Source organism: Prionailurus bengalensis, chromosome C1, assembly GCF_016509475.1.
Source record: "Prionailurus bengalensis isolate Pbe53 chromosome C1, Fcat_Pben_1.1_paternal_pri, whole genome shotgun sequence".
NCBI lineage: Eukaryota > Metazoa > Chordata > Mammalia > Carnivora > Felidae > Prionailurus > Prionailurus bengalensis.
The window spans coordinates 8,451,883-8,573,778 of NC_057345.1; the positions used below are offsets into that span (position 1 = coordinate 8,451,883).

The 121,896-nt window shown below is 55.7% G+C and overlaps 6 protein-coding genes across 10 annotated transcripts; 4 read left to right on the forward strand and 2 right to left on the reverse strand.

Annotated features, from left to right (window-relative positions):
- Positions 1-38,181: 38,181 nt before the first annotated feature.
- On the reverse strand, positions 38,182-44,314 carry FBXO2 (F-box protein 2). Its single transcript, XM_043573746.1, has 6 exons — positions 43,839-44,314; positions 40,242-40,628; positions 39,682-39,811; positions 39,512-39,607; positions 38,890-39,025; positions 38,182-38,648 (listed from the first exon to the last, which is right to left on the reverse strand). Exons 1-6 carry the CDS (start codon positions 43,858-43,860, stop codon positions 38,514-38,516), a joined length of 906 nt encoding a protein of 301 aa, XP_043429681.1. The 5' UTR covers positions 43,861-44,314; the 3' UTR covers positions 38,182-38,513.
- Positions 44,315-44,322: 8 nt separating this feature from the next.
- Positions 44,323-49,664, forward strand: FBXO44 (F-box protein 44). Of its 3 annotated transcripts, none has more exons than XM_043573747.1 (6): positions 44,323-44,451; positions 45,382-45,670; positions 47,130-47,256; positions 47,408-47,503; positions 47,614-47,749; positions 48,540-49,664. In XM_043573747.1, the coding sequence occupies exons 2-6, from the start codon at positions 45,406-45,408 to the stop codon at positions 48,681-48,683; spliced, it is 768 nt and encodes a 255-aa protein (XP_043429682.1). In that variant the 5' UTR covers positions 44,323-44,451; positions 45,382-45,405; the 3' UTR covers positions 48,684-49,664. The 3 variants fall into 3 exon arrangements, with proteins under 3 accessions (XP_043429682.1, XP_043429683.1, XP_043429685.1); XM_043573748.1 differs by having other exon boundaries at positions 44,370-44,451; positions 47,130-47,227; XM_043573750.1 differs by lacking the exon at positions 47,408-47,503 and having other exon boundaries at positions 44,370-44,451; positions 47,130-47,227.
- Positions 49,665-50,639: 975 nt separating this feature from the next.
- FBXO6 (F-box protein 6) lies at positions 50,640-57,920 on the forward strand. The gene is made up of 6 exons (XM_043573751.1): positions 50,640-50,775; positions 53,133-53,428; positions 55,540-55,666; positions 56,095-56,190; positions 57,089-57,224; positions 57,470-57,920. Exons 2-6 carry the CDS (start codon positions 53,164-53,166, stop codon positions 57,656-57,658), a joined length of 813 nt encoding a protein of 270 aa, XP_043429686.1. The 5' UTR covers positions 50,640-50,775; positions 53,133-53,163; the 3' UTR covers positions 57,659-57,920.
- Positions 57,921-58,038: 118 nt separating this feature from the next.
- MAD2L2 (mitotic arrest deficient 2 like 2) lies at positions 58,039-70,257 on the reverse strand. 2 transcript variants are annotated; one of them, XM_043573753.1, is made up of 9 exons: positions 70,143-70,257; positions 63,033-63,084; positions 62,819-62,937; positions 61,521-61,592; positions 60,864-60,964; positions 59,654-59,748; positions 59,251-59,324; positions 58,626-58,718; positions 58,039-58,384 (listed from the first exon to the last, which is right to left on the reverse strand). In XM_043573753.1, the coding sequence occupies exons 2-9, from the start codon at positions 63,070-63,072 to the stop codon at positions 58,343-58,345; spliced, it is 636 nt and encodes a 211-aa protein (XP_043429688.1). In that variant the 5' UTR covers positions 63,073-63,084; positions 70,143-70,257; the 3' UTR covers positions 58,039-58,342. The 2 variants fall into 2 exon arrangements, with proteins under 2 accessions (XP_043429688.1, XP_043429687.1); XM_043573752.1 differs by lacking the exon at positions 70,143-70,257 and adding an exon at positions 63,535-63,625.
- A 12,862-nt stretch (positions 70,258-83,119) lies between these two features.
- DRAXIN (dorsal inhibitory axon guidance protein) lies at positions 83,120-94,405 on the forward strand. The gene is made up of 6 exons (XM_043573754.1): positions 83,120-83,593; positions 85,893-86,083; positions 86,807-86,918; positions 87,344-87,433; positions 88,265-88,354; positions 92,083-94,405. The coding sequence occupies exons 1-6, from the start codon at positions 83,149-83,151 to the stop codon at positions 92,193-92,195; spliced, it is 1,041 nt and encodes a 346-aa protein (XP_043429689.1). The 5' UTR covers positions 83,120-83,148; the 3' UTR covers positions 92,196-94,405.
- Positions 94,406-107,063: 12,658 nt separating this feature from the next.
- On the forward strand, positions 107,064-119,913 carry LOC122479929 (angiotensin II receptor associated protein). 2 transcript variants are annotated; one of them, XM_043573755.1, is made up of 5 exons: positions 107,064-107,230; positions 115,164-115,198; positions 116,896-117,001; positions 117,889-118,084; positions 119,450-119,913. In XM_043573755.1, exons 1-5 carry the CDS (start codon positions 107,204-107,206, stop codon positions 119,563-119,565), a joined length of 480 nt encoding a protein of 159 aa, XP_043429690.1. In that variant the 5' UTR covers positions 107,064-107,203; the 3' UTR covers positions 119,566-119,913. The 2 variants fall into 2 exon arrangements, with proteins under 2 accessions (XP_043429690.1, XP_043429691.1); XM_043573756.1 differs by having other exon boundaries at positions 117,889-118,063.
- Positions 119,914-121,896: the final 1,983 nt, after the last annotated feature.

Genomic DNA, 121,896 nt, shown 5'->3' on the forward strand with positions numbered 1-121,896 from the left:
CTACCCCTAGTTAAGTAGGTGTGGGACAAAAGGCAAGAAACTGGGACATGGCCAGCGGGAGAGGAGAGGAAGGTACACCCCTGACTTGTCCACCCGTGAGGCACTCTGCGATCGGGTCCTGAATAAGTCATGACAGGTGGGACCAGTAAGTAGCTCCAACTATAAACACACACATACACACACGGGCTCCCTCCCCTTCCTCCAGCCCAGCACCATTCCCTGAGCCCAGCTTCCATGGAGGAATCTGAGGCCCAAACCTTGTCGGAGCCGGGCGGGGGGGGGGGTGAATCTCAGCTGCCTACCCCACCACTACCCCAATAGGGAACATCCCTGCCCACACTGGTCATGAGTTGTAAGGACAGCAAACCGGAGATGACTTTGCAGGGCTGCCGAGGCGTGGGCTTTGGCAGACAAGCCCCTATCCAAGCTACAGATACCCCTCTCCTTAGATTTCGCCCTCAATCACTCCCTCTCCCCTCTTACCTTCACAGCAGCCCCAGCTAAACTGCAGTAGGGAACCACATCTTCAACCATTCGCACATTGTTATTCACATCCGCTATACGCAGGCAAACAAGGCAGACCACAGTCCCTGTGCCTTTGGGATTCACAACACTACTAGAGAAACAAGTAAGTGCAGCAGTCACAGAGGATGGGCCAAGTTCTGAGGGAAGGAATACAGGCTCAGGAAGCACAGTGGGTACCTCTCCAGGACTGTGGAGGCAGCATTCCTGGAAGACTTCCTGGAAGAGGAGATAGCTCATCTGGGAAAGGAGGAGGGGATCCCTAGGGGAAGCCTGGAGCACAGAATGGTGCATCTTTTAGCCCCATCAGTGGGGGCAGAGGCTGCCCCAGATGGACGGCGACCGGGGAGCCAGACCCCCGAGTCTTGCCTTGAGCTGAAGAGCCCACATGGTCACAGGGTATGAGGATGGGAACTGAGGAGAGAGGGAGCCTGAGTCCACTGATTTCAGGCTGTCAGGGCCTCACATCTTCCATTTTTCGTAACTGCAAGAGGCATTGCCAGCACCTGACCCTCCCAAGGGATTTGCATTTTAAGAGGGATCAGAGCCAGAAGGGAAATACCCGCCCCCTGCCATCAGCTCAGCGCTCCCTCCTCTGCCAGAGAACCTTTCGCCCGAGACCCCTCTCCTTTCCTCCTCTGGTCTCCAGTCCCTGCACCCCCACACCCATCTTATGGGGTGATCGTCATGGTAACCTCCACACTGGGGGTCCTGCCCCTGCTACTAGCCTGGAGCACACCGGGTCTTCCTTACACAGCACCCTGCCTTGGCTGAGCCAGCACTGAGCTGAGTGTCCCCTGTAGGCCGCGGGAGGAAGTTTCCAGAAGCACTAGGCTCTCCAGGGCTCAGCTCTCTGATTCCCCACCTGGAAAGACCTTCAGGTTGGAACAGGAGTGTCTAGAAACTCCTCAACCCTGAGGAGGGTAGAAGGAGGCAGAGTGGAGGAAACTGAGGCCCAGAGAGCAGGGGGGACCAGCCGAGGTTGCAGAACTAGTAGGCATCCCAGTCCCGGCCTGAATCCAAATCTGTCTGGTTCAAAAGTTGATGCCTCCAACTGCTAGGCCATGAGGCCACAAAACCCCAAACACCTGCCAGGGCTGAGCGGGTCAGCAGCTGAGTGTCATGTGAGCACTGGGTGCTGTGGGGAGTCGGCCCCATCTACACAGAAGGCCAAAATTCTACTCCAGTTGACAGCTGCCATGCGGGAGTGTAAGGCCCCGTGACGGGAGATCGTCTGCTTTTTTTCGGAAAACAGGACCCAGATTTTCATATGAAATACTCGAGTTTGTAAAAGTTATCTAGGGGAGCCTGGGTGGCTCAGTCAGTTAAGCGTCCGACTTCGGCTCAGGTCATGATCTTGCAGTTTGTGAGTTCAAGCCCCGCGTTGGGCTCTGTGCTGACAGCTCAGAGCCTGGAGCCTGCTTTGGATTCTGTGTCTCCCTCTCTCTCTGACCCTCCCCTGCTCATGCTTCATCTCTCTCTGTCTCAAAAATAAATAAAAACATTAAAAACATTTTTTAAAAATTTAAAAAAAGTTATCTAATCAAAATACATTTCATTAGATGTTATATAGGTTAGACAACACACATCTACCACCAGGTTTTTCAGCATTCATTCAATAAATATTTAATGAGCACCTACTTTATGACAGGTAGGGTAACTGGATCTTCCCAGTGCCCACAGAATGTCCTGGTTCTAAAGACTGGCAGTCCCACATCCTGGGAACCCGTCAATCCCTCTACCAGATACTGAGCTTTGGGTCTATGGGGGAGAATAAGATAAAGTCCCTAGCCTGTGGGAGCTTCCGCCGTGGGGGAGGGGACAATATATTCATCACCAGGGCAAGACAGAGGAAACAACAGATTCTATTCTAATGGATAGATTCAGTAGTGACTGGGGGATAGGGCTGATCAAGGACGACTCCTCTGAGGAGGTGACATTTATTTGAGCAGAATCCCAAAGGATAAGAAGAAAGTAGCCAAGAAAATATCTGCAGTAACAAAAATGCACTGGCAAAAATATGTCTGCACAAGCTATTCACTGCAGCTCTGTTTGTAAAAGCCAGACCCAAACAGCCCGGATAACATCAGTAGGGGTGTGGCTGGATGAGCCTGGCCCCTGTAGGAAGGAAGGGGGAGGAGCTCCAAATGCCCCTACACTGTGACTATCCGCAAGGCCATACTGTTGAGTGGAAAGCAGAGGTGGCAAGGTGTGTATAATATGTTGCTATTTATCTAAGAAATTGTGTGTCTGTGTGTGGATGTGTGCGTGCTTACATTTCAAAGGCAATAAGCAGGGGTGCCTGGAGGGTTCAGTCGGTTAAGCGTTGGACTCTTGATTTTGACTCAGGTCATGATCTCCCCGTTCATGGGATCGAGCCCCATGTTGGACTCTGTGCGGACAGCGTGCAGTCTGCTTGGGATTCTCTCTCTCTCTCCTTCTGTCTCTGCCCCTCCCCCAGCTTGTACACTCATGCTCTCTCTCTCTCTCCAAATACACATTTTAAAAAGTAAATAAATAACAGTAAATAAGCACAGAAAAGATACAGTTCAAGTCTTTGCTCCTATCAGGTCTGCTAATACCCCTCTCTCTGGCCCCAACAAACCCAAAGTTAACAGGTGGAAAGTCCCCTCCATGCCCCATGAGGCCACAGCCTGTGTGGACACATACCTTTATTACAGAAAATTGAAGAACTGGCCCACTGATTCAATCTCCACAAAGAAAAGGCTAGGAATTCTCAGCTTTGGAAATATGGATGGCCAGGCTGGGTAACAGCTGAGAAGGCTGTCCTGTGCATTATAGAATGGTTAGGATCCCTGACCTCTACCCAGCAGATGCCAGCAGCATATCTCCAGTCGTGACAACCAATAATGTCTCCAGTCATTGATAAATGTCCCTTCAGAGCAAAGTCACCCCAGTTGAAGACTGCTGGGCTAGAATACCACTGTTACACCCCCAGTACGTTCATGCATCTATGCAGTGACCCTCAGAGGCAATGTAACTCACAAAAAGAGACAAAACATGCCTCCCACTGTGTGCCTCCCGATGAAAGCACTCAAGATGACCATAGATGCACTCTTGCAAAAATACCTCGCCTGACTCCGATCAAGCTTCTAGATGGAACTGCCACTTTGCAGGGACAGTGGACAAGGGAACATGTTCAATGGCACCATGAAAGATGCAATCTGCAAACCCCAGACAGCAGGAAACTCTAATGTATACACAGCACAGTTTCCTGACTGTGGGATCAAACTCCAAATCAGTCTCTGCCCTAGGTGTGGAGCCTGCTTAGGATTCTTCTCTCTCTCTCTCTCTCTCTCTCTCTCTCTGTCTCTCTCTCTCCCCTTGCTCATGCACAGGTGTGCATGTGCTATAAATAAATAAATAAATAAATAAATAAATACTTTGAAAAGCCACCTCAGTGGTGACTGAATGGTTCAGTTGGTTCAGCATCCAACTCTTTTTTTTTTTTAAATATAATTTATTGTCAAATTGGTTTCCATACAACACCCAGTGCTCCAACTCTTAATATCAGCTCAGGTCTTGATCTCAGTGTCACGAGTTCAGCCTTCAGCCCTGTGCTGGTCATGCAACTACTTTAAAAAAAAAAAAAAAAAAGGAAGCCACATGGGGTGTCCCGCTGGGTCAGTAGGTGTTAGAGCATGTGATTCTTAATCTCTTAAATTCAAGCCCCACACTGGATGTAGAGATTATTTTTGGAAAAAGAATCTGGAGGGGTGCCTAGGTGGCTCAGTGGGTTAAGCATCTGAATCTTGATTTCTGCCCAGGCCATGATCTCATGGTTCATGGCCAAGCACCAAGTCGGGCTCTGTGCTGGCAGTGCAGAGCCTTCTTGGGATTTTCTTCCTCTCCCTCTTTCTCTGCCCCTCCCTGCTTGCTCTCTTTCTCTCTCAAAAATAAACTTAAAAAGAAAAAAAAAGAACCTGGAGACAGGTAGGAACTCACAATGTTCCAAGTAAAAACTCAATAAAAATAAATTTAAAACATTGCCAAAAGAAAAAGGGGGGGGGGGGCAACGGGGGAAATATGCACAGATATTTGATGTTGGATGATATTAAGGAAATAGAGTTTATTTCTTGTGTATAATAGCATTGGGGTTAGGTTCTGGTAAAGAGTCTTTTTATCTTTTAGAGATAATGCTAAAATATCTACAGATTAAATGACAATATGCCTGAGTTCTGCTACACAAAAACCTTCACACACACACACACACACACACACACACAAAGTAGGGCTATAAATAAAACAAGACTGATTGGTCATGAATTAATAATCACTAGATCTGGGTGATGGATAGAGGGGAGGATCATTGTTTTCTCTCCTGTTGTATCCGTTTGTAGAGGGAAAAAAAATAACAACAAACAGATGAAAACAGGATTCAGGGTGAGAACTTTCTACGCAGAGGTTATCAGCCATCATGAATGTCGTGGGGCTGTGATGACTGTGGCCAGTTCAAGGGTAGGCAGGGAGGCCAGTGCAGCTGGAACACAGTGGATTATGAGTAGGAGCATCAGATGAGCACAGTGGGGCCTGACCCTCAAAGCCCTGGGTCCTTGTGGCCTTCACCTTGACCCCCAAGCAGAAGCTGTTAGAGACCTGTGGGCAGCAGTGGGGTAGAATCTTTTGATTGACAACACGTAGCCACCCCACACGATGGGATATTACTTAGCCATAAACAGGAATGGAAAACTCAATCAGGCTACAACTCTGAACCCATTCTAGAGGAAAGAAATCAGGCACAAAAGGCTACCTGTTGTAGGATTCCAATGATGTGAAATACCCAGAATAGGCAAATCGATAGAGACGGAAAGCAGATCCATGGCTGTCCAGGGCTAGGGGAAGGGAGAATAGGGATTGACTCTAATCGGTTACAGGATTTCTTTCTGGGGGATGGAATGTTCTGGAATTAGTCGTAATGGTTTGCACCACATAGTGACTATACTAAAACCACTGAAGTATACACTTTTAAATGGTGGTTTTTATGTTATAGGAATTATATGTGTTTTTGAAACCCCAAAAGGAGACAAGATCCTTTTGGCTGCTCTGGAGAGTAAGCAAGACCAGCCATGGCAATGGGAAGGTCCCATTATTCGTACCTCCAGTGGGCTGACTGGCGAGGAGGAAACGGGGATGGGGCAACTCCTAGGTTTGGGCCTGAGCATGGGTGGAGATGCCACTATCCAGCAAGATGAGGAAGACTGGGGTCCAGGGAGTGGCAGGCTATTCCTTAGGTTCTAGGTGCTTAGGGTTGGTCATTAGTACTTCTGCCCACATGGTCCCAGCCCTTCTCTTCCAGGCCTCCAGGTGTGGGGCGGGGCCACACGACCAGCTCAGGCCAATGGGGTGTACCCTGAAGTAGAGAACCTTCCAGAACTCGGTGCCAAGGTGCTCAGTACATTCAAGAGGGTGGCTGCTTCACCAACCTGGGCTCTGGAGTGAGACGACACGAGAGCAAAGCCCCAGCGAGCCCACGATGGATGTTTAGCGAGTGAGAAACACACCCTTTGTTGTTGTAAACCACTGACAGGTTGGGGCCATTATTACCACAGCACAATCTAACCCAGTCTGACCCGTGTGATCCTTGGAGACATTCAGCCGGTTTTCTCCCCAGCCTCGCCCCGCCCCACCCCCCAGTGCAGGGCACACTGAGCACCGAGCTTCCACAGGGATAGGTTTTCTTCAAGCCGACCACGTGATTGTCTAGCCTGGAGCCTTCCATGCCCAAGCAGCTCAGGACCAGGTACGTACGAGGGACCCCAAGGTATTTGTGGTACGCAACCAAATGGTGGAACCAGAGCAGAGGGGGTGGTAGGGGTTGAAATCGGGGCGGGGGGGGCAGATAAAGCAGTTTAAATAAATTAAGGAAAAGTAAGCAACAGCGCTTGACCAAGTCTAAATTGAATGTAATCAGCTATCACTGAATGTGTGAAATCCTTGACAATGGTGACTGCAGCCAGTCCAGGTGGGGGGACAGCAGGACAGACCAGCAAGGCCTCCCAGAGGGGGTGTCGACTTCATCCTGAGTGTTTCAGGAAAGAAGCCTGACCCGGTGGACGTGGGGGGAGGGGTGCGGTGCAGCAACATGGGGGTGGCTCCCCCCTCCCCAGGAGAACTGCCCAGCTTCCAGCTTCTCTGGGGTCTTCATGGCCCCGACAGGCACCCCCTAGAAAGGTGAATCAGTTATTCTAGTGGCTTCAGCTCCACCCGTCTTCATCTCTGGGGTAAGGCCTTGTCTCTAGAAGACCCCTATTACAAGGCACAGCTCTTACCAAGAGGGGCAGAGGGTTGACGCTAAGATTAGCCTCCCACTCTCCTCATCAGAGCAGAGAGCCCAGGGCCCCGGAGAGCTTGGGGTGACGGGGCACCACCGTGAGGGCCTGCCACCAAGACCAGACCTACAACTTTGCCTCCAGCCGGAGCCACACTGGCTTCCTTGGCATCAGCCGCCCCGCATTCTGCCATCGCCCCTGCTACCCCAAAGGCCGCCGTTTGAGGTCAGTCACACACAGGCCAAGGCCACTTCTCCTGAACCCTCTGCATGACCCACGCTGCTTCTGGGAAATCAGCAGGGTCCCTGATCGCGGGGCCTCTGAATGCAGGGGAGGGAGGCCCGGGCCCAGCTGCTGGGCCTTCACCATCAGCGCTTGTCACCTCGGCAGCCTGGGAGGCTTTGCCAGCTCTCAGGAAAGATGGGACCCCAGCCCCAGGCTCTGACCTGCAAGTGGAAATTGCTGCCATGAGAAAATCCCAGCCCCGTCACTTCCTAGCGGCAGGCCTCAGATGGATGGCTTCACAGCAGCTCCAGTCCGGAGCTGGCTGATTAGACACTGGCAGAGCCGGGGTTCGAATCCCAGCTCCACCATGACTAAGTGATTGACCTTGGGGAAATTGCTGAAATTCCCTATGCTTCCATTCCCCACCTATGAGATAGGGTTAATCATAATACTCATCTTTCAGCATCCCCGGCCTGAAGGAAGTGTTGAATACATACTGGTGAAATTAATACAGGAATGAAAACTGGTATGCCTGTCAGGGGCCTTTAGTCACAAGGAACCAAAGCCCAACCCAAGCTAGTTTTGCGGAGAAATGGTACTTAGCAGCTCCAGTACCTAAAAAGTCCAGGTATGGTAGAGCTGGCTTCAGAGACACAGCTGGATCCAGGGACTAAGCAATGTCCTTCAACCTCATGGGCTCATGGATCTCTCGCTCTCTCTCTCTCTCTCGCTCTCTCTCTCTCGCTCTCTCTCCTGCACACAGCTCCCTCCACATAACAGGGGAGAGCAAGGCTCCAGCTGACATGGGCTTTAGGGGAAGGAGAGAATGAGAGAGGAAATCTGATTGGCCCAGCCAGGCTCTCATGGGCTCTCACTAAGCAGAAAGGGGTCCGGCGATGAAGAGCTCCCCACAGCCAAATGGAGTGGCCAGGGGGATGTTCTCCCAAAGGAGGGGGCTCTGCCAGCAGAAGAAGAGGGCACAGTCATGCTGAGCAGAGACAGTATGGACACATCAGCGTCTCCCAGTAGGTGACTGGGCAGCTGGCCAAGGCAGGGCTGTAGCCTGCGGCCACCGGGAAGGAAAGGGTGTGGGAAGGGGATAAAAGGGAGAGAGAAGGGAGGAGAGGAGGGAGAAAGGAGGAGAGAGGAAAGGAAGCAGAAGGGAGAGAAGGGAAGGGAGAGTGCCTGGACCACACAGGGCTCCATCTGAGCTCAGCACCTGTACAAACCCCCAAAACACCCTGCTTGCCTGAGGCCAGCCCCACCCCGCCCCAACCCCCTTGCTACAAGGTCATCCCACACCCCTGACCGTGGTGCTTGGTTTCGAACAAACCAGGTCTGAGCCCATCTATTCGTGTTACCCCTCTGGCCAGTCAGCCAAAGACGTTTGCTGGAATTCTGGGCGGACATCTCCCTCCTCGTGTGCAGGGAGGCGTAGCTGGAAGTGTGAAGTCCATTTGCTGCCATGAAGGAAGCCGTCCTCCAGTCGAAACCCACACCGGCAATGGAAGAGAGGGGAGCAATGGGAAATAATCGGACGATCGATGACCACTGAGCGGCTGAGTCCAGCAGCGGGGCGGGCTTACCACTGGGCCCCAGAGGCATGAGCTGATACACCCGCTCGCTGGTTTAAGCCACTTTGAGCTGAGTTCTTCTGTCAGGTTCACACAAGGGCAGCAGAGAAAGCTGAGGGAAATGGAGACCTGCCACCGTCCTCTCCATGAGCATCTGTCTGTCCTGCCTGATGCCAAAGAGGGGGCCGATGACTAACGGGGGGTATGTACTAGTCGGGGTTCTGCAGAGAAACAGAACAAACAGGAGATGTAGAGACAGGGAGGGATTTATTTAAGGAATTGGCTCAAATGATTAAGGAGGCTGGCAAATCCAAAATCTGCAGGATGGGCCAGCAGGCTGGAGACCCAGAGGAGAGCCCATGCTGAAGTTCAAGTCCCCGGGTCTCTGCTGCAGAATTCCTCCTTGTTGGAAGGAGATCAGTCTTTTGTCCTATGGAGACCTTCGACTGGCTGGATGAGACCCACCCACATTACGGAAGGCAAACTGCTTTACTCAAAATCCACAATAACGTTTGACCACATATCTGGACACTGTAGCCATGCCAAACTGACACATAAAGTCAGCCATCATAGGGTCCCCGGATGCATCTTGTTCAGCCCCCTCAGGTGAAGAAACAGAAGTCCAGAGAGGCCCACGGGGCTGCCCTAGGTCACACAGCAGTGTAACAGCAGTGCCTGGCTGCCTCCATCCTGACTCTCAGGCCAGTGCTCTCTGGACAGTCCCCTCACTCCTGCTGTGCCTCCTAGGAGCCCAAGGACCAGCTGAGAGCAGGAACCACAGACAGGCTACCCAGACTGCCAGCCCAATACACCTGAGCAATCAGCCTTCGAGAAGAAATGGTGGCTGGTGGGGTATTTGCATACCCTTAACATGCTGTTCCATAAAGTTCAAAATATACAGAAATTCCCCAGATCTTCCTTTTCCCCTATAGCCTTGTAACTTCCAACTGAATTCCTTGGGAGGGACTCAGAAAGTGTTGGTTCTTCCGGGTGGGTCACCTACCCCCTGACTCCCACCCTGGTGCTGCACCAGCCATGAGGTCAGATTCAACTGACTGAGGTTTGCCTCCATGTGGCGAATGCGCCATTGCCCACGTGGGAGCTGACATTTTTTATTTTAACAGTCATGTATTCACTTTTATGTTGCTTTGAATTTATGACTAGGGATGCTGGTTTCCCATTTATGGAGGTGATATAAAGTTTCCCTTTAAACTAAATTTAAGTTTTTTAAAAGTGAGTCAGTGGAAATAAAAATAGTAAGTAAATAATAGAACAGGCAGTATGTCGATATGGCCAAAACAGAGCTGAAATAACCAAGATCGTAGAGATGCTGGACTGACCGAAATAGCTCCTGCCGCCATGTCAACCCACCTCCACTTGGCCTGTCCCCAGTGGAGGTGAGGGCCGAGGGGACATAGTTGCACGAGTTGGGAAGAAGTGTCCACTCCCCTGCCTGTGCCTGGCTTTGACATCCTGACCCAGGCACCATGGCATATCCAGCCACCTTGCCTGGAATCCCAGGACACCAAGAGTCCCAGCACCAAGTTCTTGGGACTCAATACCTACCAAAGGAACATCCCAGCAATTTCCTCTCCTGCCTCCCGGAAGGGGACTTGTGTTTTCTCACCTAGACCACCCACCAGCACGGAAATAAGCCATTACTCCATACATAAAAGCCTGCAAGGTAATTAATATCGCAGCCATTTAACTCAGCTGTAATACCCTCACCGTTAATAAGCTAGCTTAGAGCTCTGCTTGAAATTAATAACTTGCAAATGACCCAAGAGCCCTGGGTTCCTACCTTCTTTTTTAAACCAAAAAAAAAAAAAAAAAAAAAACACCAGAATTTAAATAGAAAAGCAATTTTCATTTATGAGCCAGTATCATTATTCATAACTGGAGAATTGTAAGGAGTAAAAGCCTTTTCCACTTAATTAGAATCCTGAGCACCACAGGAAGGGGGGGGGGAGGCCACGTCTAGCACAGGGAGTAAGGAGGCAAGAGGTACAAATCGAAAGGAAGAAAGTCCCTTCTATGTAGCTGCAGGTCTACACAGCTGAATGAGGAGCAGGACCCCCCCCCCCCACTCCCCTGGTGCATCTACTGCAGTGAAAGTCCAGCACCAGCAGCCGCACGGGGGGCTGACGCTGGCAGGGGAGAAATGCGCGAAGACGCCCGCGTGTCAATCCGTGTCCTCCAGACACAAGCGATAAAGTCTAATCTTAAAGTACAAGGGAAGCGGAAGGGAGAGAGCAGAGGCCAGATGAGAGGCTGGGGAGGAGGGAGGAGGGAGGATTGGAGGCAGGAGGAAGGAAAGGGGGAGAGACAACCGTCTGTCCTTCCTCCCGCATGGAGGACCCAGCCCCGAGGCTCACTACCCCACCCCGGGAACCAGATGCTTGGCAGGTGCACTCTGGGAGGAGCCTCACTGTCACCCGCAAGCCTCACAAGACAACCCCTACCTGTGTCCCAGTGAGGAGAGGGGACGCAGAGCAGGCAAGGTCCTGTTAGGGGTGGAGCCAGGGAGGGGCGGAGCTAGAGAGCCAACTCAAGTCTCTGACTGCAAGCCGGGGGCAGCTTCCCAGGCCACCAGCCAGCTCTGCCCTCAGCCTTTCTTCACCTTGACCAGCTCACTGAGGACTCATTTTCGTGAAGTAGATACTGTCCTCCTCCTTTTAGAAGTGAGGAAACTGAGGCATGGGGCGGTCAGGCCACAAAGTCACGTGGTTGGCCTGCGGCTCGGCCCCCCCGGAGGCCTGCTCCTAACCATGCGGTTCCTTACCCCAGCGGCCCCCTCGCCAGCTCTTGCTGCCTACACTGGCCCCCCTGGACTGACTTAAGGGGACTCAGTTGCCCCCTGGCTCCCGCAAGCCAAGCACCTCCTCCCTGCCACCTCCCTCCCACCATCCCCCCAGTGTGGCCCCCTCCCCAGCTGAGCCCTCTCCGAGGGCTGGACTAGATATTCAGAATGTCCAAGCTCTAAAGATCTGACAAGCCACCTCCTCCACTGCCACGCCTATTCTACAGGTGGGGAGACCGAGGCCCCAAAAAGGATGCCCTGACTTGGCCAAGGTCACGTGTCCCCTTCCTCCCCAGTGGCCTCCTGGGGTGTCCCCAAATTGCACCCTCTCTCCCCCTCCTCCCCAGGTCCCATCCTGTCCCCAAGCACTGGCAGGCTCTCCAGGAAGAGCTCTCAGCTCCCAGATGCTCCACCAGCTGGCAGGCCTGGGTCCCCTTATGGGCCACCTACCACGTGTGGATGCAAAAGCGTCACCACCAGGAGCCTTATGTTGGAGTCTGGACTCAGCAGCGACGGCCGCCTCCAGTTGCGTGTGCGATGTACCCCGTTAGCTCTCAGGCGAGCAGAGGCAAGCAGTGCCCCAAACAGGAATAAGCTTGTTGTCCCCTTTGAGGAACCAGACTTTTTAGGCAGTGGCTCCCAAATGTCAGGTAAATAACCAACTACATCAGAATCACTTCTCCAAAATACAGTCTCCTGGGTCTCACTCCCAGGACAGTGCCATCTGGCAGGTCTGGGGAGGGCCCAGGGATCTGTATCTGAAAAGCCCCCGGCCCCACCAGCCAATTCTGGCAAGGAGGCTTGGAACCACTACTCAGAGCACTTTACTCACAGAGGGTCAAACTTGGGGGCATCTTAAGGCCCCTCTAGCCCAGGGGCACCTGGGTGGCTCAGTCGGTCGGTTGATAGTTTGACTTAGGCTCAGGTCATGATCTCACATTTCGTGGGTTTGAGCCCTGCTCCGTGCTGACAGCAGAGAGCCCACTTGAGATCTTCTGTCCCCCTCTCCCTCTCTCTCTCTGCCCCTCCCCCTTGAGTGTGCGCTCTCTCTCTCTCTCTCTCTCTCTTTCTCAAAAATAAACATTTAAAAAAAAGATAAAAGGACCCTCTAGCCCAGCCCACCCCACCCATCATACGGTTGGGAAAACTGAAGTTATGGGGCTTGTCCTGGGTCACAATGGTGCTATTACTCAGAGCCAAGTGTCCTGGCTCCCAGACCGGGTGCTTGCCCTTCTGTGAAGCCATCTTGGGGGACAGGGGGAAAGGGCTTCTAGCCCTGGACCGTAGGCCATGCTCGGCACAGAGCAAGATTTTCATGGAGAATTATTGGATGGGAATGAAGAGTATTGACCTGGGGACACGGCCTGTTTCTGACCATCTCTCCCTGTTCCGTGAGGTCCTGAGGGAGCTGAGTCACAATGCTCTGTGAGACACATCTCTCTCCCTCTCTCCCTCCCTCCGTCCCTCTCTCCATCTCTCTGTCTCTCACGCACACACACACAATGTCGGTGGGTGGGCAGGTGACAGGGCCGGGCTGCCCAGAGTTCTTATCCCTCTGACCACTATACCCTCTCTTCTTGGGATCTGTGAGGAACAAACTATATTTTCAACAGCAGTTGTCTCCTGATCTATGGGTCTCACCACACCTAAATTACAATAAAACTATACCGTAAAACACCCTCTGAACCTCAGCTTCCCTGGCAGGAATCAGATACGATGCTGCTTCAAAAAGCCTGGAAACCACAGGGGACTCAGATCTTCAAAGAGAGAAGGCACACATCCGAAGCCAAAGTCGGTCCTTTGAGGACACCACCGTCGGAAGGCCTCCTCGTGACACCTCTTTGGAGTGGCGGAGGCCAGAATGACCACCCCCGTCTCCAGATAGGTAAAACAAGGCACGGCGAGGCAAATGGCACGCGCTGGCTGCCCAAAGATCCAGGACTGGAAATCAGGAGACGGGAGAAAGTGTAGCCCGGGCCGGTTGGGGTCAGCCAAGGAGAGTGTGTCGGGGGAGGCGGAACAGGAGGTGAAGGGGGCGGTTGCCAGACGCACGTGCACGTGCCCTCACACGCGCTCACACCCTCTCCTTCCGCCAACACTGGCAGAATTGAGAACGCAAGCAGTGTGGGGAACCGGCCAGACAATTACCCCATCACTCCCGCTCCTAATTCTCCCTCCCCGTCCTTGGACACATTTGAGACTCTCTCGAAGGTTCACAATCAGACCCCTTCTCCCAACGGGCCTTTCTGCGCCTCACCGCGTGACTTCCCCTCTCCCCCAGGCTCTTCGGCAGCCCGCCTCTCGGCCCAGCGAAGCCTGACAAATCCTGCCTGCAAACGCGCGTGTCTCAGGCTCGGAATAGCCCTCCCCAAGTAAGAGAAAAACCCTCACGAGGTGATGCCAGGTAAGTCTCAGCGACATCCCCAGCGTGTCTGCTTTCTCCCCCAGGTCCCAGGCGTTCCTCGTCTGGGATAGCCATTCGGGACGCGGCCACGGCCAGCCAGGGAAGCCCGGTGCTCCAAAGAGCCCCCAACAACCAGATCACAATGATTAGACTCCGCCACCCTCCCATCTGGAGTGTGCTGGGGGTCGGGGAAGGAAGACATCTGGTCTCCTGTGCAGAGAGAGAATAACAACGCTCATGGTAATTGGCAATGCAAGTAATTGCCACTTACTACATGCCAGGCACTATTCTAAGCCCTTTGCATTCATTAGCTCGCTCAGCCCTCGCACCAGCTCCACGAGACATGTTCCTGTGCCCCTTTTACAGGTGGGGACTGAGACCCTCTGACCACCCAACATTAGCGCCCCTAACATGGCAGTGGTCGTTGGAGCCGAGCAATGGCCGGGACATACGCACTTCAGTTTGTCGTGGTCCCCGCCGCCCCCTAGTCTATTATATCCTGTCTGTCTGGCCCGTTGAGTTCCCTCACTTCACCCCTGCAAGTGTCTGAGTTTTCAACCCCTATACCAGGCTGCCTCCTCCCCTGTATTTTCCTCCACCCGCTCCAGCTCTTAAGGAATCAGGATCTGGAGCCTACAGACCTGCCGAAAGCCGTCCCCTTCCCCTTCCTTCAGGCCGGCCCTTCCAGGAAGTCTTCCTATTTTAACCATCAACTCTGCAAATGCCTGAACCTAAAGGATTCTGGGAGGCCGACCTGGGCTTCACCCATCGGGTACAGATAAGAGCCTGAGGCCCGGAAGAGACGTGAAATGCTGCTGCCCCCTCGCGCAGTCAGGAAGCCTTGCGATCCAAGGTGTCCGCTCCGGTTTGGCATGGAGGATGGGGGGGCGGAGGGGGTTGGATCGGGGGAGGGGGTTGGTCGTTCTCATGCTCATTTTACTGGGGCAAGGTTGCAGGGTGTCTCAGTGCCATGTACGAGGCTGCTGTCTCTTCCAGGGTTTTCCTGGCCACAAGCTTGTCCTCTCATTCCTCCCGAGTCTTCTGTCGGTCCCTGAGCTCTGGGACCAGGTCCGGGCCCTCCCCCTGCCCTCTTGCCTTCACCAGGCACAGCCTCGGGAGCCCCCACTGACTCTCCTGACCCGATATGTGGGTCCATCATTCTGCCTCCATTGCACACCCACCCCAGCTACACTCTCCTTCTGGGCTGAGGGGAGGCCTGATCCTGCCCCTAACTTCCCAGCTGACAAAGGAGTATCACAGAGGAGCTAAATGTGACCCAAGGTCACAGCCGCTCCTGCAGAGTTGGGACCAGCTCTGGACCCCTGACTGCTGTTCATGATTCCTCCTCCGCAGAAGCCAACAAGGGACTTTGTGACATCACTGTGACCTTTCCCCTGTCTTGAGCCTCCCGCTGGGGACCCTGACCACTTGGAAGACATCCCATTTTCTGGAGTGGGCAGTGGAGACTTACTCCCGCCCCCCCCACCCCCAAGATGATCATTTTCTCAGAACCTTTGATGTACAGGCCCTGGCAGCTCCCCAAGCTCACACTGCCTGGTCTTTCCCACGACCCCACCTATTTCTGGATACCCCCAGGCCTGTCTGTACAGCTGTGCAGGTTGTGCACTGCTCCCCCAGCACAGCCCCATGCTGCAGTCCTAATTGTCACTCACTAGGCATCGCCATGCGTCCTACGCGACGCGGCTGCCAACTACAGGAAGTGCTACAGCAGCAGACCAGAGAGCCTCCCCTCTCCTCCACTGCACCCCCCCCCCCGACACACACACACCCCTGCCCCAGCCCCAGCCACTAAACTCCCTCAAGCAACCAGGGATGGACCTCCAGGACTGACAGGAAAGGTCCCCCAAGCGGGGGAAATCTTGCTCGGCCGTAATTAAACTCCGTCACTGCACAGGCTGCAGACAAAAGGGAGCCCGTAATGGGATTAGAATTGTCATAAATTAAAATCATAAATTCAATAAACGCCTTATCGGCCTCCCTCTGGAAGTGGCTGGCCCACGGCGGCTGGCTTTGATTGGCATAATGGAGGGGCCACGGGAAGATGGGTCTCCGCAACCAGGCAGGCTGCAGGCAGGGGGGACTCTGGCCAGCTAGGGGGTCCTTTCACAGAGAACGCTCCCACAAGGACAAACCACGACAGTCGATAGTGCTCCTTATCCCCCCCCCCCCCCAGGATTTAATCCCGCCTAGCTGTTCACCAACTTCCTGCCTTAGAACGGGTCGGCACACAGGTCTGCCACCCATGTGGGCACCCATTAAATGGCCTTGGGCTGCAAACGTGCGGTGTGGTGGAAGGGCATACATACCCAGAACAAAGCAAAGTTCTGGGTTTGAATCCCAGCTCCAGCACATGAGAGGTGCACGGTCTTGGCCAGGTGTCTGCATTCAGGAGCATGCGTCTTCCCTCACCCTGAGAGCACCATCCATCCGCCTTTCCATCTATCCCCACATTCGGCACATAGGTACGGAGTTTGGACTGAGTGCCACACTGTGCTAACCACTGGGGGAAATGACAGCAAGATCGTGAAGCGGACATTCCCATGAGGAGGCAGGCCTAAGCAGGAAACTTCACAAATAATTGATTATAGTTATAATTCACAAAGGAGAAACCCGGGAGACCCGGGGCCAAGTTGGGGAGGAGGACACACAGTGAGAGAGTTTTGTGAAGAAATAAAGTTCCAGCTGAGGTCTAAAGGAAGAACGAAGAGAAGAGTGTGGGGGGAAGCATAAAGAGCTCTCAACATTGGGAAGAGTATGTGCAAAGGTCCTGGGGTAGGAGCAGCAGGGGATCCTAGTTTTGTGGGACCTGCAGTTTATATAACCTGGGTGGGAGACAGGGATCTTAAAAATAGAATGCAAATTAGGCCTAAACATCAATGTTAACGTTCCAAATAAAGTTTAGAATGAACTAAATGAAGTTAATGTTTATTTAGAATGGATGGGGTGTCTGGGTGGCTCAGTCGATTAAATGTCCAACTTCAGCTCAGGTCATGATCTCAAGGTTTGTGAGTTCAACCCCCACGTCGGGCTCTGTGCTGACAGCTCAGAACCTGGAGCCTGCTTTGGATTCTGTGTCCCGCCCGCCCCTCCCCTGCTCATGCTCTGTCTCTCTCACTCTCTCAATAATAAACAAATGTCAAAAAAAAAATTTTTTTTAAAGAATGGAAAAAGTGTTGCAAATTACACACTTTTTAAAACTGACAAATACTACAAAATCCAGGGCGGGGGGGGGGGAGAATATATTTTTATTCACTGCCTAACCCACCTCTGTAATATTTCCTTTTTACATTTTTGCCTGCAGACTCTTGGATTCCCTCTACATATGTCAAGATTTTGTAATATCATTTTCTAGAGGATAGAATCATTCTTCCAGCATGCCTGAGTGAAACACACACACACATGCACATATACAAACACACGCATACATAATACACCCATATATAACAAATGTGTTGTGTTATACGGGATCCATAAAGCATGTGGCTTCACGCACAGGCACCTTCATTTTCTGTACACCTGCTACAGATCTGTGCCCTGCTGTGGTCAGAAGAGCAATGGCCCCACGAGACAGCTATGCCTTCATCCCCACGTAAGCTATGAACGTGTTGGGTTACCCAGCAAAGGGCAACCAGGAGGCAGCTGGAATCAAAGCTGACCTTGAAATAGACAACACCGGACTCTCTGAGTGGGTGGGTCCAATGTAATCCCAAGGGTCCTTAAAAGTGGAAGAGGGAGGCAGCGGGGACAGAACCAGACACAGCAACGGGAGGACCGAGCCCGGTAGGGCTGGAGGCAGGGGCCACAAGCCAAAGAGTACAGCCAGCCTCCAGAAGCTGGAAAAGGCCAGGAAACAGATTTTTCCCTCAAAGCTTCCAGAAAGGAAGGCAGCCCTCCCAGTACCTTGACTTTAACCCTTGATGGGAGACCCGTTTTGAACATCTGACCTCCAGAACCATAAGATAATAAATTTGCATTGTTTAAGCCCCTGGGTTTGTGGTAATTTGTTGCAGCAGCAACAGAAAACAAAGGCACCCACAAACACAGGAATTCGAATCAATTCCATTTCACACGGTCGCCAACGAGGAAGGAAACATACACACAGTGCGTTTATACTTGCAGATCACGTGTCCTTAAGGATGTTCCCAACTGGAGAGAACTGGTTTTGACGAGGCCTCTGTGAGAACCGAATCCTACACTGAAGAATTTCCACATTCCAGAGGCGCCTGGGTGGCTGGGTCAGTTAAGCGTCCCACTCTTGATCTCACCTCAAGTCTTGATCTCAGGGTCATGAGTTCAAGCCCCACATTGGGCTCCACACCAGGCATGAAGCCTACTTTTAAAAGTAATCATAGGGGCGCCTGGGTGGCGCAGTCGGTTAAGCGTCCGACTTCAGCCAGGTCACGATCTCGCGGTCTGTGAGTTTGAGCCCCGCGTCAGGCTCTGGGCTGATGGCTCAGAGCCTGGAGCCTGTTTCCGATTCTGTGTCTCCCTCTCTCTCTGCCCCTCCCCCGTTCATGCTCTGTCTCTCTCTGTCCCAAAAATAAATAAACGTTGAAAAAAAAAAAAGTAAAAAAAAAAAAAAAAAAGTAATCATAGGGGAGCCTGGATGGCTCAGTCAGTTAAGTGTCTGACTCTTGGTTTCAGCTCAGGCCATGATCTCATGACTTCGTGGGTTTGAGCCCCACATCAGGCTCTGTGCTGGGAGTGTGGAACCTGCTTGGGATTCTCTCTCTCTCTCCCTCTCTCTCTGCCCCTCCCCCACTCGTGCTGTCTCTGTCTCTCTCAAAATAAATAAATAAACTTTAAAAAAATAAGAAGAAGAATTTCCACACCCAGTGACTGGCTTCCCACTCCGCACGTGCCAAACCCTCTGAGACGGGTGCCTCAGGACACACACACCTCCCAAGTCAACTCCTGGCCCATGTCTTCATGTCACAACCTTGGGCAAGTAATGGGTGGACTGGTAGGAGGGCTCCTTAACTAGACTCAGAGACCGTGGGGCCACATACATAGATCCCGCTGAACCCACACTAAACAAATCTCCCCTCAGCTTTGCCTCAGACGGATTCGAAAGCTGCTGGGGCCACCCTAGCCCCCCGACCGCTGGGCAGTGGGAAAGCAGAGTGACAGAGTGGACAGAGACAATGGTCTTAATGGGCTGCAGTTGACATCGCTCCATTAGCAAATTTTACAAACACACCTAACCGTGTGGACACCACGTTAAGGGAAGGGAAGAGGAGCACCCTGAGCCTTGAGTGCCGAGCTTTCCCCATTCAAGTGACTCAAAGTGGGTGTGGTGCCAGGGGGCACAGAGGGCCTGGAGGAGTGATGGGGGCAGGTGGAGGCGGGTGGTGGGCCAGGAGGCTGCAGCCAGACCAGGCGGGGCCTTGAACCCACCCAATCCACCACTGGTGACTGAGAAGGTAACAAGGTGAGATCAGAGCAGCTGCTGGGTGGGGAGGGGCTGGATGTGGGAAGACTATTGCAGGGGGGTCCCAGGAAGAGCGGATGGGGGCTGAGGAGCCGGGAGGAGGAACAAGCACCAGCCAGGAGAACCACTTGGAAGGTAGCAGCCACAAGACCTTGGGACAGATTTGGGTGGGGCTTGAGGAAGGGGCAATGTCAGGGGTGAGTCCAAGGTTCTGGAGGAGAGACGGGGGGCTGGGGTGAGGCAGGGCTCCAGGAGGAGGGGCTGTGAGGGAGAAGAGGAGACCCTATGTGCCCACCTCCCCTTCCACCCACAGCACAGAGCAAGGGACGTCTTCCCTTACTTCCCCTGCAGCCCCCGAACCATGACTTTGGGATGAGACTGAGAAGGTCCCTGCTACCAACTGCCTCAGCCCAGGAGGCAGAACAAAATCTCCAGAAACAGAAACAAATTCTTCCTTCAGGGACGGCGCTCCTGCACCTGCTCAGGCTGCCTCGGGACCCCACCTGTTCCCAAGGCCAGCCCTCACCCCCCCCACCTCTCAAGCCCCCACTCCTTGCCCTCTGGGGGTCTCAATCCCCCCCCCCATCTCAACCCCAACTCCCAAGCTAAGCCCGAAGTCTTTGCTAGCGCTTATTAAGCTACTAATTAATTGAATTTTTCCCCCTCATTGCATGCTGTTAATTAGTTTCTTGTAGTAACAGAGACTATTATTCTTGGAAGTAATAACTTGGTCCAGGAGGCAGTTTTAATGTTACTTGTAATTGCTGGAGAAGGTGGGGTCTTGGGCTCAGGTGGGTGGGGCTAATTCAGGAAAGGAAGGAAAGACAGGGGACATGATTCTCCTATCTAAAAGGTGACTTTTAAGTCAGTCTTCACGTTGTCCCGCATTTTCCAAATTTTCTCCAGTGGAAAGCATTATTTTTATAACAACAGAAGTAAAAATTAAAAGAAAACAAAAACGTAAGGCAAGACAGGCTTCAGAGTGTCTAGGAAAATTGTGCTGGAGCACGGAGCCACAGAGGGCTGGGCTAGGAGCTGGGGAGAGCGGGCTCCTTCTGCGGCCAAAGCTTCTGTTCTGGGCTGTCCCTTCTCCTCCTTCTCCATGATCCCACAGCTAGTAAGCACCACCACCAGGATGCGAAACCTGGGCTCTGACTCGGAGCCCAGGGACCTGACGCTGACCCCCGCCGAGTTACGAAAAGCAAACAGCTGGGTGTGATGTCTTCCCCAAGCAGGGATCAGGGGGCCACAATGAAGAGATGACGCGATGGAGAAGCAGCGTCTGAAATTGCAACCCAAATCGCTAAGTCCCTCCTTCCCATCTTCACAGAGCTTGTGTTCTAGTAAAAGAGACAAGAAATACGTAAGCAGAAAAATAAAGTAAAAGAAAGGTTTGTGGGAAGCAGAGAAACATACCGTAGCTATGACGCTCAGGGTCTCCCCCAGGGGCCCGACACTAAAGCTGAGCTCAAAGGGATGAGGGGGAAACCCGGCCTTACACAAAAGGTATTCTAGAGGACACGTCTGCCTCTGCGTCTACCTGTGAGCGCACTCCCTCCGGCCAGATTCCCGCCTTGTCCTCAGAGCACCGCAAAAAGCTATCGCTCACACCAATAAAAGCACCAGTTAACCTTGAGGCCTCAATTAGCCGCAAGGTCTTAACTCTGTCATTAGCCCGGACGTGGGAGGGGAGGAAAGCGGGAACCACACCTGGTTCCCAAAATGACCTGTGGTGTTGAAAAGTGGCCAAACGGAGGCTGAAAACTCCCGACGCCTCCATGGGAAGTCCTTCTGCTCTGCCTCAGTTCTCCCCAGACGAAGCAGCTGCTTACAGGAAGGAGGGACATCTTCGGTGGCTCCAATACGCCCCCCATCCTTTGCCGCTGCTTCAGAGGACGGTATCCATCAAAGCGCTTAGGTGCAGTGAGTGATGTGCTGGTAAATGCTTAAGAACCAGTTCTCCAAAGCGGGAAAGCCCTGATTTGTAGCCCCTGTCAGTGTCCTCGGGGTAAATACTCCCACCAGGGCACACACACCACGGCTCCACCCTTGGCGAGTTTCCTCATCTGCAAAGTGGAAATTAAATGAGATTAGGTAAGTCACCATCACCACCAGGAGGGCCTGATGAAGGTCAGTGCTGATAAAGCAAAGGTTTCCTTCTCCCACCCAAGAAGAGCAGAGGAGTCCTAGCACAAGATTGGAAAATACCACCGGAGCATTTAGGGACTGAGTATCTTGCTTAGCCATCTGGGCAGAGGGGGCGTGGGGTGGGGTTGAGGGGGAGAGCGTAGGGAGAATCAACTTCCGGTCCCCACCAGCGCCCCGTCCAGTCTCGCCTCCTGGGTGGTACCAGAGAGATGGCAAATGTCACACCACTTGGGCGCCCCAGGACAGGGGCTGGACTTGACTGGTTCACCCCTAAATGCCCAGCCCCCAGCCCAGTGCATAGCAGCAAGCAGCAGATGTTCCAAAATGTTTGCCAAATGAGCGAATCAATGAATCAGAGACCTCTGCAAACGGAGGATGGCAGCTGATAGCCTCCTCCTCTCAGCCCACGCACATGCACGACAAGAACCCTGAATCATGGGTCGGGCTCTGGAACAGATCACCAGACTAGCCCCAAACCCCCGCCCCCGCCCCCACCCTGGGACACTGATGAAAGTATCTTGGGACCCAAGGATGGGCTTGTGGTGCTGTGTGAGAGCAGGTTAGAGACAGCCTTGTGATTCATAGCAGCAAATGCTGGGGAAATAAATATCACACTGCCCTAGCCCTTCCCATCTCAGCCTCTAATATCCTTTCTGCAGAAAGAGGCCTTATTATTCAGTGCCCGTGGTGACAGCTAACGAGTAAATCAGTGGCCTGGAGATTGCTCCCTGGGGAAATTGGATGTGGCTTCTGGTGACGGCCACTCTGCAGGGGCTGTGTGGGAGCAAAAGGGGTCACATTGGAGCAGAGTGGGGGCAGGGGTTGGGTCCGGAGAGAAATTCCCTGCCCGTCTCCTTGCTTCCTGTGACGCCTGCAAGATTGGGAAGCCCCACTCCCCACCCCCACCCCACCCCCATGCTGTCATTTGCCTTTCCAGAATAGAACCAGCTCAAGGGCGAAATAGAGGCACAATTCAAAGGAAGTATCATATGGTCTTCTGGGCACTCGTCCTTTCCAGAACCTGACCCCCAGGCCCCAAATCCTGGAGCCAAATCCATCCTCCTGGGCCGGAGTGGGTAGGAACTGAATCTACCAGTTACAGTGATAAGAGACCAGCTTTGTTTCCCCGGTGTCAACACCTGATTCTTTACTATTTGCCTGGCACATAATAGCCCCTCAATAAATATCTGTGAATGAATAGATGAAGAAATGAAGAAATGGTTCCAGAACAGAGCGGGCATGGGCGTGCATTTTCATCTATTTCCCTGCCTCGTTATGTTCCTAATCTTTCCAAGGACGCACCACCACTTTTCATCACGGCAGCAATGTAATTCACTGGGTCACACTAATTTCCAGTCTCTTACTTCAAGCTCTGCTTGGTTTTGCTTTCCATGCCTCCCACTGTCCAAATGACACTACTCCCGAAGTCCTCTTCCTCCCTCCAGATGGTGGGCATCATAAGCAAACTGGTCCCTGTCCCCCTGGCCAACATAATGTCTTCCTACATCCCCAGCAGGCCCCCATGGGGTGGCCTTCATGGTCAGAATTCCAGATGCAGGGCCAGACAAGGAGATGTGTTGGGGTGAAGGGGGTTTTCCTATTGCCTTGAACCTCACACAAGAGTAAATTTCTCGGGACAAGTACCTACGGGGCTTTGCAGAGAATGGGAGCCATGAATTTAGTGAGGGTAAAAGGCCCGGTTCCAAGTTTTCCCCAAGGTCAGCAGGATATAGCAGCACCAGCTTCACTGGCTGCCACTCCGGCAAACCTTTCTCCTAATTATATCTGAATTATGCAAATCAATACCAATGTCGATACACGATTTCCTCTAACAAGTCAAGAACATGCAAGAAGTGAAGACCTGGGGAGATGGAAACCCATCTAATTAGGAGTGAGTTTCTCTGTTTTTCTCGTGGCTGAGGGAATAGTTGGCTGCATGACAACCCCAGGGAAGAGAACATTGGGGTACGGAGCAGGGCAGAGGGCAGATAGAACATGAAGATGGGGTGTGGATGGAAGGGGTCGGGAGACGGCGGCCACGCTTGACAGCATGATGGGTGTAGTGCCAGTCTCAGAACAAGCATGTGATCTTGGAGACTCTCTTTCCATGAAGCAGTTTAAAATGTCTCAGACCTGAAGGTTGGGGGCCCAGGAACACAGAGCGGACACAGTCGGATACCCCCCCGGACATGGGCTACAAGGAACTAATGAGTGGGTGAGTGAATGATTGAATGTTACAGCTATCATACCTTGGACTCTGCTAAACACTGTACCTGCATGCTTCCACTTAGCCCTCAATGCTCTGGGTGAGACACTACTATGACCCCATTTCGAAGGTGAAGATGGTGAGGTCAGAAAGGTGAAATGTCCTGCCATGGTCCCATGGCTGTAAGTAGAAGGCTGGGACACCAGGACTAGTTGTCCCCCTGTATGCCACTGCTTCGTCAAGAACAAGTGGGGATCATAGGCAGAGTGTGGGCTGGCAGAGAGTTGCCTATGGAGAGGTGGGACGAAGAACAAGGACCCCTGCTTTAAATCCACAGGGGTCTTGGGCACAGTGACCCCCTTCTTCAGGTCCCTCATGCAAAGAAAAAGCCCTAAGACCTGAATCCCAGAAAAGGAAAGCCATCAGAGGAAGGGACTGGCTTAACTTCCCTTGAAGTTTGCACCAAATTGTTGTGTTATGGCATCTCCTCCCCAAGTAGAGACTGGAACACAGCTGGGGAGCTCTTTATCTGTTCAATGAACAAACATTCTCTAAACGGAGGGGCTAGCATGAGGCACTATAGCATAGTGGGTTAAGAGCCTGGCCTCGGGAGGCAGACTGTCTCCAATCCCAGCTCTACCACTAGTCGTGGCCTGGCTTATAACAAGTTACTCTCCATGCCTCAGTTTTCCCACCTCTAAATTGGGACTGATGGCAGTGCTTGATATATAGTAGGACCTCAATAAATGTTAGCTGTCGTGGTTGCTCAGGGCAGGGCATGGGGTCTCAAGATAAACCAGGCCCCATCTCTGTCCTTGAGGGGCTCATAGTATAAGGAGAATAGGGAAAAGACAGCACCATGATAAGTCAGTTATGGAGGTGAGCAAAGAGGCCATGGGAAACCAAGAAAGAAGCCCTTAATTTTGCCTGGCTCAGTGCTCTGGGGAGCTACAGGACAGTCAGGGAAGGCTTCCTACAGGTGATAACACTAGGGCTGAGCCATGAATGATAAATGGTACTTACCAGGTAGACAAGAGAAGCGATGGCTTTGCAGGCAGAGGACTCAGCCTGCACAAAGGCCTGGAAGGCATTCAGGATGTCTGCAGTGGGCCAAGGCTGGGGCTGAAGCTGGAGAGGTAGGCAGAGACCTCTTCCAGAGGTCTCTTCCAGAGACCTTGAATACCAGGCTAAAATGTTGGGATTTCATCCCAGAAGTGCCAGGGAGACCCTGAAGAGGGACAAGATGAGCCTTACACTTTGGAAAGGTGCCCTGCAGCTGAGTGGAGGCTGGAGCAGAGATGTGGAATGGGAAAGGCAGGAGGCTGAGTCCTGGAGCCCAAGCCCCATGCTCCCAGCTCCCAGCCAGACTCCCTCTGTGGGGGCTGAGGTGGGAGCTGGAGCTCAGCGGGACCAGAGAAGTTATTAATCGCTCCACAACGCCGCAGGCCATGGCCCATTTGCTGCTTTTCTTGGTCTGTTTTGAAACTGTGAAATGAGCTCCAGTCTTCAAGGCGGCTATAATAACCATCCCGATTCTGACATTTAAATTACAGATGGCATTTTCAATTAAACAGGCGCTCTCAGCAGGTTTAATTTAGCTATCAGTTCTGGTCTGTTCTTTAAGTGCTTAAAAAAAAAAAAAAGGCCAACAGTGAATTCTAGCTCTCCTTCCAGGAGGAGGGAGGGTCTCCGAGATGTGACACCAACTCTCATCTTCTAGCCCCCCTGGGGACTGACGCAGCCTCCTGTAAACAGTCACACTCCACTGAAGCCACCCTCATGTGCATCCAGAGGCATTCGCAAAGCCACACACATAAACATAGACCCAGCCTCTCAGCTACAAACCCAAGAGCTTTGGGGTCATTTTTGCCACAAGCGTGCAGGGGCTGTGCCTCTCCCATCTGGCCAGAGTAACAGTAAGAGATTCCACAGCCAGACAAACTTAGATCGAGGTCCATGCTTTACTACCAACTAGCTGTGTGACCTGGGGCAACTTGCTTAACCTTGCTGAGCTTCTGTTTTCTCAGCTGTAAAATGAGAAGGAAGATAAGGCTGAGTTGGAGTGGTGTAATAAGGTGTCCAGCACTGTGCTGGCTTCTGTAAGTGCCCAATAATCCTTGTGCCCACCCCCGTCTTCTTCCCTTGGGCTGTGATACCCTGCCCACTTGAAGTTCTCCCATTCAGGATTTCCACTCCTGGATTCTTTGGTCCAGGTGGGAGGGCGCTGTCCGCGGTGCTGAACCACACCTCTTGCTCGCTCTCCGTTCCAGAGGCGTTATCTCCCTCCACCCTGCCTGGCTGGCCTCTGAAAAATCTCACCTCACCCAAGGCAGCCACTGCAGGTGACCTGGATGACAAAGGCCCAAATGTCCCCCTAAGGTTCTGCCTCCCCATATCCCAAAGTGGGGGCAGAGGGCAGGGGCACCCAAAGGAAGAGTATGACTGGTCCCTGACCTCCGGCCCCTATGCACACAGAAAATCCCCAGCTTCAGCCAAGCAGTAGTCCAACTGCTGGGCTCCAGAGGTTTTGTCTGAGGTTCCTGTTGTTCTGGTTAATCCCTGCTCTCCTGTTGAGTTCTGGACAAGCTGTTAACGGGCTGCCTTCTCTACCCACCAGTGTGCTGGTTCCAGTATTTCAGGAAGATGCCAGCTTTGGAGAAGCCACAAGTGGCCAGTTGGAGTATATTTGCATCGATCGCCTGTCCCCTCACCTTCCAGACCAACTTCCGATCAAGTGGAACTAGGACTCAGGGAAGGAGAGAGCAAAGATTACTGCCCCCAGCTAACCAAACTCCAGAGAAAACCAGAAATCCACCAGTGCATCAGGTCAGGCCTAGAGCTCCAGTGTACCCCGAGGCCAACAGACATTAGAAATTGGGAGGCGGGCAAGGAGGGGGGGGCAGGCATGAGGCTGCAGCCCAGACTCTCGATAAAACAGTGTCTCCAAGGGAGGGTTTTGTAAGAGAGACAATTCTTCCAGCCAAACCTTATTTGCAAAATATTAACAGTTCATAAAGCACTTTCTCAACCACCCACTTTGTTGGTTCTGGCGGCGGTCCCATGTAGTAAGTCCTATTATCCTATTTTACAGGGAAGGAAGCTGAGGTCCAAAGAATTAGAGTAACTTGCCTAAGGCCACTGGGAAAAAGAAGCAGCATGTGGACTTGAACTCTGGACTTGGGAAACCCCGTTCTCCCTGTCCTCACGCCCAAGGCAACCTTACTTGGGGCGGGGGGAGGGGGGGTGGGTAGGGCACCTGGCAGAAGACAAGGAGGGCCAGTGCCCTGTCAGGGCAAAGTATGGGGCCTGAAACTGAAGCTACAGGAATTCAGACCAGACCCAGGAAGGCAGATGGGTGCACGTGCCACCCCCCCCCCCCCACCGTCACCTCTACCTGCAATCAGTGCTTTCAAGTCAGGGCACATCTGGGCTCCGCAAGGCTAAAGCACCACCTCCCCAGGCAACGTCCCTACTTTCACCCTTTTGCTGCCCTTTCCAGCATTTCACATCCAAGCCTCTGCCCTCTGTCCTCCAAGCCACAGCCTTTCAGGGCAGCTGTGACCAGCAAGGCCCCATTTAGAGGCCCCCACCTCTCCACTATGTGCTGACCTAGTAGGAGCCTGACCCCCCCCCACCCCGGCACACATCAAAACCAGATCGGCACCTGTCCTTGGTGAGCACCTGGTGTGTGCCCAATGCTTTACACAGAACACTTTGTGGACTAGGTGTTACGATGTCCATTGAAGAAAAATAATTTCAGGGGCGCCTGGGTGGCTCCATCGGTTGAGTGTCCAACTTCAGCTCAGGTCATGATCTCACGGTTCGTGGGTTCGAGCCCCACATCGGGCTCTGTGCCGACAGCTCAGGGCCTGCAGCCTGTTTCAGATTCTGTCTCTGGATCTCTCTGCCCCTCCCCAGCTTATGCTCTGCCTCTCTGTCTCTGAAATAAATCAACATTGAAAAAAAATTTTTAAAGAAAAGTAATTCCATTGAGATTCCGAGAGGCAAATAACTTGCCCAAGGCCACCCAGCTTGCTAGTAGTAGAAACGGATTTGAACCCGGGTTCTGCCTGTACTTTCCCCAACCACACCCACTGCTCCAGGCTGGTGGCTGGGAAGTGGGGGCAGGCAGACGAGACGGAAGGGATCCTAGAAAGCCTTCTTGGAGGCAGAGCACTTTGTGAACTCCCCCAAACCCAGCCTCCACCCTGTGCCAGGTGCCCCACCCCCTCCTCAGGTCCAGAAGCTCCCATCTCCCAGCCGCCTCGGTTGCCCCTTCCACAAACCCCCGTGGACCACAGGCAGAAGCCCCGCATGGCCCCACTCCATGTTCTTCATAGGGCCTCTCGCCCTGGCCCCTCTTCCAGAGGCCTGGAGTAGCCTTTATGTCTTAGGGGTAAATATAATACCCATGAAATCTAATATGTGTTTTGAGCCCTGACTGTGCTTTACACACACCACCCAATTTCATTCTCATGACCACCGAACAGGCTAGGTCCCATCTTTCTCCCTATTTGACAGAGGAGGAAACAAGCTCAGAGAGGTCTGGAGCCTTGCTTGGAGTCCCACAGCCAGCAAGGGGTGGAGCCAGTCACTCTGCACTCATGGCCAAGCTGGGGACCTCCGGGCTCGGCCACCTCTTCTTCTGGTCCCTGAGTTCCCACGCCTCTGGTGGGCGGGGCCAGGCGGTCAGATCAGGCACCTGAAGACCCCCTAGAAGCCAGCTGTTCCCCCTTCCTACCTCATTTCCTTCCTGGCTCTGGAGCCTCCCCAATACCTGTGTGCCCCAGCCTCTCGCCCCCCCCCCCCACCAGCCTGGGTTCTCCTCCACCCAGGGGAAATGGGCTAAGACGCCACCTCCCTCTCCTTGCACACCTGATCCCAGAACCGCGACGGCTGGCTCTCAAGAGAGGCCTGTTTATCCCCTCCTGCAACACAGCCTCAGTTTCCTCCTCTGTAATTGGAAAGATGCCGAGTGAAAACCCCTAAGACACACGTGCCAGCCCTTCATGGTGGGTAGGAAACAAGACACTCCTGTCCTCCGTGCTCTTCCTCCTCCTTCCTGGATCCCTCGGGCAGGTGTCTAATGGATACGGTGGAGGTGGAGTGCATCAGAATCTCTCTGCTCACGTTGGGAAGCAGGGGGTGTAACATTGTAACAGAAAAAGGCAACTCCAATATCAGAGCTGGACTTTATATTCAGGGAAAATAAAACAGACAGCCAGTGTTTTCACAATACAGGCCAGAGATAATCAAGCCTGGCAAAATCGTCCCGGCCACTGGGGCTATTTCCCACATAAGCTGGATCAGATGGCAGTGGGGCATGAGCAAGGCAGGGGTGACTGGAGAGTTGGCAATTCCACTTTGGGGTGAGCAGCTCTCAGTTCTGGGGCACAGAGCCCCCATGACCCCCTCCCCAGACCCCTACTCCTGTCTCCCTGGTCAGGCCTCCGGCCCCTGCAGAACCCCAGCCTCAGCCCCCTCCCCAACAACTCCCTCGGCCCCAGTGCATTAGCCCTGAAAAACCTGCTCAAACCCAGGGGGAGGGTTTTTCAGCTAAAATAGCTCCATCTCGGGCTAGTTTTTTCCTCTCTTCCCCACATCATTAGTGAAAGTGCAGCCTTTGCAGTCCCCTGGTTGTGTGGGGTGAGTCAGCCCCCCTTCCCTGGGGACCCCTGGCCAGGCAGAGGGCCAAGGCTGGGATGTGGCCTGGGGGTGGGGAGGGAGGTTCTGGAGGAGCAGATAAAGTAGGAGATCATGAGGGAGGCAGAGGGAGGCCCGGGCAGAGCCCCTTGTAACCTGCCCAGGAGGACACTGCATCTTCCTCAGTGAAAATTGGAAACAACCCCAGCAGGGCCGTGGTGGGCAGAATGCTTGCCCGATGATGCCAAGCGCTGTGCCAAACACCCCCTCATTCTTGCCCGGGGCGTGTGAGGGGTGGGGCTCTGTGTGAGGTTTTTGTCCCAGCGCCTTCTTCAAGGGGGGACAGCATCTGCCCCCTTCTCTCAGCCTGTGGTTCTCACTGGGTGGCTCCACCCCAGGCCTTGCTCAGGGATGGGTGTGTGAACCCACTGGACTTAATGTTGGGGGTGCCCGGCCCCTTCCAGAGCGAGCCTGCCTGGGGTGAAGCCAGACAGCGCTGAGATACAGAGACAAAGCCCCATTTCCGAATACGCCATTGGGGCCTCTGGAACCAGCTATCCCTGGGAGAAATCTACACCGGGCTTTTCTGTTATGTGAGCCCCAAATCCGCTTTTTCATTAAGCCACTCTGAATCGCGTGTCTGTCATTTGCAACCGACAGAGTGGTAACCAGTACAAGGGTTTTAGTGAACCCCATTTCTTGGATCAGGACACTGATGTCCAGAGAGATTAAGCTACGCTTCGTCCCAGGTCACACAGCTATGAATGGGCAGAATGCCCCAGACTGAAAAGCTCCCAATCTCAGCATGTTCCCCCCTGAGGTTGGGCTGGGGAGGGGTGGGGGGAAGTGAGGCCATTTTCCACAAGGCCCAGAGAGCAAGGGACAAAAAGGTAACAGGTTGCCATGGCTACCCACTCACTGTGTGGCCTCAGACAATCAACCTCACCTCTCTGAGCCTCGGGCTGGAAACAAAATGTCTCACCCCTGCAGAATGCAGGTGGCCCCTTGGGCAGGTGGGGTGGCTGCCTCTTGGCCCCCACCCCAGAGCATTATGAGCAGGGGGCTTCCCCAGCCAGGCAACAGAGGTCCCAGCAGCTGTCAGACCCTCCCCCCGCCCCCCGCCCCCTGCAATGTGCACACTCCACCTGGTTTTAAATGTCTCTCAAAGACCAAATTCAATTTGGTATAACTCCACCAGCTCTGCAGTGCAGAATTCATCGGGTGAGGAGCCTGCTTTTGGGGGAATAATTCATTTTTCCGGTGTCGGAGAGCAGAGTAATTGATCCAGGGGGCTGATGCCTCCCTCCCTTCTCCCTCCCCGGGACGATCTGATTCCAAATGCAGCCCAAGACTGTTAGGTCAAAGTCACAGCAATAAATAGGAGGGGGGTATCTGCTTTAATATATTGGATTATTCCACTCAGTGGTGACGAAAAACAAGATTTAATTCCCTGAGAAACGCCAGCCGAGAAAATCATTTCCCTGCCTGCTTCTCCCTTCCTTTTTTTTTTTTTTTTTTCCCCTCTTGTTCTTTTTTCCAAAGACATCTTTGTCTCTTCATGCAGGCTTTCAGGGCCTTGCTACACCTTCTACCACCAGAGATTTCTCTGCACCTGCCCACCCACCAATCTTGAGAAGATTCAGGACCCTCTTGGCGCACTGCCCTCAATCATGGGTCCCCGGGGACACAGATTTCTGTTCAAACGCAGATGACACTATGGTGGTTTGCACATTGATAAATTCTGACAAGAAAGCCCCAGGAAATGACCGGTTAGTGCCAGAGCTCCAACTGATAGTACATGGAGCTAAGAGCTGCTTAAGGAAGTGATTTACCTTCCTACTACTCCTCAGATCAAGAGTCCACTCACTGCCTCCTCCAGGAAGCCCTCTCTGATTAAGATCCAAGTTAGATGCCTCTCCTCTGGGTTCCCACCAGATAGTGGGCTTCCTCCTCATAGGCCTTTTACTGTTGGACTACAGCTGCCAGACTTGTTCGTTTTACTTTTCTTTTTTTAAGTTTATTTATTTTGAGAGAGAGAGTGCGAGCAGGGGAGGGGCAGGAGAGGGAGACAGAGAGAATAGCAAGCAGGCTCTGCATTGTCGGTGTGGAGCCCGATGTGGGGCCTGAACCCACAAACCATGAGATCATAACCTGAGCCCTAACCAAGAGTCAGACGCTTAACCCACTGAGCCACCCAGGTGCCCCGTTCATTTAGCAAACTCACATATATTACTTGCCATATACAGGCTCTGATCTTAACAAACATTACCTGATGCTTTACAAATATTAATTCGTTTGGTCCTCATAACAACCCTACGAGGTAAGAACTGTAATCAGCCCTATTTTACAGGCAAGGAAACTCAGGCACTGACTGGGTAAGGGACTTGGCCAAGGTCACACGGCAGGGAGGGTCAGAACTGGTGACCTAGGTGTCTCCCTCTTTAGTCAGCGAGCTCCCAAGGGACAAGGACCTCAATGGCTCACAGGGCCCCTGAGACCCATGCCCTTCACCAGTCCCACCCCGTACAGGACCGGAAACCACCATGAAAAGTCTCATGATGTGGGACAGCCTCCTGGTGTGGAAAGAATCCCCGTCCTGTAATGTGTGGATTCCAGCTGTGTGGCCTCGGGCAAGACTGCACTTCTCTGAGCCTCAGTTCCAACGCAGTCTCTCAAATGAGAAGGGAAGTAGGGCACAGGTGTGCTGCGAGGATTGAATAAAGCCATGCACCCATACCCAGCACGCGCTGAGCGCTCAGTAGGTGTGAAATATCATAAACTGGGAGACGTGGACTTCAGGGATACTTCCGCTATGCTCGGAAAACAACAGAACCTCATCAATCCCGGGAAATGAAGCGAGGCCCGAGATCTGGATGGAAGGGTGGATTTTTCTTAATACTCGTAGTAAGATGGGTGAGTTGCCAAGAATTACCAAGAAGAATTTTGCAATCACACACAATCCATTTCCTTCTGGGAGTTACCAGGACGCAAGAGGGTCGGAAATGGGGACCTAGTGGGCCAGAAATGGTGATTGAGGAGTGTTTCATTCATTCAGGTGTGGGCTGAACGCCTTTCAAGTGCATTGAAGGGAGGTGGAGTGGGGGGAGGGGCACAGTTGCCCGGGGGCCCCTGGGATCCAGGCCCATCCCAGCCAGCTCTGCAGGTCTCGCAGGTCTCGGTTTGTGTCCTTGACCCCTAGACCCACCTCTCGGCACCGCAGACTTCTCTTTCATAAATTGGGGTGGCAAATGAAGTCTCCCCCAGGGGTTGCTATGGGGAACCCGTGAGATAGTGTAGATGGGGTAGGAGACTGACAATGTTAGTTCCCCCGCCCCTGAGCCTCTCAACAGTGGCCCCAGGGGTGTGGCAGTCCACCTGACCCACTCCGCCCCGTATCTTGTACAAAGAACCCACTGGGTACCAGAAACTGGGCCTGGAAGCTTGGGTGCTTAAACTCCACAGAGCCGCACTCAGATCCCACTTTGCAGCTGAGGACGAGCGGCAAAGCCAGGTGAAACCCAGGTGTTTCTGTCTCCAAATCCATGCTCTGAACCCTCATTCCTGGGACAGGAAGGGAGGGGGGCAAGCAGGGTGGGGAGGAGGCTGGAGACCCCTGCCTGCAAGTTCATTTATCAAAGGCAACCCCAGAAATGGAGTTCATGAGGCTGAGACAGGTCACAGGGCGATACCCTGAGGGAGGAAAGGCAGGGGAGGGTGTCAGGTGGCCTGGGATGGAGATGTTGAGGGGTCAGGGGCCTCAGGGAGCAAATGCCTTGTACGCGCAGGGACCCATGGAGCCTCTCCCCATGTCTCACAAAACCCACCTGGCAGAGGGATTCCACACTCTTCACAGCCGCCTCCTTGGCTTCAGCCCATTCTCTCATCCAGGCAGTTCTCCTCTACATCTAACTGGCATTTTTCCTGCTGCATCACTGGCTGACCCCTGCTGGAGCACTAGGAGACCCCCCCCTCCCCGCACTCCCCCCCCCCCACCATAGCCCTGCCCATCCTGTCTCCAGAGTCTGTGCTGGCTCCCGGCTTGGGGCGGTAATCCTGGTAACAATTAATTGGCTTTTGTTGGAGGAGAATGAATACCATCTCATCTTAATCTTCTTCATTATTCTCCTTGTTCAGCAAAGTCAACACAAGATTAGGTTTAATTTACGGGGGAAAAAATAGCAAAGTCATTACTCACCAGGAGATCAGGACTGGATCTGCCTGGGTGTTCTGTGTTCACTGCAGGCGAAGGGCCCTGAGGAAAGCCCGGGGCTCTGCCGAGCTCGGGATGAACTGGGGCAACAGGTGGGAGAGTTGAGGGGGGGAGGTGTAGGCCCTGAGACCTATTTGGGGCTGGATTCCCGAAGACCACCAGCCCTTCCTAGTCTTACAGGACTCAAGCCTCAGAAGACCCAGCCTCCTAAATGTTTCTCAGGGGCCTCTGGCATAAGAGCAGCCCCAAGCAGAACCTCAGCCCAAGACTCAACCCCAGGCAAGAAATCCAATCCAGCTGTGGATTCAAATCCTGCCTGCCGATGCCCCTTCCTCTGCAGAGAACCCGGCAGAAGCCCAGCCTGGGAACTCCCTTGACAATGCTGACACCTAGTGGTGCTCAGAGGAACTGGTCCTTCCTTCCCTCCTCCCTATACAACCGCTCCTAAACGTACCATGCACACAAAAATCCAGGTTTACAAACAAAATAAATCAGAGAGGGGAAGGAGAACTTTTTACCATGGCAAAAATTACTGAACAAAGAGCTCTACCAAGAAATCTAAAAGAGGGGCGCCTGGGTGGCGCAGTCGGTTAAGCGTCCGACTTCAGCCAGGTCACGATCTCGCGGTCCGTGAGTTCGAGCCCCGCGTCAGGCTCTGGGCTGATGGCTCAGAGCCTGGACCCTGTTTCCGATTCTGTGTCTCCCTCTCTCTCTGCCCCTCCCCCGTTCATGCTCTGTCTCTCTCTGTCCCAAAAATAAATAAACGTTGAAAAAAATTAAAAAAAAAAAAGAAATCTAAAAGAAAAGTCACTTTACCTACCTCAACCCCTTAACCAAAATGGCCCAGAAACACTTAGGATCCCCTCCTTCCGTCTGGGGCAACCAAGAATATGCTTAGAAGGCCTGGAGCCCCACCGTCCTTGTCACCACTGTTTCCACTCTTCCTCGCCTCAAAGCCCCCAGCTCCTGCCATTGCTCTGTCCCCTGGCACGTGCCCATCTTTGACCCTGTGCCGTAGTGAACCGGATTTCCAACCTGGAGAGCCACAACTGTTTACTCACTGTATGTCCCTGACCAAGTTCCCCAACATCTCAGAGTCTAAACTCTTTCATCTATAAAATGGAAGGGTCTGTGTCTACCAGAGAGGGCCACTGAGCAGATTAAATGAGCCTGTGCGCTTAGCACGGGAACTGACTCCCACCAGGTCCCAATGGATGGTTGTTATCATGCCCACCATTGTTGTTATCAGCATCCTGGTTATCCTGTTACTCTCGGGAAATGTGGTTTCCTCACCTGGGCTGTAAGCTGCTCATGTCTAACTCCCCATTCTCAGGTCCTACTGGATACAGCAAAGGTTTTTCCTTAAAGCATTTAAACCTCATATGTCAGAGCACACAGTAGGGTGTTCGGGAAACTCTCAGAATTGCCTGCCTACATCTCCAATCTCATGTCAAACAGCTTCCCTGCTTGCTCACTGAGCTCCAGACTTTCTAACCTGTAAATGAGTTCATTCCCACCTCAGGGCCTTTGCACGTCCTGCTCCTACAATGCTCTTCCGCCAGATATCGGCATGGCTGGTTTCTCCTCATCCTTCCAATGTCCCTTCCTCAAAGAGTTCCTCCCTGATCGCGTGACTACCCTCAGTTTGTAGTTTGTTTACTTCACGTAGAAGTCAAGTGCCTAAGTGGCTGAGGAGAATTCCGGTTCCACCATGTATTAGCTGTACGGCCTCAGGCAAATTGCTTAACCTCCCTGTGCTTCCGTTTTCTCGTCTATAAAAATAGAAGTAATAATATTCCCACTCCATACGGTTATTTTAATGAATCAATCTATACAAAGCTCTCAAAGTATTGCCTGGTATGTATATTAAGTGCTCGATCATGTTAGTAATTACCTTATTCATTTATATAGTTGCTTGCATTTAAGTTTTTCTGCTTAGACTGTATATTCCAGGGGGCAGAGTCCTCGTCTGTTTTTGCCCTGCCTGGAAGATAGTAGGTGCTCAATAAGCACTGATTGAGTGGAAAGGACATTCAGGAGCATGCGCCTCTCTCTCTCCTTAGCCAATGTTCAGGTGCCATTGGGTCATGTGGCTAATCTGTCTGCTATCTACACTCCCCACGGTCCAGAGATGGCCCTGAGGCACCCCCTGCTGGGCAGCATAAGCTTTTCCCCTTGAAACCTTCCCCTGAAGGTTTTCCCCTCCCTTGAAGCTGGTATCTGCAGTCCTAGAATCAATGGTGGAGGGGAGCGGGCAGGTAGGGACAATAAAACTGAGGGGTTAAGCGCACACTCTTTGAAGCCCGTGGCACCTTGGTTGAAACTTGTGCTTCTCCAGTGAAGTCCGTGTATCATCAGCAAAGCCTGGGCTCTTCAGTATCCTCGTGTCCAACAGGAGTAAGGATGCCCTCTCCCCCTTCCCCATGTCCGACTGGGCACGGGGATGTAGTGACAGGACGTGCCCTGTGCACAGTGAGTACACAGTGCCCTGTGCAAAGCTCACTGTGCTTTTCTGGCCCGTCCCCCGCTCCCGAAGCATCAGCTCTTTGGTGACTCAGGAACTGCTGTCTGCTGAATTCCACCAGTGTATCCAACTGTCCCTCTAGTGACTGTCCCTCAGGGACAGTGGGTCTGGAGCACTCCGTTATCTGAGCCCCTCAGGTCTCCTCTGGGGGTCCCATCTCTGGGGCCCCAGGGCAGAGAATCTGGTCTCTGGGCTTCTGGCTCCCTCCTCTGAGTGCAGAGAATTGACTACAGATGGCCTTGCTGGCCTCGCCCCCTCCTACCCATCCCATCCCCGCCTCCGTGGCTGCTCTGTCTTCTCCACCACAGCCCTAGAGGCCGTTTCTCTGTGCCCTCTCCTGCCTCACTCCACATTTGTTCCCAGCCCTCAACAGTGGCCTTGGCTTTGGCCGCTGGCCACATACACTGCCAATCCTAGATCACCAGCCCAGAGCCCCAGACCCTTCACGGGCCTCTCTTCTGAATGTCCCCAGCTCCCACCTGCAGCACCTTCCATGCCCCCACACCCCGGCCCTGGCATCCAGTCCTCACAGGCACCTGCCCAATGCCTGCCTCTCATGCTCACCGCACCTCCATCCAGCCTCCTCGCGTAGCCCCAGCACGGGCCCAGTCCTCCCCCAGCTCATCCTCACGGGGATCCCCGCGTGCCCATCCCAGTCCATCGCCCCAGGGCACCACCACCTGTGCACCTTCACGTACACCTGGAAGCTCAAGGGGTGAGCCTCTTCCTTTATGGCATCCATCAAACTCATCAAGGCATCACGCCCCCTGACTGGAAACTCAGGTAGGTGTGAACAGTGCCCTCCCCCACCGGACTGTGACATCCCCTAGAAAGGACTGAGGGTGCCCGTGGGGCAGGGGCTGTGCCTCCACCTTCAGACTGGGGAGTTCTCGAGATCAGCGTTTCGTCTCCCCTGTCAGACTGAGGATGCCCCCAGAGCTGAGACGACTGGAGGCGCCCCAGGACCCCAGGATGCCCCCTCTTCCTGGGACAAGAAGTATCTTCCTCACCTCTGGAATCTCGGGGCCCTGCACAGAGCCGGGCCCCGGGGACTGGGGCTTCAGGATTGGGGAGTGAAGGAACGAACCAGTGACCAGGCCCAGGCAGGCCCCAGCTTAAAGCCTGCAATCCCACCTGACCAGCAGGTGGCAGCAGGGATCAGAATCAAAGGAAAGCTGGGGGGGGGGGGGGCAGGGCGGGCACTGAGATTTTATTGGTCACCATTGCCTAGAGGAGAGAGGCTATGGGGAGACCCTCATTCAGCCCCAGGACCAACACCTGAGAGTCCTGGGGAGGGGCTGGGTCTGAGAGCTGCTGGAGAGGCCAAAAAAGGGGCCTTGCCGCCTCAAACCAGGGCTAGAGCCAGCCTCTGGGCAGGGCTTAGAAAAATGACCAGAGGCTGGAGGGGGAGGGGGGCGGGGGCTGGGGGGCTCAGTCAGTTGAGCATCCAACTCCAGCTCGGGTCATGATCTCGCGGTTCGTGAATTCGAGCCCCTCGTCGGCTCACTGCTGTCAGCGTGGAGATTGCTTTGGATCCTCTGCCCCCCCTCTCTGCCCTTCCCCCACTGGTGCTCTCTCAAAAATAAATAAAACTTTTTTTTTTTTTAAGAAAAAAAAGAAAGAAAGAATATGACCAGAGACCAGATGCTGCCGTTCAATCCATCGCCAGGCCAGGGAGGACAGCATGAAGTGCGCCTGTACTGAAGAGGGACACCAAGCCTCTCCCCTAGCCACCCCCACCCCCAGCTCCCCGTCCCCACCAGGGCCACCGGCATCCATCCCTTGGGCCCCGGAGAATTCGCGTGCTAAGTGAGAGGCTACCGCCACCCACCATCCTGGTCTCAGAAAGGAACAGGACGAGAACCAAGAGAGGCCTGGAGGGCAACCCCCCCCACCCCCGCCACCCCCGACAGACACACACACACACACACACACACACACACACACACACACACACACCCTGTTCTGGCCTCTGGGCAGCTTGGGTGTCAGTCAGGCGCCAGGCCCAGCTCCCCACTCCTTGGCCTCACAATCCCGGCCTTTGTCCAGCCGGCCCGGGCCTGGCTGGCTCTGTACCGGCCCAAGGGCCTCTGGAAACCAGAGCAGCTGGAGCCCCACCAAGTATTTTTCCAGGCTGGGCCAGGGGCCCCCAAGAGACAGAGAAGGATGCAAAGGGGGCGGTGTTCATTCATCCGTTTGTTCATTCATTCCTTCCTTGGACAAATATTTATTAGGTGCCCACTTTGTGGCAGGCACTGTACTAGGTGCAGGGGATTCAGCGGTGGGCCCGACCCAGGCCCATACCCTCACCCATCTTATTTTCTAGATGCACATATACGCCAGCAAAACTCCTCTTTCCCAGTGTGGGGGCTGGGCTGGGAGAATGGGGCAGGAGAGGAGTGTGTGGGGGTGGGGGTGAGGTGGGGGATGGGAAAAGTGAGGGGGCTACTGACTAAGGCCTATCTACCCCAGGCCTCTGCACCTCCAAGAGGGCTGAGGTTGGAGGAGGGGTCACTCAGGGCTCCACCCACACGCTGCTGTTGGTCACTCGGGCCCCGAACCAGCCCTTCCAGTAGACGGAGTCCTGACCCCCATGTTCGAAGCGGACAAAGCGGACACCGGGCCCATAGTCGGTGAAGGTGTGGGAGATCTGGGGGGTGGAGGTAGGAGGGTCCGGTTAGGGCCCTGACGCCACCCCCAGCCACCCCACCCCAGCGCACTTTCCCAACCCCTGGCCCGCCCCCTTTCTGGGTGTCTCAGCCAGGGTCCCTCACCCACACCTCTCCGCCAAGTCTGCCTTACCCTGGCCACGCGTGCCATGGGCGGGGTTTCCATGAGCCCCGCCCTTCGCTCCCAGGCCCCGCCCCGCCCCCCGGAGCCTCCAGGCTCACCTGGATCCAGCCATCGTCGCTGTCTGGGGGCACCGCCACCTGCCCGCTGCTGAACTCGGCCAGCACGTCCTCGTGCTCCGACAGCAGCTTCACCGTGAGCTCGTACAGGCAGCCGGCGTCCCTGCGGCCCGAGTACCTGCCCCGAGGGACAGAGCGAGGGCCGGGGGAACCCTGCTGAGCCGGTACTGCGGGGGGGGCCGTGCCTGCTACCGAAGTTCTCATTTCCGCCCAACCCCGCCGGCCCGTACTACTAAGGTCCCCGTCTTACAGATAAGGAAGCTGAGGCCAGAGAGAGCGTGGACTCGCCCAAGGTCCTTAAACCCCAGAGACTACACCCCACGTCGGCCAGACCCACCCCCGGGGCTAAAGCCAGCCCACAGTGACAAGTTTTGTTTTTTTTAATTGCCCACCTTTGAAAGTCAGGAGGAGAGGTGGGTTTCCACCTTCTCCCGAAAACCCCGTGGCCCATGAAGCCACAACCAGTAGAGTTGGGAGGCCCCGGCCCCTGGGGCAGGGCAGCGGCTCCAGGTTGCCCCCCCCACACACACACACACCTGCTCCCTCCCTCACCCCTCCCCCTCCCCCTCCCTACCGTCCGGGCCCCACCCCCAAGGCCGCTCACCAGTCCTTCACCACGATGGCCGGCTGAGCCGTGTCCAGCAGCTCCTCCCAGTAGCCCTCAGCCTGCAGGTCAACGACCTGCGCTTTGCGACACCACCTGGGGAACTGGAGTTAGGAGGGAGTGGAGACCCCTCCCCCCACCCCCGTGCCCTCCACCCCCCTTCTCCTTACTCAAAGGAGGAGGCGAAGTACTTCTTGACGCTCTCGTCGTGGATGAATTCCACCCCACAGTCTCCGGGCAGGTCCTCCACCCTCCAGCCGTCCCCTCCGTGCTCCACGTCGCACCAGCCCTCCAGGTCCTCTGTAAGAGCACGACAGCCCCACCCTGGTCACCCACTCCCTGCTGAGGGTGTGGCCGGGCTGGTTCCCGCGCCATCGGTTGCGGGGCAGGGGAACGTGGTCCTTTAACGGGGTGGGGGGGGGGGGGGAGGCAGGTGATGCGAGGGGTTGGAACGGGAGGAATTTCCTGTTCGTCCCCAGATTCTCTCTCCCTCCTGGGAGGGTCCTCCGCGGGGCCCGTCTTGCCTCAGATCGTGAGGGTGGAAGGACCTGGAAAAGGGACCCCCAGAGAGCAGGCGGCCCCAGGGGCCAATAATATGCACAGGATTCTTGTGGGGGCTGCCCCGCGGGGCGTCGTGCCGGGGCTTTATCCCATTTAGCCCTCCAAGCAGGCTGGCGTTGCTCCGGCCCCTTTTGCAGCAGGGAAAGCTGAGCTCCCCGGGGCCCCTCACCTGCCCCGCACGGGTTGCGCAGAAGGTTGCGCCGCCGCTTGCTCAGGAAGTAAAACTGCTGCCAGTGGTCGCGCTCGTCCTCGGCGCCGCCCTCGGGCACCAGCCCCTCCTGCTGACACTTGAGCAGCCAGAGGGGGGCGCCGTCCACCAGCTCCTTCCAGCGCAGGCACACCAGGCGGCAGGCCTGCACCAGCTCGGCGGCCGGCAGCTCGGCCAGCACGCGCAGCAGCAGCGGCTCGGGCAGCTCCTCCAGGTACGCCGCCGCCTCCTCCTCCTCCTCCTCCTCCTCCTCCTCCTCGGGCCGCTCCTCCCCGGCGCTCGCCTCCTCCGCGCCGGCTTCCTCCTGCTGCCCCTCCGGGCTCACCTCCTCCGGCTGGCCCAAGCTCTCTGCAGGCGGGGGAGGGGAGGGGGGGCGGGGGCTGTGACTCTGCTCAGAATATCCCCCTCCAAGCTTCAGAACCGCGACGTGTCGGGTATCTGCCCCTCACCCACCCTCGGACGATCCGAAACCGGGGCCCGAGGCTCTGTGGCCAGAGACCGGCGCCCAGTGGAGGAGACCCCGGGGGGCTAGGGCCGCAGACCAGCGCCCAGTCTCAAGAGTTTCCTGGCAGGGCCAGTAAACCCGAGCGGTTAACAGCAACTGATAATCTGATTCTAAGGGCACCCATCTAATTGCACAAACTTGACTTCATCCACTCCTTTTATCCTTACAACCGCGCCCTGAGATCCCTGCCTCCCCTCACCTCCTCTGGGGACGGCTCCCGGACTTCCCACCATGAAATCTTCTAGCCGTGGAGTTCCTGTCCCTCCTAGCGCTTGTCTTAGGGTGTGTTGGTTTGTAAACACCTCCCTCAGGACTAGAGTGAGTGCAAGAAGGCAGGAACTGGGTCTGGGACACTCACTGCTTCACCCCAGTGCCTGGCGTCTCGATCCCTCCCTGGCACACTGTCAGCAGCTAATGTTTACTGGGCATTTAGCAAGAGCGAGACATTGTCCTCAGCGTTTTTATTTATTCTAAATCCTTGCAGCATCTCTCTGAGGTTGCTCCTCCTGCTGTCGCTATGTTATTGATAAAGAAACTGAGGCAATAGTGAGGTGAAACCAATCAGGATCACACAGCAAATGAGTGGTTGAAGCCTGGGTTCAAATCCAGGCTCAAAAAAAAAAAAAAAATGCCCTCAATAAAATAGTTTGTTGACTTTGGAGGCACCGTACGACTTTGATTTTGACTCGCCAAAGGTTATGCTGCTAGTATTAGGACAGGGACATGGGGATCTGAGGCCTGAAGGGAAAGGGGAACAGGGATCGTAATCCCCTGCTGGCCACAGCAGTATGATGTGGGGGCTCATTAAAAGAGAGCAGGTAGGGGCGCCTGGGTGGCCCAGTCGATCGAGTGCCCAACTCTTGGTTTCAGCTCAAGTCATGATCCTGGGGTCCTGGGATCGAGCCCCACCCCAGGCTCTGCACTCAGCATGGAGCCTGCTTGGGATTCATTCTCTCTCTCTCTCTCTCTCTCTCTCTCTCTCTCTCTCTCAAATAAAATAGACAGGGAGATGTAATAAGTGCTCAAGAAAGGAAGGTCTTTTCACTCCCTCGTCCTATCCCTGGACCTCAGCTTCCTCATCTATAAAATGGGAGTAATCATTGTGCCAGGCCATTCAAACAGTGCTGATGTTCCAATCCCCTGGGGAGGGGGCAAGAGCATTCTAAAGTGTAAGGAGGTGGACAGATGTCAGGAGCTTCAGGCTGGACTATCTCCTGGAACCCAGCCGGCCTCAGCTGGGCCATCAAAACCTTGAGTAAGCAGATACTGAGTGCACAGTATCTCTGGAGGAGGAAGACACGGTGGTGAGGGGCTGGGACCACTCTGGGTGATGGGGGCGGAGGGGGGAGACTAGTGCTCTCAGATCTAGGATGGGGGGTTCCTAAGGGCTAGAGCCTGGAAAGCCCAGGCAGTGGTAGAAACAGGCTGAACAGGGGGAGGAGGGAGAACAGGCAGGGCCTAGACCCAAGTCTGGGTGTTGCCGGGACCCCAGCCTGCCAGGCTTTACCGCCCCTCCTCACATGTAGCATATTCTCCCCCATCCCACAGTCAGGCCCTTGAGAGCTGAACCAGGGTTTACCTCTTCTTCAGAGCCCAGAGCACACAGTCAGTCCTCCGCAAGTCTTATTTAGTGAATCTTACTGAGCACAACGCTTTCCTTCATTATTAGCTGCATGGGGCGGGGGGGGGGGGGGGGGGGACACATCTTTATGATGCGGGGGTTTACCCTTTCTTTTTTGCAGAGGGGAAACTGAGGCCCAGTTTCCTATCTTCTCCCAAGTCACACGAAAGAACAATGGGCAGACAGAAAGGAAAATGCCAGGCCCTGAAGCTGCATCACCTGCCTGTTCTGCTGCCCACAGCTCTCTGGGGAGCCAGCCCCAGTGTCCTCACCTCTCCAGCCCTCCCCCTGCCCTGCCCTGGCCCTGGTGGACACCTGATGCTCCCCCGAAAGGTGCACCTTGCCCAGTCCCCTCTTCTGGCCCCAGGCCTGGCACTCCAGGCCCCAGATCTAATTACAGCCCCCCCCAACCCCTTTCCAGTACACACAACTCCCCACATTGTTGCTGTCGGAAAGTTATCTGGCCCCTAGAAGCTGCCTCCCAGGCTGATTCACTCACCTGCACTGGGCCCTGGAGTCCAGGGAATAGCTGAGCCCTGGGAAAAAGCAGGAGCCCATTCTGGGGCCCTATAGAGGGCGTGGCAAGGGGGTCACGGATTGGGAGCAGGGGCTGAAGGAGCTGGGAGTTTCAGGGCTGGGGAGAGAGGGGCTTGGTTACCGGAGCGTGCATCAGTGTTTCCTGTTGACTCCTCCAGGAAGGCCCACTCTCAGATGGGCCTGCTGGGACCGGGGTGGGGAAATCTGCAGGCAGGTTTTGTTCCCACCCTGACTCAGCAGGCAACCCCTACAGGCCCAGCAGGGAATTCGAGGGATGGGGAGAGGGGGGTCTTTGGTGCCAGGCAAGATGACTGGGCAGTCTCAGAGGGCTCTGAGCTGTGCCCCAACTCTCCCTCACCGCTGGCCTGATCCCCACTGGGCAACCGGCCACCCAGTTGAAGAGCAGCCCCTCCAGACAAGGGAGCCAAGGAGGAAGGCAGGGATGGGGTGAGGAGAAGCCGGTAACCCCAAGAAAGCCGTAGGGATACACGCAGTTCAAGGGCCAGAGCTGGCAAATAAAAGAAGTTGATGGGGGGGGGGGGGGGGGGGGGGGGGAAGCTTGCAGCCTCCGGCGTTCCAGATGTGTCCCAGACCCGGACCCAACAGACCCTCAGGAAGCTGAGAGGCGAGAATGTGGGATTACCCCTACACTATTCCCCCAGGTAAATAGGACCCAGGAGTCCTCCCTCCCTCCCTGTCACCTCTGGAGGCCCCCAGCCACAGGGCTGTGCTCTTTTAAAACTGTTTCAAGGGGTTTGCGTGGGTGAAAGTTTGCCGCGCTCGGTCTCCGGGACCCCCTCGCTTTCTGATGCCCCCTCTCCGTAGCATTCGCTCGCCCGCCTGCCTCGGTCTCCCCTCCCGGGCCGAGCGAGTGGATCCGGGTGGCAGCGGCTACCTGGTTCACCGTCTCCGTCCATCGCTGCGGAGGGCGGTCTGGAGAGGAGGAGGAGCCGGAGCGCTGCGGGGCTGCGGGGCTGCCCGAGTCCCGCGGCGGCGGCGGCGAATCCAGGCGCTGCCCGCGTCTAGGTCGGGTCCCGGCTGGCCGCGCCTCTTAAAGGCCCCCGCCTCCGCCCCCGCCCCGCCTTTGGCCCGGAGCCGGGACGCCCCGCAGTCTGGAGCGGTCGGCCCCAGGCCTGAGGCTACCGGTTCCAGGCGGACCCAGGAGGCAGGGAAAGGTCGGGAGTCGGGTTTTTCAATGGGAATGGGGATCCGATTTGGGGTGTCTCCCAGCTCCCTCCAGGGGTGGCTGCTGGGAGGAGGAGGCGAGGGGGCACCGCGAGTCTGGGTCATGCGGAGGGTGCGGGGCGCGCCGCCCTGGAGGAGGGAGGAGGGCGGAGGCCCCTCCCGGCGCCCGGCTCCAGGTAATTTTCCTACGTAGCGGTGGGGGGCGCGGCGCGGGGCGGGCCAAGGGGGCGGGGCCGGGGCGGGGCCGTACGCGCTCGCTACCGCCGGCGGAGGTCCGCTCAGCCCGCGGCCCAGCGGAATCCGGCAGCGGCGGCTAAGCGAAGGTGACCCGGCGGGAGTGAGCGCGGGGAGCGCCGCGGCGGGGGCGCGGGCCGTCCGGGGCTGGGGGCCGGAGGGCGGGCGGGCGAGCAGGGCGATTTCCGGCCTCGCGGCAGTGCGCAGAGGGCGGCCCGGCGCGGACAAGGCCCAGGCCTCGGGGGCTGCGCGGCGCGGGCTCCAGCGGCGGCGCAAGAGGGAACCGGGGCCGGGGTCGCTTATCGATGCTCAGGGGTCCAAGCCCCAGCTTGGGATTGGGGCACTTTAAAGCCACAACGCAGGGTGGGAAGCGCGCGCGCCGGGGGTCGTGGGGCTGAAAGCCCAGCCGCGAGGATGGAGATGGGAGTGTTGGAAAGGCCTTTCTTTCCCCATCGCCCACCCCCTCTCCAGTCCCAGCTAGGAGGATCATTTACTCTGCGGCCTTAAGAAAGTCGCTTGAGCTCTTTAGACCTCCGTCAGACACCAGGATAATTATCCCCCCCCCCCCGCCCCCAATCTCTCTCCCTCCTCCGTTGGAGGACTTGCTGGAGTGTTCTGCGGGGCTGCGCATTGTTATTTACACTGTAAAGACTTGCTTATTGGAAAAGGCCGGCTCTAGAATCAGAAGACTCTTTCCCTCCTCTGTCTATATGACCTTGAGCAGGTACTGGCACCCCTCTGGGCCTCCTTAGCGTCTTTTAGAGGCTGTCGTGTGGTGGCAGTAAAATCAGCTACCATTTATTGAGCATCTGTTGTGTCACGGCATTTGAACCCATTTTAGTACAGTTCCTGGTCCCATTTCTCAGAGGAGGAAACTGAGGCTCGGAGACGCTCGGTGAATTCCCTGAGACAGCAAATGGCAGAGCTGGGATGGGAACCTCCACCACCATGGGGTGTTGCAAATATTCTGTTCTGGGGGAAGGGGCCGGCTTTGAAGGGTAGCTTCTCAATAACCACAGGGGGTTGTCCAGAAGCCACAAGCCATGGCCGTGGGGAACATCAACGAGCTCCCTGAGAACATCCTGCTGGAGCTGTTCACGCACGTGCCCGCCCGCCAGCTGCTCCTGCGCTGTCGCCTGGTCTGCAGCCTCTGGCGAGACCTCATCGACCTGGTGACCCTCTGGAAGCGCAAGTGCCTGCGTGAGGGCTTCATCACCGAGGACGGGGACCAGCCTGTGGCCGACTGGAAGATCTTCTACTTCCTACGCAGCCTCCACAGGAATCTCCTACGCAATCCATGTGCTGAAGGTGGGATGTAGGGTGGGTCTGGCCTGCCCCCAACACACACACACACACACACACACACACACACACACACACACACACACGGCTGTGACAGCAGCTGACTTTCATTACGCATTTACCATGAACCAGGCACTTTGGATGGCTTAACTCCTTAATCCCACAATAATCCCAAGAGGTAGGTGCTGTTAATGCTCCCATTTTTCAGATGGGCAAACTGAGGCCAAGAGTGGCATTTTGCATTCCACTCTTTCCCCAGTGAGGGACTGTTGACCAGTCAGGACTACTTGTGCCCAAGACACAAGACCAGGAAATCAGAGCCATAATTTGTTGGCCTGGATCCCAGACTCCAGGGCTAGACGTACTAGGACTGCCCCAGAGTGCAAAGGGGACTTTATTCATGGCAGGATGAGAGATCCACTCTTCTTTCCAGCATATTACAACAACAGGTAAAACAAAATTTCTACATCACCTAGAGCTCTCTTTTTCTCTTACTGCATTGTAACTTATGGGCCAGGCACTGGGATGGGTGGGATGGGAACCTCATTTTCTAGTATATGACCAAATTCTGGAGCAAAATGACAATGAAATAACTCCACGCTGTCCAGAGCTTTCAGATGCCTGCCTCACTTGCCTCCCCAATGGCCATGACCATGGACCTTGGCACTCTATGGTCCATTAGCCACCCCTGGCCCAGGAGCTGAAACTAGCTTTTGTGATTTTAAATGGTTATATGTCAAAAAAATAAAAATAAAAATAAAGACTAATAGAGATAGTATGTAGCCCACAAAACCTAAACTCTTTTGGCCCTTGGCAGAAAAAGTTTGCCAGCTCTTGTTCTTAACTCCAGTTTACAGAGGACAAAACCAAGCCTCAGAGAGGGAAAGCAACGTATCAAGGGTCACACAGCCTCATACTGGTAGAGCTGGGACTAGCTCCAGATCTGGCTGGCTCTGGCATCAGAGCGTTCTCCATCACAGAAGGGATCTGGTCACTCCCATGGTCGCATGTCTTGGGATTCCCAGTGGCAATCACTTGCCATGGTGCCTGGCACACAGGAAGCACCTAATACAAGACAGCTACTGTTGGGGCGCCTGGGTGGCTCAGTCGATTAAGCGTCCAACTTCGGCTCAGGTCATGATCTCACAGTTGGTGGGTTCGAGCCCCATGTCGGGCTCTGTGCTGACAGCTCGGAGCATGGAGCCTGCTTCAGATTCTGTGTCTCCCCCTCTCTCTTCCCCTTCCCCACTCCTGCTCTATTTCTGTCTCAAAAATAAACATTAAAAAAAATTTTTTAAGTAAAAAAAAAAAAAAAAGACAGCTACTGTTGATCCGCAGCATCCCACAGCGTGAGGCTTGAGGGTAGCTGCAGAGATCCAGGGAGCAGATCCAGGAGGAAGGGGCACTTGTGAGAAAGGGACCACTGAGGGGCTTCCCTATGACATGAGTTCTGCTTTCTGGCCAGAGGGCTTTGAATTCTGGAGCCTGGATGTGAATGGAGGCGATGAGTGGAAGGTGGAGAACCTCTCTGGAGACCAGAGGAAGGAATTCCCCAATGACCAGGTCAAGAAATACTTCGTGACTTCTTATTAGTAAGATCTGAGGCTGGGGAAGTCTTGGGGTGGGGGGAAGCCCAAGCCACTTCACCCAGGGATCTCCTGCCCCTGAGAGGGGCAGCCCTAACCCCCCAGTGCCCTAGTGCTGAGCCCCAGCCCCTCCCACCCCTCCGCCCGCCCTCCCCAGCACCTGCCTCAAGTCCCAGGTGGTGGACCTCAAGGCCGAAGGGTATTGGGAGGAGCTGATGGACACCACACGGCCGGACATCGAGGTCAAGGACTGGTGAGTGCCTGGGGCGAGGGCCTGGGGGAGGGGGGCCTGCCACTCAGGCGCCCCGCCCCCACCCTGCCCCCCATCTCCGAGGCCCTGATCGGCCTTCCCTCTGCATGCAGGTTCGCAGCCAGGCCAGACTGCGGGTCCAAGTACCAGCTGTGTGTTCAGCTCCTGTCGTCAGCACATGCGCCGCTGGGGACCTTCCAGCCAGACCCGGCAACAATCCAGCAGAAGAGCGATGCCAAGTGGAGGGAGGTATGTGAACTGGGAAGAGGGCAGGTGGCATATTGCCCAAGGCTGAGACTGCAGTCAAACGGGCCTGGGTTCAGATCCCAGCTCTGCCGCTTCTCACCTGGGCACCAGCTGCTCGAGCTCGAAAAGACATCAGCGAAATGATGCTGGTAAAGCCGTGTTCAAAAAGGCTGACGGGTTCTAGTTACTAATATCGGTTATTCCTACTATTTAGACCAGGGGGCAGCAGACACAAATATTTTAGGCTTCTCAGGCGTTGCTGTCTCTGTCACCTCTACTCAACCCTTCAGCTGGGCCATTGCGTTGTGAAAGCAGCTATATAAACATGGCTGTGTGCCAGTAAAACTTCATTTACAAAAACAGGCAGTGGGCCCCTAGGCCATAGTTTGCCAATTGAGACCAGTGCTGTCCAGGAGAAATGGTCTCTGTAACCAATAGCCACATGTGACTATCGAACACTTAATAAGAGCTAGTCCCTGGTGTGACTGAGGAATTACGTTTTTAATCTTCTCTAGTTTTGATTAATTTTAACTGAAATAGCCACGCGTGCGCAGTGATGACCGTATTGGACCTCTTTCGCTTTCCTTCAGTTCCTTTGAGCTGCGCTTAGGCAATCCTGTGGAGTGGACGGACCCAGGAGGACTCTGCTCCATTTTACGGATGAGGAAACTGAGGCAGAGAGGGGAAGGGGTCTGCCCAAAATCACAGAGTAGGACTAGAACTCAGTTCTGCTGACTGCTGGGCCAGCATGAAGACCTTGGCCCCTGACCTCTCTCCCTCCACCTGCCGCCAGGTCTCTCACACGTTCTCCAACTACCCACCCGGCGTCCGCTACATCTGGTTTCAGCACGGCGGCGTGGACACTCACTACTGGGCCGGCTGGTACGGCCCGAGGGTCACCAACAGCAGCATCACCATCGGGCCCCCACTGCCTTGACGCCCCCCAAGCCCTGATCCGCCAAACCCCGACTGGTAAACTGCTCTCAGAGAAGGGCTGGGTTAGGGAAGGGGAGGGGGCCGGGCTCCCCCAGACCTCCTGGTTCATCCTTGCCCCTCAGTTGCCTATTTTGTGGAGCCTCACACGCCATGGGGGCCAGCGCTCTGCCCCAGGTCTCAGCCTGAGTGATGGCAGGGGAGGCCTGCGTGGGCTCCTTTAAGAGATGGGGCCCTTGAGGTTGGGGAGGTACAGGATGTTCTCCCAGGTTCCTCCGAGAGTGGTCTCCAAGCTCAGATGCCAAATCTAGATGCGTGTCTCCTACCTTCCCCTCCTGGGCCCTTTCTCCCTGTCTACACTGGGGGCCCTCAGAGCAAGGACAGTCAAGACATCTGGCAAGCCTGTGCCTGGCCTAGATCGTGCAGATGCTGGGAGGTGACCACATAGCTCAGGCAGATCTGGGAGCAGAAGAGGAGCTGTGCTGGCCTGTCTTCTGCCCCTCCCAAGCTCTTTGCCCGCCAAGCTCAGGCCTGGCCTGAGATGGGCAGGCCCAAGATGGGTTGGGGTCCAGGCCAGGTCTGGACTGACCTCATTATCGATGAAGCCCGAGAAGTCAGAAGTCAGATGGGTATCAGGTGGAGGCAGGATCTCCAGAAGACCCCTGGAGTCCTGTGCATGGTAACCCAGGGCAGGTGGGGGGCAGGATTAGACCCTGATTCTAAGAGCCAGGACGTGTAAGCCCTGGATGAGATGAGTGGGAGGTTTTCAAGGACCACCCATCCACCTCCATGCCCAGATCACCTTCCCTGTGGCTTGGAAAACATCCCAAGCCCCTATCCCACCCCTGGAACTGCCATTCCCAGAACACCCCCCCACCCCCGCCTGCCCAACCTCACTCCTGCCTCTCCCTCCTGCTGGAAGGACAGCTGTGCTGTGATTCTGCTCCTGCTGCATGCAGCTAAATAAAAGGTGTTCCCAGCCCAACCTGTGCCCTGTGGTTTCTGAGGGGGAAAGGCAAGTTTCATGGGGAGCCCTGCCCTGGGGGGTGGGGGGGAATATCTGGGTAGCCCTTGTGTGCATCTCATTGCAGGCACCAGTTACCGCTTACTTACTTTGCCAAGAGTTTTACTGACATTAGATGAAGCCCCAGCATTTAGAATGGTATGCAGCACACAGTTGGTGCTTAATGTATTGTTTATCTCAGTGCAAACTAGATTAGGGCCTCAGCCTTGGCAGGGACACCACTCACTAGCAGTATGGTAAACTAGTTAGTAAAAGACACCTTTGGGGGAGATGCAGCCCTGACGAGTTACCAAGATGGCCTGGGCCAGGCACCCTGGCGCAGTGCACAGCCTGCACAACCCTTTGTGGTTGCCTTAAGTAGGTGCTTGATAATTATTTGTTGAAGAAAGGAATTAATAAATTTAATCCCGACAAAAACGCAGGGAGGTTTTTACTTTTGAGTAAATTGAGGCCTACGCGAAGCCAGTCCCTAGTGAAGGTGAAAGCCAAGCTCCAGCCCAGAGTTCAGCAATCACCCTCTGGGGCGAGCCCCACCTCCCTCTATACCGGAAGAAACGGGTGAAGAGGTCTCAGGGTGACCCGCGCACAGGTGGACGCTTGGTTAGGAGAAAGCTCGGACTTCCCTGAGGGAGGAGAAAGCAAAGGGAAGACGTGGGATCCGGCTGCCGAGCCGCCCACCACCTGGAGGAGAAGACAGCTTAAGGCTACGAGGTCCGGAGGGTCGGTAGCGCTGCGGAGGCACCGACGACCTCAGGACTGATTCCCTTCCCTTGGCTGTGGAAGGAGCGGGCGTCGGGCGGGAGGCGTGGGGCGGGGCGAGGCGTGGGGCGGGGCGGGGCGAGGCGTGGGGCGGGGCGAGGCGTGGGGCGGGGCGAGGCGGTGGGCGCGGCCCCGGGACCCGAGGGGGGCGGTCCGAGCGCGGCGCGTGACGCGAGGGCGGGGCGGGGCGAGAGCTGACGCCGCAGCGGAGGGCGAAGGGTCCAGGCAGACCCGGCGCTCAGGTCCGGCGGGGCGTCCCGCCCCGCGTCCAGGTCGCAGTCCAGCGCGGGGGACGGGCGTGGGACAGGCGCGGGTAGGGCTTGGGTGTCCGGAACCCCCCGGGGTAGGGGGGAGAGGAGGAAGGGAAGGGAGGGGCTGGGGGCGGGGCATTAACTGAGCCGGCGACGCAGTCTCGAGCGGGCGGGGACTCCGGGGGCCGCGGGGCGGGGGTCGGGGCGGCGCGAGGCGGAGGGGCAGCGCGGGGTACTGTCGCCCAGGTCTGGTCACGAGCCGGGCAGGATCCCGCGCCGCCCGGTCCTGGCTCCGGCTCCGGGCCGTGCCGCCTGGGAGCGACACCCTGCCCGGGGCCGATCTGGGACCTCCCGGCAGTACCATGCCGGCGGGGCCCGGGACCGGCCCCAAACTTTCCCAAGCCTCAGCTTCTGCTTTCGAGAAGTTGGCATGCTAACAACAGTACCTGGAGGGGGTGTTAAGAAGGTCGCGACTCGGGCTGGGGACGTGAGCAGCACAGGGTGCCCCGGGGTGGCTTCGCCTCCTGCCCCAGTCAGGCCTCGCCCTTGAAGTATAGAAACTAAGGGAGCGGGTGCGGGTGATAACGTTCAACCAGAGCCAGAGACCAGACTCTGGACGCCTGGGTGAGGAGCTCTTCGTACCTAAGTCTCCTCTGACTCCGACCCAGCGACTTTTATTTGGCCTAGACAGTGCCTTTAGAAGTTGCCAACATTTAAAAATTGACAGGTTTCGTATTTTCAAAATTGTTTAGAGTTGCTTCTGAAAAATCGGAAGACCTAGCCACACGCAGTTTTTCCCATCCTAGCATTATTGTGCAAGGTACAAGTACTTTTTCTATTGTTCTCTGCCCTGCTGAAACGCTCCTCTCTGGGCAGGAACTAGATTATGCGCCCACCTCATTTTTGCTGGGATGGTAGCTTTGGGAAGACCGTAGGCTGCTATGGAAAATGAGAAATCTCAGAAACTCTGGGGGTGGGAGAATAGTTCCTCCTCCTCCTCCCACCTGTAATCAGATGAGGCCCATCTGAGTGACAGTGGCTGGCCTTCTCTCCCCTCCTAGGGGATCTCCTTAGAGATCTGGATAACCAGGCAAGATTCAGGCCAGGGTGACACTGTAAATTTTCCAGAACCCTTGTGCAATTCAGGTGTAGAGGGTGGAAGGTGTTCTTGGGGGCGAGTAACTACAGCTGCTGGAGTGCTTTTGCTGTTAACGACAGAAGTGTGAGTAATGGTGCTCTGGAGCACTTCTTTACCCGCCCTATGCTAAGTGCTTTGCTTGTGCTAACTCAGTCCTCCTGGCCCTTCTGAGGTTGGGACAGTTGTTAGCTCCTTTTACAGCTCCCCACGCTAGCCACTGCAGGCCAGGATTCAAACCCAGGCAGGCTTGCTCAGGCTCCCTCAATCTGCTTTGCAGTTTCTGAGCATTTCAAAGTGGGTTCTGGCCTGATGTCCAAACCAGAATGAGTTGGGGGTGGGGGGGGGGTGTGCTTCTCATTGGGGTGTTTCAGCACATCTGGCTTCCAGGCCAAAGTGAGCAATCTGAGGAGAGGAAGTTGGTTTCTCAGCACTAGCCCCACCGCTTAATGAAGTTGTGACGTGGAATATAAAATCTTTATTACGTCCCCAGACAGATAGTGAATTCCCAGCACCCAAATAACATCACCACAAACTCCTGCAGAGCCCACAGACAACAGCGTGGCCTCGGCAAGGTCTTCCAGGCCACCAGGTCCACCATTACTTTCTTTTTTTTGAGAGAGAGAGAGAGAAAGCAGTGGGGCTTACCCAAAGCAGGATTTGTGCTCACCCAACGTGGGGCTCCAAGTCGTCTAATGCGGGGCTCGAACTCACGAACCGTGAGATCATGACCTCGGCGGAAGTCGGATGCTAAGCCGACTGAGCCACCCAGGCGTCTCGTTAGGCAATTATTTTTTAATGGGGGGGGGCAGGAAGGGCCCCTTTAAATATTAGCTCCTAAAGTCTCTATTAATGTGTTTACTACACTCTTTTAAAAATGTGCATAGCATGTGACCACTCCGTATTCTGACAGCCTACTCTGTACTGGAAGGACACTCAAATGCGCCGTCTACCCCTCTCGTTTCAAAAAGCCCGGGTGGCTCAATCGGTTGAGCTTCTGACTTCGGCTCAGGTCATGATCTCACAGCTCAGCTCAGCTTAGCTCCTGAGTCCAAGCCCCGCGCTGGGCTCTGTGCTGACAGCCCGGAGCCTGGAGCCTGCTTCAGATTCTGTGTCTCCCTCGCTCTCTGCCCGTCCCCCGTTCACACTCTCTCTCTCAAAAATAAATAAACGTTAAAAAAATTAAAAAAAAAAAAAAAAAAAGAGCCCCTGGCTGAGGTCCCTGGGAATCCGAGGGGGTCCGCCTGCTTGGTCAGGGCTCGTAACCAGTGTTGCCCCCCACAGGCCTGTGTGTGCACCCTACCTCACCCCAGCCATGGCCCCAGTCAGCATCAACGAGCTCCCTGAGAACATCCTGCTGGAGGTGTTCACGCACGTGCCCGCCCGCCAGCTGCTCCTGCGCTGTCGCCTGGTCTGCAGCCTCTGGCGAGACCTCATCGACCTGGTGACCCTCTGGAAGCGCAAGTGCCTGCGTGAGGGCTTCATCACCGAGGACGGGGACCAGCCTGTGGCCGACTGGAAGATCTTCTACTTCCTACGCAGCCTCCACAGGAATCTCCTACGCAATCCATGTGCCGAAGGTGGGGGGGGGGGGCTGCCCCCAGGCCGGTTCCCTCCCTTTCCCACCACTCAGGAGGCCTTGTTTACCCTCACAATTCCCACACTGTCTGGAACGTTCTCTCACACCCCTCCCACACTCCCCTGATTCCTCATTCTTCAGGTCTCAGTTCAGACACCTGCCCGCGCCCCTCCCCCCCCCACCCCACATCTATCTCTATCACATCCACTCTGTTCGGTTCCTTGATGACACTTTCGTTACCTATAATTACCTTATTTATCTCTTGGTCGTTTGTTTTTTTTTTTCCCCCTCTGCCACAGACTTCAAGGTCCAGACTTCATGGGTCTTGCTTGCCCCTCTCCGCCCAGTGTCTGCAATGATGCCTTCACATAGCAGGTGCTCAGAAAACGTTTGTTGAATGAACAGAGTACACATTCACCGTCCTCTCTTGAGTTCGGTCTAAGCTGCCTAACGTTTCTGGAGGGGCTTCCTCTGCATCAGGCACTGGACTGAGGTCTTCACAAATGTCATTATCCTCCTGTTATCCCTATTACCCAGATGAAGGAAATAAGGATTTCAAGAGGTGACTGCGTAATTTGAGGCCCCTGCGTAGCTCTGAATGTTCTCTTCTGCCTGCCAGTGGTTTTTTCCCTTCATTGAACACCTACCACATCCCAGGCACTGGGCTTCCTGTTGGGGCTACAGCAGCAATCGACTGAGGTGTAGTTTGTACGCTTGGAACCCCTTTCACGTCGGTTTTCTCTCTTGACCCTCACGAGGATCCCGAGAGTTGACCAAATATGTAGGTTGGCTCCCTTTTATAGATGGGGAGCGCTAGGCCCGTGATGAGTGTCCTACCGGAAGATCCAGAACTGCCCAGTTGTTGGGGCCTGGTCCTGACTGATAAGGGCCCTCGGGCCCCTCTCTGAGGCCCCACAGACAGTGGCCCAGACACCCAATCTCTCTGCCTGCCCCAGATTCCACTCCGAAGCGACCCAGCTGAGCTGCCGGCTCAGCTCACACAGCTTCCACAGAGCCCGCCTGCAGCCTGTGCTTGGCTCAGCCCCACTGCTGGATTTCTGTGTTGTTCCCCTGGTTCTCTACTGGCGGGCCCCAGGGCACCCAGGGAATAGGTGTGGGCTTCTAGTAGAGGGAGCAAGAGAGCAATTTGGAAAAGCTCCCTTGGTGACTGTTCTGGAAAGCCTTGGTAGAGAAACACTGCTGTTTTTTTAAGGTTCTCTCAGCTCAGTCTGAATGTCTGAACGGGGAGACCGGAACATGCCAGGCCAACCTGGTGGGGATCACGAGTATGGGGTCACCACGTGCCACCAATGCAGAGGACGCCCACCCTCACGGTTATCCCTCCTGCCCTGGGCAGAGGGGGGTCTGAGCTAGCCCAGAAGGTTCCCATGACCTGCCACCAAACCCACAAACCAGTCCTCGGGCCCCCTTGGATCTCAGTTACATAGCTAGGGTGTCAGGGGAAACGTCAGTCAAGTCAGTGGGCCACATTGGGACAAACTGACATTAGCCATTAAGAACAGAAGTACCATCACAGGCCCTTCATACTTCATGTTTTGAGAACTGAAACTTGGGTATTTCCCAGAGCCCTCCAGCAACAGTGTGAACGAAAGGAAGGAGAGGCTAGTTTAGAATTTCTGGGGGCGCCTGGGTGGCGCAGTCGGTTAAGCGTCCGACTTCAGCCAGGTCACGATCTTGCGGTCCGTGAGTTCGAGCCCCGCATCGGGCTCTGGGCTGATGGCTCAGAGCCTGGAGCCTGTTTCCGATTCTGTGTCTCCCTCTCTCTCTGCCCTTCCCCCATTCATGCTCTGTCTCTCTCTGTCCCAAAAATAAATATTGAGAATTTCTGGTAATATTCTCTATTTTTCCCAGCTTCATGCTACAAGTAGAGCCCGTCAGGGACAACGTGGGACAGGGAGGGTCCCGGATCAGAGCCCACATGGTGGGGACAGGGGGGAATGTGCTGGAGGAAAGGCACTTTGGAGGGGTGCTCGCCTTGAGATGGGAGCTTGAGTAAGCCCAGCCTTATACCTCCCTCCCTCCTGACAGCAGGAGGGAAGGGCCAACTGTACACTTACCCAGGGGAATCTGACCTTGGTCCGTTTCTCCTAGAGGATATGGCTTCCTGGCAGATCGATTCCAACGGCGGAGACCGCTGGAAGGTGGAGAGCCTCCCCGGAGACCACGGGACGGACTTTCCCGACTCCAGAGTCAAGAAGTACTTTGTCACATCTTTTGGGTAAGGGACAAACCACCGAGCCGGCAGTGTCGAGGGGGAAGGGGGTCAGGACACCTTTTGCCAAACCTCAAGCTTCAGCGAGGGCCTCTCTCTGCAGCTGGAGGAAGTGGATGCCTAGAGCAGGAGTCCTCAGCAGCCTGGATTCATGGCAGGGGGCCGGGGGGGGGGGGGGGCGGTGATTAGGGTAAGTCAGAGGTATCTTCTGGTTTCTAATCTAGGAATATGAGTTCACCAAGGTGCCCTCTTTGGGACCCTTGGACTGGGGTCACATGCCACCGAGGCACAGGTGGGTCAGACCCCTCCCCCCATGTGTTTCTCATAGGCCAGCACCAGCCAGTGGCCGCGGTCCCACAGCAGTCGGGGGACACTGCTGGGTCCTGGCCACGGCGCACACCCAGGAAATGTCCACCTTTCCTTATGCTCCACAGGATGTGCCTCAAGTCCCAGCTGGTGGACCTCAAGGCCGAGGGCTACGGGGAGGAGCTGCTAGACACGTTTCGGCCTGACATCGTGGTTAAGGACTGGTGAGCAGGGCTCAGGCCGCGCTCTGCGTCCTCCCCTCTTTCCTTTCTGGGAACACCCATAGGCAGTGCCCAGTCTGTGCCTGGCAGTGTCCTGGGGTCGGGGCTGCCCCCAGAGCCGGCCACCCTGGCCCTGCCGCTCCTGCCGGCGGACCCGGCGCTTGCTCATTCAGCGCTCTGGGCCCTCCTGCCACCCTGCATCGGCATGTGTTAATTCCAGTTTACAGATGGGGAGACTGAGGCCCACAGATAAAGTGTCGCCAAACAAGTACTGAAGCAGCAGAGACACCAGGACGCACCCTCCCTGGACTTTGCTCCACACCTCCTGCCTATCTGCCTTCCCTCCCCCTTCGCCGTGCACCCCTCAGCTCTTTCCCAGGCTCCTGCTCGGCACCCAGAGCTCTGCAGGACTCTGGCTTGGCCCAAAGCAGCAGGGGCAGGACCCCAATTCCAGCCAGGCCCTAGGCCACCACTCAAAGCGTCACGGATGGGGCTGGAGGGGCATCCAGAGCTGCAGAGGGGTGGACAGCAGGGCTGAGCAGAGGGTGAGCTCCATACCAGCCCCTGTCACACAGGCCACCCCTTAAATCTCCCACCACATCTCCAGTCTGATCCATGATAACGTACAGGTGACACAGCTCCCGCAGCCCAGGCCTTGATCCGTAAGGACCCTTTTGCTGTGTTAAAGGGACATCAGCAGAGGATACCCAAAAGGGATGCTGCTTTGCTCCACTGCCCCAAGGGCACAGTAGGGCCCAGGGAGCAGTGAAACCAGCGGGGCCTCAGGGGCAGAGCAGGGAAATCCAACTCAGAGCTCCAGTTTACGGGGCTGCCAACTCCCCCACCTCCAGGGCCACCTTCTGTCTTGGGGTGCACAGTCCTGAGCCCCACCCTCCCCCAGGTTCGCCGCCAGAGCAGACTGTGGCTGTACCTACCACATCCGCGTACAGCTGGCCTCAGCCGACTACATCGTCCTGGCCTCCTTCGAGCCCCCGCCCGTGACCATCGATCAATGGAACAATGCCAAGTGGACGGAGGTGAGGCCTCACCTGCTTGCCCTTCACCGCCTGCTTCTCTCAGGGCCACGAGGGCAAAGAAACAAGGGTCAGCCTCAGGGCACAGAAGGCCCCCAGCTCTCCTGCCTGGAGCCCGTGGCGTCCAGCCCGGGGGGCTCTCCCCTGCAGGACCTGGCTCTTTCCTTCCCCTCTCCAGCGGGGTGGTCACCCCATCTCGTCCCTTCCCCAATCCTGGCGATCACTTCTTCCTCTCCCCACCCCCCCAGGTCTCGTACACTTTCTCAGATTACCCTCCAGGCGTCCGCCACATCCTCTTCCAGCACGGGGGCAAGGACACCCAGTTCTGGGCAGGCTGGTATGGGCCCCGCGTCACCAACAGCAGCATCGTTATCAGCCCGAAGATGACCAGGAACCTGGCCCCCTGCACAGCTCTGCCTGAGACCACAGAGGGGTAGGAGAAGGTTGTCTGCCTGCCCTCCTTCCCTCACCTCAGAAGGCCCTTCTGACAGCCCGTCATTTGATAGCCATTCATCCGTCCTCTGTCTGGGCCAACTGACTGCCAAAGGTCTCCTCCGGCGGAGCGTGTAGCCGGCAGCGAGGGCCCCTGCCCCTGGAGCTCCTGCCTCAGTTCCAACCTTGGGGAAACCCACCAGTTTGTGGGAGCCCCCAGTCATGTGCTCTGACATTTTCTCACAATAAATGTTTTCCGTAAAACCAGCCTGGGGTTGGGTTTACGGGTGGTGGGGGGGGTCCCTGGCACTTTGGGAGAGAAGCAGCCCCTCCTCCCAAGTTAATTTGGCTGCTCCTGCCCCTCTCCAGTTAGTGACAGCCCAGCTCAGCCCTTGGGGCTCTTTATTGAAACAACTCACAGCACAGTATTTCAGACAGACAGTGTTGGCCGGCCACATCCCAGGAGGCCAAGAAATCAAGGTCCCGGCATCCTTCCCTGCCCTCCTGGGGAAAATTCCTCCATGAAGGCAACCAGACCTGAGCGGCGCCGGGCCGGAGAGTGGGTGGTCCATACACAGAGGCAATAAGAGCACTTGGAATCGGGGGAGGGGGTGTCCCTCAGCACCGCCCTAGGCTGGGGGCCCCCAGTGTCCCATAGTTGTTACATCCATGATCGGAGCATCACACCCTCAGCTGCTTTTGTGAGCTCGCTCTTCCACGTAGAGCTGCATCTAGTGGACAGGAATAAACCGCCAAGGTCAGGAGCACAGCCAGGGCACGTCCTCAGGAGGGCCCATAAGCCCCAGGCAGACAGATCCCTGCCAGCGGTGGGGCAGTGTGGCACAGCCACGGGTTAAGGGAAAGGGAGTTTGGAGCCTTACGCCAGGCATTCCCTGGTCATCTCCTCCGAGCCTTGAGCCATTAGCCTCAGCGTACCGTCTGTAAAGCTCCCCGGGTCCCCATGCAGCTCACCTTTAAAATGTCTGATGTCATCGTTTTTAGCGGTATCAGCCGGGGATCATGCATGTGGACGTCCTGTTCATCTGCCAGGATCCAGGGAAAGTCCTAGGGTGGGGACCAAGGGAAGCGGGTGGAAGGGGGCTGGGCCGTGGCCTGTCCTCACTTTGCTACCCACTCCCTCTCCAGCGTCGGGGTCCCCAGACTTCAGGGAACACCAGAGCCGCTAGGGAGCTACCAGCATTGCGGACTCCCGGCTTCCTCCACCCGAGAGGCCGAGCCCATGGATCCGAGCTGGCCGGGGCACCCAGGTGATTTAACGAGCCCCAGGCACCATTTCAGAAACTGGCGGGTGAAGACACCCCCCCCCCCGCCCTCTCTTGAGAGCCACCACTGAGCTGGCAGCCCCAGGACACGGCTCCACCCTCCTCTCAGTACTGGGTGCCCAGGCCGGGTAACGACCAGCATTCGGCTACACAGTTAACACACAACAAAAACCTGCCGCGTGCCAGGCACCGCCACCAACAATGTTGAGGGTGCGCGAACAGCAACACCCCGGCCCACTCAGAACTGTGGCATCTTGCTTTCAAAGCCTCCCGGCTGTCTCCCTGCCCTCCCTCCCAGACGGGTCTCCTCTCACCTTGATGACCTGAATCTTCTCCATGTTGCGGGTAGCAGCTTCTCTCGTGTGCACTAAGACTGTGAAGGTACAGCCTAAAGAAGCAAGAGTCCGGTCAAGGCTGGGCCACGTCACGCCTGCCACTGGGCACAGTCTCTTCCCCGCTCCCAGGCTGGCTCAGCAGCCCCCCCCAGGGGAGAAGAGTGTAAACCAAGTGCTAAGACAAGACACAGTCAATAGGGAGACTGAACCCCGGTGGAGTCCATCAGGGTAGCTTCCTGGAGGAGGTGGACTTTCAGAGAGGTTCTAAAATGCAAGAAGGAAGAGAGGTGGCTTGATACAGCAAAGTAGGGACCGGAGAATGCAGCCCGAGCCAAGGTAGCCATGGAAAGGCCCGAGGACAGTGGGGTGGGGGCGAGCACACCTGGGGGGTTGTGGTCCAGGACAGCATCACACACACTGATCTTCAGGATGAAGGCTCGGAGCAGCTGCTCCACATGAGACAGCAGGGAATCTGAGCTGGAAGGAGAAGAGGAGGGGCTCCCGTCACACTGGCGGCCCTTCCCACCAGCAGGCAACCAACCCTGGAAACAGACCTGGGGATCCAGGGGCCCTCTCTGCTTCTGACCGTGTTGGCTTTGGAGGGCTTGGCCACCTATCCTATCTACGCAGTTAAAACCATCTGGAGAGTTTAAAACCAATGCCGAATGTGGCGCCTGGGTGACTCGGTTAAGCGTCGGAACCAGTCGTGATCTCACGGTTTGTGAGTTCGAGCCCCGCCCCGGGCTCCGCGCTGACAGTGCAGAGCCTGCTTGGGATTCTCTCTCCCTCTCTCTCTGCCCCTCCACCTCTCTCTCTCTCTCTCTCTCTCTCTCTCTCTCTCTCAAAATAATAAATAAACTTAAAAAAAAATGCTGAGTCCCATGCTGAGTCCCATCCGAAACTAAGTCCAAATGGGGCACTGTGAGCCCCCACAGGTGGTTATAATGTGCAGCCAGGTCTGAGAACAAGGACACAGCCCAAGCCTCTTCATACCCCAGGACACCAAGCCAGGAAGGGAAAGGGCTTGCCCGAGGCCACACAGCAAGTGGGAACAGATAACAGTGCCCTGACCTCACCAGGAAACCAGCAGCTGACCAGCCAACACGCTTGCCCAAGGTCAACTTCTGGTTGACTATGGGCTGGACACTCGACTAGGAAGTCAGAAAACTGGGTCTGGTCCCGGCTCTGCCACCATTTGGGTGGCCCTGAGTGGTTCATGTCATCTCTCTGGTCCTTGGTTTCTCCGTCCATAAAAGGAGGTTGGGAATAACCATTCAGCAAAGCGATGGTTTGCCAAGTGTGGACCTCACAGAGGTTACATGAAGACCACAGGGCGGCCAGCCGCGTTAGGATAGCGTTCCTTGCCATTCTCCTCTTTACCGAGCTCCCTGGAGGAGGTGGGCTTTCAGAGGGGTTCTAAAAGGCAGGAAGGGAGAGAGGTGGCTTGGTGCAGCCAAGTAGGGACCTCAGAACACAGGCCAAGCTGAGGTATTCAGGGGCTGCCCTGAAGGGGTGAGTATGGGGGCGATTTCTAGGGACCTCATACCAGCCAGCCAGCCAGCTAGCTAAGAGTCCGGGGAGAGGCGGCTTACCTAATGGACAGCAGCGGAGGCTGGGTGATTTCAAAGACGAATTTCTCCACTGGGCGGTGCTCTTTGTCCAAAATTACCACCACCACTTTCTCGACATCGTTCTGCAAGAACAGGAATCCCCTAGTCCAGGACCAGGTAGCCCACCCACCACCACCACCTCCCTCCCTGCCCAAGGAAGGACGGGAAGGGCACAGCCCTTCTCAGCTTCTAGGCTGAGGGTCCCTGGGCTTTGAGAATTTCAAGTAGGCATCGCTGACATGAGCGGTACACGCTGGGAGGGGAGAGAGTGTCCGGGCCCCATGGCGGTTCCAGGACATCTCAGAGAGCAGGACAAGATAAAAGGAAGAAACCCTCAGGGGGCAAGCCCAGACAGAACTTGGGGGCAGGGAGAGAAACAGAAGTGAGAAGAACCCAGAACCCTCTGGGGCAGGCTCCACTTGACCAACTCCACAAAACAGGGCTCCCGGGCCCAGCATACCCTGAATGTGGCCCACGTGCCCTGAGGTCTATCCTGGGGCAGGGGTGGTCTCCAGGGAACAGGAGACATGCTTTGGGGTATAGAGCCATAGGGACCCTGCACGGTCCCAGCATCACCCTGTCCTGGAGCACTGGAGGAACAGACTGGGCGTGAAGTAGGCTGGAGCTTGGTGTCCTCACCTTCTCCAGCAGTGGCTTGACACAGTGCAGGGTGTCCTGGATATATTGGTTCAGCTCCGGGTGGCAGGACATCTGCACACAACCGCACAATGGCTGGTGAGGCCCAAAGCACCAGTGGGGAAACCACCCAACACCCCTACCTCCAGGAGCCCAGGGAGAGAAGCCAGCAACTCCCTAGGGCTCCCTACCCAAGAGACTGACTTCCCATCATGGGGCTAAGAACTGTGAATTATCCACACAGAACGTAGAAGAATTCAGTCTCAACATTAGCACTTATAGCATCAGGGGTTTCTAAAGTGGGGTCTGCGGGCTCCTCTAGAGGCTGAGAAGTCCCTAAATTGTGTGTATTTGGTCATACAGGCATTTTTCCCAGAGAAGGGATCCAAACTTTTAATCAATTTTCAAAAATTGAGAATCTGGGACTAAGAGCTATGTGGCCTCAGGTAAATCACTTAACTTCTCTGAGCTTTAATTACTTCATCTGTGAACGGTCTCGCAAAGAAAAAATGATGAGTAGTGAGATAATCCCGTACAACACAGAGGGTGCACAGTAAATGCCATTCTTTTTCCTTTTCCTCGTATATCCTTCAAGCTTCCACCACGTTTCAGTATTGGGTCATTCATTTATTCTAATGTGTTTTTTTTTTAATTTTTTTTTTTTCAACGTTTATTTATTTTTGGGACAGAGAGAGACAGAGCATGAACGGGGGAGGGGCAGAGAGAGAGGGAGACACAGAATCGGAAACAGGCTCCAGGCTCTGAGCCATCAGCCCAGAGCCCGACGCGGGGCTCGAACTCACGGACCGCGAGATCGTGACCTGGCTGAAGTCGGACGCTTAACCGACTGCGCCACCCAGGCGCCCCATTTATTCTAATGTTTACTGAGTGCCTTTTAAGGGCCGGCACTTCTACAGACTGGGGACAGGGTAGCATTTGTTTACTGCTTTTGTCTGCCTTTTAACCTAAAACAACCCCTTACAATGAGGGCAGAGAGCAGGGGTACCTGAGGTTTACAGGGATCCCCTCCCCAAACCAATCATTCGCCAGTCCCAGGAGCTCTTTAAAATACAACCATGCCCCAGAGGCAACTCTCGAGAGTCTGGTCCCTAACTTGGGGCAAGGGGAACTCCCAGTTTAGAGGGATGGAAAGAAAAGTCCCTGCAGTTGTGGCTGGGAACTGAACGGCAAGGCCAGGCCGCTGGGGAGTGAGGGGGCTCAGCCTGAAAGCGGAGGAAGAGTTCAAAAATCCAACCTCTACCCACCTTGAAGTTCGGGGATGACCAGAGGTGGGGGCTCACCTGGACAGGCACGTTGTACTTCTTACGCTTCTGGAAGATGCCCACCGGGTAGACCTCGCGCACGTAGAGAATGAGATGCACGGCCACCTCCAGGAACTCGCAGAGGACGTCGGCCACCACTGTGAAGGGGCTGAAGCCGGTGAGCTTGGGAAGCCCGCCGGCCCAGGCCCTCCCTCGCCCCCCCACCCTGGGTCCGCAAGTCCAGCCTCCCTACCTTGACCAAAGTTGAGGTCCTGTCGCGTGAGTGTGGTCATCCTTACCGCCACCTAGAGGGTGGGGCAGGAGGGGGGGCTGGTTCTAATGGATCAGACTGCCGCAGGGTGCGCTTGCCTCCACCCCCTCTCCCCTCCGTCTGGGGGAATCGGGGGCAGGACGTCCCCCTTCACACAGAATCTGGGCAGCTAGAAGGGACCTCCCACGCTGGCGTCATAGCTCGGGGACATTAGCTGCGCCCCGATCAGCTCTGTCTACTGGCCCCCCGCCCTGCTGTCTCTGGGGCGGGGGGTGGGGGGGTGCGGTAGGAAAGGCCAGAGCTGTGCTCGCAAAAAGGGCACGGCCGCAGAGGGAACGGCGGGTTGCCTAGGCCCGCGGGCGCAAAGCCGGACACGCTGAGAACCAAACGGGGCTGGAATAAGACGCCGCCCTCCGCCTGGCCGGAAACCTCCTCGGAGGGAACCCCGCCCCTCTCCCCTCCCCCGGTGCGGAGAACCACCGACCCGACCACTCGCGCCTCCCGCTCAACCAGCGGCCTGGACTCGGCTCCGAGACTTCCGCGGCGCTCGGGCAGGTCCTAGCGACCGCCTCCGGCCACGCCCACTTCCTCGCGCAGCCAACCTGGAGGCGGGAGGGAGCGGCAGCCGGAGGGGCGGGGCTTGGGAGGGGGCGGGGCCCGGCCTCGCCGCCCGAGATCCCAAGGCGGGAGACGCGGAGACTGCGCGGCACCGCCTCCCTTAGGCTCGGGGTCGGCGCGAGAAAAGACCTCTTCGCTCTCCACGTCAGGTCGCCACGTATTTTGCTCCCCAGGGCGTTTGTCTCGCGTTGGGAGGGAGCGGATAGGTGTTGCTGGTGAGGAACAGGTGGAGGGTACAGCTGGGGACTTAAGACAGCGACATCTACTGCTAACTGCAGAGTCACCATCCCCGGACCTCAGCTGCCCAACCGAAAGCGAATCCGCCGGCTCCGGGGCGGGGACGTCCTCACTCCCGCCCTCACCCAGAAACTAAATGCAGCTTGGGTTTACCTCCCAAGAAGATAAAACCTCCCGGGCCCGGGCATCATAGTGGTAGCTGCCCTTTATAGGGACCCAGCCGTGTGCCAGGCACCGGGCTCAGTGTGCCTGTGGATTATCCCACTAAATCCTCAAAACAGTTCCGTAAGACAGTTACTGTGATTGTCCGCATCTTATAGAGGAGCCAAACGAGGTTCAGAAGGGTGAAGTAACCTTCCCGAATCACACATCTATTGAGGGAGGGGACGCGCGGAGTTGTCTTGGCCCACTACATTTTACAGTTCTGGAATCCCCTAGAGACATGGCCTCTGGAGCCGCTGAGAGGCCCCCTGGGAGATGATAATATTAACATTAAAATAATCACTAACTTGAACACTAACTCGCTGTCGAGCACTGATTTCTTTAATTCCCTCCTTAACCCTAGGAGCAAAGCACCTGTTTTACAGCCCCACTTTATAGCTGGCAAACAGGCTCAGAGATGCTCCCTACTTTGCCCAAATCACACAGTTGGAATACGAACCCAGTTCTGACTTCTAACCTGATTCCAGGGCTTCAACTTATTTTCAGCCCCTTTATTTTACAGGTGGGGAAACTAGGGTCAGAGAAGTTGCAGCACAGTTACAGGCAACAAATCAGGATCAGAAGCCGGGGGACCTCGACTCTGACCCCTAGGGACAGAAGAGCTTGTTAGGAGTCACACCCAGCTGTGGGTACCCAGATCGAGCCAGGAATGTTTATCAAGTACAGGTCGCTATTGGAGATCTGCACCCGTTTTCACTCCGGATGCCTTCAAACCTGCACTTGCCCACTTCTGATGGGGCGGGGATAAGGAAGAGAATAAGGGACTTGGCCCATTAAGCCAGGAATACCAGCAAAGCATTTCTCAAAGCAATCCTTGGAAATCTGCATCAGAATCCCTGGGGAGCCCATTAAACTCCTGGAACCCAGGCCTCTCTGACCTACTGGACCAGTCTGGGTGCAAAGCAGGGCATGGGCCCTTTAACAAGTTCCCCGGGGACCCTGATGCCCAAAAACATGGGAATTGCCACGGTAGTTTGGGCTGTTCCCAAAGAAAGTCTGCATTTCATACCATTTCCACATTTAACCCAAAGGGATAAGATGGTTTATTTCAGGAATTGACGCACTCGGTGGCACATTTTGGGCATGGCAGCCCTTCTCAAGACTTGGGGACACTGCCCATATCATGCCATGAAGGAGAGAACCGTTTCCACACAGAGCCAGTTAAGCAGCTCACTGGCTTGTAAACAGTGTCCCCTGGCTCCTTGAGATTTAATCATTATGGATACTTTGGCCCTGGAGAAAGCAAGAGTCCTTCTTTGCCCCTCTCTGGAGGCTGTTCAAGCAGTTTGTCCATTAGTGACAGGAAGTGGCAGTCTTAGGGGGGCAATTTCTTGTAAAGGGTTTCTTGGGATTGGATCCTGGGCTGGGAAACTCAAGAGTCTAGCTGCTTCCATGGGATGGCCTCCAGAGTACAATGTGAGCGACACGAGGACTCATGCCAGGCTCCCAGCCTTAGCCCCCTGCCCTGAGAAGACAAAGCACAAGCCACCTGTAGGTCCCCTGACACACAGCGCTAAAGGAACTTCAGAGACACCTTGGCAGACATACAACCCAACACTCAACATTTTTCAAATGCAGAAAGCGAGGTCCCAAGAGCTTTTGACACTGGGGTACCTGCCTTGTCAACTAGAAACCCATGGACAAAATGCCTACATTTGGGGCTTTGGATTCAGAGTCAGCCACAAGCAGAGGAATGCAGTCTGGGAGACAGGTGAGGAGGGACTCAAACTGATCTGACCCCTAACCCCCAAAAGGCCTCTATCTCCTCATTTTTGAAATGAACAGGCTGGACAGATGTTCCCTGAACCTCTGATGGCCTTGGGTTCCACGGGGGCCAAGAAGCTGGAGCGGGGGCAGGGGAGCTCTAAGAAGACATCTGTCATTTTTATCCATAGGGCTCTGTGGCATCTGGGTTTCTGGATCTCGAGCACATCAGCATGATGGATAGTCTTGGGACCAAGATTACATTATGGGGTTAATTTATTACATTTTTGAATACCCATTTGCTGGGAGACTGTTTTTTCCAAGTTATTTGCATATTTTTCACCGTAATAACAATATGTAGGAGGGCATCTGGGAGGAAATGGATGGATGTTTAGGAGGAGAGAGGGCTTATTTGCCAACTGGAACAGGTCCCTGAAGGTCTGCAATGAGGACAGAAAGAAAATCACTCCCAAGAGACATTTAAATTGAAACTAAGAGAAAGCAAGATGTAAGAAAGTCTTGCAAAGACCAAGGCCTGCGTGGGCAAAGGAGGATCCCTGGAGTTCACTGAACAAATATGCAACAAGTGAACAGAGTAAAACAATAGGCAATGAAGTATCCAGCCCCTTAAGATGCTGCCAAGGCCCCCTCATACCCACTAGGCTGATCACATGACAGGTCATTTATCCCATCCCTGCCTAAGGTTCCTAAGACACCAAACACAGGAGAGTGGGGGGAGCCATAGAGAGTGAGCCACATATAGCCTAGTAACAATCCCACTGGTACCCCGATGCTCAAGGATGCAGCCGTTTGGGACACCTCCTGATCAGAGCCTCAGCCTTGTTCATTCTTTTGGTCCAGCCCCTCACCCAGTGCCTGGCCCAATCCAGGTTCTCGATGAGTGCAAGTAAATGAATTAATGAAAGAAAGAACAGATGAAATGATGGCGGACAGTGGCTCGTTGCCATTTGCCTGACTTGAATCCTAACTTATTCTGACTGAGAACAAAGGCCTCTGATTTCAGTGCTCGAGCTACAGGTAGCGGTGTGCAAAGAGCTGTTTTCAAAAATGAAACAAGAGCTGGGGAATGCTCACTATGTCCCCCCTGTACCCACTGGGCTGCTCGCGCCTCTAACGTGCTGTCTTTCCCCACCACTGTTCCTTAACCAGCTGTGAGTCCCTTCCCTCTCTGAATCTCAGGTTCCTCACCTGTAAAATGGGATCATGGGAGCACCGATTCCATAGGGTTGGGTGGGGGGAACAAGTGTGAGATGGTTGTAAAAATATAAAGTGCACAGGGGCGCCTAAGTGGTTCAGTCGGTTAAGCATCCAACTCCTGGTTTGGGCTCAGGTCATGATCTCACAGATTCATGGGTTCAAGCCCTGCATCATCAGGCTCTGCGCTGGCAGTGCAGAGCCTGCTTGGGATTCTCTCTCTCTCTCCCTCTCTCTCTGCCCCTCTCCCACTTTTGCTATCTCTGTCTCTCTCAAAATAAATAAACAAATATATATATATATATATATATATATATATATATATATATATATATATATGGCACATGGGTGGCTCTGTGGTTAAGCGTCTGACTTCGGCTCAGGTCATGATCTCACGGTTCGTGGATTCAAGCCCAGGGCCAGGCTCTGTGCTGACAGCTCAGAGCCTGGAGCCTGATTCAGATCCTGTGTCTCCCTCTCTCTCTTTTCCCCTCCCCCACTCACTCTCTGTCTCTGTCTCTCAAAAATGAATAAACATTACAATTTTTTAATAAAAAATACAATTATATATATAACTATATACATTAATTAATATATTAATTTTATGTAATTTTATATATATATATATAAAGTGCACAATGCCTGGCATATAAATGCACAATTCGTGCTATTATGGCAATGATATTAACATCTGCACACACTGTCTAAGCCCCTAGAATAAACCCTCTGGACCAGCCACCATGCTTTTCAAAACCCCATCTAAAACATCCTCAACTGCACCCCCTCCCCATCTCCATTTCCCAAGGCAGTCCCCAAGGTGCCCTAAGGAAGGACCTGCATCCCCCCTGCCAGAGATGCCTAAAGGCAAGGGAATGTGGCCCACACTCAGCTCCTCCCCTCCCTCACCTGGTCTTCTGGCGTGAGGCATGACCTATACAGCTCCCCAGATCCACGGCCAACCTCAGACCCAAGCCAGGGCCCTGACCTTAGGCCAGCAGCACTGGGCACTTCCAACACCTCAGCCAGGGCAGAGCCCATACATGCCATTCCCTCCCCAGTGTTTTGCTGACCTCCCAGACCACACAGTAAGAACCCTTGATCCAACTTGACTACTACTTTTAAAATAATAACAATAACTGCTTTATTGAGATGTATTTCACAAACCATAAAGTTCACCCTTTAAAATATGCAATTTAGTGGTTTTTAATGCACTGTGCGTCAATCACCACCATCTAATTCCAAAACGTTGTCATGACTCCAAAAAGAAAAACCCCGTCTCCCCTTCCCCCAGCCCCAGGCAACCACTAGTCTACTTCCTGTCTCTATGGGCTTGCCTATCTTGAACATGCCATATAAATCATACAACATGTGGCCTTTCACGTCTGGCTTGTTTCACTGGGGGTAGTGTTTTCAAGATTCACCCACATTGTGGCATGTCTTGGTACTTCGTCCCTAAAGCGCAAGTCAGGTCATGTCTCGTCTCTGCTCAGAACACAGTCCATCCTGGTGCCCATCAGGCTGATACTATTACATAACAATAGCAGGTCATTTTTCTAGAGTGTTTCCCATGGGGCCAGGATCTTAGGAACGCTATCTCCTTGCATCCAACAGAATCCTTGAACCCTAAGAGTTGGGGAAGATGAGCTCAGAGAGGTTAGGTGACTGCCCCAGGTGACCCGGAATGGCATCAGCAGCTGAGCCCAGGTATCTGGCCTGACCCAAGAACGGAGCTCCTTAAACCTCTGAGCCATAACTGCCACACTCTGCAGGAAGAGGAAAACAATCGAAATGGAAGCCGCTGGGCGAGCTCTGGGCTCCAGGCGAGACTCGCGATTCACGCGCGCCCGGGTCCTGCCCAACAGCTCTTTGATCTTGGCAGTGCCTGTGGCCCCGCTGACCCCGCCGTGAGTTATGGGGGCCGCGGGACTCATAACACAGCATTCCCGGACTCCCAGGGTCTTTAGGACACGGCGCCCCGCGCGGTGATGGATGAGCCGGCCCTGGGGGCTGGCTTTGTCCCAGCTGGGCCGGGCTACGGGAACACCACCAGGACTTTGGACGGGGCGTGGCGAGAGGAAGACCGTGTGTGTGTGTGTGTGTGTGTGTGTGTGTGCGCGCGCGCGCGCGCGCGCGCGTGTTGGGTAGGAGGATTGTATCTCTCCCTTCCCTCTCAGGGTGTGTACCGGGGGAGACACACTAGTGCGGCCGTCAAGGCCCGGGATTCTCACCTGGTAACGGTTTGAAGACCGCCTATACCCCCCACAACCAAGAGCGACCTCTCCAGAACCCCGCCCCCTGCTCCGCGCACTTTCCGAGGCTACAAAGGCTCCGCGGTGCCCCGTCCCGCCTCCCTCGCACCGGGCATTTCTTCCGTCCCATTTGACAGCCAGGGCGGAATAATCCTTTTGGGGACTGGCCGGCCCCTGCCCGGCCAGACGCGGCCGCAGCTGAGCGCTCAGCTCCGATCCATTGTTGGGTCCGCCGGGGACCCCCTGCCGCGGCCCTTTGTCGCCCGCTCCCGGCGGGGCCGCTCCAGATGCGCCACCGCTGCCCGCGCCCCGCCCGTCCCACGCGCTCCGGGCAGTACCGAGGCGGCTCTTACGCACCGGGAGGAGTGGACTCGCCTCGCCCCGTGCCCGCTCGGCCGCCCGGCTGCGCCCGCCTTTGTCTGCCTCCTTTGTCTGCCCCGCGCCCTCGCGGCGACGGCGGCTAGGCCTCTGGGGAGCGGGCCCGGAACGCCAAGTGCAGCTGGCGAGGGCGCGCCGGCCGGGAGCGCGCAGGGCCCAGCCGGGCCGGGGGCTGCCCCTCAGCCGGGGGCGGCCGGGCCAACTCCCACCGCCCCTCCCCCGCCTCCTCCCAGCGCGCCCGCCCCTTCCCGCGCGCCGGCCCCCTCCCCTTCCCTCCAGCCCCTCTCAGCCTGGGCACATCCTCCAGCCGCCCGCGCACCTCTCCTCGCGGTCCCCGCTTCGCAGCTCGGCCCTCCGCTGCGCTCGGCTCCCGCAGGCGCTCGGCCCCGGGCCCCTCGGCCCCCGCCCCGCCGGCCGGACAGGTAAGGCATGGCCTTGGCCCGCCCCTGGCCCCGCCCTCCCTCCTCACCTGGTAGCGTGCCCGGACAAAGGTGGGCTACCTGGCGCGGTTAGGGGCAGGGCGCGCGGGGGACTGTGGTTGGAGGTGAGGATGCTGCTTTCCTCCCTGCCCTCGCGGCCCTCGAAGCCGTCGGTCCGTGTGTCCGCCGCCTCCGCCCCTCGCCGCGTCACCGCTGGGCTCCAGGCTCTGCTCCTGGCCCCCGCGTCCGCCCACCTTCCGCCGGACGCTTACTTTTCCACGCTCTGACACTCTGCCTCGCGCGCGCCTTGGCCGCCCTCTCTGGGTCGCGGCTTTCGCCTTCCCTCCTCCTCCGCGCTAGCCCTTCTCCCTCTGGGACCGCGTCTCTCTTTGTCTCTCTGTCTCTGAGTCTCTGGGCGGTCTCCAGGACGCGGGAGCGGACCGGAGAATCCGCCACCATGCGAAGAAGCTTCGAAGACTCCCTGCGCCCCGGGCAGAGCTGACAGGCGTGTCCTCCTGCCCCTTTCGAGGCTGCCTGGGGGGCTAAGGTGTGTTCCGGGGGAAGGAGGCTCGGCGTGCGCCTCTGCCAGCGCCGCCGGCGGCCACGCGCCCGGGCGGTTCTGCGCCCTAGCAACCTCGACGGCCCCGCTCTGGCCCTCTTCCTCCGCTGGCTTTTTCTCCATTTGCGCACCGGGGTCTCGGCTGCCTGCGGGGTTTGAGATGCGAGGGCTCTTGGGTTTCCCGCCAAGTCTTCTTGCTTTCCTCCACTGGGGGGTTCCCTCGGCCTTCGCCTCCATCGGGTCTCCTGCCCAGCGCACCTTCCCCGCTGCCCTCCTCCCAGCCCGGGGCCCGCAGGAAGTGTCCCGGTGCGGTTCAGCATCATCCCCCAGGGATCAGGCAGACAGAGGCCCTGGGAGTGATCTTGGACAAAGGAATGCATTTTCCTGAGCCTCGAAACCCCCTTCATAAAATGGGATAACAGCACCTACCCACAGGGATGTGTGTTGAAACAGTGAAAAAAAAAAAAAAAGCAGATTGGATGCCAGCACAGGACACACTTGGTGGCCGTGGGGGAGGCTTCGGTCCCTGGCTGGGGTGGGGAGGAGGCTCCCCAGCAAGGGGGGGAAATGGATCCCAATTCAAGGCTTAGAGACACTGCAGGGAAACCTGAATGTTCCCTGCCCCCCCCCCCCAGCGTGGCTGTCACAGTTGCAACCGCCCCCACCCATTTACAGGGTTCCTGCTGTCACAGGCACCGTCCCCTCTTCTCGCTCCTCCTCTCTGCTTGTCCTAAAAGCAGTTTTAAAAAGTCAGGGTGAATAGGGTCTCTGCTTCCAAAGTGAGATGAGTGTCGCTGTGACAATGTTGCCAACAGCTGGTCATTCATCGTGAGGCGTCCATGTGACTCATTCCCAATTCTGAACCTCTGTCTTGCACTGATTTCTTTTTTAATGGCACTTGCACACAAGCCATCTCCTTCCCCCTGGGGGCACTGTCTTGCTGTATCCTGGACCTGCTGTGTAATTGCCCAAACCCTCTGACCACCGGATCATCTGTGTCCTCATAACAGGGGACACACCACGCCCCCCCCCCCCCCCCCGGAATCCAGCAGTGGCTCAATGAGGGCCACTTCAGCAGAGGGTAACCTCCTCCCAGCCAGCACGTTCTAGGCTCCCCCGGCTAAGTTCTTGTTTTCAGCCATGGCCAGAGCTGGCACTTAGGGACTAGGGACACAGGCGCACCCCATCCAGCCTCCTGCTCGTGATCCCGCCTGGCGGACAGGCCCGGCTTTGGCAACCCAGGGCGCCCTTGCCCGCTCTGCCTCCTCGGGAAAGCCAGCTCGGCAGCCTCTGCGACCCCTCCAAAATTCGCTCCTTGCCCCTCACCCACACGAAAACGACAGTGCCTTCTCCACCCGTCCACCCTGCCCCCTCTCACCAGCCCTAAATCCTTCAAATGGCTCCCTGTTGGCACCAAATTAACAACTCCACCTGCCACCCACAACACTATCATTGCGTCTTTGGCTCTTCCCTCCTTCTGAAACGTCTCCTCCCCTGCCCCTATTCAGTCGAAGCCTGCCCTCTCTGCAGGCCAAGGTCAGATGTCCCCTCTTGCGGGAAGCCCTCTTGCTCCCCCCTTGCCTCCCCTTCTCGCGTGGCCTGCACTCCCCTGAGCGGGGCTGGGTCTCGTTCCGTTCGTGGTCCCAGGACACCCAGTAGGTGCTCCACGCACACGTGTTGTACCGACTGGAACGTTTGGTCAAGGGGATGGGAGTGACCTGAAAATTGCAAGCCACAGGTTATCCTTGGGTCCCACCGGGTCCTGCCGGCCAGGCCAGGGGCAGGGGTGACCCTGAAGCGAAAGACCGTAGCTGGGGAGGTCAGAGGGGGAACGAGCCTCCTGGAAAACCCCCGGGGTACTGGGTTCTTCCTCTCCCTGGAAGATGAGGATATCTGTGCCTGATTATAGAGAGGGAAGTGATTGCCCAAGTCCTGCAGAATGGGTTTGAATTCCGGCTGATGGCTTGCTAGCTACGTGACCTGGAGGGAGTTCCTTCACTGGTCTCAGCCAGGAATTTGGTAGAGCAGAGATTTGCATCCTGGCCTCCCTGATTCTACAGCCTGGGGAGAATGGCGCTCCCTCCAGAGAGGGTCCTGGGCATATTCCCAAGGGGGGTGTTAGATGAGCATCCCTATTCTGGCTCTTTCGGAGGAGACCTGCCTCTTTTCCCACTGCAGCCCCTCTGCCCGTCTTCTGTTGGCCCTTCCTCTTGAGTGGGCCATTTGGCCAACTGAGCAGAGGCCATCTCCAGGAAGGACACAGGCCATCCCCAGGAAGGACACGGGAGGGTGGCTGAACCGTTGCCACTAGAGGCCAGGCCGCCCTCACCACCAGCAGGTCCCAGCTTTGACAGCTCTCCATACACAACACCGTGGTCCGGCATTGACCATCTGGTACACGTCACTGGATGGGTGTGGGGGGCTCCAAGGGATAAGGCCCCTCCTAGAATCTAGAGCAGTTGAGATGAAGTCACTGTAGAAACTACAAGTTCTTAGAGGCTCTCTCTGTGCCGGGCTCTGTGTTACGGCCTCCAGTACAAGAGGTCCTGGACAGTTACAGCGTCTACACTGAGGGTCACTGAGGGTAACATGAGTGGTCAGAGACCCTGCCTTTGACAGTACAGGCACGGTTGCCTCTCAGACAACCATGAGATCAAGTCCCAGCCTTACCACTCCCTCTGCAGTGTAACCTTGGGCAAATCCCTCCAAATTTGGCCCCATGTTGAGTCATTTTTGCCCACTTCAAAGGGCTAAATTAGATAATGCACCTGACGCTCTAGGCCCAGATTAGTAAATGGCCAATAAATGATACTCAGACAACCTGGGACTGACGCCCAGAGAGGTTAATTGACTTGCTCAGGGTCACTCAGCTATTAAGCACTCGGAGCCAGGATTCATCCCCAGGCTTGTCTGACACCAGGTGTCTTTCTGCCCCACGCTGGCCTGTGCCAGAGCCAACAGCGGGCATTTTTGTCACTTGATGATTAAGTGATGGGTCTGACCAAAAGCAAGTGGTGTTAAATTGTCTGGGTCCCGAGATAATGAAGTTTGGGGAAGGGGAGGGCGGGCGGAGGATTGTTTGGGGAGCGGGGAGAGGAGTGGCTACCTATAATGTAGCAGGAGGCAGGACGCTGGCTCAGGAGGTAGACGTGGGACACTGGGAGAGAAAAGCCCAAGGCCGGGAGCCTCTGGGTGGGTGGGCGGGGGCTCTGAGGCGGCCCCCAACTCCACACCCCTATGTAGGTTTTTTGAGGTGTGAGGCCTTGGGGGGGCTGCGAATTCCCAAGGCTACTGTTGGAAACAATAAAAGCAGATGGGGCCGCCCCGGCGGGGAAGCCAAACCTCATTTACCAAGACAATGGTCCTCTCCAGGCTGGCCTGGGCCTGTCCTGTCCCACCCCACAGGAAACCATCGATCACCCCACTGAGGACTGAGGACATGGCCACCTGCGCTTGCCCCCCCCCCACCCACACAGGCACAGATGCACAAATGCTTCCAGGACCAACCCCTCTCCCCCCCTCCACCCACCACCCACTCTCTCTCTTTTTATAAAAGAGCCCCATTATAACAAGGGCTACTGCTTATCCCGCCCGGACTGGGTTCTGCTCACTTTATATACGTTTACTTCTCCTCCTCCACAACCCCTGGCATTTTACAGATGAAACCGAGGCTCAGAGAGGTTCAATGACTTGCCCAAGGTCACACAGCTCTTCCCACCTGCTCCATGGGGCTCTCCCATGGCTCAGCTTGATGGATTTGGGCCGACACCTGTTTGAATCAGCACTAGCTTGTGCCTCGAGCTTTCATTGGACCTCCGGCCTCTCCAGCAGGTCAGAGTGGGGACACCTGGAGGGCAGGCACTCTGTCTTTGCCTGCAGATTAGAAGCTCCTTCCAGCAAAGGGTATGTTTTCCCCCACGTTATGGGAACTCCCAAGGCCAGAGGTATGTCTCTCCTATCGGGAACCTCTCAGGGCAGCAAATGAATCTACCTCTTGATTTCTTTGTTTAAGGTTTGTTTGGTTTTGTGCACACGTGAGTGGGGGAGGGGCGGAGAGAGCGCGGGGACAGAGGACCCGAAGCGGGCTCTGCGCTGACAGCGGCCGAGCCGGGCTTGAACTCGTGAACTATGAGATCGTGACCTGAGCCGAAGTCGGACGCTCAACCCACGGAGCCCCCCAGGCGCCCCTGAGTCCACCTCTTCAGACTGCAGGCTTCCTTGGGGCAAGAGTCGCTTTCCTTGTTTAGACTGAGAGCTCCCCGTGGGCAGGAGGGGTGTCTCTCTTCTCCGTCTGGGAGTCCTCCCTAGATCCTAGCCCTCCAAGGCAAGACGTGGATCTCCCCTGTGACACTGGGAACTCCCTAGGGCCAGGGTTAGTATCCCCATTTGGACTGGCAGTTTCCCGAGCAGAGACGAAGCTCTCTTCCTTGAGACTGGAGCGGGCTCCTTTACGTGACCTCCAGGTCCTGCACCCAGAGGGGCTCAGCCAGTGGTGACCGCCTGGTGTCATTCTCCCCTACAGTCTCCACTGCAAAGCAGCAGCCGGTGCTTCCCCACCCCGCCTCCTCCCACCGCCTCCCTCAAGATAGAGTCCTCTGCGGGAGGCTGGGTTGGCTCAAAGGCCTGTGGAAGGGTAGGTGGGGCTCTGGTTGTTCTGTGTCCTCTTCCTATTGGACAGGGAGAGGGTGGGGACTAGATCAGGACTGTCAAGGCCCAAGTAGGCACCTTGCTTCCAGGCACACCGGAACTCCCTTCTGCCCTACACGCGGCACGAAGAAATACTGATTTCCTAAATAATCATACCTCAAGACAGCCTGATGAACCCATTTCGCAGACAGGAACATCATGACTCCCGAGGAGTTCTGATGGTGGGAACAGCTAGAGGGACAAAGTCTATTTCCGAACTGCCTTGAGAAAAGCCCACCCACCTGCCCCTCCCCCACTCTCATCTACACTAGGACTATTTTGATTGAACCAGCAAAATCACTCATTTTCCAGCCCCTGGGGAGTCAGGTCCCTCTAAAGAAGACAGGAATCTGCTCCCAGGGGGCCAGGAGCTCTAAGCACCCCCCCCTCTGCTGGAGCTCCAGTTTGGGGAGCCCCACTGTTCAAAGACAGAAGGAGGGGCACCCCTAGGTAGCTCAGTTGGTGAAGCATCCGACTTCGGCTCAGGTCATGATCTCACGCTTGGTGAGTTCGAGCCCCAAATCTGGCTCTGTGCTGTCAGCGCAGAGCCTGCTTGGGATCCTCTGTCCCCCGCTCTCTCTGCCCCTCCCCAGCTTCTCTCTCTCTTGAAGTTTATTTATTTTGAGAGAGGGGAGGGCCTGGGGATGGCCACCTCCATTCTCCTTCTAGCCATTCCAGAAAGTGTCCAGCCTCCTGGGTGAGGTCAAGGCACCAGAGGGAGGAGTCAGGCAGATCCGTTCTAAGGACATTCCTAAAATCTTCATGGACATATGGGAACGTAAAACCAGAGATGATTCCTGCATTGAGAAAAATCCGTCCTAAGCACTGCTGAGTAGGGGTTCTAGGCCTACAATTGCTGCCCCAGGGCTCCCAGGCTCGGGGTGTCAAGGGCTGGGCGTGAGGGAGAGCTCTTTATACATTAAGGAGCTAATCCCTTGTCTTCTGGATAGGTTGTAAAAATGTCCACTGAAGAGTTTTAAGCCGTAGAGCCAGTCATCAGATTTGTTCTTTTTTTTTTTTAGGTTTATTTATTTATTTTGAAAGAGAAAAAGTGGGGGAGGGAGGGAGAGAGAGAGAGAGAGAGAGAGAAAGAGAGAGAGAGAATCCCTAGGAGGCTCCCCACCACCAGCCCAGAGCCCGACTTGGGATTCAAACCCACAAACCACAAGATCATGACCTGAGCCAAAGTCAGACGCTCTACCAACGGAGCCACCTAGGCGCCCCCAGATTTGTTCTTCTGACCACAAAACAGAGAATGTTTTGGTGCAGAGCAGGAGCAGAGGCAGAAGGGCAGTATGGGAAGCTGTTCCAGTCACCCAAAGCACGGCAGGGAACATGGCCAGGGTTTTGTGGCGAGCGGGCACCCACCCAGAGGCCGGGCCTGCCCGAGGCTCCTGCTCAGAAGAACAAGATCCAGCCCTTAGTGCCCAGGATCTGGGCCATGTCCCTGTGAGCCTGAGGGCTCATCGCCGAAGCCTGAGAACAGAGAGAGTGAGCCCAAGGGTAAGGGAGTCTGTTTGGGGTGACTTCAGCATGTCCCTTCCCAGCTGGGTTCTCTCGAGGAAGGAAGATCTCAGAGATGTTTCTCGGCCTCTCAGGGGTCAGAGGTCCTTTCCTGCTCAGGTTTAGCGGTGGGTGGTTGCCTGCAAGTTTCTTATGAGCTGGAGAGGGTTAGGGTGTTTCCATGAAGAGGGTCATTTCAAGACCCAAGCTGTGGCCAGAGGAATAGCAGGAATTAAGACACCTCCCTGTCCAGCCCCCACCCCCAGCACCTTGCATTCTTCTCTGCAGAAGTCTAAAAAGATAGAAATGCTGCGATCGTCCCAAAGAGACCCTGTACTGGTCTCAAGGTGCCCATCCCAGAAGCCCTGTGGGTTAGGGTCTCACTGGTGCCCAAGGGGTCAGCCACCTTTAGAGAAATGGACAGAGCACAGCAGGCCTCCTCCAAGAGCGAGGGAGAGGGAGGGCCAGCCCTGGCATGGGGTTGTTAATCATATAATTTGTTTTACCTTTTAGCATTTACCAGTATGTCCTCTGAATTCATGCCCCTAGCCCCTGGGGGCTTACTCGAATCCTAGAGGATATTACCCGGCACCCCTCCCCCACAGGGGGGCTGTCAGACAGATGGAGAAGGCTTGTCACTCTAGGTCATAAATTCCCAGGCTCCCTGGGCGGACAAGGTCCTTGAGGCCACCCCACCTGCGGATATGGTGGTCTTCTTCCCCTGCTCCCCCCACCCCAACTTTTTTGAGCAGTGCACATCATTTCCCATGAAATCTGATCCCTAGTCCTAATACATAAAACCAATAAAGGCAGCCTTTTACGAACAGAGCACCCCACATCCCCCACCAATAATCTCTTCCCCGAATCAAAATCTTCTCCATCTTATGCAGACACAGCTTCAAGCCTTACTTGCAGCCAGACTCTCTTCAGCCTCCTGCAGAGACGTGCCAGGGGACCAACCATCATTGCCCCTGATTTACCCTATTGCCTTAAAGTAAATCAGCAAGGGGCGCCTGGGTGGCGCAGTCGGTTAAACGTCCGACTTCAGCCAGGTCGTGATCTCGCGGTCCGTGAGTTCGAGCCCCGCGTCGGGCTCTGGGCTGATGGCTCGGAGCCTGGAGCCTGTTTCCGATTCTGTGTCTCCCTCTCTCTCTGCCCCTCCCCCGTTCATGCTCTGTCTCTCTCTGTCCCAAAAATAAATAAACGTTGAAAAAAAAAATTAAAAAAAAAAAAAAAAAGTAAATCAGCAAGAAAAAAGAACTCGTCCTCAGTGACATGAAAGCATGCAGTGGATGTTGGTTGCACTGGTCTGTGGGAGATGGGGCCTCTAACCGGCTTTGGCCGGTCATGTCCAGAAAATTCTGGAACGCGTACATAAGTAGTTGTGAGTGGCAACAATTCTTTTATTATTTTTTTTCCCTTCGAAGTTGATTTATTTTGAGAGGGGTGGGGGAGGGGCAGAGAGAGAGAGAGAGAGAGAGAGAGAGAGAGAGAGAGAGAGAGAGAGAATCCCAAGCAGGCTCCCCACTTCACGGGGCTCAAACCCACGAACCTTGAGATCATGACCTGAGCCGAAAGCAAGGGTCGGATTCTTAACTGACCGGGCCACCTGGGCGCCCCCATAACGGTTCTTTTCAACTGCTCACCTTGAGCCCCCGGAACACTCTTCGGTGACCCAGGAGAAGCCCGAGTGACGATGGAGCAGTGCTCGTGTTAAAATTTGAGTCGAGAGCGTGTCTGAGAGTGTCTGTTGTCTTTGCTACAGCTTTCAGAATAGTTTAAAATATTTTTTTTTAAGTGATGTTAGAATCAAACGTTTAAAGAAACCCTGAAGCATCTCTACCAAATATGGTGGCTCGGATGTCTCGTTTTCACACGTGAGGAGGAGACTCAGAGTCAGGGAGAGGGGTTGATGGGCCAAGTTCTCCCAGTGGGTGGTTGTCTGGCTCACAGCCCGGACTGAGCTCGGTAATCCTCTGCTCTATCAGAGCATCACTGATATTCCTGGCCCAGGATCCCCATCAGACCCACCCCCCACCGCCAGCCCTACTACCCCACCCCCCCATCCCTCTTCCTCCCTACCCCCTCCCCCCATCCCAACCCACCGTGTGGCTGGTGAGCTGATCAGCAAGGCAGGAATGTGAGCCCTACAGCTGTCCTGGGATGCCCCGGGGGCAGTCCAGCTCCACAGTTGTCTGCCAGGCAGGTGGGGCAGGAACCCCCCTAGTCTCCTGGTCCTAAATGCCAGGCTGTTGGGAGGGGAGGGGCTCAGGAATCACGGTAGACTCCAGCCTCAATTAATTGCCTTCGTTCGCGTGTGCAGCCTTTGGATGGAGACAGCTCCCAGTCAATTGTCCCCACTGTGTAGGGACAGCTTAAGGACATGAGATAAGTTCTTTCCTCCCCGTCCCCAGCTGCCAGTGCCTGGTCCCCTTCTTGGGCCTCGACTGCACTCACAGCAATGACAGATTATGTGGGGGAGGCAGGTGACCCCTGATGAAGCTCAGTGCACGGTCGGTGGTGTGCAAGGACCATCCATGTGCACTGGGTGAGTTGCATCATCTTGAATGTGTGGCTTTACCCTCCCGGAGCCTCGGTTTCCTCATTTTAAAAATGTAGAAAATGACATGCTGTGCAGGGCAGCGGGGAGGGACGCAGGGAGAAGTGGACGAAATCAGTCTCAGCGGCAGCTCCTATGATTACATTTGCTTTTGTTCTGTTTTGCTTTTAATGAGTCACTTAGATCTCAGTTACGAGAGGGCCATCTCTGGGTCGCGGATGGTCTTGAAGTCCCCTCGACAACTCTCATCCAGGGCAACTCCAGGCTGCTGGGGAGGGGATCCGCCCCGGGGGCCCGGAAGGGCGGACTTTGTGAGCAAGCCACAGGCGGGGACAACCCTCCAGGGCTGATGGGGGTGGGGGAGGGGGGGGCCTGCTGCCCCTTTTTTGCCTGCATGCTCGGCGCTTTGTGATGCAGCCTCCAACTGGCTTTCAGAGTGACAGAAATGGATTGGAGCCCCTCATCGCTGTGGATCCCTGGCACGACTTCTGTTAGCAGTCCACGTTTCCTGAGGCGCTTTGCCAGGCTGGCATCTCAGCTGCTGGGCTGTGCCAAGATCCGCGAACAAATCCCGTGGGCTTGGAGAGAGGGCTTCATGCAGTCGTCAGGGCAAAGTGGTGCCAGGATGCCCAGCCTTCACTCCAGTACTCATGCTCTCTCTCAAACCCACACATGCGCACGCGCGCGCGCACACACACACACACACACACACACACACACACACACCCCACCCTAGGAATTTACTTATGTTCTTCTGCTCAGGGTCACTTTGCGCTCAGTCTATTTCCATTCCCATCCACTGTCAGTGCCTGTTATTTGCAGGGTCCTGTAGATGTGATAGGAACAGAGGGAAGAGAGGGACAGAGCCCCCTAGGATCTTTCTGTCCAGTCAGTCTTTAAAAAAGCCTGCCCCAGCACAAGATGGCACATGAGGTCTTCAGGAGCTGGACACACATATGTGGGGGCGCGGTGGGGAGCATTTGTAACTGGGGGACTGACAGGGCTTCCTGGAGGAGAGGACATTTGGGATGGACCCCAGAGGACGGGCAGGATTTGGACAGAGAGAGATGGGGGGGCGGGGAGAGGGGGTTGTTTGAGGCAGAGGGGACAGCCCAAGTGAGAAGAGAGATAGGAAAGGTGGGGTGTGTTTGGGGCCCGGAGAATAGTCTCTGTTGACCGTGAGGGGGAGGAAGTAGAAGTCAAGTCTGCAAAGCCAGGTCGGGGCCACGTTATATAAGGTTTTGAGTGCCGAGGTAAGGAGTCGCCGTTAAATGGGAAGGCGATAGGGAGCCAAGGACAGTTTCGAGCAGGCGAGGGTCATGGTCAGAGGAATCTGTCAGCAGTACGAGCTGCTCTGGGGGCAGGACGGTGCCGATAAGGTCTGGGGAGAGAAATGGCTCCCAGGGGGTGCATCGATCGGCACCGCACACTGAAATCCGTTCTTGCTTGTCCCAGGCTGGCTCGCGCGTGATTTGTGGGGTGCAAAGGGAGGGCGGGAACAAAGATGCCCCTGAAGCCAGCTGGGGTACCGTAAACAGACCCACGGCCATTGGAAGACTCTTGGCAACAGGACCCCGGTGGGAGAGAGAGATGCCAACGGGTGGGCTCATGATGCCTGAGGGCGTGGCGATGGGCTTCCTCTTCCGGCTCTGCAGAGGAGGGGCTGTCGTCTGAGACAGTTCCCCGGGCAGGTCAGCGAGCTCACACCTTGGCTCTCAGAGTCACCGACCTGCTTCGCGTCAAGCATGCTGGCCCACGAGGGCCTGTGGGTCTGCCCACCCCTCCTCCTCTGCCTCATCTGGCCTCTTCCTGCACTTCTGGAGTGACCGGCCTCACCCCTCTCTATTCCCACCACCCCTGCCGGGGAGGGCACTCTGTGGGCCTCTCTCAGGCTATTGTCCCTGTGAGACAGAAGGGCCGCGTGGGGTGGGGGACAGCATCCCACACAGCCTCAAAGCCTTTCTCAGTCCCAGGCAGAGCGAAGCCTGGCCAACCAGCCTGGAGAGGAGTCTGCATCTGCCTCAGGCCCGGAAACAGGGTTCAAGGGGTTCCCCGGGGGCAGAACAATACTTGACTGACAGGCCTTTAGAATGGTCCCCCTCCTCCCGCCCAGCTGCCTCAGGAGCCCAGGAGCACAGGCCCCGGCTGCCTGAGCCCCAGCCTCCAGAGCCCTCATTATGGAAAGGCTGGAGGTGAGGTTGATGGGGCCGAATCCTTGTGTGGCCACTGAGGTGGACAGCAAGGCGGGCCAGGGCTTCATGGTTTACTGTCTTAGGCACGGAAGGCTGTGTGACGAGACAGGAGCTGTCACGCCATGCCATCCCAGGGTCCCACACGGCTCCTGAGGCTCTCCCGGGACGCGCAGGGGGCTCCCCGGGGTGGGAGGAAATAGGACGGCCTCTTTCTCTCAGTCGGTGGTTCTAGCAAGATCGGAGCTGCGGGCCGCAGAGGCAGGGCCTGGGCCTTGCCGGGGACCAGGGCACTCCAGGCTGGAATGAAAGGAGAGCCGGATAAAGGACCCTGGGACCAGGCAAGGTGGGAGGAGCTGTCCCCCCCCCCTTCGGCCCCCCACCCCCTCAGAGTGGGTCAGCCTGGCGGGGCCCCGGCCTCCCTGTCCGGCCTGCCCTCCCCGCCCGTTCCGAGAGCCTCACTGGGAGTTGGCTAAAGGCGAAGCTGTGGGTGGGGGAGCCGGGGGCAGGGAGGTTGTGGGGGGCAGGTGGGGCCACAGGGGGTGGTCGCCAGAGTTGGGCACCTGCCCCACCGTTCCCAGCCACAGGCCTCATGAGCCTTAGCTCCGACGTCTTCTGGAACACCCAGGGGTTGCTTCCTCCTCCCACAGGGGGGCGGCGGGGGGAGCAGTGTGTGCCCTGAGGAGGCCCCGCTTCTGGTGGGCAATGAAGGTTATCCTGAGGGTAGGTCAGGGTCAGCTCACCCCACCCTGCAGGGGTCAGAGCCAAGCTTCTTCCCAAGTTGCTGAGCGCCGGCAGAGACAGGGCTGTGTCAGAACCTGCCGGCCCCTTAGAGGAAAAGAGCAAAGACAGGGACCGAGCGGTCTTGGGACAGCCACGAGGGAGGTGCAGAGCACAGACGTAGCAATTACATGTATGAGACTTACTAGGTGTGGCTTAACCTCGCTGGGCCTTAGTGGCTGTTCCAGAAAATGCTAGGAGCCACTTCAGAGGCTTGTTGAAAGGACGAAGTGATATGAGTTCCCGCAAAGCTCTGAACCCGATTCCTGCCCGTGGCACGCGCTCAAAGAGGCTGTGATGTTTGTTCGGAGTTGGGCTTTGAATCAAGCCTCGGGCAGGACAGGCCTGTTTCTGAGCTTGGAAGGACGCAGCTCATTCCGGGGGACTTGGCAAAGGGCAGAGGTCTGTGCAAAGAGAATTCTAGACTAATCTGGAACCTGGATGCTGCTTAAGCCAATCAAACCAGGACTTCCCAGCCTCAGGCGCTGTGGTCTTCCTGGGCCGGCAAGCCTCCTTCGTGGGCCATCCTGTGCTAGCTGTAGGGTGTTTAGCGGCATCCCTGACCCCAGAAGGGGCGGCACTGCCCCGCTATGACAACCAAAAATGTCTCCGGACATTGCCAAGTGTCCCCTGGGGGCCAAGTCCCCCTCCATCCGGGCTGAGAGACACCGGGCTATGATGATGTGGGTGAAGGGATTTGCAGAAGTGGGGGAGCAGAAGACGAGGAGGGCTGTTGAGCTGTCTGCTCATGGTGCTGCTTTTTTTACAGACCAGAGCTCATGGCCGGGCCCAGCACCCACGTTGTCCCCATGCTGTTCCTCGCCCTCCTGGTGCTCTCGGAGCTGAGCCTGGCAGGCTCCCTGGGACCTGGAACCCCGGCTCGGAACCTTCCTGAGAATCACATCGACCTCCAGGGCCCAGCACTGTGGATGCCTCAGGCCAGCCACCACCGCCGGCGGGGCCTGGGCAAGAAGGAGCGGGGCCCAGGCATGCCCGGCCGGGCTCAGGATGGGGCTGTGGTCACCACCACCAGGCAGGCCTCCAGGCTGCCAGGAGCAGGGGAGCCGCTGCCCGGGCAGAGTCCTGCAGGCCTACTGGAGGACAAGGGCCTGGGGCTGGCACTGCCCTACCCGGAGAAGGAGAACCGGTCTCCCGGGTCAGAGAGGGTCAAGAAACGTGGCAGGGAGTTCAAGAGACGCAGGGAAAGGTTGAAACTGCACAGAGGTAGCCGGAGGTCTGCGAGGGGGTGGGGTCCTGCCATGGAAAGGAGGGGTGAGGGGATGAGGGAAGGGCATACCCCAATGGCCAAGGGGACTCCAAGAGGGGGGTGGGGGCGGGCACAAGGGAAGTGGAGAAGTGTCGATGGTGTGAGAAGCCGGGGACGATATCCAGAGGCTCCACAGAGGGCAGGCAGTGGACCCCCAGAGGAGGGGAGGGGGTCTCTCAAAAGTCGGAGTGATCTGGTAAGAGGCGGGAGCTGGGAGAGCCTTGGTGGTGGAGCGTGGGAATGATCCTCCTAAGTCAGGAAGCTCTGCCTTGGGTCCGACCGAAATCCACCCTACTATAAGCCCGGAGTAGAGATACACTAGTTCGGTCCCCATCCAGGGGACTTAATCAACACTTACTCAACTCTGAATCCCAGAGCGGGGACTGAGAGCTCAGACTCCGAAGCTAGGTCTGCCCCAGTTCGGCTGTGGCTCTGCCGCTTTCTAGCTGCGTGCCCGGGACAAGTCCCCTTTCTGTGCCTCAGTGTCCCCTTTTGCAAAACGAGGTTGAGGGCTCCATCTACCCTTAGATGCTTAGAATGGCACCTGACAAGCATCACGTGCCGTGAGCAGTAGCTGTTACTAGCTAATTCTCAACTTGCTCTCAGTGTGGAGTCACCGTCCCCTGACCCGGACACGGATGACCCAGGGAGAGACGTGGCGTCCTTATCCCTCCTGCCTCTGTCCTGTTTGTCTCTTGGGGTGCTCCCCCGCGGCCCTGGTCACCTTCTTTAAATTTCTCCCACATCCCCAAATCCCCGTGAGGGCCTAGCCACCCCCTGGCCCCGGCCGCCACCTCCTTTGCCCACTCAGTCCCTGAACAAACATGTCCCAACAGCTGGGCCCAGGCAGCTCCTCCTGCCTGACCTGGCCCCAAAGCCACCAGGGGCCGACCAAGGGCCACAAATGTGGGGCAGGTGTTCTCCAAGAGGAGCGTGATGGAGGCTGGGCACCCCCACCTCCTGCAACCGCTGGGGTCTTCCTTGCTAGGCCTCCTGAGACCCCCCGAGTGGACAGAACACAGTCGAGAGGTCCCCGCTTAGACTCAGCCTCCCACCCCCTTGGAGGTCACGGTCAGGTTGGGTGGGGGAGGCTGGCATCCTCAAGGACTCACAAGGCATGAACTCATCCTGGCTCAACTCCAGGCCCCAGCTCCATGGGGCCAAGGGCCCCCATCCCCCACCCCAAGAGAGTCAGTGTGGCGGGTGAGTGGAGGAGGGGACAGTGCTGGAGGCCAGGCCCGGTACTGCCGACCTGCTGGGGAGCTCTGGCTGACTGGGCCCCAGTTGCCTTGTCTGTAAAATGAATGGAGTAGATTCAACGGTCCCTAAGTCCCCTTTCTACTCTCTGGGGTTTGTTTCCGGAGGGTGGGGTGGCCCCAACTGACCCAATCAAACTCAAAGTCAGATCTTGCCCGAGAAAAAGAGGCAAGGGTGAGCCCGGGGCCTCCAGCTTCTCTCAGAGCCCCTTTGTTCCTGACCACCTCCAATTCTGCACACTGTCCCCTCACACTCAACTTACCCCAATGCCCATGGGTCTTGGGGGGGTGGCATCTGTGGCCAAAAGCATCGGCCTTGTGCTCAGACGGACCTGTGTTTGAATGCAGGCTCTGCTGTCCCCTAGCTGTGTGTCCTGAGGCAAGTTGCCTAACCTCTCTGTGCTTCCGTGTCCACACCACCCCCCATAGATGAAGCCTGAAGGAGCACCCATCTCCTAAGAGTTCCTACCGTGGTTAGATGAAATAATGCTTGTAAGGAAGGACCCAGCATATAACAGGGCGATGGTTATCACCACATAGGAAGCCCTTGCTTGTACGTGACAAACTATGGATCTTACCATCTCAAAGACCTCTCCCCATTGCAGTGCCTCTCAGCCTCTCCTAGTCACACCTCACCTCTTCCGGGAAGCCTTCCGTGGTCAATCCCACCAGTTCCCACTTGTTGCACTTACGCCCCCGGCTGTATCCGCTAACCTGACTTGAACTGGCCGGAATGCTGCTTTAGAGAGAGCATCCTTGGGCTGCCTCCTGGTGGCAACACTGCAAGTTCATTCCAGACCTCCCTCCTCTCTCCCCACCACCCCAGTCCCTCGTTTCCACCTCCCCAGGAAGGTGGGCAACAGGAGTGTTGGCTGAGCCCATGGCTTGTCACATAGTCCCTGCTGCCTCCTTGTTTGCAGATGGAAATGTGAGTTGTGCTGTGGGTTGACACAGGGTGGTGAGCAGATAAAGCTCCTGTGTTTCCCACTCCGTGTCTCAGGCCGAGCCTTGGTCCGAGGTCCTAGCTCCCTGATGAAGAAGGCAGAGCCGTCCGAAGACCAGGCACCGGATGCCACGATGGAGGAATCCTCCACCAGCCTGGCCCCCACCATCCTCTACCTAACCACCTTTGAGGCAGCACCTGCCACAGAAGAGTCCCTGATCCTGCCTGTCACATCCCTGTGGCCCCAGGTAAGGGGCCCCAGAAGAGCCTCATCGTATATTTAGGGAGACTGAGGCACAGGGGTGGGAGGGAGCGAGATGAGGCCACCGGGGCTAGAGGCAGACCAGGTCTCCTGATGCCTGTCCAACTCAGCTGCAGCCCGGCAGACGCTCTGTGTTAAAAGGGCTGCTACTGTCCGGGACAAAGGGGTCCTAGGGTTCACTCCAGGGACAGGCAAGAGAGCAGGTGCCAGCTCAGCACACCGGGTCCGCATGGAAAAGAGCAGGGACCTCGGGGAAAAATTTTCACACGTCCTTGTGCACTGATCCAGCCCCGAGACTGCTGGCTGCGAGGTGAACTGAGCGGCGGCCTTACGGTGCTACAGAGCCAATGACTTGTCAGAGGAGAGAAGGGACAGGAAAGCGAGTGGCTGGGCTTCACCCAACTCCCCGGCTGCATAGGTGTAGAAACCCTGAGCAGGCACGAATGCCTTCCCAGTCCCTCCGTCAGGGGCCTGGCGGATAACTCACCTGTCTGCATTAATACCATCCCACTGGGGTGGTGGCTGCAGAGTGAGAGAACTGCTTAGGCAGCTGTCCCCGTGTCCCCAGGGCGGGATTCCAGGCTGCCCAGCAGAGGACGAGCTGGCCTCTTAAGGAGCCCTTCCTTAACCCCCTGGTTCTGGGGTCCCATGTTTCGACTCGCACCTGTTGGGAGCTCCAGGCTCCCTCCTCTCCATGTCCCTCCTGCAGGCTCAGCCCAGGCCTGATGGGGAGGTGATGCCCACACTGGACATGGCCTTGTTCGACTGGACCGATTATGAAGACTTAAAACCTGAGGTCTGGCCCTCTGCAAAGAAGAAAGGTACGTCCGCCCAGCCCTCCACCCCCACTCCTGGGTTCTCCCTCACCCCCCTCACTGTCTGTCACGGTGGGGGCCCCAGTGAGCCCAGCCTGACCTACAGGTGTCCAGAGTGGGAGGGCGTGGCGTCTAAATTGGCACTGACACCCACAAGGCAAAGGCTGTTCTCAAGTGCCGATCACACGGCAAACGTTTTCCTCTACCGGCTTGTTTTACCTGAAAAAAACACAACAAAACTGTTAGGCCCATCCTGCTGTTGAGCCCATTTTAGAGAGGAGAAGACGAAGGCAGAGAGAGCGAGGTAGACAGTCCTGTCCACGCCACACCGTACCGGGGGCAGCGTGAGCACCCAGTCCCCGGCACCCCCGTGCCGAGTCTCTCTGCTCTGCTTGGCGTCAGCTTCTGACAGCAGAACTTCTCGTTGCCAGAGAAACACTGGGCTAAACTCTCCAGCGATGGTAACGGAACGTCACCGGCTGAGGGTGAGCCGTGCGACCATCATCAAGACTGCCTGCCAGGTACGGAGACAGCATCCGCCTCCAGGGCACACGGCTGGGTGCAGGGTCAGGGTTGGGGTGGTGGAGGGGAGGCTGCACGGGTGTGGGGACGTTCCCAGGCACGTGAGCAGGGCCTGTGGGTCCGTGGCCCTAAAAGGGAGAGAAATAACAAAAACCTGAGCTACCTCTTTCCTGAGTGGCGCTGTCATACTTTATTTGCTCCTCATAGCAACCCAGGGAAAGGGACCCTGTCATCCCCAGTGTTTAGACCACCAGCTCCCGGACAGGCCGTTTCCTCTGCAACACATGGCTTTCACCCTGAGTGCAAAGAAATGGCTTGATTTGGGGTCAGCTGGACAGTCTTCCTAAGAGCTGGCTCGGTGTGTGGTGGGCAAAGCCCTGTCTCGGGTCTACCTTGGTCCCCCCCGCCCCCCCACCCCCCTGCTGCTCCCCCGAAGCAGGCGGCGGGGGGGAGGGGCTTCAGTTTTCCCATCTGTCAAAGTGGACCTTGGCAGCAATGGTCCCTGAAGCCCCTCCCAGCTCCACACCCCCCCCCCCCAGCTGTTCTGCCCCCTCTCCCTGGGAGGCCATCCCACACCGCCTTCGCTCTGCCCGTGCTCTATCAATTGCCCATCTGGGGCAGCTGGGGTCTCTGCCACCCGCCCCTGGGGGGCCCCCGGCCATGGCATCCATAGGTGGTCCCAGTAGGGAGCCTTGCGCACCAGATGGCCCACCCTGCCGGGCCACGGCCCTGCCACGGAGATGATGGATCTCCTGTCTAGTGGGACGGCGGGCTCGGCGGTGGGAGGGTCCGGGGAAGCGTGGCTGACCGCGCACTTGCTGTGTGAGCAGGGAGCTGCTGTGACCTTCGGGAACATCTCTGCACGCCCCACAACCGCGGCCTCAACAACAAATGCTTTGATGATTGCATGTGTATGGAAGGTGAGCCCGCACTCCTGGGGGGCAGGGGTCCCCTGGGCTCTGAAGAGGGTGGGCAGAGGGGCCTGCGGCCAAGGAGAGGGTGGAAGGGGGCCTTGGGAGCTGAAAACATGAGCAAGAACAGCTTTGCTCGGTGCCTTCCCAATCTGTGAACTCATTTAGTCTTGATTCCTGGCATCGGTTCTCAGATGTGCTTTTCTCACCTCTTGAAATACAAGCTGGCATGATCTCCCGTGATCTGGAGGTGGCAGAAGGGAGGAGAGGCGCGCATCTCTTTAAATAAGATCACATCTGAGAAGGCTGGTACTTTCATACCAGAATTCTATCCCTGGGGAGGCCTTCCAAGTGTGATAACAAGGGGTGGGGTGGATTCCCCAGCACTGTCCCAGGGGAGGATGCACTTGGCCAGCTACGTCCTTAACTCTTCTGAGCTCCCACCTGCCCAGGTGCGCCCCGCTGTGCCGGGCTCTTGTGCCGAGAACTTCACTCACGCCATCTCCCATAATCCGCACGAGCGTCCCGGGAAAGGGAGCTATTATGATCCCCCTTCCGCACATCAGCAAAACCGAGGCACAGAGAGGTTAAGTGACTTGCCCGAACTCACACAGCCAGAAAAGTAGGGGAATGCTTTTAATTTTGCATTCTGAAACATTTCAAACATACGTGTTAGAAATCATTATTACAACCATTAGCCCCCCAGGGTGATTTCCCATCATTCTGCATCAGGATTTACAGACTCACTGCCCATCTGTGCCACTTCTCCCCGCCACTCAGTTCCCAGTATGATTTTGAAGCAACTCTTGGGAGTTTACAGATATTTCACCTGTGATTAGTTCAGTATATCTCTCTAAAAGAGAAGTACGCTTTTAAAGATAAAATACCAAATGTGAACAATAGTTGCTCGGTATCATTCACTAGCTAATCAGTGTTCACGTGTTCTGAGTGGGAGAATTTGGTCTCAGTCGCTCTACTGACCATCCTGAGATACAAGCCCTGTTTTTACCCAGATTAGCCTCAAAAATTATCTGCGGTGAAAGCAATACACCTACACGGTCTAGTCAGTCAAGAAATATTTTGTTTGTTTGCTTTGAAAGAGAAAGAGAACAAGCAGGGGAGGGGCAGAGCGAGAGGGGGGAAGAGAGAGAATCCCAAGCAGGCTCCATCCACACTGTCAGTGCAGAGCCCAGCGCAGGGCTCGATCTCACAAACTGTGAGATCATGACCTGAGTCGAGATCAAGAGCCGTACGCCCAACGGACTGAGCCACCCAGGCGTCCCCAAGTCAAGAAATATTTATTGAGTATCAGGTACCATTCTGGACACTCGAGATTCAGCGGCGAAGAGAACCGGCAAAGTGCACCCACGGATTCCATTCTAATGGGATGAGCGGATACGAAGCAAATAAAGAGATAAGGTGTCTTTAGAAAGTAATAAGGGATGTAAAGTAAATAATTCAGGTGGTCTGATGAGGATCAGACTTGTTTTAGGAAGGACAGACTGGAGGGGACAGTGGGGACCAGCCTCCGGAAGATGGAGGGTGTGGGGACGGAGAGAGAGCCCCAGGCAAGAAGCAGGCCAAAGGCGAGGACCGTGGGCAGGAACAAGGCTGGTGTGTTTGAGTGGGCCCGGCATACAGTGGCCAACAGAGAAGGTGGCCCAAGGGCCGGGTGGGAGAAGCTAGGGGGGAGGATCACATGGGACGTTGTCAGCCTTGTTTGAGTTAGAATTGGAAGTCGTAGGCAGGTGTTAGGTGGGAGAGTGACACGGTCCCTGCTGCAGGATGCTGAGGGACAGGAGTGGAGATAGACAGGACCGACAGGGAGGTGAGGAGAAGGCAGGGTGGGGAGGGTGCAGGGAAACTGCCTTCTGTTACGTGTAGGCGGGGTTGGGGACCCATTTCACAGAGCAGGAGGCTGAGGTATGGAGCCGGCAGGAGGGCACTCCAGTCCAGGTTGGCCAGAACACTTCTGAGGTCCGATCTCAATCCTTGGCCTTCAGGTCCAACCCCGGGCGCCCAGGTGGGGGGGATGCGGCCCTGCTGAGCTGCACCTGCCTGGTTGGTGCCTGGCCGGGTGCTCAGGGGGTGGCCCCACCATCCAGGAATCCTTCCTTCTTTCCTCCCCTGGACTTCAGGCGGGAGGGGGCAGCTTTCCAGGCATCCGGAAGATACGTCGGCGTCCAAAGCCCCATCTGCTCCTTTCCTCTGCTCTCATCCCTCTGGCACTGGTCGGTCCTGGAAGGAACGCCTGCTTCCTCCTGGGAGACTCAGGCTCCAGAAAAAAAAAGAACAGAAGTGACAACTCAGGCAGCTCATTAAAGATGGTCCAGGAGGCGGCTGTCACCAAGATGCCACACCAGAGGGATCTAGGCGGTGGCCAGAAACCCTCCTGAGGACCAAGAGTCCTGAGGACCTCTGAGAGATCCTGAAATGCTGAACACGGGGCCCAGGGCTTAAGTCCAGCAGTCAGGGCCAGCCTGGGTTCTGGAGGGTTCTGAAGGGGCTTCTGTGAATCCCCTCCCCTTTCCAAGTGTCACTTGTGTGGCCACAGGTCTGGAAGCCCAGTGACCCAGGTGTAAATTCTAGGCCACTAAGCACAAACTCTACCCAGCAGCTTGCTCCTTTATTCTCCGGAAGGTGACATAAGTGAATCTTAAAGTAGCAATGTCCTCTCTCCCTGAGGTCCCTCCTAACCTGAAGTGGTGGGATTGCTCAGGCCACACTCACATCTCTTTCCACCTGCCACCACCAGGAGGATGTGGCCTTCTGAGGCCTTAAATGAAAAATACATCTACCTGCCGTGTATCCCAGTAGATGCTGGTGGCCATGACAGAGAGACCTTCAGCTAAGAAACCCTCCCACTGGTGGGCCAGAAGGGCCACACTGACTTTAATTTGGGTGGTCAGGGAGGGTCTCTGAGACGTGAAGGCTGTGAAGGAGCCAGGGATGCAGAGAGCTTGGGAAAGGGATTCTGGCTAAGAGAAAAGCAAGTGCAAAGGCCCTGGGGCAGAGCATGACTGGGTGTTGAGGAAAAGCAAGAAGACTGAGTGTGGCTGGAGTTGGTGAAGAAGAGAGTGGGAAGTGAAGAGGGCAGACAGGAGGCGGGTCCAGGTCCCAGGCGGTCTTGTAAGCCAGAGTGGGAAGTTTGGATTTCTATTTGAGTACCAGGGGGAGCCACAGGAGGTTTATAGGGGAGGGCAGAATCTGCATCCCTTTACACATTTTTTAATAGACCATCTTTTTTAGCAGCTTTGGGATTACAGAAAACTTGCACAGAAAATACAGTTCTCCTGTGCCCTCTCCCCCCACCCCCCTGCACGGTTTCCCCTGTTATCTTGCATTAGTGTGGTATGCTCTTTACAATTGAAGAACTGTCTTGATAAAGCCCATGGTTTGCATTCGGTTCACTCTCGGCATTGAGCATTCCACGGGTTTTGATAAATGCATCATGTGTCCACCATTCCAGTATCACAGAACAGCTTCACGGCCCCGAACAGCCCCTGTGCTCCGTCTCTGCCTCCTTCCTCCCCCACCCCACCCCCCGCCCATTGTCTTTTCTAAGCCCACTCGGGCTGCCGTGTGTTGAGTGGGTGGGTTTTAGGGCAGCACAAAGAAGGGGTGGTGAAAGTGTGCGGGGCGGTGGGGGCGGGGGTCCCAGAGGATGCGATGCGGGGAAGGAAGGGGCGGGTCCTGGCGGTGGGCCCCCCCTGACCCCCTTGACTCTCTTCGCTCAGGGCTGCGCTGCTATGCCAAATTCCACCGGAACCGCAGGGTCACACGGAGGAAGGGGCGCTGCGTGGAGCCGGAGACGGCCAACGGCGACCAGGGATCCTTCATCAACGTCTAGCGGCTCTGCGCGAGGCGCCTCCCCGCCGGCCTGGGGACCGCGCGCGCGCGCGCCGAGGTTTGGAGAAGCCGGGCAATTTGTTCAGAACTAGCAGTGCGAGATCGGATGGGGACTAGATGATCGAGGCTGCAGGCGCCAGCCCAGGACGCTCAGCCCTGGCAGGGGAGCCCTGGACGAACTGCCCCCCGCCCAGGAGCCGAGCTGCGGCACACCTGCGCCCACCTCCCGGCCTCCGGAGGACCCACGAGGCCCCCGCGGCCCCGGGGGGAACAGCGTACTCCGCGATGGCAATGTCGAGACTGCCCTCTACTGCCCGACCTCAGCACTGCAATGGAGAGGTTTCTGAGCGCGTAAAGGGACCACTCCCAGAGACAGAGAACCCGAGGAGGTGAACGCGGGAACACCTCTGCCGTACCTGGCACTGTGCTAAATGCGTGCCATACGTTATCTCTCTTAGTTATCACAATGACCTTTCAGAGTGGGCATTATCACCGTTTTATAGGTGAGGAAAACCGAGGCAGAGTTAGTTATGACTTGTCCAGGGTCCCAGATCAATGCTCCTCAAACCTTAACCTGTGTAAGAACCCCCGGGGAGATCTGGCTCAAATGCAGCTTCTGGCTCAGTCGCTTCTGCATTTTTAACAAGCTCTGAGGTGGGGGGGCATGCTGCTGATGCTGATGGGGACCCCACTGAGAGCACCCAGGTCCTAGGGAGTAAACGCCAGAGCCGGGATTTGAACCCAGGCCAAGCCTGTCGGGTTCCCCAGGCCCAAAGGGTGGTTGCTTGTCCACAACCAAGGATTTATCCCAGGTTCTCCAGGGCTTTCAGTGGGAAAGAAGCATTCCCTGGCAGTTCCTTTCCCTGTGATGAAGTCTGCAAAAACGAACTGTTCTCTTCCTTCCCTGGACAAAGGTGTATCATCTTTAAAAACAAAACATGCATTAAGCTCCCGCTTGCCGGTAAGGCATGACTTGGGAAGATTGGTCGCTGCCCTCTGGGAGTTGGTATTCTGAGATACGATGTGTTTGGGGGAAACAAGAGTGCATGTCCCAGGACATGCGCTTTGCCATTGCCCTGATAGCTTCTTAAGCTTCTGTGGTTCATGCCCTTTGAGAATCAAATGCCAATATGGACTCAAAATATGCACCCATTTTGCATGCTGCCTTAGTGGTTTCCAGGCCTCCCACAGACATCTCTAGACCCCCACACCACACTTCTGCAGCAAAGCCTACTGAGGAGTTGAGGTACCTCTGAGGTCAAGGTGCTGTCTGAAACTACCTGCCCCCCCCCATAAGCTAGACCCACGATGCCCTCAGAACATCTCTCCCAGCAGATCTGGCTCTAAGGGCCACTTCAGGAGAGCCACTGAAATCCCCCCTATACACACCTGGCACCTCATTCTTGGTCAGCCCTCTGGTCCAGGGCAAACCAGGTTGCAAATGACAAAAGCGTTCCCTGTCCAAATTCCTCGCTGGCCTGGACACCCGCCAGAGGGACCATACCCGTGATGCCAGGGCTGTTTACTCCATTGGGAAAATCAGTCAGGGTCAGAGGTCTGGCACCAAGCATAGCAGACAGATCTAGGAGAAACCAAATATCCTTGCTCATTTCTCCCCTTTCAAGTTCTATGGGCAAAGGAATCTTGGGCGTGGGGACGGGGCAGGGGAACTGAAAGAGATCAAAGCCGGCTGTTTGGAAATGAAATCCACCAGCAGTTTTGGCTAAGACCAGACTACGCCCGTGCTGTGTGTGCTTCACTTGGGGTGGCTGATCTGAGATTGTGATTGAACCCTAAGGGGGTGGCTGCAGGCAGGAAGCACAGCATTGCTTATGTCTGGCATCGCTTGTGTCTGGGGGCTAATAGGATGGCCCGGGGACGTCAGCAATGGAAAACACAGAAGGCCCCGTGGAACTATCCCTGTCTACTAGGGGAGTTCCACGGTTGGAAATTCAGAGGAGTCTAGCTCTTTGCCGCGGTTGCAAGGTGGTCTGTGGGTGCAAAGCTCCTAACACCAGAGTTAGGGATCCCAGAGCCCCCTGTGTTTAAGAAACCCCTCTGCCAGGAAGTTCTTCCTTAGGTCTATCTTACATTTCTTTCGCTGGTACAGAAGTCAATTCTCCCTAATCCAGGATTCGGCAAACTTTTTACCATAAAGGGCACTTAAATATTTTAGGCTGTGTTCCAATAAAACAATTTGTGGACACTGAGGTTTGAATTTCATATAATTTTCACATGTCACAAGCTATTAGCCTTCGTTTGATCTTCTAAAACCCATTTATGAATGTAAAAACCTCTCTTAACTGGCAGATTATCCCAAAGCAGGTGGTGGGTTGGATTTGGCCCACGGGCGCTAGTTTACAGGTTCCTGCTACAGTCACTGGTCTCAAACTTGGCTTCACGTTAGAAGAATATGGGGAGCTTTCCAAGGTACTGATGCCCAGGCCCACCGGCAGAGTGTCACCAGTGCTGATTTCATTGATCTGGGTTGCGTCTGGGCTTCGTTTGTGTCCAAGGCTCCCCCAGGCAACTCTAATGTACAACCGGGCCTGAACTCTGCCCTTGTCCTCTTGACTGTGGGAGTGCAGCTGGTAGCAAACAGCCCGCTCCACCTCTTACCACCTTGGCGACCTTAGGAAAGTTACTTGTGCCTTGATTTCCTCATCTGTAAACTGGGTTAATGACTCTCCCTTCACAGAGTTGTTGCCAGAAGTAAACGTAAAATCCTTAGAGCATGTTTAGAATAGTGCCAGGCACATAATAAGCCCCCAGTGTGAGCTAATTTGTTTCCCAGGATAGTATCAGTAGGCGTTCTGTTCTTTGACGATGATCCATCATATACTCAAGGATCATTTCAAAGTCACCATTCAGGCTCCTTCCCCTGAAACACTGGGGCCAGGAGATGCTCCTTTAGAAAAGAGAGGGCGGGGTTCTGTGGTCAAAGAAGTTTGGAAACCTATTCTGGACTCAGCCAGAGGCAGCCATGTACAGATTCCTGCACTGAGGCTGAGCTGGAAGAGGTGTTAAGTGGCATTGCAATACAGGTTCATCAATTTAAATACAACCAGAGGGAGAGCGGAGCAGGAGGTCAAGTGGAAACCAATAGCTGCTTGTTGGGTGGCCTGTGCCCTCCTGCATTCCTTCTTCGGAGTCTTACGCCATTCCCCAGAGGTGCCCACGGTTCCCACATGACTCCTTTCTGGGATTTGTCCAACGATGCCAAGAGTGGCTCCCCAGCCTGCTGGGAATGGGCTGAGGGTCAGAGGACGTGAGGGCCGAGCCTCATAGGGAACGTGATGGCTTCAGTTGCCCCTTGAGGAATGACAGGAACCACAAGTCAAATCCAAAGCCACAACCCCTTCCTCCCCCCAGATGGATCCTGACTCTAAGCCATATTCAACACACCCAGTAAAATCTAGTGTTGAGATGGTGGGCCCACAGCTCCTTGGAAATGGACCCGCTTTGCAGCAGGAGAGTCAGTGGACATACACGGAACCTACAAAGACATCTCTGTAAGACAACAGAACAGCAAGGAAAGTGGGTGCTGGGAGGGACACTGGGAGGAGCCAGAAAGCAAACCACTTAGGCTCCTTACTGGGGATTCCACGGGACTGGCACCATCACCTCCACGATGACCTTTCCTCTCATGGGAGACAGTGAGGAGTGTGGGGGAGGGGGTTAGGGGGCAGCAGGAACTGGTTTGCAGAACCAGGGACTTTCATGGCAGGGAATGTGTTTTCTGAATCCTAAGTCAGGACAGGTCATCTGATGTAGGATCCTCGACCTCTTCTGGGTGCAGGAGGCTCCCTAGTCCCTCCTTACTCACCATGTGGTCCTGGACCAGCAGCATGGCGTCACCTGGGAGCTTGATAGAAGTGTGGGATCCCGAGCCCACCCCAGGTCCGCTGAACCAAAATTTGTGGCAGGGGGCATGGCCGTCTGGATTTTAACAAGACCCAGGCTGTTCTCGTGCACGATTGAGTTTGAGAGACACGGCTCTAGGATGTATAGGGGGAAACAGAAAAGCTGAATGGTCTGGGACTTTTAGCTAATTCAGAGCCTTTACATTTGGGTGTGTGAGTTGGCAGATCTGAGATCCAGTTTGCCTAGTTAATAACCAGCGGTGGACAAACCCCCAGGCTCTGAGGCCCTGGCAGGGCTGGAACTGGTCTATTTTCAGAGGAAATCAAGCGGAGCACCTGGGCCTGGAGCCCTCAGTCATTGGGTTTTCTGACTCTTGGGAACTTCCCGGGGGTGCTGTGGTTCCTCTTTAAAGTGTGGGGGCAGCAGGGGGAGGGGGGGAGGTGCCAGGCCCTTGTAGTCCCGTGATGACGTGTTGCATGTGCTCCCGTGAGCTGTAAATAAAGAGCCAATGGTTCATTAGCTGCTTTCTTGTCTCTCTCTGACTCTCCAGGAGATGATCTGTGTGTGCAGAGGCAGGGAGCACACGCGGGGCGTTTGGAGGGGACCCGAAGCCTAGCATTTCCTCAGCCACATCTTTGAGCATTTGCTCTGAGCTCAGCGGGAAACGAGACAGAGTCTCTGTCCTCACCTGGACCTCATCGTGACCCTTTAACCAGGCCTCTTGGTGGGAATGTCATATTTTGGCCTCCCTCTCCATTTTAGGGTTGGGGTAGCTGAGGTCCCAAAGAGATCACAAGGCTCGTCACAGCAGGCTGGCCCTCATTCAGGGTCTGGGTGGCCACGTGTAGAGAACAGCAGACGCCAGCTTCAGCAGGATGGAAAGGAACAAAGCGCCGCCATCTAAGCAGGCTCAGATGCCATCATGGGAAAGGGCATGAATTGGCCAGGGAGTGGCCTGGCTTAACACCAGGAAAGACGTCTCTTATCTCTGTGGCAGCTCCAGCCACTGCTGCCCGGCTCCACGGACCAGGCCCTGCTAGGCCTGGCTGATCATAATACAGACCAAGGCTGTGTAACAGCTCTAGGGGACTCCACATCCTGAAGCCAAGCCAGGGTCCAGACTCTCCTGGGGGCCGGGGTAACCACAGACATGGGATGCCCTTTTTTTTTTAATGCATATTTTATTATTTTTGAGAAAGAGAGAGAGAGAGCGTGAGCTGGGGAGGGGCAGAGAGAGGCAGACAGAAGATCTGAAGTGGGCTCTGTGCAACAGCAGAGAGCCCAATGCGGGGCTTGAACCCTGAGATCATGACCTGAGCCGAAGTCAGACGCCTGACTGACTCAGCCACCCAGGGGCCCCACTATGGGATGCTCTTAAGGGCCTGGTGTCCCTGTGGGGCGCTCCCTGCCCAGGCACCACTGAGGGACTGGCTTCTGCAGGCTGGATGGGGGAAACACCCTAATCCAAGGTTTCCCACAGCATGGGCCTGGGATTCCCAGCATCAGGATCCTCTAGGGAGAAAACCCAGGTTTCTGAGCTCCACTCGGGCCTGTGACTCAGAATCTCTCAGGGTGGGTCTTGGGAATCTGCATGTTTGATAAGCCCCTTGCCCTAGGTATGAGAATTGCTTCATCAGATCTTCCTGAGAACTCAATTTCCTCCCCCACTCAGGCCCCAAGTAGCTGGCGAACCTCTCTCTGGGGATGGTTTTAGGGAATCAAGCCCAAAAAGTTCCATTTCGTCTAAGCTTCAAAAGTCCTCCCCTTGCTGGCCCAGCAGCTCAGCTCTGCCACTGCAGGGCAAGGCAGCCACAGACAACGCTGTGAATGGATATACACAAATGCATGAGCATGGCTGTGTTCCAATAAAACTTTATTGATACAAAAGAGCAGCAGGCTGGCTCTGCCCATGATTTGTGGTTTGCCAACCCCCTAACCTATACTGCTGACCCCTGGGTCCGTGGTTGCAGAAAGGTATGCTAGGCTTTTACAAACCCCTCCTGCCCTGGGATGTCTACTCAAATCCATTTCTACTGATGAGGGGTTAGAGCAGTACTGAAATGAGGAGTCAAGGCCAGTTGAACTCAAGGCCACAGGGATTTCAGCTCTCTGCCAGCAGCCTGGGTGCTGCCCTCAGGGGATCAGGTAGCTGGACGGGGGTGTATTGGCCAGGTTCTCCAGAGAGACAGAGCCAATAGCATATTTGTATTTATATATCTTTGTGTATTTATATATCTCTTTTCTCCCTGTATCTATTTATACAGATTTATTTTAAGGAACTGGCTCACCCTATTATAGGGGCCAGCAAGTCTAAAATCCATGGGGCAGGCCAACTGGCCAGAAACTCAGGCAGGAGTTGATATCATGGCCTTGAGACCACATTTCTTCTGCTCTGAGACCTCAGTCTTTGCTCTTAAAGCCTTCAACTGGTTGGATGAGGCCCACCCACATTATTGAAGGTACTCTCCTTTCCTTGAAGTCACCTGCTTGTAGATGTTGACCGAATCTGCAAAATGCCTTCACAGCGGCACCTAGATTAGTGTGTGATGAAATCCTCACATACTCCCGCTGGCCAAGATGACACAGGAAGCTGACCGTGACGGAGAGGCGAAGCTCAGCTCTCCAGCTCTGGATCATAGCACCCGGGCACGTGGTAGAGTTGTCTTTGGTGCGTCTCGAGGTTCTGGGCTCCCTCACTGCTTTGCCAGCTTGAGTGCCAGATGGCAGCAGTGACTGCCATCTGTTACGTAAGCGGACACACCAGTCCTAGTCTCAGGACGTGAAATCCTGGCGGGCGTGGGATGGGGGAAGGTGGTGTGATGGACACTTGCGTAGGCAAATGGCTAAACAGAGAAACTCCTTTCTCTGCACCCTCCCCCTCCAGGATGGTGTATCCTGAAACCCACATGTTTGTGCCTGGGGGACCATGGCGGGTCACCTGGGACCCTTCCCCACTGGTGATTGGTCAGTCCAGCAGGGCAGCCTGGGCAGCTCTGTGCATGGTGGTCCTGAACTGTCTCTCCATGCCCCAGCCTTGACCTTGTGTCAGTGCCCGGCACAAAACGGAAGTCATGTTTAGAGAGGGAACACATTCGTCCAAACACAACTGTGGCCTCTATCCACGGGGCGGTCCTCACTGCCAGAAGCACCCTCCTCTTGTGTAGCTAGGTATTATTAGAGCCCCTTTTTCAGAGCAGGAAAACTAAGTAGATGTATCGGGGACCCCACCCAGGTCTTTCCTACTCCAAAACTCAATTATGTCCCCCGATTTCACATTGCCTCCCAAATGCCACAAGTTTGCGGAGCACCTACTAGGGGTTGGTCACTCCCACCCACCCCCACCCAGACCCCGGGTCACAGGAGCTGCACAGTGCATCCGGCATCACCAAGGCTGCTTGCGGGGCCGGCAGGGGACAGGAGTTCTGCCAGGCAGACCCCAGCCCTGGGCTGCCAGAACCAAAGATCATGCCCTCACCATGCTGCCTTCTAGAAGGCCCCGCGGTGTGGAGGGGGAGGGGGTTGAGATTCCCTCTCAGGGGCTTCCCAACTGGTGAAACCTGCGGAGATACGCTGCCTGACCCCAGTCCCCGCTTCCTTTTTCTGATCCCTCCCCCTGCATGGCTCACAGCCTCCCTTACTGTCCCCCGGCAAGGAACGCGAGACCTCAGAGAGCCTGCCGCAGACCTGGACCCAAAAGCCATTTGGTTCTGAGCTGGCCCAGCAGAAGGGGGTGAAAGCAAACACCAGGATAACCCTCCGCGGCAGATAGGCATCTTGGGGGCTGCAGGGCCCAGGGCCCATAACTGGCCTTGTGCGTGTATCTGAGCGATCAGCAAGGTGCAGCCAGAGCCCTCAAATGCCTTTCTTGAAATTCCACCCCGAGCACGTGGAGAGATGAGAAGCCTGACGGGGAAAGAGGCGACAGCCTGAACTGAGGCCAGGCCAGGCCAGGCAGTGGGAGGCAGGGGGTGCATAGTGAGAGCCTGGGAACGCACAACCACGATGGCATAAAGAGGGTTGCTGGAGTATGGACGAGGCGAATGAAGAAAATGCCACGGGACAGACAGAGCCGCGGGGAGGGGCGCCGTGGCTCTGTCTTGGGCAACACAGCCTCTTCAGTGAGCTTTCCCTCTGGCTGTTGTCGAACACAGCCTCTGTTTCCTGGAACCGGACACAGTTTCCTTTTCTGCCTTTCCCACGCTCGCCAAGAGTTCCATGGAGCGCTCTGATGTGTTCTCCGATGCCTGACTTGAGCACACGGGTGTCTGGAGGGACAGGGTACTATCGCTATGTGTCTGGCAGGGCCTTCCCAGGGTGGGGCTCACCCGCAGTAATTTTCTTAGGACCCTGATGAGCTATAGGGCCATCAGGAATTACGGGCTTCATTTTAAGGCTCAAGGGAGAGTCTTCAAGGAGCCTGACCGGGGCCTCTAAAAGTCAGCCATGGATGCTGCTGTAAGTTCGAACTGTGTGCCAATGGGACAAATACCCTGGAATCAGTCCCCCTTTGACTAATCACAAAAAAACAAACGTGTCCTCTAGAGTGGAGGCCTCTCCCACCTCCCAGCAATGTCCAGGCACCTCCAGGAAATCCAGGAACAGGGATGTAGCAGGATCATCCAACCTGACTCCCTCTGGGCACATGCCTCCCCCGGGACCATGTCCCCTTCCTGGCTCTGAGTAAATGGTGCTGTGGACACAGTGATTTTACTGGTGAGTCATAATGGCATTTGATAGTTTCGGTACGCACATCAACCGAGGACCGGGCTGAAGACAGGGAATGAAGCCTGGGAGCCCAAGAGAGCCACTCCCGCCCCAGTCCTACAGGGTTCCATTCGGTTCCATCAGCTCCTGCCCCGTTTCCTGTAGTCGGTGGGCAGCAGCTGGCCCTCAGAAGGAGAAAGAAGAGTATAGCCACAGATCCAAAGGCCAGCACTGACCCACAAAACTCCCACGCCTTCCCCAACCCCGCCAGACCTCAGGCCGAGAAACACAGAGCCGGCAGGTTACATGTGACAAGCTAACACGTGCCCTGGAGGACGGGTCTCCAGATCAAAGCCCCCCAGGGGGATGTGCCACCAGGGGCCATGGCTCTGCTTCCAGACCCTTCTCTAATGTGCTTCTTGCGGAGGGCTCCGCATTGTGACAGGCGCATGTGACTTTCAGATGGTGTTTCCGTGATGTTCTCTGCTCTCTTTCTTCCAGCTGGATTTACCCCCTTGGGAAAGGAAGTGGCTGCACCCCCTCACAACGGTGGGCCTCCCGTGGGTTAAGAACTGAAGGACAGGGGGAAATCATCTCCAAACCTTTTCATATTCGGAGCCTCCTTTGTGCCTCACACAGCGCCAGGAGACTGATTATCACTGTCCCCATTGTCTCGATGCAGAAAAAAATGCGGAGGGATTAAGTGTCATAGATGCAAAGTGGCAGCGCTGGGGAGGGGAGGGTGTCGAAGCTGGGAAGGTGGTGGGCAGCAGGCTGAAATGCCGAGGTCTTTGCTAGTAGGAAAGGGGGGGGGGTGGGCATCTGCTCCCCATCAAAGGGGTCTTCCCCGGTGCATCTGTTCCAAAAGCATTCACTGTGGGCCCAGACGTGCTGGGAGACGCGGAAAGACACTTGTGGTTTTCTTCACAGCAGGAGGGTAGCTATTTGCCTACTGAGCATTTATGAAGTTCCAGGAGCTGTGCCAGGAGGAGGCAAGGCAGGGATCCAAAAACACCCACCTTTACCCAAAGGAGCAAGCAACCCTGGGAAAGCGACGGCTGTGGTTCTGACGCAGGCAGGCCGGGACTAAGAAGCCAGAGTGGGGCGGGGGGGGGGGGGGGGTGCGCCGCAGACCCAGCCAAGAGAGTCCTTGGCTCCGCGCAGGATAGAAATCAAATGCATGCCAGAGAGAGTGAAAGCAGAGTTTAGTTTAATGAATAGCATGAGTGACAGAGTGTAACAGATGGGAGTGTCTGGGAGATGCGGAAACCAAAGGAGAGTGAGTCTCCCCATTGCTTCGAGTGGGGGCGGGGGCGTGGGTTATACTGGAAAGGAGTCTAGGGTACGTGTTCCTTCAGGAATCCAGGGTAGGGTCCGATCAAAGATGAGGTGCGTGATGGGCGAATAACAGGAACTATTTTATAAACCACCGGAGGGAGGAGGTGTTGATGTCAACATCAGCCGAGGTTTGTTCGAAGCTGATGCCCTGGAACCTGTTTGGGATCTGGCTCCTCTTAGGTGTTCTCAGGTGTTTGAGGCCTAGGACAAAGCTTTTTTGCTTCCCCCCTAGAAGTGGGAACATCGCTTCTTTGGCTTGTTCAGAGGCAAAGTGTAGAACAGGAGTGAAGGGGGCGTAGCAGAAAAACAGAGCAGATAGAGCCTCGCTTAATTTTTTTTTTTAACTTTATTTATTTTTGAGAGAGAGCACGAGCAGGGGAGCGGCAGAGAGGGAGACAGAGGATCCAAGGTAGGCTCTGTGCTGAGAGCAGAGCCGGACGTGGGGCTCGAACTCGAACTCACAAACCGTGAGATCATGACCTGAGCTGAAGTTGGACGCTCAACCGATTGAGCCACCCAGGCGCCCCATTTCTTTTTTTCTTTTTAGATGTTTCCCCGGCTTCATCTCTAACATCACGGGGCTGAGCCCCTATGCTCCCTATGCCACCCGGACGGCACCCGGGGAGAGCGACCTCCCGGGATACCCACGTGGCAATGCCTCTGATTAAACAGCATCACCCCCTCAAAACGTTCTCCAGAGAGTTCACCTCTCCCCCCATCCCATACCACACAAGTGAATTTGAGGAAAGCCTATTTATAAACCGGTCATGGCTCAGTCAGTTAAGCGTCAGGTTAAGTGTCAAACTTCAGCTCCGGTCATGATCTCACAGTTTGTGGGTTCGAGCCCCGCGTCGGGCTCTGACAGCTCGGAGCCTGGAGTCTGCTTCGGATTCTGTGCCTCCCTCTCTTTCTGCCCCTCCCCCACTTGTGCTCTGTCTCTCTCTCTCTCTCTCTCAAAAACAAATAAACATTAAAAAAAATTTTAATAAAAAAAATAAAGACCAGCCATTACTGTTGACTCTTTCGGGTTCATCCACCTGATCCGTGCCTCATTGTTCTAGGAGTATGGGGGGTACATATGCCCACCTTCACCTCCAGAATCACGGAAAGGGCTTGTACCTGGGACGGAATCCTTGGCCCCCAAAGACAGACCTGGAGGAGGGTTCGCAGGTTTTCTTTACAGGGCTCCCATGCAAGCTTTGCTAATTGCAACTGGGGTTAAGTCATCCAAACTGCAACAATGTTTCCATCAACAAAGTAGAAGTTTCTACCCTAGTGAGGATTAAAGCCATGATGAGCCTTTCCAAAATGGAGTCCCAGTAGCTTCTCTGCCTTAGGTGTGGTTTTTTTAAATGTTTTTAATCTTTATTATTTATTTCTGAGAGAGAGAGAGAGAGAGAGTATGAGCAGGGGAGGGGCAGAGAGAGAGGGAGACACAGCAGGCTCCAGCCTCCGAGCTGGTAGCACAGAGCCCCACGCGGGGCTCGAACCCACGGACCGTGAGATCATGACCTGCCCAAGCTGATGTCTGACTCTTAACCCACTGAGCCACCCCAGAGCCCCTCCCCCGATGCCTTAAGTGTTTTATCTGTTATCTGCATCACCCACAACTAGCGCCACTGACCCAGCGGCTTCCTGGACGGATGGAGCCTGACGCTGAGGATAAGCAGGGGGTTGGGCGGCAGGTCTTTCAGATGTCTGTGATGGGGGGTGGGGCACACATATTCGTTCAGTTGGTGTATGTCGGTCCATTCCCTGAGTGCCTACTAGGCACCAGGCAGGGGGCTGGGCACTGAGGATGTCACACCCTCCTAGAGCTTACAGTCTAGTTGGGGGGTGGGGGGTGGGGCAGATAATAAGCAGTAAGCAAGTACACTGATAGGGCAACGCCTTCCGACAGTGATAAGTGCTACGGAGAATAAAAGATAGGACGCTGCAATCACCTTGGAAAGCGGCCTGGCAATTTCTTCAAAAGGTAAATATGACCTGCCGAATGATCTGGTCATTCTGCTCCCAGATGTTTACCCAAACAGGTGTTCCATAACTCTCCCCTGAATGAATGAATGAATGAATGAATGAATCGGTGTTCTTCATGTCTCTCTCTGTACTCAAAGTGCAAAGATAAAACTTGGCTGAGGCACACACGGTTGGCGAGGGACGCGACAGATTTAAACCTGAATTCCAAAACTGTGCTCACTAAAGCTATGACCCCAAAGCCTTGTGGGATAGGATTTGGGGAGGGGGGCATTTGTCCTTCCATAGTCAGGACTGGGTCATGGCAGAAACTCTGACTCCTTTGAGAATAGTCACTTTCCTTTGTTCCTATGAGCTACCCCCCCCCCCCACAACCCCAGCCGGCTGGGTCTTCTGCCCCCTCCCCCATGCCTCTGGCCCCAGCTGGCTGGGATGAATGCAGTGTCACTGTGTGAGCGGCAAGGACCTTCCACAGACCCAGCCTTGTGTTTCATCCGCAATCTGTCTTGCCTCCTCGCCTCCCTCCGTCCTTTGCATCCCAGCCTGGGCTGTATTTTCCCTCCCAAGATGGAGGCAGTGGAACCGAGGGGCTGAATGTCAGGGAGGGTCCCAGAGCCAGACCTCCTCGGTCCCCAGGCCAGTTTCATACCCACCAGTGATTTGGATAATCTTTGCAACTTCTCTTAACCTCAATCATCTTACTGTAAATAAGGATCAGGATAGCACCTACACCATGGGGTCATTGTGAGCATTTACTACAGAACACTTTTCACACCGTGGGCCACAAAATAAGTACTTACTAAATGTCAGTCTTAATCCTAGGAGTTGTTTTTTATTTTCTCCTTCTAATGGGATTGCTGTCTTATTACACCCCTACAGGCTTGGATGAAACACCTCTAGGATCTCAGGTGGATGGGGACTTTTTCTTAGAAAAAAAAATTGATAAATAATAATATAGTGTTATAATACCCACCATTTATTGAGGAATTACTCTCTTCTCGGTATTCAACAGCAATAATTAACAATAACTAATACTTAATGACAATAGCTGCCAATCCTGATTTAGTGCTTACTATCTGCCAGGCACTATTCTAAACGCTTTTTGTGTATTAATTACTGACAACCCTTTGAGGAAGTTACCATTACGATCTTCCTCCTACACTTGCAAAAACTAAAGCACAGAGAGGTGAAGCAACTTGCCCAAGTTCAAACAGTAAGTGGCAAAGTCGGGATTCAAACACCTGTTCCGCTGTGTGCTAAATCCCAAAAAATCAAACTAGGTGTAGCCGTTTACCAGCTCTCAACCACGGTGGCCAGTTTGCGCTTCTCTGCCCCCTGGGCTGGAGGACTGCGTCTCCAAAAGGGCATTAAATTAGGCCAATGGGCCCTGGAGTCTTGCAAAAGTCTCCCTTCATGTCCGGAGAGAGTATGTGTCTTGTTTTGTTTTGTTTTGTTTTAAATGTTTGTTTGTTTATTTGGAGGAAGAGTGCGTGTGTGCAGGCGCGGGGCAGAGAGAGACAGGGAGAGAGAATCCCAAGCAGCACAAAGTTCCAGTTGGGGCTGGATCCCATGAACCGTGAGATTATGACCTGAGTCGAAAACGCTTAACCAACTGAGCCACCCAGGCGCTTCCAGAGGATGTGTCTTGATTTGATCTCAGGACCCTCCCACGCCTCACCTCCCACCGCCAATCCCAGGTAGTTTTGTAGCCTCCCATGAGGTTTCTCCCTCCTAAAAGCAAGAACAAGCACTCAGACGCATCCGAGGGGGCCCCTTACCCCAAGTGACTCTAATGGAAGCTGGTGCTCTCCAAATGAAAATTTTCTCTGGTTATGGGGGAAGGATGAGGTGGGGAGGGGGATGGAGGTAGGGAGAATTAATGTTCCTGTCTGGGTTGGGGAGAGGGTGGTCAACAGTCTAAGAGGGGTGCCAGGTAAGATGGCCCTTTCCTTCCTCAATTCTTTCCATTTACAGCTGAGGGGCAGACAGTGTTTAGATAAAATCTTTTTCTCTCCAATCTTCTTCTTTCTGGAGACAGTTGTGTCTTGTAGGTTTTCTGATGGTTTTCCAGCTAGATTTTCCAGTTAGCTTTTGGTATACTGACTCAAGTGGGCCCCAACCAGTATAGTGATAATAACCTCCTGTATCGCTAATAACAACAGCTCATGTGTATTGCTCACTTACTAAGTGGTAGGCACGGTTCTGGGCATTTTACCTTCACAAAGACACTATCCGTGATCAAATTTTAGCTAGGTTCCTCTGAGCCCTCTCCCAGACAAGGCCTGGCCTTCTGTATCCAGCCTATCCTTCCTGGGACTGCAGAGCCCTAAGAACCCTGCTAAATCAATTTAGTGAGACTCTCCCCACCCTTGATATCTGATCACCCTCCATATCTGATCAAGTTCCCTATCCCCCACCTTTGGTGTCCTCGCCTGCCTTTAGCAAGAATCCTGCTGGGTCAGTTTAGCAAGAATCTCCCTACCCTTGATGTCTGTTCTTGGTATTTTCCATCCACTGACCCTCCCTCTGCGCCTGTCCTTGCTGCCCTGGGAGGTGAGCTTCCTCAGGCTTCTCCATTGCAATACCCCTACGGCAACAGTCTTCCTTACCGGTCCAGCAAGTGTCAGAATAATTTTTTCATTATCAACAGGAATGAGTTCATTTAACCTCACCAGGATCCTATGAGGTAGGTATTGTCAGTGTCTCCACTTTGACGCCAGGAAGCAAGGAGGAGGGTACCCGCAGGGACGAGACGAGACACCAGCTGTGGGCACCTGGACGTTCCCCCCAATTCTTCAGCTGCAGGTGGTCCCCTCGATCCACCTGTCAGGTTACTAACCAGGCGAGATACCGCGCCCTTGGCGACACAAATCCCAGCGTTCTCCAACCGCCTGCGGGAACTGCCTCGGAGGCCGCCGGAGCTGGAAACCCGGAGGAGGGCGGGCGCCGCCCGACGCCGTCTCCTAGCAACGGGGCAGCGATCACGTGGCCCGCCTCACGTGGCCCCGAGCGGCTCTGGAGGTGGAGTGGCCGAAGCGGGGCGGGGCGGGGCGAGGCAAGTTTGCGCCTGGAGTTCGGAGCCCAGGAGCCCCCGCGGCCGCGGCGCAGGTGCCCTCCGCTTGGCTCGGGATGGAGCTGCCTACCGTGAACTTGAAGGTGGCGACGGGCAGGGCGGGGCGCGGGCGGGGCGGGCCCTCCAGAGTGTGTCGGGCGTTTGCTTTTTTTTCCAAGAAGGATTTTAGAGGTGAGGGGATCAAGAGCTTGGGGCAAGAGGGGTAGTAGGGAGAAAGAGTGCGTGGAGCCGAGCCGGGAAGGAGATGCGCAGACCGGAAAAGGAAAGGGATCCAGGGAAGGGCCTGCAGGGAAGACCGCGAGGGAGCTGGAGGCGGCGGGGGCGGGAGGATCGCTTCGGCCCACGAGCCCAGAATTCCCCCCGGAGAGGGTGGGAGGGGCGGACTTGGGGGCGGGCGCTGAGAGCCCGAGGGGGGTCTCGGCGGCTGGACACCTGCCCTTTCCCAGAGAGAGGGGGGCAGACCTTTCACCTGCACGCCCAGCACCGCCCTGCTGCTTTGTTGGCTTAATCGGGTTAAGAAAAGCCGAAATTCGCAGACGAGTGCTTTTTCCAAAGTTGATCAGTGCAGCGTCCCTGTTTCTTAAGAAAACGGGAACTCCGAGAGAAGTTACTTAAAAGCAGAAACCCCCACCGTATACACTTAGGAGGACGCTGAGAGCCTTTCTGGGGTGTCTTCATTTCCTGTGGCGTGTCCTCAGCTCCTCAAGATGCCAGCGGCTTCTTCATTTTCTCCCCGCCCACCGCCGGCGGCCTCCGCTTCTGGGCTGAGTTTGCCAGCGAGGGGCTGGGACCTTTAGCTCTGGGCAGCAAGGTGTGAGCCTTGGGCCAAACCTGCCATTTTGGGTCTGGGCGCCCTCCCCCTTGAGGCTGTATCCAGGAATGGCCTCTTACTCCCCAGTGACGAAGCACTTAGCACGCGTGGCGTCCGGCACCAAAGGAATCTAACGCCTAGAGGGCTACAAGACAACACGTGATCCGTCTGCGGATTGTTAGACGGGGCCTGTGTTCGGACTCCACATGGGCAGGTTTTCCTTAATGCCATTTGCCTCCCTGAAGCTTCCAGCCTAAGAGGTTTACAGGAGGGCAGCTGCGGTTTGTTGGGGTCAACATCCCCTGTGTTCCGGGCAGTGTGAGTCAGTGCCGGCTGCCTCTTCTCTGATGACAGATTTGCCTACAATAATTGCTAGGAGAGAATCAGGTGAGGGGCAGAGCTGCGGGAATGGAGAGGGCAGGGAACCCTCCTCATTCCCGGGCGCCAGGTTGTTTGCTCGATCGCAACCACCTTCTGAGAAAGCCGATACTGTCACCTTTTTACAGAGGAGCAAACTTCGGCTCGGGTCCGATAAGTAACCTGCCGAGGTCCCACAGGGATTCAGTGGCAGAGTCAGGCTTTGGACCAACTGGGGTCAGACTTCAAAGCCAGGTCCTTTCCTGGCCTCCAGTTAGGACTGACTTCTGCCTTGATGGTTTCCATCCACTGGGGGAGCCTTAGTCCCTTTGGGGCTTCCTTTGTTTTTGAGCAACTTCGTGTGCCTAACAGGCCAAATGCACCCACAGGTATGTCCTGGTATTCGGTGCCCCAGAGTGACATGGCTGGCTGTTCCCTAGGCTTCAGAAACAAGACCCCATGTTTCCAAAGGTCACCGATGCTACCAGTCAGAGATAAGGAAGTACTAGGAGGCTCTGAGGGGACAGGTTTGCCAGGTAGCATACAGGACATCCAGCTGAATTTGAATTTCAGACCAACAACGAGTGATTTTTAGGCGTAAGTATTAGGCAATATTCGGGACATACTAACAAACTGTTTATTAACCAAACTTCAGAGTTCACTGGGCGTTCTGTCTTGTTGTTGTTAAATCTGGCCACCCTATAGAGAGCGGCTGTTGACTCCTTCCCTGGAGGCACCAAAGTGGGATGTTCTGAGATCAGGACCCCCGGGGAGCTGGGAAAACGCACCCCTGTGGCCCCGCACCCCCTCATTTCATACATTCCTTGGCAGCTGGTTGGATGCCTGCTTGTGCCCAGCCCAGCCAGAGTGGTCAGTGGTGACAGGTGAAAGAAACAGCTGCCACAGGCCCTTTACCCAAACGGCAGCCCCTAACCGAGCCCCATCCGAGAGGCGAGTCCTGAGCTGCAGAAATGACATTGCGGCAAGCTGAGAACAGAGTAGACTTGGGTCCATGAGGTCTTGTGAGAAAAGATCTTCGGGAGGAGGGGCCAGGGAATAGCAGCATTAGGTTAAAAATTAGGAAGCCGACTTCCCGACGGGAGTAACGAGGATGGCCGTGTGCTGAGGGCTGCCTCCCTGGCAGGCACTGTGTTGCGTGTTCCACGTACCTCTCTACCTCCCTGTGTTGCTAGATCCACATGACAATTCTATGACCCGGGCGTTATTGTCCCTACTTCACAGATGAGCAAACAGCAGTTCCAGGAGATCCGGTAACTTGCCCGAGATCACACAGCTTCTACATCATGGAGCCAGGATCAGATCCACATCTTTGGCCTCATTGCCCAGGCAGTTAACCACCGCCCGACTCTGCCTCCCCGCCGTTCCTGACAAGGGTCCCTCAGCCTTAGCTGCCCTGGGCGGTCTTACTGCCTCACGTAACAGGCTGCTGAACGTTTACACAGGACTAATAGAACTATATTCCATACATTGATCTGTAGGTTGACCTCAGGTCTGTCTACCACCTGTCTAGGAATCTCCCCCACACCCAACCCCATTCGTCCATGGCCCCTCTAGTGGCAAACAAGGGGTCTAAGTCATGGTCCACGTGACCGCTTGGGTTCCCCTTAGCCTTCCCTTCTGCTTAAACCTCATTTCCATCCACCCTTCCCTTTCTCCTCCAGAAACCGACCGTGTAGCATAGACTTTGCTACCTGTTAGCTGTGTGACCTTGAACAGGTTTCTTAACCTGAGTATCAGTTTCCTCACTGTAAAAAGGGGATAAAAATAAACCCTACCTTCTAGAGTGCTAAGAGAGGATCCAGTGGTCCAGAAGTTGGTGGAGCGTTACATTTTTTTTTAATGTTTATTTTTGAGACAGAGACAGAGCATGAACGGGGGAGGGTCAGAGAGAGAGGGCGACACAGAATCCGAAGCAGGTTCCAGGCTCTGAGCTATCAGCACAGAGCCCAACGTGGGGCTCGAACTCATGGACCGTGAGATCATGACCTGAGCCGAAATCCAGGGTCGGACGCTTAACTGACTGAGCCACCCAGGCGCCCCGGGGCATTACATTTTTATTAGCAGAAAAACTCAGACCAGACAGACCGATTCGGAGATTGGCATCTGAGCTCTCTTGTTTATAAGTGTTCCAGTTTGGGCCAGTGACCTAATCTCTCACTGCCTCCGTTTCTTCACAAGTAAAAGAACCTTCATACTCTCTCCCCCATACAGTTGCAGGGTGACATGGTCCAAGTGTTCGGGGCAGTGTAGACACATGGCAGACAGGTCCTCATCGGTAACAGGAATTGTGTTATTGACGCTGTTCCAAGATGCCTGTTCACGGGGGTGCTTGGCATGACTGTGGATACGTACAGTAACTATCAGACGCTGTCTCTCTACAGTTGAGGCACCCCGCTGGGACATATGGGGACATAGGTATTGCCTCCATTTCACAGAGAAGGACCCTGGGGCACAGACACAAAGGGACATGGCCCCTGGATCAGAACCCAGGTCTCCAGTCCAGCATCCTGTGACCCCTGGCTGCCGTGGCCCATTGGCCCTCCCCTCCCCAGTCTTCTGACACCTTGGATGCTGCCTGGGGAAGAGCCAGGCAGGCCCCCTGTGCCGAGCACTGTATGAAGAGTCCAGGAGCTCAGGTCTCTGTCCTCTTGCCCAGCCAGGAAGGGCTCCCCAGGCACGTTCTCAGAGCCCAGCCTCCCCCCCCCCCCCCCTGCCCCATCCCCCAGTCTCTCAGGCAGTACCTGAGAATCCCTGGTGTCCCCTTGGTTCCCAGAAACCTCCCCAACAGCCGGCAGACAGTTCTTTGTGCTGAGATGAGTCACTGTTCCCTCCTGTGTCGGGAAGGGCAGGGCCCATTTGGCTCGGTGTCTGGTTGGAACTCTCCTGGACTCTAGGCCTGGGTGGGCGTGTCCTCTCGCTACAAAGATGAGGAAACTGAGGCTTAGTCTTCTGCGGGTTCCTTTTCCCAGGGGCTTAAGAGACATGATCAAAAGGTGCTTAATTTCTTCAGTATTTATAAAGCAAAAGTGATGTCTGTCACATGGTGGGGACACCCTGTGTCTTCAAGGATCCTCAGTATTTCCAGGTTGCACTCTTTTCTTCCCCAAACAGATGGCATAGTTTTGGACGTAAGGCAGGTGCTCACTGCATTTACAGGTCTTTTCGGCTCCAGGAAAAATCTTTATCTCACAGGTGACACAGAGCGATTTCCCCCAGGCTTGCCTGGGCATCGGCGGGCACCCTGGGGGCCTGCTCCTCATCCAGCTCACCTTAATCAGGCAGAGCTCTGCAGGGCCCGTTGTGTGCATGGTCTGAATGGAGGAAGCCGAGCACTTGGAAATTAAGACGGTTCCTGGAATAGAAGCCAGCAGTGCGGAAGGCTTAGGTGTTGATTTTCAGGAGGAAGGTGGTGATGTGAGCCGCCTCCCCTGTGCTGTCTTTCTCAGTGTCTTCTCTTAGTCCAAAAGCTGGACACCAGGACTCTCGCGACTGGTCACGTGCTGTGGCCTTCGAGGCAAGACTTCTCCCCTCTTGTGGGTAGGGTTTCCTGTTAAGACAGACCGGGTGGTGGTGGTTAGCTCTCGAGATAAAGATCAGAATTCTTTCCCACACCTCCCGGGCCCAGCCCTGCCCACCCCCCAGCTTCCTGTCCGTCCTCTGCTCTCCTCTTCTGTCCAGCTGCATTGGCTTCTTTTCAGTTTCCAGAAGGTTCCACGTTTCCTTCTGCCACAGAGCCTTTGCAGGCTCCATCCCTTCTGCTTGAAAGGCTCTTCTTTGATCTTTGGCCCTAGTTAATCCCCTGCTTAAAAGTCACTCCCGGGGCTGGGGCGCCTGGGTGGCGCAGTCGGTTGAGCGTCCGACTTCAGCCAGGTCGCGATCTCGCAGTCCGTGAGTTCGAGCCCCGCGTCGGGCTCTGGGCTGATGGCTCAGAGCCTGGAGCCTGTTTCCGATTCTGTGTCTCCCTCTCTCTCTGCCCCTCCCCCGTTTATGCTCTGTCTCTCTCTGTCCCAAAAATAAATAAACGTTGAAAACAAAAATTAAAAAAAAAAAAAAAGTCACTCCCGGGGCACCTGGGTGGCCCAGTGGGTTGAGCTTCCGACTTTGGCTCAGGTCATGATCTCGCAATTCTCGAGTTCGAGCCCCGTGTCGGCTCTGGGCTGACAGCTCGGGGCCTGGAGCCTGTTTCGGATTCTGTGTCTCCCTTCTCGCTCTGCCCCTTCCCTGCTCGTGCTCTCTCTCTCTCTCTCTTAAAACTAAATAAACATAAAAAAATTTGTTTTAAAGTCACGCCCTCAGAACCACCCCACGGCCCCACCCCACCCGGCTGTAGAATGGGTCTCCGGTTCCTTTGCTATCACCCTCCTTCTGGAAGAGGTTCTCACTGGAGCCTTCGTTTCTAAGGTGATGATCTGATCAGCAGGTGTCCTCCACCATGTAAAAGTTCTGGAAGGGCAGCAGGGCACCACATCTCCTCTGCTCACTGTTGAGTCCCCAGGGCAGGTGCCTAGCAGGTGCCAGGGATGCCGGGTTAAAGTATAAATGCCTGAGAAAAGTAGCACCATGAGATCGCATCTCTTAAGCCTCTGGGGGGAAAAAAAAAAAAAACCTATGGCAGGGGTACCCGTGTGGCTCAGTCGGTTAAGCATCTGACTCTGGATTTCAGCTCAGGTCGTGACCTCATGGTTCATGAGATCCTCTATTTTCTCATGTTCCCCTACTCTATGCCCCGTGTCAGGCTCTGCACTCACAGCACGGACCCTGCTTGGGATTCTCTCTCTCTCTGCCCCTCCCCCCTCTCAAAAGAAATAAACATTAAAAAAATAAATAAAAGGAAAGGGTGCCTGGGTGGCTCAGTCAGTTAAGCGTTGACTTCAGCTCAGGTCATGATCTCATGGCCTGTGAGTTCGAGCCCTGCGTGCCCGCTGTGCTGACAGCTCAGAGCCTGGAGCCTGCTTCGGATTCTGTGTCTCCCTCTCTCTCTGCCCCTCCCCCGCTCACTCTCTGTCTCTCTCTGTCTCTCAAAAAGAAACAAACATTACAAAAAAACATTTTAACAAACCCGTGGCAGACTAAGACTTCTCTGCCTCAGTTTCCCCATCTTTGTAACGGGAAGAGCACATCTGCCCAGGCCCAGAGAGGCCTGGCAGTCAGACAACACTGGGCTAATGGTCAGATTTGAATTTATTTAAGTAATCGCTACACCCAATGTGGGGCTCGAACTCCCAGCCCTGAGGTCAAGAGTCGGATGCTCTAACGACTGAGCCAGCCAGGTGCCCCGCGAAGATTCCTTCTAGCGCCAGCCTTCCATACTGTACAGACTTGGTTTTTGCAGAGTCTTGGGACCTCCGTAAAGTCAGGAGCATCAGTCCCTACAGAACTCTTCTAGTCTGTTGAGCTTTTGGGCCATGGCACCAAAGCTCTTTTGGTTCACTCGCACTGGGCACGAGGGGTGAAGGCGGAACATCCCAGCCATCTGCTCTGGATTTCACCTCCCCCATGTGCAGAAAATGTCCACATTTGTCGAAAGTTCAAATGGCCTTTCTCCGCTGAAAGCCGGGCCCCCGCTGCAAAGTTGGGTGCCCCGGAGGCACACTTACAATTGAACTCTGGTTTTACCACTTGCCATCTATGGAATCCGGATCGACTTGATATTCCTCGGAGACTAGTTTTCCCATGTGTAAAATGGGAATGATCTTTTATTTTATTTTTTGAAGTAATCGCTACCCACGCAACGTGGGCTTGAACTCATGACCCAGAGATCGAGAGCTGAATGCTCCCCCAACCGAGCTAGCCAGGCCCCCCAAAATGGGAATGAGCTTAGTGTCTGTTCCAGAGGCTGTTCTGAGGCCCCAAGGAGGTTGTGTAATGCTTTTGGCACAGAGTATGTGCACGGTAAGTGGTAACTCCTCTCAAGGGGCTTCTCCCTCCCCAGCCAGGGTTCTTTCTTGCAGGTGGCAACCCCCACTTCTGCCCTTTCACCAGTCCAGAAGCCGGGGCAGTTCACTACACACCCCTGCTCTGCCTGCCCTGGCTCCCCGCTCTCTGGGCCGGCAGGCATGCTATCCCCTCCCCATGCTCTCGGCATTCCCCTCCCTCCCAGCTTGACCCCCACCAATCCCTTGAGTAACTCCTTCAGGGTCCCCCATCCACCACTGGGACCCCACTGAAGCTCCTGACCTGGGGCTCCTGGCCCCCCATGGGTTCAGCGCCACTCCCTCTTCCCCTTCCTGCCTCCCCGTTCCTGTTGTCACGCCAGCTCAGAACACCTTTCTCTCCTCCCCTTTGCCTGGCGGCTCCCTGCTTACCCCTTGGCACCGAGTGCCCTCCTTCAGAAACGCCAACTCACAGCCGCCCTGCCCTCCCCATAGCATCTGCTCCCTCCTCTGTCTGCTTTCCAAGCAGGGCGCTTTTGATTACCAGGAGTAGAGACCAGTTCCAGTAATGGGGGCTGTGATTTTAAGGACATCTGGGGCGATAAGAGGGGTGGAATAGTGTAGACATTTAGAAAAAAGCCAGAGGGATTTTTTTTTTCTTAAACCATACCAGGTTACTTCGTTGTAGAAAAGCCTTTGGTGGCGTCCCCTCCGTGCACTGAGGATGAAATCCACGTTCCTTGCCGAGACCCTCAAGGCCTGCCTCCCCACCCCCACCCCTCCCCCTGCTCTTCCCCTCCTGTATTTGCGAAGCCGTCTTAGGTGCTAGACAGGGGCTTGCGTCCCGTGTTTTCTGGCTGCAAAAGCTCCGCCGCGCCCCCCCCCAACGCCCCTGCCATCTGGTGGTCACATTCATAGATCTCTTCTTTCCCTCTCCCCTATTTTGTGCCGCAGACGATCCTCCTGGTTCACTGGCTGCTGACGACCTGGTGAGTGACTCCACAGGTGTCCCGGCTCTGTGTCCACCTGTCTCCCGGGATCTGGGTGCACATACCGCCAGGGTCTTGTCCGCGGGTCTCCTGGCCAGTTCCAAAGCCAAATAGCACCTCTGCCAAGAACGTCCTCAGCAAGCTCCCCACGTCCCAAGAATGTGTGAGGGGCAGGCAGTTTCCAGAGGAAACTTAGACCCCCTGAGTCATTTTCTCACCTGCAAAATGACGGTATTACCGACACCCCTCCTTACCTTGTAAGGTCATTGGAAGGTGAAAGCGTAGCTTTAGAAACTGTCATAACCGCGAACATTTATTGAGGGTGTCTCGGGGCCAGCCGCTGGGCTGAGCGCCTTCTGTGGCTTAGCTCAGTGGCTCAGCAAGTCGATATTCTATGAGCTGAGAGACACAGGGTGGTCACTTGCTTAGGGGCAGACCCTCACTCTTCTATGATGGCAGATTCAGGATTTAGATGGACCCGGGCAGGTCCTGGCTCAGCCAGGGTCCAGCCGGGTTACCTTAGGCAAGTGGCCCACCCACCTCTTGGGGCCTTGGTTTCCATCTGTCAAATGGGTATATGGATGGCACACCCCTCAGGAGCTGTGGGGGAGAGGCGTGGCAGTGCTCATCCCACGCTCCCTGGGGCCACAAAGGGAGGCTCGAGGATTGCAGGGCTGATTTTCATTATTGCCGCCTAATGAAATGACGGTTGAGCTGCTGGGGAGATGTCTCTGCCAAACCAGGACTGGAAACAGTTGAGCCTCTGTGTGCGTTTTGCAGACTTCAAGGTACACTGCCTGCGTCAATGGCGGTGTCTTCCAGTGTCTTCTGGAAAAGGGCTAAGGCTGTTGGAGTTCAAATCCCAGCTCCCCCACTTAGAAGCCGTGTGGCCCTGGGCACGTTACCTGATCTCTCTGTGCCTCACCTTCCTCGTTTTTAAAAACGAGGCCGGTATTTGTGCTCCCTTTCTAGAGTTGCGAACATAAATGCACATAAGTGAGTTCCTTTAAAGCATCTAGAACTGTGCTAGTCGCTAGCAGGGCCTCTGTGCTAATAGTGTCATTGGGTTGACAAGTCGTAAACGCATCCATCGGGAGTTGGTAACGATCCCCCAGAACAGAAGATACGGGCGGGTGTTGTGTTAGAAAGTGACAAGGTGGGTACTTAAAATTAGGTGGTCGGGGAAAGAGTCTCAGAGGTAACGTTTGGGCTGAGACTAAAGTAACACAACAGGGCCAAGTGTTCAGGGTAGAGGACACAGCACGGGCAGTGGCTGGGCCGTAAGAGAGTCTGTGTCACGGGCCGGATCCCACAGGGCTCCTCAGGCCACGGGAAGAGTCTGTACTTCACTGCAAGTGGGACGCGAAACTGCTGGAGAATTCTTAGCAGGAGAGCGACATCGTCGCCCCTGGAAGGGCAGGAATGGAAGTGAGAGACCGGTGGGCAGAGGCCACAGAGATCAATCCGTGGATGTATCCAGGGGAGGATGGTGTTTTGGAGCTGGAGGGATATGGCCGGATTCGGGGTCCCTTTGGGAAGTGAAGCCAAGGGGATTTGCTTGCTGACATTTCCAGGGCAGGGGAGGTGCCCTGGAGCCGGGCAGACGGCACGTCAGAGGGCCCTGAGGCCCGGGAGCGGGAGGGGGCGGGCACCTGGGGGGCGGTCGCCTCATGTGACTCCGGTGCCTCTTCCCACAGGGGCTGCATAGCGTTCGAGGGCCCCTATCCCTGGGCAAACTTCACCATCCTGGCCTTGGGCGTGTGGGCCGTTGCTCAGAGGGACTCCATCGACGCCATAAGCCTGGTGAGGCGGGGGACGCAGCGAGAGGACTGGCTTCAGGGTGGTCGTGGCCCCCCCCGGTCTCCCCCTCACCCGTCCCGATCCTCTCTCCTCGTGCCCCCGTTTTCCGTTCTCTAAAGCCTTGTGAATAAGCCCGCCCAGGCTACCAGCCCACGTGTGTCTTCACTAGCCTGGCCTGCTTCTCAGCCTGCCGGGCCCAGAGCTCCCCGAGTCTGCTCAGGGCCTTCCCCGAGAGAGTGGCACAGGTGGGGTCCCCCCAGGCGCCCCAGAGCGGCCGCTCCTCAATGGCACTGGACCCCTTTCCCGTAACCCGCCTCTAGGTTCTGGTGGGGAGGGATGTGGCTGGAGGCCCACGAAGAGGGAGCTCCTGTACTTACGAGGTCAGAGTGAACACAGCCCTGCTGAGCTCTGTCATGGACAACCGCTACGCCCCGGCGGGCGGTGGGCGCTCCAGCACCGGCCCATCAGGATGACCGAGGAAGGACTTCCCTGGTGCTGGAGACAGATTGGGCGAACTCCAAGGGACCTCTGTCTTGGAGGTTCTGGAGCCAAGTCTCGTGCCCCATCATGGCCTCAAGGGCAACAGGGGCAGTGGTGGGGGGTGGGGCTCTGGTGGAGCCACAGGCTAGGTCCGGACCGGGTCCCCACGTCCCCACGTCCCCGCGCTCGGTGCTGCAGTCCTCGGGCAGGCGCCTCATCCACAGGGTCCTGCCTGCTTGCTGATGTGTTTTGCAGCAAAGCCTAAGGACACAGGAGGGCACAGACAGAGCTTCCGGTCTGGTATATGGGGGGAGGGGGGGAGCGCATGAGGGCATGATAGGGCGTCGGCACGCTCTTAAGCCCTGGTGACACGTGGTCACCACGGGCCCTGCGCTTGGCCTGTCTTGCAGTTTCTGGGTGGATTGGCGGCCACCATCTTCCTGGACATCGTCCACATCAGCATCTTCTACCAGCGGACCGGCTTCTCGGACACGGAGCGCTTTGGTGCCGGCATGGCCATCCTCAGCCTGCTCCTCAAGCCCTTGTCCTGCTGCTTCGTCTACCACATGTACCGGGAGCGTGGGGGTGAGCTCCTGCTCCATATCGGTGAGGCCACCACCTGCGGCCGGCTCCCCGACTGTCCTGTCCCCGGCCCAGGTGCTGGCAGCGCCTTCCTCGTCTCCCCTGACTCTGTCTAGCCTGGCCCACAGCCCCTGCCCGAGTGGGCCGTCCTTGCCCTGGGGACCAAGGCTCAAGGTGCAGGGAGGAGTGTGGCGGGGACGCGGAACCCCAGGCCAGGAGGCGTACAAGCTCCAGCTTCTGCTGCACCAGCCCTGTGCTCCCATCCCAGCCTGCTGGGAGCTTTCCCCGGCATCAGGCCGCGGGCAGAGTTGGGGGTGGCGACCGGACCCTCCTCTTAGCCCGAGCACGGACACAGCTGGGTGTGCCCCGGTTCCGAGGCAGCTCTGGGCGGTAGCAGCCTGGAGCCTCCCCTCCTGCCCTGTGGGGTCTGGGTGGCCAAGGAAGAAGGCGCTGGCGTGGCATGGGCCGCGGGAGCCTCGGCTGAGCCCCAGGTGCTCTCCTTGCTGACATCTGTGTCACCCCGCTCCCGTCCCGGCCCACAGCTACCCCTCCAACACCGTCTTTGAGCTGTACCCCTCTCATGGTGGCCAGGCCGTTCTCCTGTTCTCTCTGACATCTCATCTCAGACAAGTAGGGAGAGGCTGGGGGGCAGCCTTGCACTGTTCGGTCTGGAGAAGAGAGGCCCAGAGGGGCCCATGACCCGCCCAGGGGAGCAGCCGGGCCAGGGCAGGGGTGGCCTGTGGCCTCCCCCTGACTGACCTCAGTACTGCCGGGGGGTTGCGGGGAGCCAGTAACGTTCCTCCCGTTGGACACATGAAGGAGCTGGCGCCCTTAGCCCTTGGGACCTGCTCCGGATCACGGGACAGATGTGCAGGGCAGGGATGGGAGTGAGGGCATGGGCACCTCGAACCCTCTCACCTACCTGGCACCCCCAGCCCAGCGCTCTGGGCTCTGCGGCTGTGCCAGCTCTGGGCCTTCTGGACACAGTAACACGGTATCCACTGTGCCTCGGAGAGGAGCCTGTGGGCCCAGGGCTGGGCACCCTCTTCTCGAGTTGCTAAGCGTGCACTGTGCAGGGCCGAGCGTGGTGGCCGAGAGCACTCGTGCTGCCTTGGCTTGACTCTTAGTGTCCCCAGCTTCAAGCTCCCTGCTCGCAGGCAAGTCAGTCCACCTCTTTGACCCTCAGTTTTCCCATCTGTAAAGTGGGGGTAACAAGATGCCTGCTCTGTAGGGATATGGGAGGATTGGCTGCACACGTGCCAATAGCTTGGGGGCGGTGCTCTCGCCATCCCTGTCCCAGGGCCCTCCTGGTGGGGGTGGGTGGGTAGAACATCTTGAGTCCTCACCCTTCATTTTTTCTCCCCTACCCCCATGTCCCCCCACCCCTAGGTTTCCTCGGACCGTCACAGGAGCGCAGCGACTACCAGACGATTGACTCACCAGAGGCGCCCGCAGACCCTTTCGGAGGCTCAGAGAGCAGGGGTCACGCCCCGCAAGGGTACTGAAGCCAGGCTGCTTTGCCGGGCCCCAGCCTGGGGCCAGTATGACAGACCGTGGAGGCAGCTCAGGCTGCACCACCTTCCTTGCGCCTCGGATGGTGTTCTAGATGCCCCCCCCGCCCCGCCCACCTTGGACTGTGTTCTCCTGTTCATCTCAGGGGTTGCCTGAATCAGGTGCCCTGAGTGGCCAGGAGCCCCATGCATACCTGTCCCAGACTCCCTGAGACCTCCTCTCCCTTCAGGGTAGCTCACTGGCCGGTGCCAGTAAAGCTGGGAACCTGGTCTCTCCTCACCTGCCCGTGCAGCCCCAGGCCAAGCTCCGCCTGGGCCAGGCCTTACCCACAGTTTGTTGACCCCACCCGCAGAAGCTCTGAGAGCTTTAGGTGGTGCTCAGCCCTCAGTCCCAGGAGCAGTGCAGCGTGGCAGTGAGGTCCCTGGGCTTCTCGCTGCCTGGTCACTCGGTGCTTGGGGACCTTGGGGCCGGAGACGGAGGGGTGTCGGCAGCACCTGAGACCCTCTGCAGCCTCCAGCTGCCCTTCCCAGAGCCACGGCATTAAAAGTTTGGGGAATCTGTAGCTGGGTGTGTTTTGAGCCACGTTTAATCTCCCAGCCGGGCTGGGTCCGGGACCTGTCATTCCTGAGAAGAGTTCTCCTTTGAATCCCCAGGGAAACTGGGCTTAGTTGCCAGTTCTGTCATGGCGGGAGGAAGCCTGGGTTCACGACCAGCTGGGCCTGCCGTGCACCCAGCTTTGGCCTCGCCGGGGCCTGGGCAGAGGAGGGCCCTCTTTGGTGTGGCAGACGGGTATGTGTGTCTCTGAATCAGATGACTTGGGTATTGGTTTGAATCCCTCTCTGCCACTTCCTGGCTATGTGCCTTTGAGCAACTTAACATCTCTGACCTCAGTGTCTTCTGGAAAAGGGCTAATGCCCACCCGGAGGGTGATGCCACACACAAAGAGTGCAGTGCCTGGCCCTTGGAAAGTTCCCGAAGTAACAGCGTTGGTGGGTTGCTCCTTGAGCCTGTGATGATGTGGGGTCAGTAGGCAAAGGGTGACATCTCCCTGGCAGACCCTGTGTCTTGGTGTGAGGGTTGAGGAGGACCATCACCTGTCCAGAAGCCCCAAGCGTCCCATGGCCAGGGTCCCGCTCTACTCCGACTGGACTGAGTGTTGGTCTCCGGGCCTCATGTGCCCGGACTTCCCCAGGCCGTCCTGGATTGTCCCCGGCACAAAGAGATCAAAGCCTAGTGCAAAACCCCACCATCCTCCTGTGTCCATCTGTCCTAAGGGGCTTAGTGCCTGCTGCTGCAAGTGCCTGGGGCTGCAGGGCTGAACTCTGGTGCCTGCTCTCAGGGAATAGACATTAGGAGTCCGCTGTCAGGAGGCAGGAGCTCCGAAAGGAACCTCTGGAACCGAACCTGTGCTCTGGACCAAGGGTTGGTGAGTGGCTGCAGCTGTAAGAAACCTGGAATTACCTTCACCATCAGAAGGGGATGGATAGATGATCCGTGCTGTATTCATCCTGTGGCTATGGTTCAGCAGTTCAAATGAATAAACCAGACCAATTTCTTTTTTTCTTTTAAAGTTTATTTTATGAGAGAGAGAGTGCAAGCGGGGGAGGAGCAGAGAGAGAGAGAGAGAGAGAGAGAGAGAGAGAGGGAATCCCAAGCAGGCTCCTCACTGGTAGTGCAGAGCCCATCGCGGATCTCGATCTCACAAACTGCAAGATCATGACCTGAGCCAAAATCAAGAGTCGGATGCTCAACCAGCTGAGCCACCCAGGCGCCCCAGACCTATCTCTATGGACATCGGTCCCCCTGTTGGGAGCAAAACAGATTGCAGAATGGTGTGTGCAATATGAGAGTGTTAGCATGACTTTAAAAACCTCCAAGCAATCCTGTATGTCGTTCATGAGGGTACGTGTGGTGGAATATTGAAGAGTGGACTAGAAGGAAACACCCCTCAAGGTCATGGTTGAGGCGGCCTTGGGTTGGGGAGGGGTGTGGCCTTCGAGGAATGGGACTAAAACCCAAGTTCCAATTCTCTGGTTTCTACCAGTTCCTGGCACATGGGAGGCCTCCAGTGGGCACATGCTCCCGTGTGTATGTTGTGAATATGTCAGATTTCCAAAGGGAATGAAAAGGTGAGGGGGGGGGGGGGGGCGGGGGGACAGCCAAGAGAGCCTGTGTCAAGCAGAGGGGATGGTATAGCCAGAGATCCCTCAAGTCTGACCGGATCTTTATGGGGGGCAGAGGAAGGTTCCTATCCTAGGTGGGCATCCCCAGATGTAGACCCTGAATGCAGCGTGTGACTCAGTACAAAGCAAGGGAGCTGGGCT

What these genes read in the sequence shown, in the direction of transcription:
- DRAXIN (XM_043573754.1), top strand. Translation starts at nt 83,149, where the DNA reads ATGGCCGGGCCCAGCACCCACGTTGTCCCCATGCTGTTCCTCGCCCTC. An exon ending in TCACATCCCTGTGGCCCCAG is followed by an intron (nt 86,084 to 86,806) that starts GTAAGGGGCCCC and finishes TCCCTCCTGCAG; the next exon opens with GCTCAGCCCAGGCCTGATGG. An exon ending in TCATCAAGACTGCCTGCCAG is followed by an intron (nt 87,434 to 88,264) that starts GTACGGAGACAG and finishes CTGTGTGAGCAG; the next exon opens with GGAGCTGCTGTGACCTTCGG.
- FBXO2 (XM_043573746.1), bottom strand. Translation starts at nt 43,860, where the DNA reads ATGGACGGAGACGGTGAACCAG. An exon ending in GCGCAACCCGTGCGGGGCAG is followed by an intron (nt 39,812 to 40,241) that starts GTGAGGGGCCCC and finishes GTGCTCTTACAG; the next exon opens with AGGACCTGGAGGGCTGGTGC. An exon ending in GCGACGATGGCTGGATCCAG is followed by an intron (nt 38,649 to 38,889) that starts GTGAGCCTGGAG and finishes TCCACCCCCCAG; the next exon opens with ATCTCCCACACCTTCACCGA.
- LOC122479929 (XM_043573755.1), top strand. Translation starts at nt 107,204, where the DNA reads ATGGAGCTGCCTACCGTGAACTTGAAG. An exon ending in TGCCTACCGTGAACTTGAAG is followed by an intron (nt 107,231 to 115,163) that starts GTGGCGACGGGC and finishes TTTGTGCCGCAG; the next exon opens with ACGATCCTCCTGGTTCACTG. An exon ending in CACTGGCTGCTGACGACCTG is followed by an intron (nt 115,199 to 116,895) that starts GTGAGTGACTCC and finishes CTCTTCCCACAG; the next exon opens with GGGCTGCATAGCGTTCGAGG.
- MAD2L2 (XM_043573753.1), bottom strand. Translation starts at nt 63,072, where the DNA reads ATGACCACACTCACGCGACAGGACCTCAACTTTGGTCAAG. An exon ending in AGTACAACGTGCCTGTCCAG is followed by an intron (nt 61,593 to 62,818) that starts GTGAGCCCCCAC and finishes GGTTGTGTGCAG; the next exon opens with ATGTCCTGCCACCCGGAGCT. An exon ending in CCTGGACCACAACCCCCCAG is followed by an intron (nt 59,325 to 59,653) that starts GTGTGCTCGCCC and finishes TTGCTTCTTTAG; the next exon opens with GCTGTACCTTCACAGTCTTA.
- FBXO6 (XM_043573751.1), top strand. Translation starts at nt 53,164, where the DNA reads ATGGCCCCAGTCAGCATCAACGAGCTCCCTGAGAACATCCTGCTGGAG. An exon ending in TACTTTGTCACATCTTTTGG is followed by an intron (nt 55,667 to 56,094) that starts GTAAGGGACAAA and finishes TATGCTCCACAG; the next exon opens with GATGTGCCTCAAGTCCCAGC. An exon ending in GACATCGTGGTTAAGGACTG is followed by an intron (nt 56,191 to 57,088) that starts GTGAGCAGGGCT and finishes ACCCTCCCCCAG; the next exon opens with GTTCGCCGCCAGAGCAGACT.
- FBXO44 (XM_043573747.1), top strand. Translation starts at nt 45,406, where the DNA reads ATGGCCGTGGGGAACATCAACGAGCTCCCTGAGAACATCCTGCTGGAG. An exon ending in ACGCAATCCATGTGCTGAAG is followed by an intron (nt 45,671 to 47,129) that starts GTGGGATGTAGG and finishes CTTTCTGGCCAG; the next exon opens with AGGGCTTTGAATTCTGGAGC. An exon ending in GCGATGCCAAGTGGAGGGAG is followed by an intron (nt 47,750 to 48,539) that starts GTATGTGAACTG and finishes ACCTGCCGCCAG; the next exon opens with GTCTCTCACACGTTCTCCAA.